The sequence below is a fragment of the Microchirus variegatus genome (assembly GCF_963457635.1).
Source record: "Microchirus variegatus genome assembly, chromosome: 12".
NCBI classification, from domain to species: Eukaryota; Metazoa; Chordata; class Actinopteri; order Pleuronectiformes; family Soleidae; genus Microchirus; species Microchirus variegatus.
In genome coordinates this window covers 19,059,405-19,176,607 of record NC_139813.1, presented here as the reverse complement: position 1 = coordinate 19,176,607, position 117,203 = coordinate 19,059,405, and the positions used below count along the sequence as shown (strand labels likewise).

Sequence of the window (117,203 nt, the reverse complement as noted above, 5' to 3'; positions counted from 1 at the left end):
TTGTTGTGCATGAAAAACCCTGTAGAACAGGAGTTTCTGATGCTCGGTTTGAACATTTAGCAGATTATCTCCACAACTCTAAAACCATTGAGTTGCCATGTGATTGTCTGATAGATATTTGCATTTCTAACTGTTTGTGTGTCACTAGATACTTTCCCCCCTATTTTGTTCCCATTTATTCCACGTTCCACTTGATATTTCCATTCCATACTGGAAAATAATCATTACAAGTGATGTATTACAAAAGGGGGAAATCATTTCTCTGATTTCAACCCATCCTAACTCAACCTTCCTAGAATTAGGAGTAGTGGGTCACCACTGAGCAGCACCCTGGGAGCCATGATGGGGGTTGGGTACTTGCTCAGAGTTACCCCCAGACCTTTATTTTATTGACCTGATGGGGACTCGAATGGGCAACCATCCGGGTTACAAGCCAAGTTCCTTTTCCACTTTACCACGGGCTGACTCACGAGCAGTTTTTCCTCTGAAATTGATTCTTTTAGTTTTGATACCACACCATCTACTGCTTCTGGACTAATAGCATCCCAAATGCAGTGCTTTTAAGTATTCTAGTAAGAAATATTTTGATACAAAATTTTGTGCATGTAAACTGTGAGTGCTTTATCCCAGTCCGTTAGTTTTACAGGCGTCTAAACCAGTCTCAGTCCTGTGAACCAGTGTGACAGTCCAGATCTGCTCATCAGCGGCCCTGTCACACAAGAGAGGGTCTCACGTATTCGCCGTTGTCTCCCTCAATCACAACTCTCCGCCGCACTGTGAGAAGTTAATCTCTGTTGATGGTGTGTTGTGCGCTCTTCCGTGAGGGATGGATCTCTCATGGAAAGACTGTCTGTGCCTCATATACAGGGGTAGGTGTGGGTGGAGGGGGGTTGGATGATAATTACCAAACACGCAGCCGACGGCAGCGACACAAAAGCCGCATTGACTTCCTCACTGCTGACGGTCCTGCTCCCCGACGATCAACCCTGCTCGCCCAGACACCACTTCTCATCACTCCTGAGAGGCAGAGACGTCTTGTTCCCTAACAAGACACCAAACTGACTTCTTTTAGCTCCAGTGAACTGGACATAAACCCAGTCTGACAACCCCCAGTGCCCAAACAGAACAGAGGGAGGACGGGTGGGCCGGTACAGAGGACAAGCAAGAGAGGGGTGGGGGCATGAGCTCTCTAAATAAAGTTGTTATTCACTTTAATCTCACATCTTTACAGGATAAATAACCAGTGGCACTTTGCTTGCACAGTTCCACAAGTCCACAGGTGGCAGGCACTCTATTTTTGCACCTTTTGAATCAAATCAACAAATTGTTTTCAACTTTTTTTTTTTAATCTTTCTAATGAGTAAATTTAGACTTTCTCTGCAAAGTTTCCTCCACCTTCTCCCCCGCCCTCCCTCCCTCATAGAGCTCACTGAGTTACAGCAATGGAAGCACGACGTCCTGTAATGTAATGGGCCGGGACTGATTGTTTCTGACAAGCAACAAAACATGTCGTCCCTCCCCTCAAATTAGTCCCCCGCCCGTCCTTCTCCACTGGGCGGGGAAGTTGAGGAGGGAGGGGGTTCATGCACCAGTAGATGCTTGGTCAGAGCGGGATGACGGCACATGGCATGAAGATGCATGTGACTTTCAGCCGCTCGGCTAAATTATATTATGCTTTTATTTGTTTGTTTTTATGTTATATAGTGCATAAAAATCGCTGTAATAAAAGTCTAGTGGATTTAGTCTTTTAACTTCAGATGACTACTTAATCTAATTAATATGAATTGGTTTGTTTAATTTAATCCAGGATCTTCTCAGTAAGCAGCATTTCCCCTCATATAACTCTCTATAAGTGTAAATAAGTGTCTTCTGCTTAAACTTAAAGGGCTGTTTCACACTTTTTTCCCCCACTTGGTCAAATGAAGAAGACATTTAAAATCATGATCATGCTGCTGGGTTTGTTATCTTCACTTTCTACTACAGAGTTAGATTAAATTTGACCTGTTTTTATATATTTATTTATTTAATTTTTTTCAGATCTTTTAGTAAAAATGTGTTATAAGTGACAGAAACACACTGAAGAGCAGAGCATGGCTTTTATTTTCTTTGAGGGAAGTGACATTGATGTCAACTTTTGGTCAATTTTATTAATTTTTTTTTTCAATCCCAACTTCCTCTGTTGTTGTGGAAATGAGACGAGTATCTCAGATCCAATGTCTGGTGATCAAATAACGCATTTATCTCTGGGGAAAAAAAGTATTTTTTTTGGGTGAAGTGGCCCTTTCAGACAGAGGATAGCCACTTAAAAATTTTAATTACATCTTAATTATTGTCACTTGCATTTAATGTGTAATCGCACAATGCACCTTCAGGTTTTATTAACCTATTAAAGGGGCCGAGGCAAAAAAAAGTTTACCAGGGTAATGAGAAGGAGACTAAGTCAAGAACATGTACAAAGTCAGTAATGGCAGGTAAAACCAGGAGAAAGTTCTGGAAAGTGAAACAGCATTCTGGCAAAGAGATGAATGTGGCAGAGGCTTAAATAGTAGCTTGATTGAGCATGAGGTGAGTGTAATATACTACTGATGAGGTGGGAGTGGCTGACAGGGAACAGGTGAGGAGTGATAGCAGGAGAGCAGATGCAGACTGTGACACTCTGACAACTGTTTTTATTGATTGTATATATTCATTAGTAGTAGTAGTAGTAGCTGTTGTTGTTATTGTCTCTCTAATGGCATGGGGGCCTAATTTTGAGATAAATATATTAAAATAATAATATTTATGATGATATTTCATAGAATTTCAAAACAAAAGTCTGATTTGATGTGGAACAAAAACAATTTCACAATATATACAAATTCGTTATACAAAATTACTCATTCTAACTTGATATTAAGTGACAGGACCCATGAAACTGTTCGGTGGGACGAGCCACAAGTTTGAGACTCTGTATTAGACTATAATGTGTGAAATTAATAAAGGTTTACTCAAATTGCATTTCCATTTGAAACTCATCAAGAATCTTTCCTAATTTAGAATTAAATTCTGAATTATCTCAGAATTTAAATGTTAACACCGTATATTATGGTATTAGTGTGTAAAATGTTAAAATCATCTTATTTCAATGGTAATCACTAAGTAATAGCTTGTTAATAACAATGGGAAAAGTTTGTGGGACATAAGGGATCATCTTAACATCTTAACTCTGATTCACAAATACTTTGATTTGACGTTATTACACTTATGATAATTTACAGCAATTCTCATTAATATGCTATTACCTGGATATTACTTTTTTTATATTGTATTTAATTATATGGTGCTACTGTTAACGGACCTTAAAACATTATTAGCATAATGTTATTTTGCTACTGTAATGTAAAATGTTACCAAGTTAAAGAAAAGTTTGTAAAAGCAGATCAGCAACAGCTTTCCAGTTTTATACATATATATATATATATATATATATATTCATCGTGGGCCAGGGATGAATAGGCAGTTAGCTAGTCAGTTAGCGAGGGGTTAGCCTTAAAAGCGGTGTGTAATTTGTGAACGAGGGAGTAGGAGGAGTGGTGGAGGTCTTGGCGTTCAGGAAAAGCCTCTCCTGAGCCAGAAGAAAAGGCTTTGGCCCAGTTGCAGGCAGCGATGTTAACTTTGAGTGGCCCCTGTGGCTCAAGCTCAGCGTCCCCGTCCCCCCACCACCACCACCACCACCACCACCACCACCACCACCCCCACTCCCTTTTACTTCCCAAGCCCCCAGGTTGCCTTTGCATGACATCATCCCCAAACTATGCCCCCCATACCCATGTGAATCTGAGCTGTCACAATCGGCACAGCCACCCCCCCACACACCCACCACCACCAGCACCACCACCCCCCATTAAACTGTACTGCGGTGCAAACCCCATACGTTTCTTTTTCTTCACCCCCACTCTCTTCTCCCTCCGACTACCACCAATCTCCTCCCTTCTTCTTCTTTTTTAACCCCCAGAAAGGCATTGTTTGAGTCAGGGCTTGATCAAAAAACTGTTGCCCGCCAACCACAGGGCTTTCTGTAAATTCAATAAGGCCACCTTAAAGATTTTCCTAATTAATGGATGACATCTTTGGCTGGAGGAGAGGCGAGGCATTCTGCTCCAGCTCGCTCTTTGTTCGCCTCCTAATTAACTTTCCTAGGTCACTCAGGTCCCCGCAACCTGAGAGTGAAGAGCCCCCATTGAGGAGGGAGTTGTAAACTTACTTTTTTTACCTCGGCACTTAAAAGGGGAAAGCAACTATAGGGAACAGAAAATATCCTATTTAAGTCCATTGTGAGTGAACTGCTTGCACATGTTCCAATAAAGGAAGTCTTCTAAATAAGCTGCCATGTTGCTCTCCGCTCCCCCCCCCCCCCTTTTCTCCCTTATCCCACCTCTTTCACTCGCAGATCCACAGAAAGGTTATGAATGATAGCTCTGGGTTGAGGAGGGGGGGGTAAAGGGGCTAAAGGACAGCATCTGGGCTTTGTGGGATTGTGAGCATCTGAAACTTTGAGGGAATCCTGAGGATGGGAACGCACTGAGCTGCTGGGTGGTGAGGTGGACGATTAGGGGAGAAAAACGTGGTGAATATGAGGGGGGAAAAATAAGTGCCTCTTTGGCCTCGTCATTGTGCGGGTGTTTCTAAAAAAGACCCCATGTCTCCCAGCTGCTTTCATCACTCCTCATCTTTATCTTTTAAAGCCACAAGAAAAAAAAAAAAAGTCCCACAGAGACATTTTTCACACAACAACACAATCTGTTCCTGACACATGTGACACAGATAGGGTCAGTCATTATCATCATCATCATCACGGCCAGGTAAAGTGGGACTTAAATGCACTCATTATGTATTCATGAGCTGTGTATATGCTACATGCAGCTATGAGCAGAGTTCAAATCATTTTCAAATACAAGCACAAATATGAGAAATAGAAGAAAATCAAATCATGCAACTACTTAATTGACGTCCAGCTGATATGAGCAAAAATGCATTTTGCCTTCCCATAATGGGATTATCATAATTCTAGTTATCCATAAAGGAACACTTCAGTAGTCAAATACTGTGATATGTGGTGTTTACTTGTAATATTACTTGAAATAAATCAATATTTCTGAAGGACATGTTTACTTTTCCACTATCATGGAGTGGCAGGTGTCTTGTAGCTACTATAAAGGCTTTTGGAGTTTATTTTTAAACATTATTAAAAAGTGTAATTGGTGTAATACACTATTTTAGAGCATGCGGACAGAATTAAAGGCATTAAAGGGCAGTTTCACCAATTTTTTTTGTACTTTTTTTGTTTAATTCACATTCTATTTCAGAGTCAGATTAAATGTTATTAGATTTTTTTCCCCAGATCTTTCACTCATAAAACTTGACCGAATTAGATGTAGGGCAGTGTAGGTGTATTTTCTCTGAAGGAAGTGACTTTGACGTTGATTTTTGTCAATTTTATTAAAAAAAAATTCAATCCCAATATTGTCTGTGATGCATGTATCTCAGATCCACTGTCTGATGATGGAATAACACATTTATCTTTGGAAATTGGTAAAAAAAATAATTGTTATTGTTGGAGGCGAAGTGGCCCTTTAAGTTCCCAAACACATCGGAGCAGACCGAACTCACCATGTCTTGAAGGTTATAGCTATTATACTTGTTTTTGTTTCACTAAAGAAGAAAAATGGTCACGCATTTGCAGTTATGAAACTCTGGAGAGCTAATCTTTGACTCTAGAGACAAGATCATCTTTAGATGCAACAGTGTTAGTGTGAATGTTGTACAGAAATATTAAACTGGAGGTGATGTCAGTCAGTCATGCTTTATTATATACAGACCCACAAATGACACATGCTCATCAATATTCTCATCATGTCACCTGACACACACTTATACACTGACCTAGATCTGCTCTTCAGAGCCTCCTCCTGCACATACCCTGATTGAATCGCCAGTGTGTGTGTGTGTGTGTGTGTGTGTGTGTGTGTGTGTGTGTGTGTGTGTGTGTGTGTGTGTGTGTGTGTGTGTGTGTGTGTGTGTGTGTGTGTGTACACATGTATTAAGAGCTAGTGAGGTGAGTGTGAGGGTCCTGATGACAGCTCCTGTGCACCGGGGTCTCTGTGGGTTAACGACAACGGGGAAACCGTGACCCCCAGACTGTGACCGATGAACCTGACCTGCAGAGGCAGCAGAGGACGAGACGAGGAGGAGCCGAGTGGAAGAGAGACAGACTGACTGACTGACTGACTGACTGACAGACAGACTGACTGACTGCTGAACTGATCCAGAGAAGCAGCAGAAAGACTGTCACACTGACCGATTCTGTGGCTAATCTGACCAAGACTACTGTTCATACCACTGCTGCTGCTGCATACAGAAACACTTTTACCTAGTTGGTTAACCAGTTATATGGTTTAACAATGGTAAAAGTCTCTTTTCTTTTCTTTTTTGGTTATATAGTTTGCATGTGGGTTGTTGTTTTTTGCATCACCTTTTCCAGCATTTAATAGACTTAATAAATAATTTTGAAAGGAATAAATGCGTCATTTTTTCATTAACAAACATTAGATATTATTGATTTGATTGATTTTCAGTGAAGCACTGACTTATCACTTTAAGAACAGACTTTTAATGACTACAGATTTTAAGCAAAGTCTTATTGCTTATTGACAATCACCTCCATCATAAAGACAGAAAGCTGTTAATGTTGAGGTGTTGTATTGGATAGATTACTCTATAGTACAGGTGTACAACTATATGGAGGAGTCATGAAAAGTAACATATGCAGTATTAAATCATTAGTCTTAAGTTTATTTCTCATCACAGTCCCTACAATCAGCCATCAGTTAGTTGCCCTTGAAATAGAAGATAGAATTAAAGATAGATGGTCTCAAAACCTACATTAGCAGTTTTCTAAACAGAGGAAGTTTGCATAATTATTGTTGTTTAAGGGTCAAAGTACTAAAGACAGATATTATACTATAATCCAAGCCAACAGCTCACATCTAAAATGTAACCTCTAGAATTCAGGTAGCGTGTATTAAAATACCCCTGCAACTATAGAAAAGTATTCAAATTAACATAATAAAGGTAAACATTCACTGTATGGAATGGAGCTTGATTTTTAAGTCATAATTATGCTGTTTTCAGTTATTACCGCAGTGATTTGTAAGTGTCAGAATGACAACAGTATAGTGTCATCTGAACTAGTAAATGAAGTTCACCCTGACTTTTGAAAGTAAACCATGTTTTTGTGAACGTTATATTTAACGATTAACGCTCAGAGAAGGAGCTTCTGTCAATATGACGTATATTCCATGCACAGATGTAGACGACACGCTCACATCTGCATGACTGAGACCTGTTTGTTTTTAATCCTGGCACTTTCACACACCACAGGCGGAATTCTAAATGAACTGTAGATACATTGATCACATGGCGGGCTCCTTGGCTCCCACATGTTTGTCTTTGCAGTGTGAACAGCCTAAGCCCCTCTACTCAGCTGTCATAATTTGTTAACGAGTCTTTTCAGGGAGGGTAAAAAAGAAAAAGAGAAGACAGGCTAAAAAAAAAAGAAAAGAAGGCTCTTCACGAGTGACTGAAAGCAGAGATCCATCCAGAGAGGGAACCCAGGGGCGACATCAGACCGATTTCAGACCGGCCCGTGATGGCATCTCTGTATATTTTAATATTAATGACCCTGGCCCGCAAAGCCCCTGCAGCCTCTATAAGCCTCCAACAGGTGCCCCAGCCCCACTCCAGTCTGAAACCCCCGGGATCATTCAAATCATTCCACCACAACCACCAGGCAATAAAGACTGCAAAGGCAGAGGATGAAGGCCGAGATGAGGAGAGAGAGAGAGAAAAAAAAAAAAAAAAAAAAGACATAAAGAGTGGAAGGGGAGTTAGAGAGTCAGCCATCTCTCGCAAATACGTTTTTGAGTCACTTTCCCCAGCTGAAACACGGGTCGATATTCTCCCCCCCCTTGAGAAAGAGATTGACTTTTGTTTGGAGTTTGTGAGAAGTGGGAATCAGAAGCAGGACAATGGGACTCCCCACGGTGAGAGGCTGAGAGGAGCCATCTCAAATCAGTCAGCCAGGGGACTGACTAATCCGTCCATTGTCCCTCCCCAGCCACCGGCCGCACATCAACACATTCGCCCCCCATTGTCCCCCACCCTCATGCAGCGGGATTTGCTCTCCCCAACAGCCAGTTTTGTCCAGGGCAGTTCGAGCGGAAGTTTCTCACTGACAATTTGCCCCAAATAGATTTGTCAGAGCGTCCAACTGCACCTACTTGTGGGTTTCTGGGTTTTGGACTGGGCGTTTTTTTTAGATATATATATACACATATATATATGTGTGTGTGTGTGTGTGTTTGGAGGTGTGTAGATGTAGGGTTAGGGTTAGTGAAGACCAGAAGAAGAGTCAATTAGTCCTCAGGGATTTGGTTCTTTCACTGGGTTTACTGTAACCGACCAAGACAATCATTACATCTGCGTTTCTTGATAAATCAACTTTGGTGAAGCTCCACACAACACCCACCTGTTGACTCCCATAAGTGAATTATGAGCTAATCTGACAGACGTGGTGTGTATTCTGTGTATTCCACATTAACACCCCAACTTTTGTAGAAACACTTTTATTATTTGCCCGTTAACCACATATGACGACAAATGTTCACGAATAATAATTACTGTCACTGTAACTCGTGCTATTTCCCGGGATTATTTATTCATGTCATGTGACAGTGGCACAATCATAGATTATCTGTATAACTTAATGAGGATTAATTGCTATTTACATGATGTTTGATGGATCAGTTATACACAAATAATGATAATAATTGATTCTAGAGTTCTCTTTATAAACATTTGAAGATCATGATTGGATTTTAACAACCTCATAATAAACCAGAAGTGACTCCTACTTTGCAACTTGTCAATAAAGCATCATTTTGTGATTTATTAACCACAAATGATGTCATTTAAAGACCATGAATGAACAGAAATTGGTGCCATTGTTTCCCCCCCCCCAATAAAGTTAAAGTCTTATTAGGCCTCACGAGAGAACGGTCCTAATCCCAGGGTCCTGATTGTCTTAATTCCCGTGTCCTTGTGTTTGTCAGGATCAGAGCAATTAGTGGATTAGGGGAGTCAGTCACAGTTTGAACGTGCTGACTGGAAAAGAGATGAAGTCAGGCAAGTGAAACACAGCCAGAGAATCAAGAATCACACTCAAACGTTTGGTTTTCGTTGACAGGTACGACCTGCATCTGTTTACTGACTTCTGTGGGAGAACTGTCCTTGGTGCTGAAGTCCTGCTGCAAATGTTTACTCTTATCTAAAAAGCTTATAGTATTAACATTAACAACAGTATTGGACACTCTCCCTGGCTTTATATCCCTCATCATTACTTTACGGCTCCTGATCCTGATCAGGTTATAAGACGACTCACATTGGGGGGGTGGTTTTTCTGCTCATTTTAAAGGATGCTCGGCTGCATGCATGGGCCTTTAGATTGCTTTGATTATTTGCTGCCCATTATTTGCTCTCTGGAGCTTTGTGACTTCTCCCTAAAGCCAGTTGGTTTACGCCTGGTCGCTTTTGGAGAAGAGCGTAAAAAGACGGTTAAACTATGGCATGCAGTCGATAACAGCAGCAGCAGCAGCAGCAAACTGGAGAGTAAAAGCTTAGATTGTATGGATAGTATTCACTAATATTTTTAAACATTCATTTAACTTAGGAAAGGAACAGTAACTTCAATATAACAATACATATATGTATTTATTTATTAAAGTGTGTTGATTCAGTGTGATGTTAAGATAACTGATACACTTTTATTTAATCATAGAGGGAAACGACTATGTAGAATATAGTTAAGGACAATTGTTAAACAATTGTTTAATCTGGAGCTGAATGTTTGATAAGACAAGTTTAGACATCAAATTATCATATTATTTACCATTTGTGTCCTCAACTTTACTTTTACTTTACTTGCATTTTCAAAAAATGTGTGTATCTAATACATATTTCCGAATCATAACCAGTGGATGTGCTTTCATATTAGCGCAAACTTCTTAGATTGTGAATGTGAATGACTTTATTTCTATTTCCTTTGGTTCACTTATGATGCTGACACAATGAAATGGGTTGTTTATATATATATATATATATATATATATATAAGAATTATTTGTGTGTAGTTATCAAATTTATGACAACACAACAAATGATTTTAACCATACTTTTCCATTCAATAGCGGTGTCTTGTAAGATGTTGGATTATCTTTACACAAGACAATAACAACAACAATAATAATAATAATAATAATAATAATGATAATAATAATGATAATCCATGCATCTTAATGCATTATTGCACTGTAAATAAACCCAGATAACCCTTTAATGGCATTAAGTTTATAATTTCATATAGTTATAGTCAGAGATTATATCCTCATATGTTTATACAGTTGTAATGTTGCATATATATTGTGTTCTAATCTATCTATCTATCTATCTATCTATCTATCTGACAGGTGGATTCTAAATCAAGATACAACACATATTTATTGTTTTTCTGGATTATTTTGCAGGTGCTGGACTCTCACTCCTTCCTCGTTGTAAAAGTCTACACACACACACACACACACACACATCTATATATATATATAGATATAGTCTCTGCTGTGTCAAGTATGCGCATACCGATGCAGGAAGGAGAAGAAGAAGAAAAAAAAAACAGATACACAATCCACTGCCTCCTTTGTCGTGGTCACTTTCATTGACTGCAGCAGAAGAACAGAGTCACTAATACAAGAAAAGTGAAAGAGGCAACCCCGGCAACCATGATGTTGGTTATATTTGTGTAAAGGCTATCAGTGAATGACGAGGATTAGGACGAGTTAAGGAGATTATGTCACACATTCACCACTCACCGAACCCCAGCAGCCACCCACTCACACACACACACACGCACACACTCACTCACGCACACACTCAATCTTAACTCCAAAATGTTATTGATCTGCGAGAATGGAAACGTGCATGCTTTCGTTCATTCTGCCTGGTTTGAGTTGATGGCGTCATCGGTCACATACAAACAGGTGGTGGTTACCTGCAGAGAAGTATTTAAAAATAATAATAAAAGGGACAATTCGGAGGAAACAGTCCATGTAATAAAGGTGTATTGTAGCCTTTATTTATGATATAGAATAAAATAAAAAAAGCAGGAGCAAAGACTCTGCGGGGAAATCTAAGGAATATCACAGTGATGTCTCTGCAGGCTTGTTAGTATGCAGCCGTGTAGCTGTTCGACTAAAGGCCAGGTTGAAAGACACAACAATGGCTAATTGCAATTAACTACGCCTCTCCACCTCGCCCCTGTCCGCTTAAATCGACACTTTGTGCGTCCATATGGCCTTCAGTGTACCGTGGGAATCAAGACAATTAAAAAAAAAAAAAACACGGAATATGGATTTCTGGAGTTACCCGGTGAAAGCGCAGCAGGCTGCCAAGGTCACAGTGTCAGTGAGCCCGACCCCACCACGGCCCCGTGGACAGCCGAGCACCGCGTGGACAACCCGGTGCGTAACGCGCGAGGTGGCTCCAAACGAAACCTTCTGTTTACGCACGCGTTGAGAAACTTATTATTATTATGAAAAATAATATTATATTATTATTATTATTATTATTATTATTATTATTATTATTATTATTATTATTAATGAAATAATATATAATAATAATAAACGAATATTCATATTTTAAGAGTAACATCACAAATTAATATACTTTCATTTGGCGCAGATATTATGTATATGAACTTAACATCAAAATGCACTATAAAAGCTCTATATATATATATAATCAAATTGGTTACTATTTATATCACAATTGTTGTGTTTAGATGTTTTTTTTTATTTAACTTTATTTTTTTTTTTTTACATAATAATGTGGCTAATAATCGGATTAACTGTTAAAATTAAAGGGTAAAAGTCAACACCAGCAACAGGTTGGACCACTCAAACGGCTCTAAAATAATAAAGAGAAGAAAATCCTTTAAAAAATTATATTTAAATACTTAAATACTATGTTCAGCAACAACAAAAAAAGGTGTATAAAGGTTTTTACGCACGAGCTGTTTAACACTCATTCATTCTGCGGTGAAACTGTTTAAAACATCTGCATTTGTGCTGTTTACTGAAAGAGCAGAGTCTATTATATACACGGAATGATCCTTAAAAATGCATAAATATAAGATAAACAATGAACACTACTGGGATTCAACTAAATAAACAAGAAGAAAAGAAATAAGCAGCTAAAGCAAAGTTAAAATGTTACTGAACACTTTTTTTTGTTAGATTGAAGAGCACAAACATCACTCACACACACACACATTCACACCACCAGTCTCTCTCTCTCTCTCTCTCTCCCACACACACACACACACACACACTCAGGCGCACACACACACGCCAGTGACGTCAGCCTGGAGTTTGGAGTAGAAAGCCAAGTGGATGAAGGAAGTGGAGATCTCCACCCTCCAGCCTCCAGCCTCCCCCGTGACACTTCTCATAAATATTACCGAGGCTTATTTGGGGGGAACTCGCAGCACAAAGTCACATCGTGTCCTGGTTTTAAAAGCTCTCATCTGTCACAATATCCGAAAACTGCTTTTTTTTTTGCTTTCTTTCTGTCTTTCTGTCTTTTTTCTGGTTTCTCCTTCCTGCTGATTGTGCACAGGTTTGGCACTGAAAGTCAGAGCCGAGCGCCGGGCAAAACCTTCTCCAACTCTGAACTTTACGCACCGAGCGAGCCGGAGCCCCGCTGCTGCTGCTGCTGCTGCTGCAGCCGCTGATCCGTCTCCTGTCCTGGCGTCACTCCGCGAACACTGTGCGCGACAATGAGCCATCGAGTGTCTTGACGCGGAGTCATCGAGCGGACATTTACTCTGTCAAGTTGAGCACCTCGGGGGATTTTGATTTTTGGTAAAGAGAGAGACATAGAAAGAGGATTGTTTCTTTCTTTCTTTCTTTCTTTTTTTGAACTGTATCATAAAGTCGAGCATCCACGATGAGCAAACCAGCCGGTTCAACAAGTGGCTGTTTGGATATTCTGAATGTCAAATCAAGTAAGTGTCGAATTTCCTCTTCTTCTTCTTCTCCTTCTCGCTCCTGAGTGACTCTGTGTGGGTTTTTGGAGTCCGTTGTTTTCTGACGCGTCAGACAAAAATAAAGTTAAAGCTGATGTTTCTAACGTCACTATAGAATAATAACAAGTCATTTCACTACACGTGCGCGTGGGGAGAAAAAAAAAAGAAGTGTGATAAGTGGTCCGTGGGGAATAACTGTGGCTTGTTTCTTTTTCCCATGCGCGTGCACACACACACACACACACACACACACACACACACACACACATACACTTTGGTGCGTAAACTCGTGTCCAAAGCGAAATTATGGCACTTAAAGAATATAATGTCAGATTACGCAGATTAAATTTTAGATGATAAATATTAACGTGGAGTTGTGCGTCCATGCACGCGCTGCTCTCTTTGCCTCCCACTCTATGCCACTTGTTGCCTGTAATTAATTTTATTTATTTATATATTTTTTTAATGTCTCTAATAATAATTATTATTATTATAATAATAATTATAATACAGCAATGTGAGGGAATATTTACTTTTACTTGTTGGTGTCAGATTATCTTAAGTGGATTAATGTATTGTGGTCATTTTCATTTACACAATTAAAACAAGTCGCTCTTATAAATGACACACTTTCATTTACACTTTTAATTTTATATTAATCCCGAATGTGATCAGTGATTCGATTTGAATTTTATTTTCGAACATTTCCTAGACTTATTGTGTGTTATGTTAGTTTTAGTTAGGCAATTATTCCTCTTACAAGGCCTCCTCATAAATATAAATTACATCACACATAATCCAGGCCTAAATCGGGCTTTTTTTTTATTGTTTTGGAATTAAAATATGGGATATAGGATTTTATTTGACGATTTAATTTATCTTCTAATATCTTATATTGTTGGATTAAATTAAAACAACTCACACAGCTACAGTGGTGGTGTGTGTATGGGTGGTCAGTGCTGTAAAAACGTGTCCTCCTCTTCTCTCTCACAGTGTAACTTCGCGTCCACTTCTTTCAGCAGGTTCTCGCCTTGATGCTGATTACGTTAATAGAATATGCCATAAATCTTCGACCAATTACCGCGCACAATGGAGACGAATTGGACCCCCACCGCGGGAAGTTAAATACATTTCCCTCTTACACAACATCACAGTGCGTCATTTTTTTTATTCCTTAGATTTGTGAGAGTGTTTTCCTACCATTTGGTTTAATTACGCACGGGAGTTTTTGTTTTGTTTCATATAATCTGATCAACTCAACTCATCAATTAATTTACTATTTCACTTATATAAACTGCAGCAGGTTGCTTTCTTTATTTCCTGTCACTTCTAAACTCCTCCAAACGCTTCAAACAAAGTTGTCCACCTTCATCGTAAAGTAATGACACGGCTGTGGCCTGCACTTAAATAGCTGCACACAGCTCTCTGGTTCTCCATAATCTGGCAATTGAGGCACGATAACTCTCTCCCGGAGTCATTGTTTTTGCTGCTCAGTAGTTATTCCCATGCTACCCTTTTTGACGGGTCACTGGCGAATCAATGAGCAGGTGGCAAAACGTCAGTGTAATTACATAGACGGCTTTTCCCTCCAGAATAATAATAAAAAAGGGGGGGGGGTGACTCCTCATATGCATACAAATATAGCTCTTTTTCATAGATTTGAATACAAAATCTTCACACACAAGTAAAAAAAAAAATCACATTTTTTTTTTTCATCTACACCGGAGTCGATTTACATACACTTCATTTGAGTTGGTGAAACGAGTTGGTGCGCATTATTCTCATGGTGCAGTGTCACTCCCTAATCCTGGGGCCTATAGACCTGCGGGATAAAGCAGCTGTCGAGTCCTATTATGAAGGGGAGTTGGCAGCTTGTCGAGATCCAGGCAGTCAGACGAGGTTCAATGGGGGAAAATCATTAAGTTAACACTTTCCCCTAATGTCTCCATTGTGCGCCCTCGGGCCATTGTCTTAGAGAGCTCAGATATGACGCTTCCCACCGGACTTTATTCTTGAAATGTGCGCAGTGAATTCCCATGGTCGGACGAGGCGCGGGTCACAGTCCAGTGTGTGTGTGTGTGTGTGTTTGACAAAAACAAATACTCTCTGGGAAGTCAAACCAAGTTCAGTCCTGGCTTTTACTGTATATTCACAAATTGGACAGCAGCGAAATCGACTTCAACTAAAGACATTAAAACTTTTCTAAAACTTTTTATGTCTTGAAATATAAATGTTATTCTCACAGAATCACAATTTACTACACTATTTTGTATTCATTTATAATCGAGGTGAATTGAACGTTGTTTTTTTTAACTGGAATAACGCGCCTTTCCCAGGTCGGATTCTGGACATCCCATGCAAAGTGTGCGGTGACCGCAGCTCAGGGAAGCACTACGGCGTTTACGCCTGTGACGGCTGCTCGGGATTCTTCAAGAGGAGCATCCGCAGGAACAGAACTTACGTCTGTAAATCTGGCTCTCAGGTGAGAGGCCTCACAACTCATTTTCTTTCCTTTTTTATGTTGTATTAAATTGATTTTTGACATAGAGTCTGGTTTTGAAAGATTATGTCATTATTCTCTTAATGGATCAGGATGGAGGAAGCAGGACATTTTTAAAAAATCAAACCAAGAGAGCATTCAGTACCCAGTCATTCTGATTTCTACACTGACTCAATGATATCCAAGCAACCTGCACTGCATTTATCTCCAGGGAGACGTGTTTGCTCAGACTCAGCCAAAAGATTCACGACAGACTATTAAAGCTTTACGCACGGATGTGGCGTGTTTTTTTTACGCGCAGATGTCTGTCTGTTTGCTTTGCTCGTTGGCGGCGCTGCGTTAAGTCTCTCCTGATGAGCGTTAATTGTGTCATGCCTGCGCCATTAAGTAGTGAGCTAAACACCTCGCTGCTGTAATATATCAGGTGTAATCCAATCTAATGTGATGACTCGAAGGCGAGGATTTAGGCAGCAGAGGGCGGGATGGAGTACTTATCCTCGCAGGATCAGGGCGCACTGGAGCCGCAGGGGAGTAGCGCATAACTGCACGATAATAGCACGATCTTTCACCTGGAGATTGGCCTCCCAGGCAGATAATAGTACCAAGCTTTCTGTCGTGCAAGCTCAGAGAATTTCAACTGGAAGCTCTAACCCCCCCTCCTTTCTTTTTTTCCCCCTCCCATACTCTTTCTCTCTCTCTTTCCCTGCACAGGGCGGTTGTCCCGTGGACAAAACTCACAGAAACCAGTGCCGAGCGTGCCGTTTGAAGAAGTGTCTAGAAGTGAATATGAATAAAGACGGTAAAGGGAACATTATTTCATTATCACCATATATATATATATATGAGGAGTGTTGTGCAAAGGGAGCAGAGGCTGAATATAGAAAAGGGCACCTCATTATAATGATTAATTATTCAAAACATTGTTCTATACATCTCAATAAATGTGCTCCTATGATGTTTAACACTTTTCTGCAAAATGACTGCATATGAGTCACTGCTGTGCGGCATAATTCGCATCTCAAGTGCAAATTATGGGGCTTATTTACATTATTTTAATTTGGAATTAATGCTGTGAGATACATTAAAAATATATATATATTTTTTTTTTTTTAAATGACAATGTATCATTGTTTTAAAGGTATTTCCCAATTTTTAACACAACTTTTTCAAACATCCTCGTTTTATTTTGTAAACTTCCATCATTTGACTTTGACAAATAAATGAAATTACTCCACAATAAAAAAAAAAAATTAAAAAAACTATTAGCCCCAATAAGAACTGACCTGAGCCATCACACAATGCTCATTGAAATGCTCAAAAATAAATCATTTAAAACGAAATAAACTTACTTCTCAACAGCCAACATTGTTTTTTTTTATATATATATTTGTGTTCCGCAGCCGTTCAGCACGAGAGGGGCCCCCGGACCTCCACCATCCGCAAACAGGTGGCGCTGTATTTCCGGGGCCACAAAGAGGTGAACGGGTCGACGCATTTCTCTGGAGGCTCCATGCCCGGGCCTCCCTTCTTCACCACGGTCACGCAGCTGGAGCCTCACAACCTGGAGATGAGCGCGGTGGCCACCACACCTGAGAGACAGGCCATCGTGGGTCTGGCACAACCCACCCCGAAGGTAGATTTCATCACTGTTATTTTTCCATCTCTTATTATCCTTCAATTTCGTATAGGATTTCTTATAATAATTATTCATTTTTCAGATATTTTGTGATATATAATCTTCCCAAAAGTTATTATAGGATTAGTTTTCTTCGCAAAGTGAGAAGTTGAAATTCTTGTCCCGATTTAGCAGAGCCATAAATCCGCCAATTAGGCCAGATTTATCTGCGTAAATCCGCCACAGGCAACAATTATGACAACAATCATTATGAAACCAGGTGCTGCTGCTGCTGCTGCTTGGGATTTGATCATTGTTATTGCGCAATTACCTGCACAGAGAGTCACAGTTAACTGATGATGATGATGATGATGATGATGATGATGATGTTTTATTCCTTCCTTCCAGTATCCCCACGAGGTCAGTGGCACTCCAATGTTCATCTACGAGATGGCGACAGAGTCGGTGTGCGAGTCGGCGGCGCGCCTCCTGTTCATGAGCATCAAGTGGGCAAAAAGTGTCCCTGCGTTCTCCACGCTACCTTTATCTGATCAGGTAAAGTGAGCACTGATGGACAGAGGGGAGAAGGTGTAGAAAAACAATAAGAATATGTTTCAAACTGAAAATTATATAGCTTTTTCAGGATTTAAAGTCAAATGATTCATGTATTCATTCCAATAACCAACCACATGCACAATAAGTTTGCCAGACAACAAAAAGACTGACACAAATTACAGCTCAAATGCAAATTACTGCGATTATTACACAGTTTTTGGGCAACATTTTTGGGTAAATCTGCTAAAACTAGTAGTAGCAACAAGTAGTTGCTGTGCATCAATATGGAATTGAAACATGTTTTACGCACGGATTGCTGTTATTAGTGCTTGTATGTGTTAAAGAATATGAATACGAATAGAATATGTTTCAAACTGAAATGTAAATAGTTTTTCAGGATTTAAAGTCAAATTATATATTTAAGACTTTCACAGACCTAACACCATGTTTTGTGCACAGACATTTCAGGGGGGAGGGGGTTAAATAATTGTACTTAATCCAATAACCAACGTTTGTAGGTGTTTAAAAGGCCTATATTCAACATGTTTGTTCAAAAAAAGATTGATATCTGGCAGAAATTACAGCTTAAATGCGATTTACTGACATTATTACACATTTTTTGGGTATATCTGCAAAAAGCTGTCATGGAATTGAAAACCCAACTTGTTTTACGCACGGATTACTGTTATTTGTGTTTAATGGCACTTTTAAAACATGCTTAAAACATACAAAAATGTTTAAGTTAAAAAAAACAATCTTATCTTTCACAGCTGATTCTCCTTGAGGACGCCTGGAGGGAGTTATTTGTCCTGGGCATCGCGCAGTGGGCCATTCCGGTGGACTCCACCACTCTTCTGGCTGTTTCTGGTGTGTGCCGCTTATCAAGAGCACAGGCTGCAACAAGGCCTCATATACAGGTTAACACGTGTTATTCTGTATATAATGACACCCTCTCTCTCTCTTTCTGTGTCTGTACAATAGGAATGAACACTGACAACACAGAGAGTCAGCGGATGAATAAAATCATCTCGGAGATCCAGGCTCTTCAGGAGGTGGTGACCAGGTTCAGACAGATGCGACTGGACGCCACAGAGTTCGCCTGTTTAAAATGTATCGTGACATTCAAAGCTGGTGAGTGCTGTTATACTTATATTTACAGAATATGTCGGCGTGGGTACATTTCCCAGATTATACTGCTAAAAACCACACACAAGGAATACCTGAATAACACATGTATTCAAATAACCCTCCACATATGGAGATGTTTTAAAGGCCTATATGCAACAAGTTTGCGCACAAAAAAGGTTGATGTCTGGCAGAAATGACGCATTTTATGGGGCATTATTGCACAATTTTAAATGAGAATCAATGCAATGGGCCACATATGTGCAGGTGCATGAGCACCAGGATCTTTCTGTGCACCTGCACGTGCTAAAACCAAACAAGTGCAAACAATATTGCAACATATAACAGACATTTGGATGGGTTCAAATCAGTTAGGGCAGGGGTGTCCAAACTTTTTTTTTAAGGGGGCCAGAGTGCATGAGTGTATGAAATTTTAAATAATGCCCTTGTTTTACATCTGGACTCAGATATCATAACAGGAAGTGGATGCATGCATCCGTTTGTCACCTCTTGCAAAAAAAAACCAGGCCCATTACTCACACGGTTTCCTTCATGCCTCTGCAGTTCCCACGCACGGTAGCACTGAGCTGCGGAATTTCCGCAACGCCAGCGCCATCGCTGCTCTCCAGGACGAGGCGCAGCTCACTCTCAACAGTTACATCCACACCAGGTGAGACTCCGCACACACACACACACACACACACACACAAGGCGCATTACAGTCTATATAATGCGTTCATTACAGAGTTAATGAGGCAATAAGCCACAGACACACACGTCTCCTGTAATTTTGCGCAGGTGCAATCAATTGGCAGCAATTTGTCACCAGGTGTGCGTTAATTGGAGAGGCATGCGTCAGACGGAAGTAAAGACAGATTTAATTATTATTTTTTTTTTTTCAAATGTATTTATTTTGGTGATGTGGTGTGTTCCAGATACCCGACTCAGCCGTGTCGCTTCGGCAAGCTGCTCCTGCTCCTGCCGGCCCTGCGCTCCGTCAACCCGTCCACCATAGAGGAGGTGTTCTTCAAGAAGACCATCGGGAACGTGCCCATCACCAGACTCCTCTCTGACATGTACAAGTCCAGCGATATATGAGTTTTTTTTTCCCGCCAGGGTGACGTTAAAGAGACTCGCACTAAAAAAAAAAAAAACAACAGAAAAGAGATCACATGGGAGGGGAGCCAAGATCCGAGAAGATGTGACCATGGGGCTGGAACACCAGACTGCGTCACAGCCTCAATTCACCGTGTAGCCTGTTGCTCTAGTTGAGGACAATAGAAGAGGCATTTTCATTGTAGAGTTTGAGGACAAACAGCCTGCAAGTGTTTGACTCCACCTGCTGAGCACGTCCAACAAAGACATGTTAAATATATATATATATATTATATATATATTAATACATTTTTTTCGAGTGTCTGTGAGACCAATGAGCTTGATGACCAATTCAATCTTTTTATTGCTGTGTTCAATCCCAATGGAGGAGGAAGAAGAAGAAAAAAAGATGTCATGATGCGAGTCGCTGTCCCTCGATCTGGTGCTGAAACCAAACACACACACTGGGGCAACAACGTGGAAAATGTTGAGACTTTAAAAAAAGAAAAAAGAAATATATGCTTGCAAATCCTGTGAAACTCCACGAATCTGAAAGCTGGTGTTTTTGTATTTAAGTGGTTACTGTTCTGTTTGTGTGTCCTGGGTCGACTTTGTTAAAGTTAGACACTAACACTGGATATATACAAAAAAAAGAAAAGAAAAGAAAAGAAAGAAAAAAGAATCAGCACTTGGGAATGTTTTTTTTTTGTGATCTGTGATGTTTTTATTCTGTTGTAAATACGTTAGAGTTATAACTGTGTAGGGTTGTAACAGAGAGAATAAATAAAAAATACGCTGAATTGAATTGTTTTCATCTCGGCCTGAAGCTACTCCACATAACAGTGTTGTACGCTTCAGTTTGTTTTCATTGTAAAAAAAAATATCAAGGTATTTCTGGGTCACATTTGAATGTGGTGAATAAATCCTGATGTGATGAATAATGTTTAATAACTTTGATTATTTCTTAAGTGTCAGGCATTAAATGAAGTCAGTTTACACTGTAAAAAAAAAAAAAAGTTGAGAAAACTCAACATTTCAAGGCAACTTGATGCAATCAATTTTTGAGTTTACAGCCCAACAAAAGATCTTGAGTTTAAAAAAAAAGTTCCTTCAACTAATAATATTTTGTTAGACAAACTTGTAAGTTAGAGTTGTGCCAACTCAAAACTCTCTTTTGAAATAGTTTGGCTAACTAATCTTGTTCAGATAATGTAAAAACATTTATTACAAATAACATTTTGAATTTAGAGTTGGCACAACTCTATCTTACAAGTTTGTCTAACAAAATAATATTAGTTGATGGAATTTTTTTAAACTTCTGCAATCTTTTGTTGGGCTGTAAACTCAAAAACTGATTGCAGCAAGTTGCCTTGAAATTTTGAGTTTTCTTTTTTACAGTGTATGTGGTGAGCAAAGTTTCAGATTAATGTGTTTAATCTGACACTGTGGCACCCGAGCAGCACTTCTTCTTTTTTAGAGAAAATATAAAAATATTGATGTTGAAGGTGCCAGAACTCAAATCTAAAATCTGTGGAACATATAAAAATATACATGGCACATTTTGGTTATAAGAATAGAGCGACCTATTAAATAAAAATGACTTTATATGTGCTAAATGATTACAATAATCTCTGTATCTCTGTAAATTGTCACAAAGCCTAAAATGTCTCTGTGATGGAAATAGTAAATTATGTATTTACTGAGCAACATATTCAATTGGGCACACTTTATATTACTGTACACAAGCAATATGGTAATAACTTTGTAATAGAGGCACATTATTATGATCATACATCTTAATTGTATAGTAATCAGCAATAACAACCTTAAAATAATGGAAAATTGGAGAATTATTCTTAATATTAATGTATATTACTTTGGAAATGACATATTATTGTAATATTCTCCTTGTTATCATACTGTTATTGTTATTAATGGGGTGAAAATTGCATAGGAACACGATGGTATTAGCATAATATTACTTCCTTCATCCAAAATTCTAACCATTAACATTTACTAGTGAACTGAAACGTTAAGTTTTACTAACTGTGAATTGGCTTCTTGACAGACGACTGTGTGAGCGCTCGGTCAAAACTCCAAATGAACCAACGTGCTTCCATTTCACCTATTTTATTGGAAAAAAAAATCTTCAAAATGAACAAAAATGGCACAGCAGTATACAAATCTCAAAATGCATTATGGCCTGTAGAAATACTGCAGTTCCCTCTTTGTAAATAATGTCTTTCCTGCTATAAAATTACCGTGATAAGTGGACGGGTGCTGGTTGATACGCTCACACACACACACACACACACACGCGCACACTCTTACACACACACACGCGCGCACTCTTACACACACATACACACACACACTCACTAGAATCAAGGCCCATCAAATACATGTGTGTTTAGTTGCTATATTTACGGTGAGCCATGCCATTATCGGATATATATATATATTATATAAATGATGGGGGGTCTTTTCAAGAGCTTTGCGTACATAGAAGACTTCACTACATAAATGAACATATTTAAGACATGACGAGCTAAATGATAAATACATAACATATCCATGTTAGTGGCGTTTCCAGACAAAGAAAGATATAACTTTAAATTACTTTGAAGCGCAGTGATGTTTTAAACATTCTCGACTCCAATTAGAAAAGGGGGGGGGGGGACACAAACACCGATCAGGGACCACTAACTGAACTAAAAAAAAAGAGGCAGTGGATGATAATATTGAGACAAGGTGAGAGTGTGGGTAGGGGGGGGCGGGTGGTCGTCTTTGAAATGTATATTGTCTGTGAGAAACCTGGAGCAGCGACGAGAGCTTTGGGTTTTTTTAATCGGACCGCGTTGTGGCTGAGCAGGAGGGAGCCCGTCGTTTCCTCATCAGGCTTGTCTGATTTTGGACGGGGTGTAGTTCTTGTCCACGGACTCGTCCTGTAGAAACATGTGCAGGCATCGTTCGTTCTGGGCTAGAGGGTGACCGGCCACTCTGAAACACACAGCAGTGTAAAGCACAGTGTTAACACATAAGTGTTTTTAAAAAAAAAAAGACGCCTCAGGGACATTTTCAAAAAGGTGCAGAGTACAATTAATTACCTGGATGCAGCTTTTTGGCAGAAGCGCACAAGTGGATTAAGGAGGTAACATTTAATATTATTAGTATTCTGGTGATAGGGACATTCTAGAAGTTTAAAGGTAAAATGCTTCCCTTAAAGCAGGGGTCTGCAACCTTTAGGGTGAAAACAGCCATTTTTGTCGCCTCACCACCAAAATAAAATTCATTTGGAGCCGCAAAAAACCCACAAAATAACAAGATAACACATATAAAGGCTTTTAGACAGATATACTACATACAATAGGACTAGTTTTTTTTCCATTTATGAAATTTAAGAATGACAAAATCCACTATGAAATAAATTAAGCAAATGTTTGGATTGTATGTCTATCATGCTTGAGAAAAAGGTATGTGGATCCAAATACGGACAGGACATCCAAATGCGTACTTAATATGGCATTTTACGTCAACATTGGATGTGATACACAAAGTATTTAAACACTTTTGTCCGTCTTAAAGTTTGCATTTCACAGATACAGACCCGCTCTTCCAACCGTCTTCTTTTACATGTGCCAAGAGTAAATTCTAATTTAAGAAAAGATGCGTTCTCTTTTGACTCGAGGATCAATACATAGATATTTTACACTCTAGTCGTTCAACTTTGCCAAAATGCTATGATTCAAATGCCTTTATTTGTCCATGCTTTAAGTCATCTTTTGTCAATGTCATTATCACTATAAATGTGGGTCGCCCCTAAATAAAGGTTATTTTATCTTATCATATTTAAATCCCACAGAAAACAATGCATTTTAAGACATTTATTGGGGACATAATTGCCTTTATTTAGCAGTGAGTCAACATATACTCATATATAGTTTTCATTAACGTGGTTAATCTACGTAACATTAGTGTTCAGTCACATACAGGGATGTTTTTTCTTGTTATTGTTATTCACTAGCTCCAGCACAAACATGTGCTGATGTGCTTGAATCATGTGTGAATGACACAGCTTGGTGTATGAAGTATTGACTGTGATGCTAATGATTTAGCAACGAGTTGAGAGTTGGCACATCGTTTTCTTCAGGGTGTCTTTGCAAGCTACACTGGGTATCAGCATATTAGCTTTATATGAGCAAAATAAATATGTAATAATAATTATAACACCACCAAACTTGGGCAAATGGGAGACAGCCACAGACTAAACGTGCTTCTGCCACTTAATGTCTTTTATGTTTAAGTAATTGTCCACTAATCAATAATCAATGAATACATCCTGTGACAGTAATAATGTGAAAAGTGTTCGCAAACGAAGAGTTCCCAATGGAATCCGTGTACAAGGGCAGTTGGGAGGAACTCTGTTAAATCTACTTACCTGAAAAAAATGAATTTGATCATATCACATCCATTACAGCTGTGTTATGACCACAGCTAGAGAATGCAGCATTTCTGACTGTTTACCTCCGTTAAAGCCGCTCTGACATGAGGCTTTCCTTTTAATGCCCCCTTCAGATGACGAGCAGGAGCTTAATGGGCACGAAGCCTGTGCAGCTGAGGCTGGATTTCTCAAAAACAGATCGATATTTCGGGTAAATGAAGCCGCTCATGAGGCACTGCCATGACAAATATTAGGGCAATCGGTAGGAAAATCAACACTGCAAAACTCTATTTAGTAGGTTTTTTGGAAAGGCTGCCATTGAGGATGACATGCAGGAGGAGATTCTCAAGGCCTTGCTTGCTTTTTTTTTATTTTTTTTATTTTTTGAAGTAGAGATGTGTTGCCCTTCTCTTATACCTGAAGTTTTGAATTACTCCGTTTGAGGCTAATCAAAAACTGACGCTTATCTCGTCTCCTCCTGCTCAGTTGTTTCAAAGCAACAATGGTCCCAAACGATTTTGTCTTCACAATGCTCTCAATCACAGATTAAAACAATGCCGCCAGCCACGTCGTCCAGTATCAAGTCTGAACAATGATATGATCAACAGCAGCGTTTCATTCACTGGAGGCAAATGGGGGGGGGGGACCTTAATTGCCAGCACATTCTTATTTATGGATTTTAATTTTCTCAACTGTCTTTGCGCACTTAATATTCCAACAGGAAACATTGACGCATTTGCACATGAAACAAAGATAATGGCCAAGTCTGCAATCAAAGCAAATAATTACAATCACACAGTAACTTTTATTGTTCTGCAGCTGAAAACGAGGACATGCTGGATCAAAAATAAGCAGAGGTGCACACAGCATCCCGTGGAACCACGCGCTGTAATTTGAGCTGCAATTATCATAAATTACACATCAACAATAAAACAAATCTGGGGAAAATGATGTTGTGAGGTGCACACTTGAGTCCTCTTTAAGTTATTTCTGTCCTTTCCAGGGTAATTATAAAAGAGAATTAAGGAGGAAAAGAAAAAAAAAGAGCTGCCCGTCTAAGTTGTTTCAGTTTGTTAACAATAAGAGAAGTGAAAAAGTTGAATATAGTTGATGCACAAAGTGTTTCATTGTTCTACAGCGTTAGAACGCCTCGCTGAGACAGAGGCCGCAAATGACTGTGGATATCGAGAAATTGTAAAGAATAAAATAGTTTGTTTTTACCTCGAAAAACAAGGTAGGAGAGGAACAAAGTCAAAGTTTGTGAAACAGCCTACTTGTTGAGAAACTGCTCCAGACCCTGTCTTCGCTCCTCGATGAAACCATCTTCAAATATCCCGTCGTCGCCCCGGAACGGAAGCTGTCTGATAAACGCTTTTCCTGGAAGAGGAGGGACGACCACCTGGAATGAAAGGAGATCGCAGACCGACGAGGTTAATAAGTGCTTATAATTAAGACATTTATGCAATCTGTAAAGCCAGACTTATTAAAAACGTCATTCTCTTCATGGGAACAGACATGACTGAGTGTGGATTTAAATACAAACTTTGGGAGGTCAGATCATGGTCTGATATGGTCGGTGCTACCCGAGCACAAGTTACACAAGGCTCAAAACCAAAAGTAAAATGTTCCTCAAGAATTTAAAAAGTTTAGAAGCTCTAAAAATGGTCACATGACATGGGGAAGTAGTGGCTAGCACTGTTGTCTCACAGCAAGAAGGTCACCGATTCAAATCCTGGTTCCTTTCTCTGACTTACTCCGACAATCCAAAAACCAATGTTTACCCCCTACTGGGATCCCAACTTGGATTGGATTAGTCCCTCCTTCATGCAACCTTCATGTGTCAATTAAGCAGTACACTCTTAGAAATAAGGATTCCAAAAGTTTTCTTCTACAAGGGCTGAGGTTCTACCTGGAACCGATTTCTGGAACTGAAAAATCCTTTCCCCCCGAAGAAAGGGTTTTAAAAGGGTTAAAAATGTTCTTTTATTTCTAAGAGTGTACAAAATGAGTGAGTGAGTGAAGACGTGAAAACAACAAAGGCAGATGCGGTCGATGTAATGGAACAAGTATTTCAGAGGCTTTGTGCCGAGTTGCTGTCAACGTCTCACCTTGCTCTCCCTCTCCAGCTCCGCTCTGAGCCACTCAAAGTCACTGTATCGCCTCCGAACAGAAGACTCCTTCAGCTTGAAGATGGGTAGGTTGGTCTGTGGACAAACACAAGTGGCAGCAAACTGTTACAGCAACTGTTAGGACAGTGATTGGTTTGACGGAGGTTTCTTAAATCGTTGCGGTTCATAAATGAACAAAAAGAATCGTTGAGATTTTCATAAAGCTGCAAAAAGTACAGAACGTGCAGTTAAACAGACAAGATTTAAAGCTGTTTACGTAGCCGGACCGGGTTTTTTCAGAGATCTCGCTGAGCCCGAGATTACAACACAACACAGCGTTCTCAGCAGTGACTGAACCGTTTGTTTTGAACCTTCAGGGCTTCTTAAACGAGGTAATGGCGCAGATACGCACCAAAAAAACAGCATTAATTGGTACCGTTCCATGGGAGCTTTAAGATTTATAACAGCTACAAACAAAATCACAGGTCACACTTCCTGCTCCAATAGTAGAACTATCAGAAAGCGGTTATTAACGTGCTATAAGTACGAATCCTTTAGAAACGTGTTCTAACTTCAAGGTAAATGTACTTTCTTACATTTGTTTCTCGTGTAGCCTTGCGTTATCTACTCTGACTTTATTCAAACGAAAAGAGGCCCAAAAGAAAACAACTAAAGGACACAAAATGAACCAATCCAGAAACAAAAAAAAAAATTAAACTGGCCTCCAGACAAAGTTCACTTATGTTTTGCTCAACAAGGTCTATTGCACTGAGAATGTTTTGCCTATTTTTTTTTCCACCGGTGTGTTCGTGTATACCAGTGCACAGATGTGCGCGTAATTCTAAGCTGCTATTGACAAGCACTTGAGAGTGAATTTTATATTAAAAAGGGGAGATGTTTTGACATTGACGGAGAACACTGAAGCAAACAGCACATTACAGCACAATGCCAAAGCTCTTCACTAGTCCTGGCAGCACATGGCCATCCCATGACAATGTGCAAACACAGAGCGAGTGAATGAGCATTTCATTGGCAGGCAACATTCGGAGAAGGTCAGAATTCATGGGAGGAGGAGGAGGAATCACAAGAGCAAGGCAACTGAGCAAGTAGGCGCAGCATGAATACAGTGCGAGCAGGAGACTGATCGATGAGCAGATGGCTGTGTGCAGGCAGAGGGATGGAGAGTTAACTAGAAGGCTGAGTAAATGGCTGAGCAAAAGAGGGGGAAAAAAAGAAAGGAAAAGGAGGGGGTGTAAAGGAAGAAAAGAAAAACTGGAGAGGTTGGGAGCTTCATCTGGTCTGTGCAGGACTAATTGAGGAGGGAGGAGAGCAGGAGTGGTCTTTTCGCTCTCATCGTCTCTTCCTTTCATTTTTCTCCTCTTTATTTCCCCTCACTCTGTGATAATAAGTCAGATTTTCTGCCCTTGAGACTCCTCTTGGTGGTGTTTCAATAGGGGGGAGGAAAACACAGGCATTCATTTTCTTCCCTCTCCGCCGTGTCCTCTCCTCAGTCCTCAAAACTCTGGATCCCACCCACATTTGGTGGGAAGGAGCAAGAGATCTCGCTATGATGATAAGCAGCACAGCGGCAAACATAATTGTGAGGTCACGTTTGCCCAGAGAACGAATGCTGGTCATTTTAAATGCACCTCTGAGGTTGTCAAATAAAGCTATTTTGCTGTGATAATAAAGTGCTCCAATCTTCACTTACTATCAGTCACTTACGTACTGTAGGTATACACCTGCAACATCCAGTGTTACAAGCTAAAAATAAATAAATAGGGCCTATTTAAAGATAATAGTTCTCCATTATAATGAAAAATGTGAAATTATTTGATGTAATGTTCACGTTTACCAAATAAATTGGAATTGGCGAAGGAGCAAAAGAAACTAATTGACCTCAGCCAGGAGGTATATGTTTTTGCCGGAGTTTGTTTGTCTGTCTGCCTGTTAGCAACATAACTCGAAAAGTCACAAACGGATTTGGATGAAATTTTCTGGAAATGTTTGCAATGGGCCCAGGGACAAGTGATTAAGTTTTGGGCATGATCTGTACATGCTGCGCGCCGTTTGGGTGTATTTTGTAGGCACTGAGCTGCCTTGGTGGAGGTCTGCGCTCACCGAGTGCTTTTCTAGCGTCTACGTTAGCGAGAGCTAAATGCGTGAATTTTGCTGTGAATGCATCAGTCAGGTTCGTAATTTGGTTCGGTAACTTCAGACCGTGCTGGAGCCGTGCCAGTGTGAAACAGTGGTGTGCCGTTTCACTGCGCTGCACTGATTCCCAGGGACTACACTGAAGTCTGAAGCAAATGGTGTCAACGCCATTATGTTAGCCTGCTGTGTACCACAAACACATGAGCGAGTCATCTTTTTTCACACTTTGCCGACTGATAGGACCTCCAGAGTCCCAAATATAAGGATTTAAATGATTAAAAAGTTGATTTTGCATAATATAGGACCTTGAAGATACCAACTAATTGTGGTTTTGTAATTTTTTTATGGACAACAAACATCGAAATACATAATAGCAATTAGCATAAGCATTATATTGCTATTTACTGAAGTTTTTCTATATTGACATTGAAGAAAATTACACCATGTTATTTAATGATTGCGCAGCCCTACCTCAAAATCAACAAAATATGCTGTTTGGTCAGACTTTTACATACTGTATGTTTAAATTTGGCTACTGTTTGTTGTGGCAATAGAGAGAGGACAGCACATTTGTGTTTGTCAGTGAGAAAACAAAGCATCACATTTCAAAATCTGCCTCTAACGCTTATGTAAACTCAGTTGCAATACCAGGAACAACATCCTTACTCTGTCACCAAATTGGTACCTGTACACTCAGTCTCTGCCACTCCCTCTTTCCCACAGAGTTTTGTTCATCATGCAACTCGCCAGCTCCAAAACATTCCCTCTCAACCCATAATTTCGAGTTCTCTCCAGGTGAAGTTGTCAATTAGCCCCTCACTCCTCCTCCTTTCTCAGGTCACAGGAGAAGTGGATTATCTTAGCTTTATCGCCCCAGTGCTCTAGCATTAACTTCACTCTCCTCTCACCATGGACTGGCCCTGCTGTGTCATGTTACCTCACAGCATGGAGCGCCACAAAGTTAATCCCCCACCACAACAGATCACAGTTACAGGTAATCTGCCACTGCCGTGACTCTAATCCCATCATGTGCACACACACACACACAGAAATCACTTAAGCGCTCACAAGCACACACTGACGTACACGAGGTATACACGAACAGGTGTCAAGTGCTATAGATCTGACCAGTCGTACAGTTAGTTTCGTAAAAAAAAATATAAAAAAAGAATAGGCCAAAGCGCTCAAGCTTGTTTGCACACTCAGGCGAACGATCTCCAGACAATGAAGTTAGCAGTGAAGGTGTAAGGAAAGAAAGTCACCTGGCCTTTCAATCCTCTCCCCCCTCTCTAACCCTGTGATTAAGAGATTGCCCTTGCAGGACAAGGGGAGGAACGTGAACGACAGAACTGAAAAATGAGAGGTCTCACTCTCTGTTTCACTCTCTCACTCTCATACACACACACACACAGGAGGAGGCGGTGCGTGAGAGCTCTACGAGTCAAAGATCAGGTTTCCCCTGGCCTCTGTTCTCTTCATGGCTGGTTAGAGGCCAGGGCTTGGGTGTCTCAACTTACTGGCCCCTGCAGTGTTTGGGACATGGGACCAGTCCGGACTTAGTCACTTCTTAGCATTTCATTAATTGTTTAAATAGGCACACTTTGATTCTCACACTTTCTAAAAGGGAAAAATCATTAAAAAAAAAAAAGGATTGTGAAAGACAAACATTAGCAGAGGAAGAAAAAAGCCAGATAAACACAAATGAGGCATTAGTGGTTATCCTAAAAGCAGCCCTAAAAGAGAGAAAAAAAACCCTGTATTATTTTTTTTTTTAAAGAGGAGCATAAAGCTAGATGTAGATCTTTCAAAGTGGACCTTCTAGCTTTATTTTCCATTTTGAGTGTACAAGGTGCAATCTATGCTTCATGGGAAGAGTGTCTGACTCATAATGAGAGGGACACAATACCTTAGGCTCATTGAAAATGGGTTGAAAAGAGGCAAAAAACCCTTAAAAACAGAGAGAACAGTGAAAGACCGAGAGAGGGGACAAAGATCACTCATCTCCTGAGAGAATAGTTCAAGGCCGCCATGCATTAGCTTTTAGCAGGATGGATTAAGTCAAGTTTGAGAGAGCGCATCCTAAACCTCCCCCCATAGCCCTCTTCTCACCCCTCCCATATACTCCCTTTTCAGAATAAAAGCATTAAAAATGGCAACATAATACCATCTCATTGCATCATATTCCAAAACGGGGGGAAAAAAGACGGGGAACAAAAGAGTTAAGGCTATAGGTCTTTCGCTCTTGCCTCTCCATGTTCTCTCTCTCTCTCTCACTCGTTCCCTTGCTTGCAGGCCCCTGTGGCCTGACAGCCTAGACTCGGCGAGCTGGCAAAAAGCTGCTTTGTTGCCATAGTTTCAACTCCCACTTTTGATACTGTCATTTCAAGTAGGATATGGTAGCCTTGATACAATATGTTCCCCATTTCCATTAAAATAGTTGTCGGAGAGGATGCTGTAGACTTTGGATTACACTTGACTGTGCCTGACAAGCACCCCCCCACACGCACGCACACACACACACACACTCCCCATCTCTCTCCATTTTATTAATGACCAAAGCCTCCCGCCCCAATGTCCAAATGGAAAAGAGAAAGAAAGAAGAAAGAGAGAGGGAGAAGCTATGGGAGTAGAGAAGAGGAGGGGTAGAAGACTGAGTGAGAGTGAGAGACAGAGCTGTAAGAGGCCTTTTATGTCCTCCTATCCATAAACAAAGTGAGATCCCAAAGTTCACTCCATTGAGTGTGCTCTCTGGATGAGATGGGAACCAAGGAAAGACAAGAAATTTTGATAATACTCAACATCCCCCCTCACTCACACACTCACACACACACTCTGTGTTTGATGAAGGTATAAAAACTACGTTGCTTGAGCTCTAACCAGTAACACACCCCCCAAAAAAACATTAGGTGACATGATAATACTACCATACAACCTCATGCACCATTAGCAACATGACAAACATGGACATGAGATATCTTTTCAGTATGTGCTGAGCTTCTTCACATTGATTGTTAACCCTAAAAACAGGACTGGCTGTCAACAAGTGACAATGTACTCACACAACAAACCAAACCTTATACAACTTCCCGGCAGCACTAATTGCATTGAACAATCAACAAGTACCGATGAGTCACACGCCAAAGGCATAATCTGACACATTTAAACAGAGACACAGCAAACATATGCACAAATATGGCCTTACAGTACAGTAAACCACATCCAGTTATCACAAGGACTGTACTAACTCACACACAGGGGGACACTTTAAACCAGGTAAAGTGACTGCACACAGTGAAGAGTGAAAATGGGATAAGTGGGCAAAGGGATGAAGGCTGGTGAGGCGGGGGGGGGGGGTGGCTTTCTGCCCTCCCATGGTAGGGGGTGTGGAGTAAGGCTGGGGAATAAACACTCCAACTCCCCCCCCCCGCCCCGCCCCGCCACACCGTGGCCCGTTTCATTCTTCCCTTCTATCAATGAAGGGATTAGGCCGACTGTCTCAGCGCGGCCACAAGGGCTCTCTCTCAGTTTCAGACGGATAGCGGAACATCAGTGAGAACGGGGGGACAAGGGAATACGTTAAAGAAAAGAAACGGTGTAACAAAATTAGATAACATTCAAATTTCAGCGTAGTCCTAATTATTGTACGCACAATGACACCAAAAAAGAAATGATATGGAATGCACTCCAGAGAGCAGAACTGTGGCCACTGTGTTAAAAATGCTGCTGAGTGAAAATGCGTCTTAAGAAACCTGAAGAAAGAACGGGAGAAGCAAAGCAAAGTTGACACCGTGCTTGTTGAGAATTGTGGGATGCGCCACGTCTTCTGTGGTCTTATGCAAAGCAGGGTCACGCAAGGGTACGAGGTGCACAATAATGCTGATTACACGCATATGCTAATTATTACAGCGCTAATCAAGTACAGTAGCCTTATATTTCGATGCCGACGCCTGGAGATGGGTTCTCTTCCCTCGACCCATTTCTTTAAGGTAAAGGGAAAACTATAAATACTTGACAATTCTAACCAATCTAAACACTAACTACAGGGGTGTCAGTTAGACACTTTACAGATAAGAGATGAGGCAATCAGTTGAGCATCATGACTGTGTGACAGGTCCATACTCCTAATGCTGCCTGCACATTAAACTCATATGTAAAGGAATAGGGGGGAAAAAAAAACTTTAAATAACAGAATTCAAACTTCAAACACGTCCTGATCAACGAAACCTAATCACTTCATGTGTCTATAAATAAAGGCTTTTGTTCACGATCACAGAGTAACTTACACTTGGAAAATGACAAATTAAATTCGTAGCATTCGTCAATTTCTCTGGAGTTTTATGCAACATTCAAGGTCACCAGCAACATGACATTTTCTGAAATGCCACTTTAGTGCCGATGTTCAACTTTTCTTAATATAAAGTAATTATAAACTACATCATAAGGTTGAAGGCTTCACGACAAATCCAAATAGGCCTCCACTAAAGATATTTTTTTGTAAATAATTTAGACATAAGCATCAAGATAGGTTGGTATTTTAAAAAACAAAACAACAAAAAAAAAGATAGTTTAGTGCCGGAAAAAGCAAGCCAAATCAACAGGTGGCAACAATACTATCACTGAAAAGCCTCGTTGGCCAATAAGAAGACAGAGGTCATGTGACACAAGCGCGACGAATCAACAAAGGCATGACAATATGTCAGGTCCACATCAATCGATAACTGTGTCATCACTTGCCAAAGGTCTCAGTTTTTGCCTGCACATGCAAAAAACGCAGGACTGGATTTTTAAAGAAAAACAAAGTAGTGTCGCTGATAAATCACCAAAATGCAGTACTGCTGCTTGGTAAAAGTTGTCCAAAAACTTGACAAAAGAGTCGCACATGGTACAGGATCTATGTTTTGCAACAACTGATAGTTTCACAATAATGCCACATTTGCAGGCAGTAAAGATCAATGATCCAACATGTGACATGTTACAACCTTTAACCTTTTATGAAAGAGTGGCAGAAACTTCTCTGCAAAGATTTCTAACTCCCCTGCAAATTCTTCAGTCGAGTCAAGTAGGAGGAAGGAAATGTGTTGAGTGAGGCTGGGGGGGAAGAGCAGGGAGCATCCTGTATCCTGTCTACAGTTACAAAGAAGCTGACTTTGCCGAGTTGTGTTCCCCTTTAGCGGGATAGTGGCGCACATTACCCTACGTGACTTTTGATGAATAAATATTACCTCAGCCAAGAACAACATGATTCTGACAGTGTTTGTCTGACAGTGTAGCATAATTCAAAAGGAAAGGAGGATTATTATCACTTTGACTTGATTTTCTGAGTATGTAGGATGTGGCTTAAGGAAGAAATTATTTGATTTGAAGATTTGTTTATTGTGGAAACATGATGGCGCAAGATGGCGGTCTCCTAAAGTCCACAAAAAGGCTTAGACTTAGGCTATACAAACAAAACCCTAACCCGTACAAACATATACATGTGTATTATATTCAATACATTCTTCAGAATGTTAGACAATGGGTCTTTGAAGCAGTATTCGCGTGATGCGTTCGCGAATGAGGGAGCAGAGCAGTTGGTGACACTGTGACGCTTTCATGTAAAGTTGGTCATCAAGTGTGGACGATGAGGTTATCTATTCTTTGCAGACAGAAAATGGGGTGTGGCTGCAGGAGTACAACTCTGGACTGTTAAAGAAATCTTCTGTGTTTCAAACAAGAATTATTGTTATCACAGTTTTGGCCCAGGTTGCAACAGAGATTATAGAATTCCAACAAAATGTTTGACACGGTGGCAACGTGAACTGACAAAACTGCTGCACTGACGCGACACAGTGTCGGGGGGAAACACTTTCAGGCTAATGTAAACAACTTTCCTGCTCCAGAAGAGCAATGGACAACTCACCGTTACAGCAGATAGACGGTTCACACTGTGTATGTAAATATTGACATTAGTCGTGACAAATTAAGTTATTATGAAACGTACAAACTAATAAATTCCTAATATCAAGGACTGGCATTACTTCGATGACAGGAAGCTAATCACCATCAACTTAGACGAGTGACACTAGCCTGATAACTAGCATGGGCTAATTTATTTCGCCAACAAACCTGTGTTTTTCGTGCACTTTTGCTCACAAAGAAGAAGAGCGACTTCGGCATAATGTGCACGTCTATTTACAGTGCGACAGTCCAAATGTCATGAAGTTGAACCATCTTTGAATACACACACAGGTCGCTAGCTCAGGTAGCTAGCTTACAAGCTAACATTAGCACTCGCTACAGTAGGCTCACCTTCAGTCTGATTTCGTAGGTGGTGTATTTAGCCCTGCCGACTCCGACGGTCTGAGGGTCGCTCACATCAATCTCTAGAAAATTACTCGGTGGGCCATACGCGTCATTAAAATTCTGAGGCTTAGAGCAGAGCCTTCTAGTGTCGGCTATGGTATCAGCCATGTCTTCCCCCTGTCCTTCTAGCAGCTCGTGTTAAGTTAGCCGGAACACAAGTATGTGTATTCCGCTACTGTCCTTCAAAATAAAAGCCCACACTGTTTCCATTTAACGGATAAAGGGTACCACACACAAAACAAAATATACTGTTCTGTTCATACCGAATACTGCAGATAATCTAACACTGATCTACATACATTTTAATACAGTAGGGCTGTTTATTTGTACTCAATATTTAATTTGTATCATTCCATATTAAAATAATATTTATAGTTATTAACACTACCTTATGGGATATTTGTTCCATTCCAAAAGGATTAAGAAATTATCTTTTAAAAAAATGTTGGCTTCCAAATGTTCCAATTCAATAAAACCATTGTCCTTTCAGTCTCCACTTTTTTAATCATTCTATAGTATAAGCAATTAAATGATTGAAATGCAATGAGACATTTCAGCCAACTTTAATGTGCACCAGAGTCAAAACTTTTTTGCATTGCCCAATTAATTGTATTATTTCCAAGCCACATCTACCTCAACTGGTTTAACAAACAACAAATTAGTTAGACGTGTTAAATTATGCACACATTTGACCTTGTCTCGAAAAATGTAAGCCCACGTATCATATGTTTGAAAACTTAGTGTCTAACTGTATTTTTCGTGTGGTTTAGTCTTTTCATGTACAGAAAAATCTGTTAATTGTAAGTTTTACGTTGGAGGTAAATCACCTGACTTCCGCTATTGTCTCCGTCTGACTTCCGATCAGCTGAGACTCGCATGACGCTGCTCTGATATGTGCCGCTGGGTTTGTTGACAACCCGCCGGAGGACACGCTCGTTTATCCGACCATAGTCAAATATTGATTGTTAATGTGTACACTCTGCTGCACCAGGCACTGTTGACACAGTACACTCTGTGTGAAAATACACAGAATTTGACGCTGCAAACCATTTTTAAACGTTGTTTAACAACCATAATAATATAACCAATTACGTCGCACAATTAACAATAATTTAAAAAAAAATGTAAATAAATAAAAAGCATCTAAACCTTATGGATTAATAGGACGCATACAATTACACTTGCAGGCACGTTCATCTAATATCAAATTCCATTTCATTTCAAAACTCATGCATTCCTGTACCCAGCGTGTACTGTACGTGTCAATAAAGCTTCAGCATTTTGAATCAACATGGCGGCTTGCGCTGCAACTACATCCTTCAGATGCTCATTGAATATATTTGTTAGAAACACAGTTTTTGCTTCAGCGAACATTTGCCGTGTGTCCTCTAGCTACAGGCGGAAAGGTGAGAGACATGTTGTGGACAATGGTGGTCTTCTTGTGTTAAATTTGGGCTGTTACAACGTGTTGTAGGTAATACAGGTTTCGTAACTATGCTGCCTACACCAATAACCTCTGTATTATTAAAGTCGCCTTTTCAGCTAATAATAATAAAGGTACATTGTATTTTGGTGTATGATGTGGTGTATTTAACTTATGTGGATTAACACGTGTCTGTTGTTGACATGCTTCAAGGTTACACCAGCAGGAGGACGTGCAGTTCATCCACGTCCTCCTGCTCCTCTGAGTCCTCAGCTGCAGATGTGATTGAACACCACGATCGCCTCGTCCGCTGCGGCTCCCTGAGGGAAGATGCTCAGCAGCGATACGTCCTCCAGCAGCTGACTCAGCTGCAACATATCCTGAAGAAGTACAGTAACAGCAAGTACCTGAGCCCACCGCCTCCACAAGATGACAACAACAACAGTAAACCTCAGAGAGATGAAGAGGCCCACGATACCACTGCTGGAAACGGAGGTGGTGAACTGGTTGCTAAGGTAACAGAGGTATGTGTTATAGATGTATCATGATAATATGACCCACCTGTCCCACACTGGTCACATGAAGAAGGGTCACAGACTTAATTAAAAACAATTTTAATATGTTTGTTACATGAATAAGGTAAATGTTCACACTACAATATTTTTTGCCTGATTTTACCCACTTGGGCAGAGTCTGCACCAGTCAGTACTAGTTGGGGACAGTTGGCATGGCTAGTTGTCACAGAAATCTGGACTCTGGAGTGTGTACTGATTACCGACCCAACTGCAAACACATGTTGCCAACAGCCAATGAAAAAAAGGAGGTCGTTCACAGGAAAAAGACAGATATGACAGGAAGTAGTGGGAATATCAAAATGATGGTCGCTCTTGTGAGTCTTTGATGCGTTCAGTCAGTTTGGCAAATCATGTAGTCTGTGATCCCTCATCAGACCGAGAGGTGACATACTTCCTGTCCAGGATTCACCGATCTTTGGCCATAGACTGTTGTTATAAGGTATTCATGTGCTGTTCACTCCTTAGTGCAAGAGATACGAGCCTGTGGGGGTGGTCACAATTCATATTTTTAATTAGGTCACATGTTTAAAAAGTGGGTCCCTAAAACATAGTCAAAGTAAATGTTGAAATAATTTTGCGAAACGACTAGATAATATAAGTAGTTATAAGTCAAGTGCTAAAACATTCCTTTATAAACACGACCACTGTCTTGGTCTTCAAACATTCAAATGACCACTTACTAGTTATTTCCCAGAGCTTTAATCATCAGATGGAGTTTGTTATGTTGTTTTGAAGATGTTTGCTGACTAAACACTGTTGTAAAAGAAGACCAGGTCCAGGTTGTACCACACCTTTCACCCTATGTCAGCTGGGATTGACACTAGCGCCCCTCATGTGGAGGATAAAGCGGTAGAAGATGAGTGAGTGAGTGTTAGAAAAGAAAAAAAAATCCTGTGGGAAATAAAAAAAATAGCTGCTAATATACCCAACTACGGACCAAAATCCATCAATTTAAGAAGGGTGTGTGATACTATTAAAAGCTCTAGTCCATTTTCCTTTGGTCTTGCTTTGCATAATGTGTATTTTTAACAAAAAGTCCCAGTTACTAAATTAAAAAACACATTTTAAAAATGGAGCATGTGCTATTAAAGAGGGAGTGGCTCTGGATACAGATTAGGATTAACACGACAGCAGAGTTTTTGTAAAGAGTGGCATCTGGACTCTCAATCTGTTGGAAAAGCCCCATTGACGTCTCACATATGGAGGGACCTTACAGTGTCCGCTGCACTGTACCTCAGTTGTGTCACTGATGGTGGGCAATGGGGCTCAGGTCAAAGGGAGGGTATAGGGGTCTGGGAAGTGTATTGTGGATGTGAGTTTTGGAACGGCGTACTGTAGGGGGCTGTTGTTGTTTTTAGGTCAGGGGCACTGACTGTCTACTATTTGGTGGTGGGAGTGTTTTTTTTTTTTGTTTGTTGGTGAGCTGGCACAAACACATGGGTTCGGCAGAGATTTTGGAAGGCAGCAGGGCAGACCTCCCGCTGCGTTCGTCCCGGCACCCCTCTCATTCTCTCACCATCCCCATGCAGTAATGAGAGGATCCCCATTGTCTGATCCATTCTTGTCCTTTTTGCTTTTGATTTGGGACTCTGTCAAATACTTTGGTGTTAGACTATCAACAACCCCTCGCTGCTTTTGCACCTTATTTCTTGCGCTGGCTCTCGCAAAAACACACACACACACACACACACTGACTGGAGCGCTTCTGCAATTATTCTGGTTTGAATCAGGTCATACCACTGTCCTTTTGGTGTCTGTTCGCTCTGTGAAAGTGCCGCCATTGTGCTCACTAACTGACCAAGTCTGTGAGGAGTGTACACTTGACTTAATATTGACCCAATGTAGCATGGTTTTGCGGATGGCTGGTTAACAATGGGCCATTGTTTAGTGGGAGCCGCACTCTTCAAGTCAGACCTGCATCATGAGTCGCCTGTACAGGGTAGGTCACCAGCAGGACAGGACAGTTTTATCAATAACTTCAGTAAATCACAATTTTAACCATCGTTGTTAGAGATCTTCATCTTTGGCTGTAGGTAAACAAGTTCACACACAAGTTTCCCTAAAGTCATTTTGAAGCCAAAGTCCTGCATGTGAACTTTCCACTGTACCAGGCCATATCCTCCACCAGGAGGTCAAAGAAGGCCACGGAGCTCAGCGAGACGGTGTGGCTGAGGGACATCCTTGTCTTTCTCCGTTCTGCCGAAGCAAAATGGCTGTGGGCCATCACATCACAATTACCCCATCATGCCTGAGGGGCAGCTTGGGAAGTCAGAGAGAGAAGTCACACACTGTTATGCGTAGAGCAGACAGGAGAGAGGTTTGTTGCTCGTCCAATATTCCACTCCAGCATAGCACAAGCAGTGGATGCAGGGACTGAGGAGGGGGGGCGGTGGATGGGGTGGAGGGGAGGAGCAGAGGCAGAGGATGGATAACAAGTTTGTTTTTTTCCATTTAGTTTTCAATCAGCCATTGTCTACATTTTCCAGAGTCAAGTAGCCCTTGTGTGGTAGACACCGAGTGCACTGGACAATGAGTGTCGTTCCCCATAAAATATATACACTAAATTAATTTTCAAGAGGACAATCCACTCTATATAGTTCATTCCAGAGTTATTTGATGTCGCTCAGATACAGAGATGGAGAATCGGCGAGCGCTCTTGTCGTTCAACCTTATGCGACAGATCTGTAATTTGTTTCTAATCAGCACATGTCATAATTGTGCTGATAAAGCGTGTGTTTACCGGGCTTGGACCCTCTTAAGAGATATTTGGCTTTATTCAGAATTCTCAGCTTGGTCGCACAGAATATGTTTTTTTTTTTTTTTTTGAAGCGAGGGTCTTTTGATAATGGGAGGCAGGCAGCACAATGACTTCCAGCGAAACCTCAATGCAACAGTACCGTATCACAATTAGCAGCGCTAAACAGACTGCACAGACAAGTCCACTCCATCTTGTATGGAGCCTCATCCAGTCCTCTCCGTTTTGTCTGACAAATCCCCCCATTGTTCCTCTGATGATGCTTTTCTTTCGTGGGAACCCTGGCTTGTCTTGTTGATTAGATCCCCTTTGTCTTCCTCCCCTGCAGTGGGTTAGTCTGGAGAATGTGAAACCTCACACTGTAGTGGTGGCTTAATGCCTCAGCATACTTTGTTTATTAAACGATAATTCAGTCATATATGGTAATGAATATCAACGCAGTTTATTTAGGTCACCGCGCTATATTGTGTCGTGGTTTCAAGAAGGACTTAATCTAGTGATTTGCGAGCAACTATTGTGCATTTTTGTCTTATTAAAGGATGTGAAATAAGCATATCACATATCATTATATTTTCCTTTTTGTTCCCTAGAAGGACGAGTCTAATCCAAGACCACCCAAAGGCTTCTATATATATGGCGATGTTGGTAAGATTGCATATAGAAAATGTATTTTTATTTCAAAATAGCATTTTCCTATGATTCTAAACCTTAAAAAACAACTTTTTATCGAATTTCTCTCCGCCTCAGGCACAGGGAAGACCATGCTGATGGATTTGTTTTACTCCTACGTGGAAAACACCCGGAAAAAGAGAGTCCACTTCAACGGCTTCATGTTGGACATCCACAAAAGTAAGTACTTCTGTTTTCATGACTTCGTGGAAGTTTTCTGACTCTACATCCACTGGGAGCTCCTATATTTATCCCTGTGTTTGTCCTGAAGCACTCCCGCTAATTGTCTACAATTACGCACACAGGTGAAATTAACGCCTCGTTCAGGCATTGTCAGCGTGTTTGGGTTTTGCTGCAGATGCAGGTGTGCTTTAAGACGTGCCTGACATCTGTATATCTGCGTACTTCTTAAAGGGATCCATCGGAGGAAACAAAGCCTGCCGAAGCGAACGCTAGGGAAGATGTTCACCTATGACCCTATATCGCCGGTCGCCATGGAGATCAGCAACGAAACCTGCTTGTTGTGTTTTGACGAGTTTCAGGTGAGCAAGTTTGTTACGGGCACTCTGTGTGTGGGTGTGTACTTGTGTATATGTCACCTCTTCAGGACTTTTTCCTTTTTCATCATGGGGACCAAACCCTCTAATTTCTGAGGATCTGGTTAAGTTGCTAAGATTCCAATTGTGGTTACGTTAAGGTTAGGGTTAGGGTTAGGTATTAACTGGTTATGGTTAAGGTTAGGGATAATGGTTTGTTTAGGCTGTCCAAATGAATGAATGGATGTCAATGCCGTGCCCTAAGAAGATTAGTTGTGCAAATCTCCGCGTGAGACAAGACAATGTGAGTGCTAACGTATGTGTTTTCACTACATTTCAAATGCATATAGTTTATTCAAAGAGATAAGACCTTTGGGGAATATTGATTTCACTATGAATAATAAATATGTTTACAATATATCTTTTTTTAAAGGTGTGAAACAAGCCAAAAGCACTTTTTAAAAAATGTATATATTCTATGATGATGCCGCACAGCTGATGGTCCTTTGTCAGAGGAAAGCAAGTAAAGGGTTGTTGCACTTTCTTTTATTTCTAATGTTTTAATTCTAGTAATTATTTACCCCCTTCTCTTTTAAATAAGGCAAAAACTGTTTTTTTGTTTTTTGTCTCATCCCAGCATAGTATTAGGTGCATAAACAAAATTTCCTGATCAGTGTTCTCTTTCATGTCTGGACAGCTCCATGCTTCTATGCGTGTTATTCCCACAAAGCAAGACTGGGGACATCTAGTGGCCTTTTTGAATATAGTAAACTTACATAGTGACTTGTCAGTCACAACAAATCATTCTTTCAGTGTAGTTTTATAGAGGGAGAAGAGGGTCAATGATTTAATGTTTTTAGTTTTCATCCAAACCCTTACACCCAAGTCAGTCATAGTTTTTGTACAGTGAGTATTTACATCTAAAAGACACCTTCAGGCTTTAGTCACAACTTTTTTACCCCTTGGTGTCACAGAGAGAGTCATCCCTGAAGCCCACTCCTCATTCTTTGTTTTGGAGAAAGCCTCTGCTTCTGTCTTTCTTATCAGTGACTAAAACTCATCTGTGAGCAGAGCCCAAACCTGGTTCCTCTCAGCGATATCATTAGAGATAATGCCAGCAGGTCAGAGGGCACAGAAGGTGCGGTTGCTCTCTCTAATCACCGCCTCTCCGCATCTGCGAGGATCAAGAGCTGGCCCACCTTTTCATCCGACCCGGCTTTCACATTTTAAACTGCGGCGCTGTTTGTGCATTCTCATTGATTTGTTTTGTTTGCCGTCGCCTGCTCTGCTGTTTTCACTCGTCAACTGTTGCTTGCTGGTGAATGGAGGGGGAAACAAGAAGACATGTGCACGTTGTTTGTGATGCATAAACAAGAGGTTGCGAGGTTGGGAGAGTTGGGGTGGGGGGGGGGGGTGACGGCGGGGTGGGGTGGGGTGTCTATACCAATCAGCATCCTCCTCCACTCAGCCATGCAAATGAAGCTCTGGGTATCAGTCGCTCTTCTGCTTCCTTAAGTGAGTGGAGCTAGAAAGCGACTGGCGGCGGCGGGTCAGATGGATCTTATCCTCTTAAATGCTAATGACATTTCTCCATTCTCTTCATTAGCGCCATGCCATTATCAGTAATTTGTAGCCCCCCCCCTCCTCCCTCCCTCCTTTTACGGCCCCCACCCGGCTTTCCTAATGAATACTCGCCATTGAGAGGTCGGAGATGGAAAGATGGGAAGAGAGCGAGAAGGGAGCAAGAAGAGTGAGAAGAAAGCGCTTGAGCATCATTGTCTCAGGGCCTCAGTCACCGCGCAGCCTCTGTGAAATTGCTCATAGGTTGTGTACATAAAGAGGTGTAACATCAAAAGAGGTTTAATTTGGCACCCGTGTGCCTTGCGGTAAACTGACAGCCGCTTGAGTAATTGGATGCTCATTTAAATATCAGCATTGCCTGACAGAGATTGCACCATTATTTTTTGTGCTCCACAAGTGCTACATCAGGCCCCCCCCCCCCCTCCACCTTTCTCATTCTGTGGGTACCCATTCTACTTACCTCTCCCCTCACTCATTCAGCAATCAATATTGCCCCTAATACTATGCCCATGTTGAGGGCACATGAATAAACAAATCCAGGTTGTATAAAAGGTCATTTTTAAATGATTCTTTTGAAATGAAAATAAAATCCTGCGGTCGGAGGAAATGGGGGCCCCTTCAGAGAGACACGCAGCTTTGGCTTTCTGTTGCTTCTCATTACACACACACAGTCGCGCTCGCACTCACACACTAATTTGATGCCCCCAGCCACCTCTCCTTAGTGAAATCAAGGCTTTAACACAAATGTTAATCAAGTATTGGCGAGGGCAGTGAGGCTAATAAGCAAAAGCAGAAGACTCTCCAGAGTATGAAAGGAGGCATATGCTGTGGGTATGGCCGTCAGAAGTGCCTGTTATATACAGGAAAATAGGTAAGAGGGAGTAAGAGGAGAGGGCGGGACAGATACGCGATGGAGAAGTCGTCCTCTTTGTCTCGCCACGTCCTCACTCTTAGAAGGTTTCCTGTAAAAAAAAATGATGGCATCTGTGAAATCGTCAGCAACCAGATCAGATACAGTCTTTACAGAGACTTTAGAAGAACAACTTTTTAGAATAAGAAAGCCTGAAATAACGAATCGCCTTCTGCAGTTCTTCTGATGGCCTTTGTGCCTTATGTGTAAAGTGTACATCGGTGTACATCACGTGGCAACGTGATTTCTCCCTTCATACGCGTTCAAAAGAACAGCAGAGGTGAAAGAGAGCGAATTGAGAGCGTAAGAACAAAAGAGAGAGCGGTGGATTACGAACAGAAAGGTCAGACCTCTTCATTTAACAGCCAGCGACTCATAAACGTCCTTGCTTCATTGTTGTCGTTGACCGTTGTTAATTGTGGACTCGTGGAAATTATGAAAAAAATTGGACGTTTGAATGCATTGTAACTGAATAAAGCCTTGTGTCTGCGTGCAACACGCACCTTTTTGCCTTTATATGGTCATCTTGGATTAAAGCTTTGTTCGGCCATGGCTGCCCCAGTCTGGATCCACACTGCTCTGTTTTTCATTATTCTTTTCTCCCCCTGGTTTTTATTTGATTTCGGTCTCTGCGTTGTCTGCTGCGTTGATTAGCCCGGGTCCGGCGCTTTGCCTCCGCTACTTGTGTCGAGCAGAAAGGTGCTTTGTGACCATTTGCAGTCAGTTCAAGTGGTTTAGGTGTGCGCGGATGTGTGTGCGCGAGTGTGAATGGCCGTGACCAGATACAAAGGCTTGAATGAGCACACCTGAATGACGCTAATCAACATGGAGTGTTAATAGCATGGTTTGACCTCAGACGCACATGCACGCACACACACGTACAGTGGAGAAAAAAAGTGAAGTAAATTATACAGTACATGAACCTGCTTTTTCTTCTTTTCTGTTCGTCTTCTCTCAGGTGACCGACGTCGCCGACGCCATGATCCTGAAGCAGCTGTTTGAGACGCTGTTTAAGAGCGGAGTGGTGGTGGTGGCCACCTCCAACAGACCTCCTGATGGTAGGATGACCAATGTCTGCAGAGGACATAATGTATGGTTTAAATCTGCTTTCATGTTATTTTCAAACCAATAGTGTAGTTTTAAAAGTGTCCCTGTGAGTGAAACATTGCCTCAAATAATTATTCACAAAAGTGTAAAATCTTTAAACTTTTACCATTTAAACCAGGGGTCTCAAACTCAAATGACCTGGGGGCCACTGAGTGTCTAATTTGGTCAGTAAGGGGCCGGTGAAGTAAAATGACATGGAAATAATAATATTTATGATGATTTTTCACATCATTTCACATTAAAAGGGATTGTTTTGATATGGAATGATATGAAAAAGTTGACAATATAAACGTATTTATGACATAGTAAACATAACATACAGCATACAGAAATAACTAATTTAGAGCTGCAACTAATGATTATTTTCGTAATCGATTAATCTGTCAATTATTTTCTCGATTACTCGATGAATCGTTTGGTCCATAAAATGTTAAAAAACATTTGTCAAAGCTGGAAATGAAGATGTTCTCGAATGTCCACAAACCCAAATGATTCAGTTTTAATGATTTATTTGTTATATGTAGCAAAGAAACGAAGAAAATATTCACATTTAAGAAGCTAAAACAATCATAAATTTTGTTTTAATAATGAAAAAAGCTTCAAACTGATTATCGATTATCAAAATAGTTGACAATTTCAGCTCTAAACACATTATAAGTTGATATTATTTGGTGGGCCCCCCAATTCATTCAGCATTTATTCAGCATTCCATTTATTTATTCCATGCTATAAATGCTGCTGTATACCCACCAATGCTCCCTCAGTCAGCTCTAGTTTTGCTTTTACTGAGCCTGTTTTCAGATGAACGACACAGCACGGGCCAGATCCCATCACTAAAAACAGAACCTATAGCAGGTGCAGAGTCAGGTAGGTTCTCTGCACTCTTAGAAATAAGGGTTCCAAAAGGGTTCTTCTACAAGGGCTGAGGTTCTAACTGGAACAATTTGCTTCTGAAATAAAGGGTTTTTCAAGGATTCTTGGTCACACTAATGATTCCAGTAAGAGCCATTTTGATCCAGAGAACCCTTTAAAACCCCTTTCCTGAATAAAGGGTTTTAAGAGGGTTCTTGGTGGAACCCTCCAAAAGGGTTCCAGGTAGAACCTTTATCCTATGAGGACAAGTCGAAGAACCTTATATGGTTCTACTTAGCACTTTTATTTCTAAGAGTGTGGCAATTAATTGACATTATGCTATAATGTAAAAAAAAAAAAAAACACTTACTGCCTCTTTGACCATGAAATTGTTCCAATTAATAATCTGATTTGAACAATATTTTTGGGAAATAAAGCTTTCTTGCGGAGGCATTGTCACCATATTTAATGTTGCTCTCACTGTTGTTGCTGTCAGCGTAACCGCTACCTTGCGACTTACTGCAAGGACAACTGGGAATTCGAGGTTTTACACAAAGCTCGCCCCCTCAGAAGGACGGAGGAAAAAGTAAAAAAGACTAACAGTAAAATATTGTCAGAAAATCCATCCTTTGGCCCTGAAGCTGCCCTTAACTATTCAACAAACAGATTGTACGTACTCCTGCTGCTGCAGTGATAAGTAGTATTCCTGGAGCTCCAGTGTTAGCCTCTCCTCCACCTGTAACACATGCAACATCACACACGTGACACGTGCGTCTACGTCATTCATTAATTACATTCGTCTAAAAGAAAGCGTTGCATAAATTTAGCCTTGGATCCCCGTTACTACCTATTAACAGCAATTAAAAGGCTCGGAATTTAAGATGCAGCAGACAACGCAGCCTTTTTACGCCAGGCTTTCATGTCGCATTTACTGCCGCTGGAGTGAGGTTGCAAAAGAATGAGCAAAGATGGTGATCAAGGTGGAGCTAAATGCATGATGTGCTATCTGATGTCTTTTCTTTATCGGGTAAGATGTTGATGTCCCAGGAACCTTGAGTGGGAACGAAGTGGATGGCAGCAAGATGGCTCTCGTAGACAAAGACGCGCATCTCTGATATTTACTAGCTATTAACAACAAAGCAGCCAACCCATGAAAACTTGATAGAGGGCCTACTTGGTATTAATTACATGGTTAATGGAACACTGAAAGCCATACGAGACAAATACACATGAAAGGCATACATTTGCCACCTTTTATTGATGTGGAGATGCTGGTATCAAAAAGCACTAGATGTGTTTAGAGCGAGAATTTAATTTTCTTGCCGGTTTTATGTACCGATTGAGTTTATTGTGATTGAGGAGGATTAGTGGGAGGGGGGAAAACGCTGTGAAACACAAATTTTTTTTAATGATCAGAGCTTATTTTAATTACCCTGAAATGAACAATCATTTTTATTGACATTTTCAGAGCAAATTAGATGCAGTGTTGCAGGGGAAAGTCTTTTAAAATTAAACCATAATCCATGTAGCATTTTGTTAAAGGTGCCATATGTAAGAATGTGGCCAAAATCAGTTACTACATTGAAATTCAAAATACAGAGGTCTTTTAGGTTTCGTTTTTTATGACGTAACTGGCAACCCGTGGTTGCTCGGCAGCTGAGACTCTACTGACTGCAATGATTGGTAGACGGCGGTAGGTGGCGCCACATGCCAAAACATGATTTGCAGTCTGCAAAATATTTTTTTTAATGCAAATATTTTGGCTGTAATGTTGTTGTTGGTGAGTTCAGTATGTTAAAGCTCACATAGAGTGGTCCTGTTGCACATATATGTTAGTTATGGAGGTCTACTTACATACATTAACTTGTTTTTATGGTCAAAAACCTGCTAGTTGCTGTAAACGAGCCGATAGAAATCCTATTTTCTGACGCTGTTCCCCAGCCGCGATATTTCAGACTCAACTCTCACACCCAGAAGACAGACTGTGTTGTGATTGGCCAGTACCCGGAAGTGACATATTCAGCACACCCGCTCTCAGAAGCACAGCTCCCTTCTCTGGAACGGTGGATGCACTGCTGCTCATTATCAAAACATCGTTTTAACAATGTTAAAACGATGAAAATAGCATTGTCACGACTCCCCGCCGCAGTCCCTTTTATGTAAGGACCGCTTACAACCGGTGTTTACGTAAACGGACCGGGTTTTTTCAGAGATCTCACTGAGCCCGAGATTGCAATACAACACAGCGTTCTCAGCAGTGGCTGAACTGTTTGTTTTGAACCTTCAGGGCTTCGTAAACAGGGTAATGACGCAGATACACACTAAAAAACAGCGTTAATTGGAACTTCCTGTCTAGGGCCGCTTTAATTGAACATTATTCCTGAGTCTCTGTGACATATTAGGAGGATTTTATGGCCAGTTGCTTTAGATTTATTACATAATGCACCTTTAAATATTGTATAATCTCATCTTAGAATAAAGACAAAAAGCATCTGCCCAAATCTAACAAAATCCCTGTACTCGCTCCTCTAAATGAGTCGGGTGCTCCATATTGTCATTCTTGCACTTGTACGCTGCCTGTTTTCCGTCTTTCTGCCTAGTCAGGAGTTATCAGGTGTTAGTTTACTGCACAGAGAACAGAGTCCAATTGATCCGCTCATCCAAAATAAATCTTTCCTCTGTCCAACACTGACCATAGTCTTATCTCCCACACATCAGAGTCCATTACAGTGTAGGAGTGTTGTTTGTGTGTCAGGTCCTACTGTATAAGCTTATAAGCCCAAACATCAACAACAACCACCGACCACTTGTTTGCATTCGCAGCTGGAGCGACATTAACTATCAGTGTGTGTGTGTGTGTGTGCCTTTTGTGTTTGTGTGTGAATCCCTATCTGTTTTATCTGTCTATCAGGGATGCTACTTCAGATGTAATTTGTTCCAGCCGAGCTAATTGAAACCTCCATTCAGCGAGCCGCTGTGGACATTGTCCGCGCTGAAAAGGCGACAGTCCTTTCTCTCGCCACCATTGTTTGGGAATGTAATGAATTTTATGTTGCCGCCGCTGCTGGTAGAGAAATCCATTTTTCTCCCCTGGTCTCGGTCCCTTTTGTCATGTCTCCCCCACCCATCCTTCAGTTCATCAATAGACACTTTATTTGCCAATCTGTGGCGGGGGAATGACATTATTAGGAGGCTAAACAGCAGCTCTAATACAGGCCCTCCCCTCCTCTTTCAGATCTGTACAAAAACGGACTTCAGAGAGATACCTTCCTACCTTTCATCGACGTGCTGAAGGTAGAGACAAAGTCATCCCTCTCTCTTGTCTTGATAATTTATTCATTTGTTTATCACACATATACACACTCGCATGTGTGTGCCTCTGTCCATCTCTATCTTTGCAAGTTGCTCCTTAGTGGTTTTTGATGTTTTCTGCTTCCTGGATGCCTCACACTGTCACAAAGCTGTCTTTGATCACTGAAAGCAAGATAAAGGTAGGGAGGGAGGGAGGGAGGGAGGGAGGGAGAGAGAGATGCAACTGTGCACAGGTAATGTGAATGGGACGTGGCGGACAGGCTGAGTGACTGACCCAGGCTGCTTGCATTTCAAAAGTAAAGGGGGGGCAGAGTGTGGACGGGAAGAGGAGGGAGAAGCGAGGTGCCAGTTAGCATTTCCAGCAACAACAAAAAAAAAAATCTACTTTGCAATTTAAACAGGTAGCACCATTATCCCGCCTGCATCTCAGATGATCGTTGATGTGTTTGGAGTGATCATAATCATAAATAGTTGTATGATAATCTGTTGTCATGCATTTTGCAACAGGAGGAGGGCAGCATTCTTGCACCTTTTATTGGTATTTAGTTGGACTAAGCAAAGACCACTGCAGTATTTTTTTTACTATAAAAGCAAAATGTTGTTGTTTTTTTTCCACCCTTGAGGATGAAAACATTAAAGGTCTCATATTGTATCCTATTTCTCCAAGTTAAACTAGTTCCCTGGTGTCCTAACGAACATGTGTGTGACATGCTTTGGTCAAAATACCATAAGGATGAAGCACCACAGCAGTTCAATCACCCTCGGTTTAGTCATATCTCTTTCAAAAAAAAGAAAAGAAAAGTAAATCGAAACTTAAGGGACAGGAAATGACATCAGCCACAGAGGCTACTGGGAGCTAACAGCAGCCCTGACTGTAAATCGTAGAATCCAAATGAAATCAAACGCTAGTATTTCTAAATATATATCTATATTGATATGTCATAATGAAGAATTTTTAGTCAAATATTTGATTTTTAATATGTGCGATATCTACCCCTTACTTATGTCAGTCAGTTGAGTCTGAGGCAAAAACCTTATACAGTCTTACTACATACTTCATTCTGGTTTTTGAACAAATCAGATTATTTCCCCAAGTCACATTTTGCTGGTATGTACAACATATGAAAAGTTACACTACTCTACAAAAGTTTGGGGTCACCTATACAATTTGTTTGTGTGTTTTCCATTAAAAGTCACACTTTTACTCACCAAAAGAGTTGCAACATGAATAGAAAATAAAGTCAAGACATTTGACAAGATTAGAAATAATGATTTATATTCAAAATTATAATTTTGCCCTTTGCACAAGGGTTTTCTAATCATCCAATGGCCTTCTAACGCGATTAGCAAAGACAATGTACCATTAGAACACTGGAGAGATGGTTGCTGGAAATGGGCCTCTATACACCTATGTATAGAATAGTTGTTTACCACATTAACAATGTATAGAGTGGATTTATGATCCATTTAATGTTATATTCATTGAAAAAAAGTGCTTTTCCTTCAAAAATAAGGACATTTCTGTGTGACCCCAAACTTTTGACCGGTACTGTATATTCATACTGTTATACCAGGAGCAGTACAGTTGAGCTGTGGTGTCCAGGCCAAAGACAGTTTCAGGCCATCAGAGCTTCAAACACACTATTTCTTTTTTTAAATGCTTCACAACTGGGGAGGCCTTGGAGTCATCCTGTGACCCACCCACTCTCCCAGCAGCACCCTTGCCCTCTCTAATCCACCCTCACCGAGGGTCCTGAATGCCTGTTGTCTCTCTCTGCCCTGCACTACCTCCTCTCTTTCAGGGTCCCATGTTCCCCTTTGTGAGGCCATCTGGTTTTTGGGGTCGTGGGTATTTTTTTTTTTTTTTAGGGGGGGTGCAGTTGCTGTCTCTATAGCGGCCTGTTCTGTAAAGTTGAAGCGTGTTCTGGCGAGGTCACACCGCTAACTAGCTGACCCTTAATATATTGAATTAATGCTGGCGGGGTCCGGTGGGTGTGTTGTCCCGCCTGACACGGCTCACTCCCATGTGCACAAGCCTGAGTGTGTTTCTATAGCGAGTGAATGAGGGTGTTAAAAAGAAAAAGTAAAAGTAGCCTCTGACCTCTCCTCCCTATCACCTGAGCCAGAGCATTAGAGGTTAATCCATTCCCTCTGGCTGCCTGAGTTGAGGTCTTTATTTAACCATTGACTTCTGATTAGTCAGGACCTAAGGAAATAAGCCTGTTTCCTAATCTTAAAAAATAAGGAATCAGAACAGTGCATTTTAAGCAGTTCACTTGCCTGACATGGACATCATACTGTACTTCACCGAATCTAAAAAAGCTTTTAGCTATGTTTACTAGTTTTTTCATTCATTTCCAGTGAGTCATATGTAATTTCTTGTCCTTTTTAGCATCTCTCCAGACTCCATCAGGGACTCTATTCAGTTGTTTAGGCTTTTTTTTTTTTTTTTTTGTAGCCATGGCAAAGCTCAGCAGTCTGTAAAATACAGGGTTTAAGGGCTTTTTTAATGGACACTGCCAGTATTGTAACTAAGACACTCTTTCTTTCTCAGAAACTGTCCTCTCTCTCCACTTCACTTTTCATCAGGCATCCTCTCTCTACCCCTCTCTCCCCGCTCTTTATTCCATCACTATCCTTTTCTGCTCACTGGCTTTACTCACCCAAGGTCAGGTCTATGTATTTTGGTAACAGAATAGTGACTTTATTTTTTCCTCGCTGCTAGTTCGATTGCAGTTGCGCACATTGCTGTAGGAGGGTCTGGGGTGCGGCGACGGTGGTGGTGGTGGGGGACATGACAACCCTGAGTATCTCTTCAAATCCCGCCGTTTTTTAACCCGTCTTTAAATCCACTCGTCTTTGTTTGCATCAGCGTATATGCTGTAATTGTTGTGTGCATTGCACTTAATGATGAGGGGGACACAAAATAAATAAAAATAGGATGATCAAGAAAGGGAAAAACTGAGGAATGAGCGGTATGTGGTCCTCTGGTGAAGACCTTGGTAAAGAGAGAGGAGGGAAAAAAAAAAAAAGGACCGCTTGTGAAGAGCTGGCTGTCTGCCATTTAAAACCCAGATTGAATCAAATGGATGTTGATATTTGATGACTGTCCTTGTCCTCCAGAGCATGTAATGGCAGAGCAGTGCCACTTACTGTGGCCTCGGGGGCATACCTCACTTCTTTTGTATCACTATCTCCTCTTTCGAAAAACACTGAACGATTAATAAACGACAAATCAGGTTTTTTTTTTTTTTTTTACTCTCCTTTCTCAACTCATTCAGTCTGGCTCTGTATTTATTGTCCAAGTTTTTATTGATTCTGTTACCTTGGCTTGTTATTTCATGCAGCCTATCCATCTTTTTCCTCTTGTATTATGTGCGTGTGTGTGTGTGTGCACATGGCAGATGTGGGTAATCGCTTTTTTTTTTCTGTTTCCTAAAGTTATCGTTAATATAAAGAAGCCGCAGTCATGAACTTCACTGTAGTTGAGAACATCTTTTCTATCCTTTGTGCGCTCTCTGCCTCGACTGTAGCCTCATGAAGCTGAAGAGGAGCAGAGTTTACGATGGTATTATTAAAAGAGATTAGTGTTTACAATGATGTGGAGGTTAACTTGTATACCTGAGCATAACACTGGGCATTAACCTTAATTTATATGACATTTTCACTATTAATTAAAGACTCATGTCATACATGCTAAAGCGCAATTACACTACACTCTTAGAAATAAATAATATACAAGTAGAACCATTTAAGGTTCTTCGGCTTGTCCTCATAGGAGAACCCTTCCCTTCCCTTTCCTAACCCTTTTGGGGGGTTCCACCAAGGACCCTTTTAAAACCCTTTATTCAGGAATGGGAATTTAAAGGGTTCTCTGGATCAAAATGGTTCTTACTGGAACCATTAGTGTTACCAAGAACCCTTGAAAAACCCTTTCTTTGGGAAAGGGTTTTTCAGATGCAAAAATGGTTCCAGGTAGAACCTCTGCCCCTGTAGAAGGACCCTTTTGGAACCCTTATTTCTAAGAGTGTAAGCAAAGAGCACAGTTTTCACAGAATCTAACGATCCAAATGTCCTATTTTGTGTTTTTTCTTTTCTTACTGATCCGATTTGACAGTATTTATAATCCAAACAATGAGTAGAGTCTTGTAGTGTTGTTCCACGGTGATCTGTTTGTGGGTACACTCTTGGAAATAAAAGTGCTAAGTAGAACCATTTAAGGTTCTTTGGCTTGTCCTCATAGGAGAACCCTTTCTGGCTCCAGGTAGAACCTTTTAAAAACCCTTTATTCAGGAAAAGGGTTTTAAAGGGTTCTCTGGATCAAAATGGTTCTTACTGGAACCATTAGTGTTACCAAGAACCCTTGAAAAACCCTTTCCTGAATGAAGGGTTTTTCAGAAGCAAATGGTTCCAGATAGAACCTCAGCCCTTATAGAAGGACCCTTTTGGAACCCTTATTTCCAAAAGTGTATTTGCAGTATACGTATACTTCATATGTGGGGGAACATAGTCTTTTGTCTGTAGTCTTTTGTGGCACCAGAGGAGACGATGCACAATCAGACAAATCGCTCCAGGATTCTTGTTTGTGCTACGTTTGAATTTGATAGTGTCATCGTACAGCAGGGTAGTGGTGCTGAAGTGTGAGAACACTGGGTTACAAAAAAAAATGATCGTAAGTTGTCTATGGTTTTTCTACTGAATCAGGACCATTTTGCACTGCTGAATCCAAAAATGACATCCACTTTTCTCAATCAGGTCAGGTTCCTATGCTAATATGATTTTGAAAAATTCGATCTTCTGACTGAATTGATTACATTTAGCCAAAGCTTTATCCTTTATATCAAAATAAGCATGGTAAGCACGCTTTATGAAACTTGTGACTAGATTCCTGTTAGGAACAATGGTGTATTCACCGCAGATGTAGCAGAATACGTCAGGCTTATTTTTGCAAGATCTTCTAGTCGAAGCCATGTCATTCACTTATAATTTATTTTTTAAAAAACTATTAGTCATAAGTTGCCACTTGCAAAATCTTCAGAATTTGTTTAGGGCAAGAAATATAAAAGAATTTTGCATCATATGATGTGAAAATACCCTTACATGTAAACAAAATGTAGCTTTGTTCAAAAAGTTGACCTGAAAACCAGCAAAACCAATGTGATCTTTGGATTCAGCAAATCAAAATGATCCTTAATCAGCTAAACAACATAAACAATAAATTTGGTGTTGACCAGTGTAATAAATGTGGAAGCTGCTTAGCTGCATGGCTCCGACCTGCGGTGCCTCTGTTGGCCAGGTGCAGGAAGCACGGACCTCCGTCAAGCTTCGGCGCGGTTTCGGTTGTGGGCCAATCGACACCATTCAAGGGCTGGGTGGAGAGTGGAGGATAGGGGGAGGGGGAGGGGGGGAGGGGGTCCAACAGGGGGTCCTGGATCACGGAAAAGGTGGGGCCTCCAGCTCAAAAGATGTTTCCCCAAGAGGAGCAGCCGTGGCAGGGGGAGGTTGTGAGAACGACCCTGCAGAACAAACCGCGGCTGGCCCAAGGCGGTCACACTTTAAGGGAATAGATCATTAGGTGTAATTAGGGTGTTCACATTGTCACGTGAACCCCTGACTGCCCAAGAATGAATAAGATCACCAGATACACCCCCCCCCACCCCCAACACACACACACACACATGTGCACATACACACACTCCCCAGTTAGTGAAAGCACTTTGATGTCAGAAGAGTCGTCCAGAACTTGCCAGCATAAAGGCAGTGTGTTTTAAGCTTTCTCTCTTTTCTCCCCCCCCCCGACTCTCTCTCACTCTCTCGACCCCTCTATCCCTCTTTTCTTCGGTCCCTCCACACAAGGCTGTAAGACACACATGCTTGAATGAGCGACAACCTCTCCCCTCTCCCTCTTTCTCTCTCTTTCGCTCTCCCCCCTTCATCTCTTTTTCAGCCTTCCCACCCTGCATTTCTTTGAGGCCTGGTCAATTCTCTGGGCCAAACAAAAAAAAAGCATCAAATGTTTTCTGCTGCCGGGTAATGAGGGAGTGGACCTCATCAGGGCCCAATAGTCAGCTATCCTTGGCTTTTGTTGCCGCTCAATGGCACCGCGCTCTTTGAAAAAAACTCAAAAGCAACTTTTTGAGGAGTAAAGGACAGAGAGAGATATGTCATAGAGGGAGCGGGCGCAGAGGGGAGCAGAGGCAGCGACTCTGTTTTTATGCTAAACGTCTGTCCAGAGAGAGCAGTGGACAGCTGGGACAATGGCACGATTGGAGCTACATGTGTTTGGATGACTTTCTTTTATGGAGACTCTGATTCTCATGTCTGTCATCTTGCTCTCCCTCTCTCTCTCTCGCTGTAGTGTCTGCTACACTTTTGGACTAATTGTCACACGGCCGGGCACAGAATAAGCGATAATAAGGCGTGCCTAATGATGAACTTTTGTCGTGTTTGTAACGCACAGAATGTGTGTAAAATATAATATATAAGGAAATGCCATCATTGATTTCCTATTAATTAACTTGTCACATACAGTAAACTGTTAGAAATTGGTTCTATAAGTAGAACCATATAAGGTTCTTCGGCTCGTCTTCATAGGAGAACCCTTTTTTGGCTCGTAAAACCCTTTTGGAGGGTTCCACCAAGAACCCTTTTAAAACCCTTTATTCAGGAAAGGGGTTTTAAAGGGTTCTCTGGATCAAAATGGTTCTTACTGGAACCATTAGTGTTACCAAGAACCCTTGAAAAACCCTTTCTTTGGGAAAGGGATTTTCAGAAGCAAATGGTTCCAGGTAGAACCTCAGCCCCTGTTGAAGGACCATTTTGGAACCCTTATTTCTAAGAGTGTAGATGTCTGTGAAGTTGCTCTGTGTAGGTAAAATGTTTGGTTATCAAGGAAAGAAAGAAAGGGAAAACATAAATGTATGAACTTTATCAAAGGTGCAGAAACCATGTGCTTCTTAAAAATGTCCTGAAGTTGTCCTGACTATTTCTAACAAATAGATTTAGCAAAAAGTGCATTTAAAAATAAAAATAAAATAACTAGTAACACAGTTATTTTGGTCATACCAGACTCGGGTGCAACTTAAAGTGCATAAAATCAAAAAGGCGCGCAATATTTGTTTCTTTTTAAAATAATGTGAACATATTATGTTTTATACGACCCACACACATCTCTAAGATCCTTTAACAGCATCCAAAACACTGTTATCAAACCTATCAGTATTCTAACTATACTACTATACCTACTCTAGAAATTGGTGCAGGAATTTTGAGGACGTTTCTCTCGTTATTTCTTCAGTTATTTCTGGTGGAATCACAGGCTGGGCCACTATGACGTTGGTTATGGGCCGCATGTGGCCCACGGGCCGCCATTTGAAAATCATTGCTCTTTATGCAACAAAAGTCTTGGACATACAGAGGTGATGAGAGTCAAATTGATATGGAGACTGTTCAACTTTACTGTAATCTCTTCCAAAGCAATTGGGGAGAAGATATAGAGCTATATAATTCATTTAATCAAAAGAGCAGTTTTTAAAATCAGTGAACTGACCGATAAAGTGCGTAATCTTTGCAGCTCCACAACGAGACAAAAACGCTGGAACTTTGGTGAAGTTTATCAGTCCTTTAGACACAATAAGCTAAAGGTAGAGTGACAGGAAGATAAGACTATTAGTTGCAAAATACACAGTCTGGGATTGGAGTCTGTGGGAGGAGGGTGGGGGGGGGGGGTGAGGAGAGGGGCTGGGGGTGGAGGACCACAATGTGTGGGCGGATGAAATCTTGGAGGAGTGAGAACTTGACAATCCCCTCAAGATGGATAATCAAGTAATGACCTGCGAGGCCTCCGTTTCATCTGATTATAAATAACCAATGGAATCATCATCGCTGATTGTGTTTCCATTCCACTTTCTTGTCCCCCTTCTCTCTTATTTTGTGCCTCGCTTCCTCCGTCAAGAAACGCATCAGCAGTCTTTTGCCGTAGGAAGGGAGACGGCGCACAAAAGGGAGGGAGTAGAAGATGGCAGGGGGAAAAAGACAAACTGAGACTCTAATGATGTGGCGGCGATCGTGACAAGTGTGTTTTTTTTTTTCCTTTTTTGGAGGGACTATTTACCCGTTGCTGGGGTCACAGTAGGTTGATGAAATGACACCTCCCTTTTGTGCGTGGGGAAGGGCGAGTTTGTCAGGTTGTTATTAAGCCTGATTCAGCCAATTGGCTCAGAGTGGGAACCCCGTTTGTGTGAGCGGACACGGAGATAAAAAGTTGACAGCGGAGAAGAATAGAGTATTTCCGTCCCCTTGCTTTGTGATGATTACTAATTATCCTGCAGCTTAAGAGGGCCAGTGGCAGAAATTCACTGATTTCATAATTTACCCGGAGCTGTCGTTCAAATACTCAGTCAGCTAGGCGATGGCTTGGATGGGATGATATGCAATTCTTTTCTTTTCTTTGATGGAAGCGGCAGAGATGATTATAGTTTTGCGCTGTACTCCCTGACATGAATCCTGTTGACGTTTTACACTATCGAGAAAAGTCTGAACTTTGAACAGCCACAGGAACAATAGATCATCTCAATAAAGCGTGGAAAAAAAGGGCGAATGAGAGCAGACGTTTGACTGCCAGCATCATCTCTTCTGCCCTGATCAGTTTTGAACATTTAAAAGTATACTATTTGAAATTAAAAACTAAGAATATGTTTTACATATGGGTTTTAAAGGTGCATTATGTAATAAATCTAAAGCAACTGGCCATAAAATCCTCCTAATATGTCACAGAGACTCATGAGATAATATTCATATAACAAACTGAACTCACCAACAACAACAGTACAGCCAGAATATTCACATTAAAAAAAATATTTTGCAGACTGGAAATCATGTTTTGGCATGTGGCGCCACCTACCTACCTGCAGTTAGTAGAGTCTCAGCTGCCGAGCAACCACGGGTTGCCAGTTACGCCAGAAAACGAAACCTAACAGACCTCGGTATTTTGAATTTGAATGTAGTAACCGGTTTTGGCCACATTCTTACATATGGCACCTTTAAATACTCTCTTATTACTGCTCACATTCGGCTAAATGAAAAACACACAACACAAACATACCCTGAATTAGGGCTGAACAATTAATCGAAATTATATCGAAATCGCAAGAACATGTTTGTTTCTTACTTATTCCCTCGGATATCGCAATCCCTGTCGAAATAATCGCAATGAGATATTTATTCAAAATGACCCTGAATAGAATATTTGCCTTATTTGACATAATTCTTTGTGTGTTCGTGTGTTTGTGTGTTTATGTGCGTGTGCACATACAGGAGTATTGCCACACCGTCAGCCTAAATGGTGGGATTGACTACAGGAGGCTGGACAAGGCTACATCGGGGAAACTATACTACCTGTGAGTACCATGTATATATATATATATATATATATATATATACAGTATATATACACATATGTGTATGTATATGTATGTATATGTATATATACATACGTATATATATAAATATACATACATACACACATATATATATATACATACATACATGCACATATATATAGTTGTTTATATCTATTAAACCACTACATTGTTAGAAATACACTTATGCTGATGCATTTAGCAGCCATTTCAAAAACACAACATTCTGCTCTTATAAAGAAGAAACAAACTGCCCTCACAAGATGATTTTCTGCAAACAGACCCAGTTATTTTGACAAGTATCCGATACGAATACCGATACAAAATATTATATTGACCCATCCCTAAGACCGGTATACACACAAACACATGCACACAAAATCGGGCCCATTTCTTCCCGTTTGCTAACCATTTCAGCTGTGAATGAGGTTGTGTATCTGACAAAGAGTCAGTTTTAATATGCATCCACAGCATACACACACACACACACACAGACAGAGGAAATGTTTGTGTACATCCTCCAGTTAGATTTTTCTAAGGGCAGAAAAGAGAAGGTAACGACGTGGATAAATGTGGAGAATTACGCGGCAAGACTGATAAAGAGCCTACTTCATATTAAGAAAAGGAGGAGAGGTGAATTAAAAGAACATGTGAAAATGGAGGAGCTTTAAAAGCTAGTTTTCTATTTCCTTCATTGCGTTCCTTCTATTTGCGACACACACGCACGCACAGACACACACAGGCAGCAGTAGCAGCCTGATTGACCCTGCTGCTGCCGCTCATTGGCGCGTTGGAGCTTTTGAGTGCTTTCGTCTTTTCACTGTATGTAAATAGAGCGCATCGCACCCTTTTACCTGGAGTTAAAACACAAGCACACAAACACACTCTTTAAAATCTGATGTTGATGTGCATTCACAGGCTAATGCTCGCGTTGTAGAGGCTAACATTCTAGGGTTGTTTTTTTTTTTTTTCACTGATGGAGTGAAAAGCTAAGTACAACCCCCCTCCTCCCCCTCCTCCTGCTGAGCTCACCATTTGATGTGACCACTTCACTATTATTAATTTCATATCCTATTCTCTCTCTCTTCCCCTCTCCTGCCTGTGCATGCATGCATGTGTGTGTGAATATGTGTGTGTGTGTGTGTGTGTGTTGTGCAGTGCAGAGGAGCCTGGTGCAGAGGTTTTCCTGGATGAACTGTTTAAGGAGCTGGCTTCGACACAAAAATGCGGTAAGGGAAGTAAAAGGAAAAATAACCTTTATCTATAAGGGGAAACATGTCCATTTTACACGAAGAGACATCACTCGCGTGTCCCCATAGCAACGCCCAATTAAAGGACTCATATCATACCCTATTTCTCCAAGTTAAACGAGTTCCCTGGTGTCCTAAATTTGGTCAAAATACCATAAGGATGAAGCACCACAGCAGTTCAATCACCCTGCCAAAACAGCCCTGTTCACAACGCTCTGTTTAGTAGTATCTCTTTCCAAAAAAAAAAAAAAGTAAAATGAAACTTGAGGGACAGGAAATGACATCAGCCACAGAGGTTACTGGGAGCTAACAGCAGTTAGCATTTGGAAAAGTGATCATTTGCAGGCTCTAGCAGACACATTGCCGTCATATATAACATGTATCCACTGGACAGATAAATCCTCTGAGGCTGGAAGTTTGTGTAGAACTCTGTGCTGCACTGTGGAGACAAGAATAGAACTTTTCGCGGACTTCCGGTTTTCGAATGCCGTTGCCCTCGCCAGCACTCTCGCGTGTTTTACGGACAAAGCGGAGCTCCGCGAGACAACAATTTCAGGAATTTAGCGCCTTGTGACGTATTTGGCACAAATGAATAAGCTTTAGCAGAGTTAAATATGAATATTATTACTATATTCAGACTCTTGGCAGCATGGTTTTGTCTTTTCTCTCAATGATATGTCATCAAAAACCACCAAACACCCACATTCTGAAGGCGTTTCATTAGATTTTCATCCGTTGACTAAGGAGACTGCTGAAGTAACTCTTGCTGACTGATGTGGTGCATTATCCACACTGTAAGCCACCATTAGCAGATGGTAAAGTGTGTCCATGAAGTGTTGTTATACTTGATCTGCAACAACACGGTCGCTTGCTAATAAAGGGCCCAAATTGTGCCAAGAAAACATTTCCAACAAAATGACACCACCTGTACCGGAGCCTGGAGTGGTGTTTGTGATGTAATGGTTGACTGGCCATGCTTCTGCTGTCGTTGACCGTCTGCCAAAAGCTGCTTCTCTGCCGTCTTTTTATATTCTCTGTATCTTAAATTAATAACTGAGAGTTAAAATGATGATTTAACGTAGGTTGATCTGCTTTCCCTTCCTTTATAGATGAATTTTTTGATGTAACAATGATTAAATTGTAAATGTGACACTACAGTGCCACGGTCTGACTGTTCCTGGATGTTTGTGTTTCCATAGTTACAGGTCCCCGGATGCTCTCAGTGCTGGGCAGAGATGTGACTCTGGACAGGACCTGCGGCTCCATCGCAGACTGTACTTTTGACGAACTGTGCGGCCGAGTGAGTCATAATTTTCTGAGATAGATTTCATTGTCACCGCTCTGTGATTAAAACACAGAGAACATAGCGGCACATATTCGTAATGATAATACTAGATAATTACAATCGTGAAGTAAGAATTTTGGATTACCTGAAAACAGCAGGGCCCACTCTATTCAATTCTATTTTGTTTCGCTCACACACACACACACACACACAATCCACTCAGCGCTAATCAAAACTGCTCAAAATCAAAGCACCTCTTTTTTATTACCCTTACGTTCCGATTCTTCCCTCCTCTGCATACTCATTGTCCAAGCCTTTGCTCTCAAACTGAATCACCTTCCCCTCCATCTCGGTCCCATTTACTGCTCAATGTCAAAAAGCAAGTCTATTGAGAATTTTGTGAATAGTTGAGCCCACTGTGCCTTCAAAGAAAAAAAAGAAGAAAAAAAGAAACGACATGATGGTACAGTAATCTACGGTGAGGGTAAAGTCTCAGGATTGATGAAGAGCCGTGAGCTTTTGCAGGCATCAGAGCCTCAAGGCTTCTCTTGACATTAGTTGGCACATCCACATCACTTTTGAGTGCAATCATGCTGAATGGCAAAGAACCAAGGACAGGGACTAAAATGACATCAGCCTGAATCTTTTGCACAAGGTGCCCTCGTTGTACTGTTGGCATTTTATCAGGAATAATTGCAGAGACCACAGCATTTACAGTGTGTTGAAGTAGCCCTGTGTTACGCTGCAACCATTGTGTGATTGTGCTGCTGCTGTAAATTGAAAGCTCATATCTGACTTTACTTTGCTCACTTTGTTGTATTTAAGCCCCTCGGTGCCAGTGACTACCTTGAAATAGCTCGGCTCTTCGACACGGTCTTCATTCGCCATGTCCCGGTGCTGACGCTGACACTGAAGGACCAGGCCAGACGCTTCACCACCCTCATCGACAACTTATACGACAAAAAGGTATCCAGCTGACAAAACAAGGGCAAGAAAAACACACATACTGCCTGTTTATTTTCCTAATTTTGAAATACTAGTGCAGAGCCCGTAGGAAGTATGTATTCCTATAGTGGGAGCTGAAGAAGATTTTTCAGTTATGGTAATGCATGATAAGGAACGTAAAGGCTAAAATAATACATACACTGTGCAGCCTCATTAGGCACAACGCAAATGTGCCTAATGTTTTTGATGCTTAATTAACTAAGAGTCAGTTAAAAAGTCATCACATGCCTGCTTTCATAGTGGCTACACATGGTGTGATGTATATTAATAAATACTACACTGTATTTATTAAGATATATGCTATTATAGCCTCTCCCCGTGTTTGTGTGTGTGTGTGTGTTTTCTTGCGGTTCTCCGGTTTCCTTCCACAGTCCAAAAACAGGCAGATTTGAGGATTAAGGAAATTGGACACTCTTAATTGACCAAAGTTGTGAGTTTGAGAGTGAAAACGGCCAATATCAGCTGGGATTGGCACCAGCGACCCTCATGTGGAGGATAAAGCAGTAGAAGATGGATGGATGGCTATAACAGCCTTCCCTCTTTTATTTTGTCTTTCCATAATATTTTGGAACCATAATAGAACATTTTATCTTATTTTTTTGAAGAAATCTGGAAACCTTGAATAGGGAAACCAGAAGTATATGATAATATACATTTGTCACATACTGTATCTTCTGATTTTATACAGTCGATTCTTTATCGACTTGAAGACAGAGAGGACATTTGGTTACATTAAATAAAGTAAATATCCTCCTAAATCATGTCAGGAACGCCATAGATTTCCTCAAATGGACAAGCGATATAAGCAACGGTTCAGTGACGCACTAAATAAATAAATAAATGGTCAACTGCTCTCATTTAATATATATATCGATCACCGGAGACTCTCTTAAACATGAATAATAAAGTGAGTTACCTTATCATAAACAAACTGATCTGATCTGATCTGTCCCAGGTGAGAGTGGTGCTGCTGGCTGCAGCTCCTTTACACCGGCTGTTTGTTCATTCTGGAGGGGAAGACGAGAAGGACCGACAGCTGCTGGATGACCTGGGCCTCAGTGGGGTAAAAAAAAAAATATATATATATATCTACTATAGTGTAACATCTGGGAAAACCAGTATCTCCAATTTAAAGGACAAAAATGATGGAAAATCACACGTATAAGTCTTTTTTTTGTCATTCAAGTTGTTCTATCAGCAGTTATTTGCATTTTCAGCTTGATTACAAACCTCAATTCAAATGTCATCACATTTTTCTCAACTCCTATCAGTTTTTTAATATAAATGTAAGAAATTGACTACGCTAATTGTGGTTCCGGGCGTCTTTATTACAGGAGGCAGCCCAGCGTCTGACTCTGTTCACGGCCGAGGAGGAGATCTTTGCCTTCCAGAGGACGGTGTCCAGGCTGACGGAGATGCAAACAGAGTCGTACTGGGCGGCGGGAGACCGCCGTCATGTCGAGGCTTCCGAGCACACTTAACGTCTAATCCCGCCTGCCAGGATAATTATATACCTCCAAACAATGTGGTATACCTCGCTAACTACTGACGCTGCACAAGCAAAAAAGCTCCTGTTTAGCAGAAAACAGAAAAGATCAAGTCTATTTTTGGGCAACCAAAGCTGAGGAATAATCAGAATTTACTCTTAATACATCCAGAGGAAAGGCCTGATATCATTGTAAATATATGTGAATGTTTACTTTACTGGGAAGTGACTTTATCTTTTTTGCATCTAGAGCCTACACTGTGAAGGGTTCACTGTCTCCTTATGATTTATTTATTTATTATTAATACCACAGCAAGGAAAGCTCTCTAACATCTTTAAAGTTATTTTTTTTTTCAGGGAGAGAGAGGCAGCCAATTGTTCTGCTCTGCAGTTGTCTACCGCCATCTGGTGGCCCATGTGAAAATCTGTGCTCTGTGCAGCTCAGAATTAAACCTGAAAATGTGCATGAATTGAACAAAGCTGTACATGATGTTGTTGCACATATTAAGAAGTAAGAGTTTAATTTATGCACATGTATCTTATGCAGAGCTGGTCCCGCTTTACACCAGGACTTTGCCAGGATTGTTTGACAACAGACGCTATTTATATCACTGTATTTTGTTTGTATTGGAGAGGAATTGGTGTATTAAAGTTTTCAAGATGAATCACACGTAATGTCATGTGACCGTGTGTATCAGTGATTTCATTCATGTGCAAATGAGCACAAAATGTGAGGGAATTAAACCAAAAAGAGGCAACAGAATCTGTTTAAATGAAGGGATTTGCTTTGGTGGAGATTAAAGATTAAAAAAAAAACATTAGGTCAAATTAACTGAGTGAATATATCAAACAAATTTATCCTAAATTGACCACAATTTCCAAATATTCCTTTAAAAAAATAGTCTTGAATCGTCTGATTAGTTTGATTTCAGTGATTTTCTTTTCTGTCACTTCCTCCTGTGTGCCTGTAGGTGGCAGCAGAGGGCAACCAATGGCTCCATACGCACCAACGCTTTCATGTAAGGATGAGGTCATCCTAGTGCACCAATCCAGCCTGGAGCAGCCCGCCCTGACATGTAAACTCAGCAACGTTATCATAACCAATATTATTATTATGTTAGTATTGTATCCTAGCAACCATTTTTAATGAAGCAGGTACACACAAAAAAAAAGTGTGTACCTAGAATAAATCTATAATCTGTAAATGGCCTCATGGCTGACCTGGTACAGGCACATGATGTGTATCCTGTATGAAAAGTACTAAGTCTATCCAACCATAACTCTGAATTAAAGAGAAATCAATCTCACACTATGGCAAGGTCCCTAATCTAATCAGGATTATGCTGTTTGGGGGCGAGAAAGCAGATGGTGCATGTACTCGTTGTGACTGTGGGTGAATAACCCTGGTTTAGACGAGTGGCCATAGAGTACATGTGGTGTCAGGGGGTGTGAATTTGCGACCTGTAAACACGGACACGCACGAGAATCGACGTATGACAATATCGTACTTAAATGCACTCGTTGTGATCGTACGTCTTTATTTAGGTCAGTGGATTGTGCTGCACCCGCTCCATGTTACGTGAATATAATCTGTATGAGGCTGCTGTGCACCGTGCACGGCCTTCAGAGGAGGCGTTTGAGGTAAAGCTGATTTATCTTGGTGCTCGATAAATTGGCCAACTGCCCGAGAGGTGTTGCACCCTGGGTCTTAGGATATATATACATGTGTAAATACAGTACGTGACAATTCCCTGTGTCCTAGATCACCACTATCTAATCAAATAGGCAAATATATATACTGTGTACTGTATATCAGCAGTTTTATGTGTGTGTGCAGATGTTGTGGTCGAGCAGGAATCATACAAATGATTGCGTACATCGTAAATAAAGACACATATACTCACTATAGGAGCACACGCAAAGTGGAATGTATTCTAAAAAAGCCTTTTGTGAGTTCCATGGCTTTGTCTTCAGACATTTGAGCAGGCCGTCGTCGGAGTATTGGGTTCATTGTGAGACAAAAAGACAAAGAGGAAAAAAGCCCTTGTTTTATTTTTTAAGTATAAATACAAAGTGGAGAGTTTTTTTTCCTTCACGCACAGCAAAGATCTCCTCCCCCCCCCCGTGTGTGAGCAGTAAACTCCCCCTGTGCAGGAACCAAACTGCTGCGTCAGGTATTCTCTTTGATGTGAGGAAACAAAAACCATCGCACGGTTGACGCGTCTAGACGGTAATCCTGTACGGTTTCAGGCTGGAGCTGCAAACCAGCGTTAGCGCCGAAGCTACGTGTCTAGATTGAATGTGAATGCACCGTCGTTTTCACCCGTTTTATACTCACTTTATTAGGGACACCAACATATCTAATCAAGCAATCACATAGCAGCAAGGATTTAGGCCTGTAGACGTGGTAAAGGCAACGTGGGTGAGAAATGTGATTTAAGTGACTTTGAATGTGACGTTAAGTGACTTTGAATGTGACTTAAGTGACTTTGAATGTGATTTTAAGTGACTTTGAATGTGATTTTAAGTGACTTTGAATGTGATTTTAAGTGACTTTGAATGTGACTTAAGTGACTTTGAATGTGACTTAAGTGACTTTGAATGTGATTTTGTGACTTTGAATGTGACTTAAGTGACTTTGAATGTGATTTTAAGTGACTTTGAATGTGACTTAAGTGACTTTGAATGTGACTCAAGTGACTTTGAATGTGATTTAAGTGACTTTGAATGTGACGTTAAGTGACTTTGAATGTGACTTAAGTGACTTTGAATGTGACTCAAGTGACTTTGAATGTGATTTAAGTGACTTTGAATGTGACGTTAAGTGACTTTGAATGTGACTTAAGTGACTTTGAATGTGATTTTAAGTGACTTTGAATGTGATTTTAAGTGACTTTGAATGTGACTTAAGTGACTTTGAATGTGATTTTAAGTGACTTTGAATGTGACTTAAGTGACTTTGAATGTGACTCAAGTGACTTTGAATGTGATTTAAGTGACTTTGAATGTAATTAGTGACTTTGAATGTGATTGGTGACTTTTTAACGACATTCAAAGTCGTTAAGTGACTTTGAATGTAATTAGTGACTTTGAATGTGATTTAAGTGACTTTGAATGTGTTTTAAGTGACTTTGAATGTGATTTTAGTGATTTTGAATGTGACGTTAAGTGACTTTGAATGAGATTTAAGTGACTTTGAATGTGATTTTAAGTGACTTTGAATGTGATTTAAGTGACTTTGAATGTGATTTTAGTGACTTTGAATGTGACGTTAAGTGACTTTGAATGCTGCATGGTTGTTTGTTCCAAAACGGGACAGTCTGAGTGTTTCAGAAACTGCTGATCTGTTGGGATTTTTATGCCAAAACATCTATGGAGTTTACAAAGAATTGTCCAAAGAAGTCATATCCAATGAGTAGCAGCTCTTAAGGCAAAAAGAGCCTAAAAATAAATAAAATTTTCGATGCAAGAGGTCCAAAGAGAATGGCTACACTACAGTCACTCAAAATTAAATAATTTCAGCCTATGAGCAACATATCAAACACTAAAGGAGAGTGGCATCTGCCATTTTACCGGTGTACCTAATAAAGTGGACAGCAAAACAAACAAAAATGCAAGATACACTATTTATTCAATTTTATGTTTTAAATAATAGGGGAAAAAACTGGAGTGGAACCAATGCCCTTATCAAATTGTATTAGCAGATAAATAAATGACAGTAATAATAATAATAGACATATATTGTTGTCATTTGTCCACACACACACGCAAACACAATGCAGTAAAATTAAAGGTAAATGCTGTTGTGTTCAGTTGTGAACATGCATTCCTGCACACACACGACGAACACGCGCACCTTGCACTGGATTCAGTTCTCGATGCAAACAAAGAAGACGAGGCTGTTTTCATCCAGAGGAGGAGGAGGAGGAGGAGGAGGAGGAGGAGGAGGAGGAGGTCCAGAGCATCACTTACAGGATGGAGAACCATCTAGGATTTCTCTGCCCTCATCTTCTCTGGCTAATAAACGGGATGACATCACCTTTTCGGCTCCATCAGAGAGGGGGGGGGGGGGGCGTGGCCTGGACACCCGTGACAACGATGATTGACAGGCTGGCTCAGTGATTAAAGGCACAGCAGAGCTGAAATCACTCAGATCAGATGATGGTGGAACTGGAGAAGCTGAAATCAGTGCTTTCTTTGTGAGTTATTATGTTTCCAAAACCACCATTGAGTCAAGAATATGACATGACGTCAGGTTTCTTTTTGTGAACAGAGTAATATTAGTATGTGTTCTCCCTCATGAGGTATAAATACTGCTCTGGATCTTTATTAATGTAACCTTTGACTGGACAGGAATGATGTTTACATTTGCAGGATAAATCCTATGTATTTATCATTGTAATTAACAACTAATATCTGGGGTTTTTTCTGATTAATTATATGCATCTTATAGAATGTTAATGACTATTTTATTATATATTGTTGATTTACTGATTCTGTGCATAATGCCTATCAATATTATTATTTTTTTTAACATTACACGGACCAAATAGTAATAAAACAATGAATTATGGGTTTATTTGTATGTTTTTATTATATCAAAGTAGAAACTTGTTACAGACCTAATAATGCTATTTTATTACACAACTGCTATAGAAATAAAAATAATATATATATATCATTTAGATCGGAGGTCTCAAACTCGTGGCTCGTGGGCCAAATGTGGGGCCCCCCCAATCGATTTTATGTGGCCCGCCACCAGTTTTTCGCTCTTTATAGATTAATTTTTCAGCATAAATATTTGTTTTATTGTGAATTACATATCATGACATGTATATTTTCAACTAAACTGTTAACTGTTAGTAAGTAAGTTTTTCCTCACGTGAGCGGCCCCCTCCTAACCCCACTAGATGCTCATTGGCCCCCCAGGTCATTTGAGGTTGAAACCCCTTTGTTTGTGTGTTTTTAATCTTTATATTCTAATAGAAGACGACTGCAGTACCTGTTTTTTTCCTCTCTCCATTATTATGACTTTTTATTTATTTATTTAAAACTATTCCCTCTCACTAAAAGTTTAGAATGTAGGTCATCAATCTTTCCCTTCACATGTCACAGTGAACATGTCAGGACGTGTCCTGTCCTCACCTCCTCCTGCGCCTCCACAGTCCTGCACGACTGTTGCACTGTAATGTCTCTTTAAAAGGCGATTCCATGCATATGATCCAGGGGGCCGGACTAGCGCGTGTGTGTGTGTGAGAGAGTGTGTGTCCCTGTGCGTGTGTGTGTCTCTCTCTATGTGTGTGTGTGTGTGTCATACAGTAGTAACCCATGCAGAGTGAGGTGGCAGTCTTATTCCACATTGACACTGACTTACTTACGCGCCTCTGTCTCTCTCTCTATCTCTGCGTCTATCGTTGAACGCACTTGAGGAGTAGAAAAAAAAAAAAAAAAAAGAAATAAAAGAGAAAAACGCGTCCACCATCATGGCATCGGGAAGTATCTGTGAACGATCCGGGATCTAATTCTCTCCTTGCGCGTGTTTTCATACTCGCTGCTGCGCGGACGGACCGTGAAGGTAATTAAGGTTGTGGAGTTCTTTCTCCTTGATTGATCTCCAGGAGGTGGATCACTCACATCCGCGTATGTTCTCTCCTTTTTATTGAATGACTTCATAATGACATTGTTCAGCTGTTTTTTTATGTGACATAATCCGTGTGTGTATGTGTGTGTGTGTGTGTGTGTTTCACAGGCTCACGATCACTAAGTTGCTCTTGACCCTGTTTGGACTTCGCTGCTGTGGAATAAGCAACAAAGGACGGGAGCGCGCATTCATGGGACGCGACTTTGACAGCTCTCCGTTTCTCGTCTTTTAACTTTATTCGCCTGACAGCAGCAGGGGCCAGGAGGAGAGGAGAGGGAGGGAGGGGGTGGGTTGCTTTACTCGCGCGGCTGCATCATGGCCGAGCCACTCATGGACTCGGACGTGGCCATCGACCCGGACTTCGAGCCCCAGAAGCGGCCCAGGTCTTGCACCTGGCCGCTGCCGCGACCAGACTCGAGCGGGGCGAAACCGGAGAGCAACGATATTATCCCCGAGGAAGAGGACGATGAAGACGACTGTGCCACCCCGACGGCCGTTAGTATCAACGGTTCCGGCGTGGCGACGGAAGACCAGAGCAGCGACAGCCCCGGCGCTGCCGACGGATCCCTCTCCTCCCCCGGACAGGAGAGCGGAGGCTCCCCGCGCTCCGCGCACTCCCCGTCGGCCACCTCGGGCGCGCTGACTCCGAGCAGCCTGGCTGCACAGCAGACCCCGAGGAAAACGTCGTCGCGGCGCAACGCGTGGGGGAATCTCTCCTACGCGGACCTGATCACCAAAGCCATCGACAGCGCACCCGACAAGAGGCTGACACTGTCCCAAATATACGACTGGATGGTGAGATCCATCCCTTACTTTAAAGACAAAGGCGACAGCAACAGCTCTGCAGGCTGGAAGGTAAGAGAGAGTCGTCCTCCACTCAGTCACGCTGTAAACCCACCCAGCCCCCCTCCCTCCTCCATCAAAACAAAAACAAATAGCATGTGGCTTGTATACCCACACACACACACACACACACACACACACACACACACACACACACACACACAGTCTCTGATTTTTATGAGCGCCTATTTAGAAAATCTCATTACCCAGCCTTCATTCTAATGGTAATAACAACAAATAAATCAGAAAACAAAATCACAACAGTGGGCCTTTAACCCTTTAAGGTACGCACCAAGAAGAAAAAGTAAAGGAAAAATGATTTCTTTGCATTTTTTTATTATTTTATTTATGATGACAATAACGACAATCAATATATATTAGACGCTACAGTATTTCAGATACAGGCCTCTACCGAACGGTCGAGATGTCCGTTCATAATAAACCTGGTTTGCATAATTCATAAAGTACAACATTCAGAACAAGTGACATTAATTTAGTGTTAGTGAGTTCAGCTTGATGCATTTTTCATTGAGATATAGTGACTTAGAGTGTGGTCGACCAAATGGTTGAGTAGTACCTTTAAGGGTTAAGGGACTTAACCCATGCTAAGATGCATAAGGTTTAGTGACCTACACTTTGTTTAAATTCAACAAAGCAAACACGATGTTGCAGAAAATTCAAAAACACAGTCAAATCATAGAAAATGACAACCCCCCCCCCCCCTCCATTTTGCAACTCAAACATCCAACCACCAGATGCATGTTCTTTGTCCTCCCCTCTACCCTCGACCCTCTGTTGTGCTTCCTTGACTCTTTTCTGATGAGTTGTGTGCGTAATTTTCCTCTCGAGGCTTCACAGTCGGTCACATGTTTGGAATTAGAGCAAACAGAAACGTTGCAACCGGTTTGTCTGGAAACACAGTAGCCCGTTTTCTTCTTTTTTTTCTGTTTTGGAGTGACACAACCTTGTTTAAGGCGCTCAGAGTGACACAATTACATAAGGAGGTGAACTGATGATCGGCAGCAGCAGCTAAATCCATTAACAGGAGCCGAGGCTGGACGTAAACAAAAATGTCACAATAGCAAATCCTGTACTTTGAAGATCCTTGTAGGGCTTCTTTTTTTTTTTTCTTCTGTGGTGTTGGAACATAACCTTGACCTGGTTGACTTTTTTTTGTTTTTACATAATATCATACATACAGTATCACTTCCGTCCCGCTACTGTCGCCACACAGAGGTATTACCCTGTTTGCCGTTTGTTATGTAAACCTTGGCAGGGATGTGTCAGTCTCCTGGGTTAGGTAGGCAACTGCCAAGGCTGCTGATACGGCCATGGGGGAATTACATAACCACTGGGTTACTGTGTGAGTTTGGGAGAGAGAGAGAGCTATTAAGGGTAAAGCTTCTTTTCAGGCTTCATGTGGTAACCCAGAAAGACGTACGGAACCCGGCGTAAAGAGGGGAGAGGGAGCGAAGAAAGGTCAGAGAGCAGAGATTAACACCCATCACAAACTGAGGCACTATAGTCCCATGGGGTGTGGAACATAAAGGCCATATTTTTGTGGTGTGTGTGGGGGGGGGGGGGGGGGCTTCTCAGGTTTTTGCTATGGTCCAATGAAATGCAAAAGAAGGAGGTTGTGTGTGTGAAGCCCCACCAAGCCAAGGCCAAGTTCACCATTACCATGCAGGGGCCGTTAGTTCAGGAATTCCGGGCATGAGGGCCAGGCTGCAGGTGGTTTAGTGTTACACACCACGGTCCACGGTCAGCTCACACAGCCTGTTTTTAAACTTGACTAGTGGGACTCCTTTCATAACACGCTCCAGTTATAGACACAGAGCTGCAGAGACAGTACACTACAAAGTTTAGATGTTCATGGACAGAAACAGAGCCTCTGCATTTAAAGATGGAATATGTAGCTTTCTGCATTAAAATATCAAAACAAAAACAGAACGAAATCCCATTTGTAATCATTTTAATGACCAGATTGCAGTTCTACAGTTTACACCTATTGGTCTATATGTAGTAATAATAAAAAATAATAATAATGTCCATTAAACATTTAACAAGCTTAGTAGCCCCTGGATTAAAACTATCAACTGTAATTCATTGCGGGCCGCCAGAAATGTTTCTGCGGGCCGCCATTGGCCCGCGGGCCGCACTTTGAGAACCAATGCTTTAAATCAATATAAATCTGCTTTACTGTGGAGGGTTTACATAATGACGTCTGGTTACCTCCATGTCTACCGTAAAGCACATAGCAAACGCGCAACCGTATTTCTACACTACCGTATATGACGTTTTTTTAATGTGTTTTTGTCTAGAATCTGCTGCCAAAAGCTATATAAAAACAATTCCCATGAGTCCACACTCCTCAAACGAGGTCTCCTCTTATAGTTTTGACTGAGAGAATTTAAAAAAAAATGACATATTACGTGCTACACTCCAAGCCTATGAAACCTAAGACGGTCTGCAGAGCCAGGTGTTTCAGAAGTCTACCTCACAGAGCCGGGTTTGAACACCTACAGTTTCGCGCTGCCACGCGGGGCACCTTTGTCGAGGAGATTTGCTCAGCAAATCTCAGTAAATCCCACTGGGTTTCTCTCCCAGGTTCCCACTGACGTCATGCTGCTTAATATCTCTGTCAGTTAACCATTAGCCGAGGCAGAAGAAGTGGGCCGAGACAGCCGAGTACATTTTGAGGAAACCTTTTATTGCCTTAGATTAGCTTTAATAGGAGGCCACAGCGTGGACTTTTATTGGAAACATAATGTTCAGACGTTTTTCCTGGGTCTTACACAACATTTGATGGCTAATCTCAGTCGGATATGGAGTTGATCTGTTCTGTGAACCAAATTAAAAATTTAAGCAATGTTCAGCTGGGTTCCATTGTCGAATGGGGAAAAGGGGGTTAACGGAAGAACACGTCTGTACTTTTCAAAGCAGGGTGTTGATTAAAAAACGTTTTTATAGCCTCATTGAGAATCAGACATTGTGATAGCACTCCACAGTCTGACACTGTGAGGACGCTGCACGACTGAAATCTTACAATATTTTTACTGTGTTTCACGCAGCAAATGGAAAATCATTGTTGGCCGTGGTTGTTGTTGGTTTCAGCCACTATATATATATTATATATATTATATACATATACATATCGTTAGCCTAATAGCATAATTGGCATAAAGTCTTTTTTTTGATAATTGTGATATCTGCCTAACTTTACTAATGTGCTTGCTAAAAAAATGTGTTTTCCGAAAACAGCAACTATGCTATTAGGCTAATTATATATATATACATATGTTTATATATATATATATATATACATATATACATATATAAACATACACATATACATACATATACATACATACACATATACATATATACATACATATACATACATACACATATACATATATCTATACATATACATATATATACACATACATATATATACAGATATATGCAGATACATACATATATACAGATACATATGCATTTATATACATATACATATATATGTACATATATATACAGTATGTTTATGTATATAAGCAAACAACACTTAATGAATTGAGCAAAACAAAAATGAGCCACAAAATCTGTGTGTTTTTGTTTGCGATTCTGACCATGGGCGGGCCTTAGGAAGCTGCCCGCTGATTGGCTACTGAGTTTTGAAGCGACAGCTACATGGACCGGAGTCGCTGTCATTTGTCCGACTGTGAACGTTAGTTACGTACAATTATTTTGTCGGATGTCGACGGGGGAAAAGCTTGGGGTCCGAGTTCCGGGCGGACAGCGACGCGAAGCCTCCAACTCAGTAGCCAATCAGCAGGCAGCAATCTAAGGCCCCTTCCCATGGTCAGAATCCGAATCACAAAAGAGTCGTAGCAAACGAAATTCCGATCATTGTGCAATTTTGATTATTATGACACAAATCTAATTCCATAAAGTTCTGGACCTGGAGCGTCAGGTCTGGTTCAGAGTTGCTGAAATGTGTGCTAAGAGGAGCTTTGGTATGGTGTGTGGGGGGGGGGTTCATGGGCAGGATCTTAAAATAGTCCTGCAAACATGCATGTAACTCTCTGAGCGAGAGTGTGTGTGTGTGTGTGTGTGTGTGTGTGTGTGTCTTTCATCTGAGTGTCTTTGCATAATGAAGAGATTAGGTGCACCTGTGTGTATTTATGTGTTAGTACACTTGAGGCGTGTGTGTGTGTGCGTGCGTGTGTGTGTGTGTGTGTGTGTGTTTTCTTGCAAGTATTCCTGGCTGGACTGAACCTTGTCCTCTAGTGTTACTTAACCCTGCTGCAACAGGCTCCCTGTTCCCAGCAGCTGCCGATCATAGGCCAAGACCTAGTTATGTGTCGGTGACACTTCCACATAAATGCACATACACACATATGTAATGAGGACATACACACACACACACACACGGTACATACAGTTCTCTTTAGCTCACATAAACATGGCCGTGTTTGTTTTTGAACCTGCCATACATTCCCGCACAGGCGGACTTGCACAGACATTTGCCTGGTCATGTTCGGGCTTATCACCCGAGGTTATGGCTGAGCGCGTCTGCTGCTGGTCTTCATTTATACACGGGACTGAAATAAGAGTCCGGTCCTCGGATTATTTTTAAGACCTCTTGGGTCGGAGAGGAGCGAGCAGCATTTGTCGTCAACAGTCTGTTTATGGAGTGTTGTCGACAAACAGCTTTTTTTTTCTGGTGCCGTCTTATCGTACGTGTACTCGCAGGTGTATTATGTTCAGGTGAAACCGCAAAATTGATGAGTCACAGTCACGAGAGTTGAACACACCTTCTTACTCAACAGTGTCCAAAAGAAACAAAGATTTACACACACACACAAGAACACACTGACACACACACTACTGGCCTTGGAAACAGTGTACGTCACTTTACTTTTGTGTACTCTCGCTACAGATACTGCTACTGTGTTCTAAATAATCAAGGCCTGCATGTATGATATACATAATATATACATATAATCTACAGATGTCAGTCCACAGAGTCATAAATGACCTTGGAGAGAAAGAAAGAAAGCTTTTATGCTAAAAATTTGTCTGCAGGTCTTAACATATCCGTCCCTCATGAGCCCAGCGGACATGTTGATTACTAATTTAATGGCCCCTGTAAGATTAAAGTGTCACTTCTGTGCTACTGTAATTATTTACTATTCTTATCAGACGCGGTTAACAAAAGAGAAGGTTGTTTTGGAAGGTGGTTTTATTGGGTCAGTAGGAACGTTGTGTAAGCCATGAATATTATTAGAGGACATGGCTACGGTGCCCGGAAGTGGAATTGTTGGGTGGTATTTATTTATTTTATTTTATTTTATTTAATTTAATGAATTTGACGTATACCACAAGACGCACGATATGGAAAATGGAACACATTGCAGCAATGGAACAATTGACTAAGAACGTATGCCTGTCACTCAAGCTCATGTAGAAAAAAACTACAACTAAAGTAAGAAAAATATATGTTTAAAGCACATTTAAATACAAATGCAAACATAATGTAAACAATTAAGAACAACTGGAACGTAAAAATGTTTTGGTCATATCTCCCCCCCCCCCGGCACGACTGGAATTTAAACTTCTCAGCACCTTCGAAAGTAAAGAAATTCTCTGATAATATATAACACTGATGAAAATACCAGACAAGATTAGCTTAGAAACGGGCGCTTGTCTGTAGGAATTTGTTTGTACACTCAGGTACTCAATCAGGGAGGGAGGCTCACATGGAGCTGGCACTGAGCCAAGCAAGTGAAGCAAAAAAAAAAAAGGCAATATAAAGGGGGAGTGGAGGGGGTCCGGGGGGGGGGGGGGGAGACAGTAGGAGGAGGAGGAGGAGGGAGTCTGAGGGAGTAAATTAACCAGCTTTGCTCTAAATTGGTGTATTACAACTGCCCTCTGGCTGTGATTCCCAGTGGAAGGGTTTGAGGGTGTGCAAGGGTAAAGGGGCGATGGGTTATGGGAACCCACCAACTCCAGGCTCCCCCCCCGCCCCCTCCTCCAAGAGCGGAGCAGTCAACCTCCATAAAGGAAGCAAACCCCTCTGGCTCTGTTCTACTTCCATTCTCAATCAGTGGACCACAATTTTGTCAGCGGGTACCAGAGGAGTCCTCACTGTATTTAGATTTTCAGGACATGAATTATGTAGATGTTACAGCCATATTTTGAATTTTAAACATCTCACTCTCAGTTTGGGTCATATTTGGCCTTTCAGTTCATCCAGGTGTCAGGGTACATTCTTAGAAATAAGGGTTCCAAAAGTGTTCTTCTACAAGGGCCGAGGTTCTACCTGGAACTATTTGTTTTTCAAGGGTTCTTGGTAACACTAATGGTTCCAGTAAGAACTATTTTGATCCAGAGAACCCTTTAAAACCCCTTTCCTGAATAAAGGGTTTTAAAAGGGTCCTTGGTAACACTAAGGGCTCCAGGTGGAACCTTTGTAAAAAGGTTCTACCTGGAGCCAAAAAGGGTTCTCCTATGAGGACAAGCCAAAGACCCTTATATGGTTCTACTTAGCACTTTTATCTCTAAGAGTGTAGGGCTGAGGTCAGGGAACTATCCGTATCCAAGTATGTTTACATGATGGTAGAAAAAAAATTGATTTTTCTTTAAGTCAGAAGGAGACAAAGAAAAACATGGTAATTGTCCTCATAAGAGAACCCTTTTTGGCTTCAGGTAGAACCGGAACCCATTTGGAGGGTTCCACCAAGGACCCTTTTAAAACCCTTTATTCAGGAAAAGGGTTTTAAAGGGTTCTCTGGATCAAAATGGTTCTTACTGGAACCATTAGTGTTACCAAGAACCCTTGTAGAATGACCCTTTTGGAACCCTTATTTCTAAGAGTGTTGGAAGACTCTGATTGGTTGTTGACGTGCTAACAACTCGCAAACTGCCCCATACTAACAAGCTGATTGCCACCTAGCGTAGTAGAGGTGGACACAGTTCATTCAATAAATCCATTTCCAGCTGGGACATGTCCATACTTGGACAAGGACAGTCGTCTAATTAAACGGTGTAGTTGCGCCACGAGCGGCTCAACTTCACCGTCTGTGAAAGTGTCCACATCTTCAAAAGATGTCGTCATTTGTCCAGTTTTTGGAACATGCAGACACACGGTAATCGAGTTTACTGTCCTCCTTTACGCAAATGGCGTGATAGGAACACAGAAAACGACTTCTCGTTGGTTTTCCCCGTCATTTCCTACATCCTCGCCACCAACCCCCCCCCCCCCGACCATGTCACACTCCGCACGATCTGTTCTCCTCAAAGACTCTTCTCAATTATTCAATGCGCTCGGGATGAATTCAGATCACTGTATTAATTTTTAAGAGCCTGTTCTCGGCGAAAGGCTAAGCCCCCTTTCACAGTTTCTGTCTCTCTTTCATCACTCCAACTCTTTTCACTGCACTCTATTTTCTCCGTCTCTCACACACACACACACACACACACACACACACACACACACACACACACACACACACACACACACACCATCCCTCATTATTTTCCAGGCCCGCTCTCTCACTTGTCTGGATGTTCGACACGAGGAAAAACAAGGCATCTCCCTGTAGTTCGCTGCTGTTTCCCTCTAAAGCACAACTATTGAAATCCCCTTGTTCGCTCTAATGAATGGAGATTAATCTTGGGCTTCTCTTCTTGTTAGACTCCGCACTGCCTCGTCTCCAGCAGTGGCACCGCTACGTCATTTATTTGAGACGCTTGCTTTATTCGGAAAAAGAAAGTGTACACATCCTAACATTTGTGGTTACAAAAGTGAAAAGTGCAAGAAGCTGCGTGTGGCCCTAAAAAGATGCATCTGATTTGTTCATTTTTGAAAAGAATACTCCTTAAACCTAAGTGGTGTATCCCATTTAAATGGCTTAATTTGGTCAAAGTGGAACTATTTAAAAGGACTCTACCCTTTATAGAACCCCGTTTGAAAAATAATGCAATAGTAGTGTGCATGTAAACATTCAGATTGTTATTGTTGTGTGCACCGCATATAAATCTCAGAGTTCTGGGAAGATTTTCAGACATGACTTTGAATTTCTCCACTTGATGATCAAAGCTGAGGGCAGACGGGTCACATGACTCGTTTTTTTTTTAGGTCTACCATTATTTTTTTGAGCAGACACCCAGCTGCCAGTACATGCCCAGGCCTTGATAACATCTAAGATATATAAACACTTGTGTCTCACATGCTGAATCCATGCCAGAGATGTGGGGCTACATTTAGACTGGCATGTGCTGCAACCGTCAACCTTTTCAGCTCCAATACACGGTGTCCTTACGGGACATCGTTTATGCAAATATGTCCACAGTCGTGTCCTGGAAGCCGTTAGATGAGAGGATTGATACCGCTCTGGTGTCTGTGTGGTAAACACAACGCTACGACCGACAGAATGATCGTTTGTGTTTGCACACAGATCATTTTACACTTGAGTTTACATTTTTACATCTCTTAGAAATAAGGGTTCCAAAAGGGTTCTTCTACAAGGGCTCCAGGTTCTACCTGGAACCATTAGCCTCTGAAAACCACTTTCCTGAAGAAAAGGGTTTTTCAAGGGTTCTTGGTAACACTGATGGTTCCTGTAAGGACCATTTTGATCCAGAGAACCCTTTAAAACCCCTTTACTGAATAAAGGGTTTTTAAAAGGGTTCCAAGTGGAACCTTCATAAAAAGGTTCTACCTTGAGCCAAAAAAAGGGTTCTCCTATGAGGACAATTACCGTGTTTTTCTTTGCCCATATTTAAAAATTTTAAACATCTCACTCTCAGTTTGGGTCATTTTTGGCCTTTCGGTTCATCCAGGTGTCAGGGTACGTTCTTAGAAATAAGGGTTCCAAAAGTGTTCTTGTACAAGGGCTGAGGTTCTACCTGGAACCATTTGTTTTTCAAGGTCTCTTGGTAACACCAATGGTTCCAGTAAGAACCATTTTGATCCAGAGATCCCTTTAAAAGCCCTTTCCTGAATAAAGGGTTTAAAAGGGTTCTTGGTAACACTAAGGCTTCCAGGTGGAGCCAAAAAGGGTTCTCCTATGATGACAAGCCGAAGAACCTTATATGGTTCTACTTAGCACTTTTATTTCCAAGAGTGCAGCAGACGTTGTAGTGTGTAGGAGTTTTTTGGGGAAAGCTGTGGGAAGGATGTTGGGTTGGCCTCAAGGAAGTTCTGACAAACCCCTCTACAATCCAGAAAAGGAAAAGTGTTTGGTTGTTTAACAAACTCCCCTGGTCTCTCCACTCCCCCCGGAGGGTAGACTCACCCATGTCCCTCAGACAAATAGCTGAGGAAGTCAAGAAACTTCTTGGATGACTTTTACCCTGACATTCTGCCGCTCATTGCCGCCATCGCTCTTTGTTTGGGCACAGAACTGCAATATCAGGGTTTGCTCCGAATCATCCGTTTTCCTACTGCTTAGCCACCACAGGACAAATATTTGAGTTGTAATGGGTAGATGTTCCAGCTCCAGCTGACTGGATCTCATTAGATCTCCTGAGCACCTTCTGCTGGAGGTTTTTCAGCTTTGTCCAAATTTGGAGAACACACAGACTTTTCTGGAGGGATTACACAGCCCATCTGGCTTAGGAACACTTAAGGATTCCTTAGGAGAGGCTGGGGCAGAGGGACATCTGGAATACCCAGCTTATACTGTAATCTAACCTCAGATAAGTGGGCGTACATGGGTAAATGAATGGAATGCTGGATGTTTTCTTTTGATTTTACGTCTTTATGCTAATCTAAGATAACCCTGCAACGCTGCTGGTATTCCTTCTACTAAGGCGAGGCATAGAAGCTACTATATCACTATGTAATAGTCAGCCAAAAAAAATGTTGCCCTGGCACAAAATCAAACTCTGCAATTTTCATTTTATCAGCAGTCGAGAGTCTCTTCTGCTTATGCTGATGCGGTAATTTTCCACAGCCTGCGTTTTAACAAATCTTAAGTGGAATTTTTCCCTGAGGATTATGTTAAAGTTGCTTACGGAATTTGAAGAAAGCAAGGTCTAAACCATCTTTCAGAACCTGTTGCGTCACATCAACGTTAACGCTATCAAAACGCCTGCACACGGCGCCGAAAAAAAACAGTTGCTCAGCAGTTTATACAACATCAGATTACACCGATCTTCGCCAGCCATTTGATACGAGTTGAAACTAATGTTTGAGCCAGATAAACTGTAGTAAACTGAAGCTGCACGGATGTAGAGAGAAACTCACACAACAAAAGTGAGATTATACAGAAAAGCGTCGTCTCTCCAGGACAAGCACACGACGCACACTTACAATACCTGTTCTGCTGCCTCACCTTTGATCTCCTGAGAGAAAGATATTTGTGTGGATCTATGTGAGGGAACACAGAGACACCAGTCTGACTGGAAAATAGCTGCCGTCCGTCTGTCACGATGAAAATAAATAAAGCATCCAGAAAACCAGAAATTACACCATTACTCCTTTCGCCCGGGTTTGCTCTGTGTAAATAAGACACTTCTGCAAATACACAAATATAAAACAAACATGCTTTGGGGTTAAAAAGAAAGAATAGAAACTGTTGTACACACACACACACACGCATTGACTCAGTGTTTGCAGAAGTACGTTTTGGTCTAAAACATATGATTTATTAAGCAAGCATCTGCTGATGATTTGGCTCAGTGACTGGAGCTGAGCAAGAGTCGCGTCTTTAGTGAAATGTATAAGAATACTGTATTTTTATTCAGATTCCGAATCGATTCATAAACTTCAGAAATCGTTTTTTTGGAGAAAAAAAAAAATTATTATAATAATTTTTTATTTTTTTAAGTTTCTATTTTGAAAAAACACACAAAACACCAGTTTGTCTTATTTGTGTACAGTTTATTCTTGTAACTTCTGGGAGGAAAAAGGCAGCTAGTCTAAGCTTTTATTTATTTTTTTGTCTTAAGTTTGCCTTAGTGTGTGATCACATTATCACATTATCTTATACAAACTGTATTGTTTTGATGCCATAATTTGCTTTAACACACTATGCATTGCATCAACTTTTGAAATGAGAATCGTTTGAATCGAGAATTGAATCGTGAGCCACCCAAAGATTCACATCCCTAATATATATCAACAGGGCAAAAAGGGGGCAGAGTTGGTGACTTGACGTCTCCATAGCAACTGATAACTTTTCAAGCAGGTAGTGGCAGCGGTGGGTCTCACAATTTGGGCGACAGCTGATAACAGAACGAGCCCTGACCACATCTCCCCTCTCCCTGTCCTTAATCTCTCTCTCACACACACTCACACACACACACAGATACAGTCAGACTGCACATACCTCCATTCTGGCCTTGCCTCTCAGTTTCTCAGATAACCACATTGCTGGAATGGGGGCCTCTTTGCCTCTCTCTCCCCCCCCCCCCCCACTGCCTCCTCTTACCACCTCACACACACACATACCAACATATCATTTACACACCCTCCGTGTGTCTTTTGACAAGCATTGTTGTCACATGTGTTTGAATGTGTGTACTGTATATTATGCACCGTTTCAGGTGGTCATTAAAATAATGTTAGGTATGAGCTTTGAGCAGCTTTCTAGCGCCTGTCTTTGTCAATTACGCCACTCCACGTACAGTGTTGGGGTAGTTACTCAAAAAAAGTAATTAGTTACTAGTTACTTCTGTAAATTGCAACAAGATTACTTTAATAGTTACTGTATTTGAAAAGTAACTACATTTCTTATTACTTTACTTTCCTGTTTCTTAATGTACCGTGTAGATGTATGGACAAACATCACTTAGTGTTTCTTGTATAATGTATACAAAATGGCATGTAAAACCATATGATCCAAGGCAGACTGGATCATTTCTCTATGCGCAGTTATATCCCCACATACATATATGACACATTCATGGTGATCTTTATGACTTTGTCTATGTAAGAAGTTAATCAAATATATAAGACCATATGTTTGTAATATAATGTAATATTTAGTGTGAGTGAGGTAACGTTTTAGCACATTATAAAAACTGTAGGTCAATAGGTCAACATGCATGTTTACTTGACAGAAAGTAGACGGATAAGAAACATGAAGGCAGCTCCTTCGTCTCAGCCCAAAAGAACACACAGTCATCACGTGGGCCTTGTTAATCCTTGGGGTTAGGTCAACACATAATGTTGAGACACATTTACGTCCATAACCAAAGGCTATATAAAAGTAAATGCTACTCATTTACCGAGGAGTTAATCACTAAATGTACAAAATTTGAGAAAAGCCTCACATCCTCACACTGGGGATATTTGATATCAACAAGTACTTGGCATTCCGCTTGATGAAACATGATGGTTCACAAAATGAGCAGCTACTGGTTCATTTTCTTTGGAACGTCGTTTCAGCACCGGCTCGGTCTAAAAATAGTGGCACTTCTGAGAAATCAACCGAAGTGTTCATGGGGATTTAACTCGGCTCACAGGGGCATAGTGTATTGTGCAGAAACATCAAAGACTTCCAACACTTCTTGTCGCCAGCGTATAGACTCGGCGTTACAGACGGGAAAAAAAACGCCACTCCCAGATCTCATAAGCAAAGGCCTGAGCGTGTCACCGAGCAGCACAGCCTCCACACCACCTGTTCAACTCGTAAAGGCTTTCTATGCAGATTCGTTTGACTCCGTGAAATACTATAGGCAAACGCGTACACATGCAGAGTGTCTAAGTTTCTGGTGTGAATTACACAGCCCGAGACGTGTCGCCGGACAAGCTGGGCTCCTCTATGCATCATCGCAACAAGGGAATGGTGTTTTCACTTCTTTCCGGGCATCGGACAATAGTTTCCAAGTTTCCCATAATGTCCCCGCAGCCATTTCTGGCAATAAATACACTTGTGTGTGTGTGTCGAACCTTTAAAGAGCTCCTCAGATGCGTGCGTGTAGTCTATTGTTACATGGCCTCGAGGTCCCACACATACCATCCTTGTAGCACTAATTCCACTCTTAATGAAGTCACAGCTATGCCAGTGGTCTTAAGGGACTGTGTGCAGAGTTTGCGTGTGTGTGTGTGTGTGTAGGTGGGTTACTGTGGAATGAAGGCAAACCATTGTCGAGCTCCGCTTCAGCCACTGAACTCTGAAACAGACAGACGAGGCCAACGGCAGCAGCTGAATTCACACCGTGTGCGAATGTGTTTTTTTCGCGTGCAAGATTATGTTCATGTGTGCATGTGAACCGCTTTTTACGCAAATCCGAATCGTTTTAAGAAAAAAAAAAAAATAAATCCCTTTGTGAACGTGTGAAAATCTTTTTTGTGCGTGCGTGTTTGTCGTCTTACATGATCGTCAAACTGCAAACAGAAACTCGCTAACACACACACACAAGGGATTGAATTTCAATTAGGGCCATTTTTTTTCTTTGTCAAGCCACTCTTTAAAAGCTGGAATCCATCTGCTCTGAGGTTCCTTTGGAGCTGAAAAGTGGATCCACGATCAACTGTAATCACTCACCATCTTTTGGTGTGGTTCTTCACTTACGTGACTATATATGTCCTGTCATAATACACCAAATATAGAACATTTTTAAATCCTTCATATCCTTTTAAGTGCTTCATATCACTCGTTTACATGCAAAGATTAATCGCGCGAAGGCCTTAGTCTGACTAAGACAGGCAATCGGACAACTTGCAGAGTCAGAGAATGCATGCTCTACTGGCTGTGTACGCTGTATCTCTGTATAAGCTAGTGCGTATCGAATCAGTTTCCTGTTGACCTTTACTTTTACGTCACAGAAAAACAAGTGGCGAACGGCGAGATTGGACGCCGAAATGGATCGTGCGGGTTGACCAAAGAAAGACGACGCCACAGTTTATACGACTAGTTTATGCGACTCTAGTCCGACTGAGCCTGTACATGCCGGACTAATCAGACTATGAATCACAGTCTGACTAAGACTAGCTTGATTTTAGTCTACTACTAACTGGTTGACATGACACTAAGAAAACCAAATTATTGTCTTAGTCCGACTAAAATCAGACTTTTAACATACATATACAGTATATATATATATATACTATAAAGGATCTTGTATTCGTGCAAGAACGTCCAGGTGTTCTTGGTCTCTAAAGTAGGCCAAGTCACAGCCCAGATTATGAGGTCTCCTTTTCATTCCAGCCCTCGCTTTATCTTACCTGTGATGGTTTATGAGACCAAGGTAAACCTTTGTGTTTGCACCCCTGGGTTTTATGGGAGTGAGAGTGAAGGAAAGGGGGAGGAGGGTCAGCAGATGTGTGTGTGTGTGGAGAATGGCAGCAAATACCAGTCCATCCATTAGGCATTTCCCTGTGTATTTGCTGACAGTGCACTCATTGTGTCAACCTACAACACTACAGTCCCCCCCCCCCCCTCATCCTACAGCTGGTGCAAGGCGATGCAAAGGGACAACACCAATTTCTGACCAATGCAGTTGTCACCATCACATCCCATATTTCCCATAATTGTATGGAAAGCATTTCCATCCATTTGAGCAACCCAGAAGCAAGGTTGTCTGATTATGACGTATGGTGAGGTGCATTCTTTGGTGCATTCCTACCATTGCTTTTAACCAATAAACAAAATGAGTCTCTGTTACACGAAGCATAAGTTCAATCAGACATGTTTTTCACTCTGCACACATCTGATTACAGAGACGATTCTGTTACTACCTTTTCAGATTCACCTTTAACATGAATGGTATCAAGTTCTGTGGCCTTTTCTGTCTGCCATTTAATCAACAAAATTTGATTTGGACATTCCCTTAATGTAATGTAAATGTCAGTTTTGTCAAATACATTGATAAAAGTGTTATGTAGAACAAACTTTGGGTCGACTCGTGTTGTTTTTATATGCGACTCTGGCCTCTAACTGACTCACTTTTGTTGAGTTGAGAAAAGACTTGAGGGCTTAAGAGCTGACAGAGGCATCCTCCAAATGAATTCAGCTCTTTTGAGACTTAGTTTGAGAGACTGTGGAGTTAGTGAAATCTGACTCCGGGATTGTGATGCTAGGACCGTTCTGTCTTAAGCTGACAAAGGGAAAAAGTTCAGAATTTGACTAGTGGCCCAGTAACCCGAAAGAGAGTTTCGTGTGACCTTTCACCCGCAAACCTATAGCTTATAGTCCGACTACGAGCAGCTGTTCTTGCGACGAACCTTTTCCACCTTTTGCCGCATATGTCCTCGCTCTGCTGAAATTCAACATAAGAGCGTTTTTACATTTGAGGGTCAGGTTTAAAACTCTGATGATACACTGGGGAGATGAGACCAAGGTTGCCAGGTCATATCCTTGGACCAGCTGTGTGCTTATAAAAGGGACATTTGAAAAAAACTCAACAACCACTTTAGAACTATCCTTTAAGAGCTTACTTTTTAACTGCTCTATTCCAGAATCCTTATAATGTAGTTCAGTGCTCTCGCACCTGTGCTGCAACCCTGAACTTATCTAGACATAACACATGCTCTATGTGAGAAAGGAGAAATGTCAAAATAAGTTGGATCAGGCGTTAAAAACAGACTTTAACCAACTGTAATGCAAAGTCTGTGTAATATCCCTTTAAGCCTATGTGTGAATACAGCAGGTCATTGTCTGGGGAATTCACAGCGAGCGAAAAGGGGGGGGGGTGTTGGTAACGTTCCATCATGTGACTGGTGTGAGTCTTGAAGAATATGAACAATCCAGGATGGAAAATGAAAAAGAAAAATTCAATATTGTAAACAACAAAAAAAAAGAGATAAGATTAAGGAACTTCCGCTGGTGAGATCAAAATCTGCAAATTCAGAGAAAAAAACATTGTGCTTGTCTGGACTTGATTATCTGAGAGAACTTTTTTTCCATGTCCAGACTGACCTAAGAAAGCTGCATATGTAGTCACGAGGATTGTGAGAGTGAGAATGCTCCAAAGATTAGAGCATACATGTCCTAACAGATTTGCGCTTATCTTTGCTTTTCTGTCCCGTGTCGTCTCTCGACATGTGCCGTGACTTTTTTTTCTCTCGGGTGACACTAGATGTGCAGCGAGAGTGTGTTTGTGGGTCTGGTTTCTGTGTGTTTCATTGCTTATGGGGGCATGAAATCGTTCCAGAGCCCCGAGGCACATGTGTGCACTGCTCTAACCCAGACTCAGAGCCCTCCTCCTCCTCTTTGTGTGTCTTAGAAAATCACAACTTCATCTTCCATACACTCGGTGTATTCCTCTCTACATTTAAGTAACTCATCCTCCTTTTCCCACGTCCTAACCAGCGAGCCATCTGTCCATCAATCGTTTCATCCCTGAGCGCTGATGAGGAGAGAAACTGAAACCCAGAGACTCTGACCTCTGCACCTAGAGGGTCTCAAAATGGCTCTGTGTTAAGGACAGAATGGCAAATACACACTTAATCGCACATGTACACAACGGGAGGGAAAGAAGTACGCACTGATGTAAATAAACAATGTGTATATACAGTATACACTACCAGTTTGGGGTCACTTAAAAATGCCCTTATTTTTTGAAGGAAACACACTTTTTTTCCAATGAATCCAACATTAAATGAATCAGTAATACACTCTAAACCACATGTGTCAAACTCAAGGCCCCGGGGGCCAGATGTGGTCCGCCACGCCATTTTATGTGGCCCGCGAGTGATTAATTGGTCTTAAAAATCTGTGTTAAAATAGGTCTATGCTGCTTTAAGGCGTGCGTTGACCATAAACTACATTTCCCACAATGCATGGCTATTGCGTTGACGTCACCGCCACTATATCACAGTGTATCATTGTATATGCATCATGCGACGAGTGAAATTGAATAACTAGTAAATACAGAAAGTTATTTAACAATATGTTACGGAGTAGTTACCTTTATTTTACATTATATTTGGTTACATTTAGTTACATTTATTCTATACGACAGTTACATCTGGCCCTTTGAGGGTAACCGAAGTTATTATTTTTGACTAAAAATCATTATTTCTAATCTTGTCAATGTCTTGACGATATTTTCTATTCATTTTGCAACTCTTTTGATGAATAAAAGTGTGACTTTTTAATGGAAAAACGCACAAAAACAACACAATTGCGTAGGTGACGCCAAACTTTTGAACGGTAGTGTATATATTTCTACATTTGTAGACGTGCACACTGCAAGCTGCACACAGTCAGGGTGACAACGTGTAGTGTGCTTTTTTTTTTTTTTTTTCTATGCTCTGCCCTAGGCGTGAATGTGAAGGGGGCCCTGATATAGTAAAGCTTTTGTGCTCACTGTGACTGCATGGCCACACGTGTGTGTGTGTGTGTGTGTGTGTGTGTGTGTGTGTGTGTGTGTGTGTGTGTGTGTGTGTGTGTGTGTGTGTGTGTGTGTGTATAATACTGTATGCAGGGGGGGCAGGGCAACTAATGCAAAGGGAAAGCCCTGGCCACTCCCCCCCAGAGGCCTTCAGGTCAGCCGGACTTAAAGCTTGTGAGAGAGAGCAAAAGTTGATAGAAAGAAAGTAGGCCCCTCACCTCCTGCTTCACTCCTCCTCCTCCTAATACTATTACTACTCCTCCTCAGTTTCCCTCCTTTTTCTCCTGTCATTCCCTCAGCATATTATGGTGCGTGGTTGTGGGGGAGGGGTACGTACAGTGTGGAGCTCGTGATCTGGCCGGAGAGTGGAGCGAGTATGTGCTGCTGCTGCTGCTGCTGCTGCTGCTGCTGCTGCTGCTGCTGCTGCTGCTGCTGCTGCTGCTGCTGCTGCTGCTGCTGCTGCTGCTGCTGCTGCTGCTGCTGCTGCTGCTGCTGCTGCTGCTGCTGCTGCTGTCCCACCCTGTTGCACAGCATTTAAAAGACTCTACACGCTACACAGAGGTAGTTAGAGTGGTAATTAAAGGGAGGGAAAAAAGAAAAGAAATCCACCCTAAAGCACTGCAATATGGTCGGACAAAAACAACTGTTGATATATCATGGTAACTCACATCCTTTTGGAGCCTTTTAGTCTTTTAGATCTGAAGTTTTTGCATATTTTAAATTAACTTAACCGCCAACTAAACTGTGCAACTACGCACGTATGTAGGAAAACACGGACTCAATCGCAGAATTTAGCAGCAAAAAATGTAACGCGGCGTCTTACACGGCATCTAAACAGTTGTGAAATTCCAAACTAACGACCAACTTCAGAGCAGAATCCCTGAAGAGTCAGGGATTAGTCGTTCTGTAAATTCCTCCACTGCCCTGCGTGTTTTAGACGTTTTCCTTGCACGCGATTCAAATAAACGGCTCTTGCATATGCACATTACATAACTCGCACTGAACGGCTACCAGTTTGAGAAAGTTGCAGAAAATCACGGCTGGAAGAAGAAGTGTTGAAGAAAGGGACGACTTGAAGGAGTGCTCAAACATTCACCCTTTTCACACTCTACCTACAGTACAACATTCCGGAATGTGGTCCTGCCACTTGTCTCGCCGTGAAAACGCTCTGCGACGACGCTGCACTCAGACAGGAGGGTCACAACGACAGCACATACACCGACTTTCACAATAATTATCCCAGATCCCTCACTCTAGAGAGAGCTTAGGGGATTGAGTGCTGATCGTATTTTTTTTTTTTTTTTTGTTTCAAGTAGACAGGTCAATATTGGTCAGGAATACATTTTCATATGAGCACTCGAGTACTCGAGTCAACCTGTGCATTATTCATGAACACCCATCACCCCCCCCCCGAAAGGCTCCAGCTCACATCTGAAACAGAGGTTATCTTTGGGAGGCGTGCACGGACCTCCAGTGTGAGACAGACCCGCGCTGACCGCTGCGTCCTCTGGGGAATAGGTAGTTGATTATCAGCTGCACGGTGACATCACCGTCCGTGTGGTTGAAAAGCTTTTAGTCTGATTAATGTACAGCGAGGGTTTTTTTGCATGCGCATGTGCTCCAGGATGTGTGAAGCAGATGCAAATCTGCTATGGGAGAGGGTTTTTTTTTTTTTTTGTATGTTTGCACATTATGTGGTGTAACATGAGTGTGAGTGTTTAAAATGTGTTTGTCTGTGCACACCCAATGATTCAAATCCCATTTTGTCCTCCCGGGGCACTATATCATAGTCTTTTTGTATTCTCTCCTTACCATAATCCATCATTTCCAAAGTGTTAGCTCGCTTGTGGGAGCTATATAAGCCTCCATCTCTTTAAATATAGGTTAGTGTGCCTCTCGCTGCCTCCCTGCACCTCCCCACCACCCCTCTTTTTTTCCTTCTGCTTGTTTTTCTAAGCTTTTTTTTTTTATTGTCTTGCTTTTTGAGAGACGTTTTCCTTCCCTTCTCTCTTTTGCCCCTCGTAGCACAGTGACGGCACAGAGCCATGTGGAACGACTTGGGAATGAAACACAAATATAAATGTTGCATGTAAATATGGACGCTTATGTAAGGGTTTTTTTTTTTTGTCCTCCTGTAGCCTCCTGTGTTAGTTGGCAGCAGATTGAACTTTCCGTTTCTCTTGTTGCCAAGGATGCCCTCATCCACCATGTGGTGGCATCATGCGATCAAAGGTGTGTGTGTGTGTGTGTGTGTGTGTGTTCGTGTTCGGGTGAAAATGGTGTGTTTAAACAGGGTTCAGGGTTTTCTCGCCCCGTCAGTGTCGGTCACAGACCTCGGCAGTAAATCGTGCAACGACAATGGAGAGAAAAACTCAAACGCAGCCTCCTTCTTTATTACAGGATGATGAGGTTCAGCAGCTACCGTTCTTCGTGTCACGAGGTGCACGATAATTGCCGGGGGTTTGAACAGCTTCCATGCGAGCCATAAAACCCGAGTTCAAGATCAAGTAAAAAAAAAAATGTGGAAACCATCAAATCGCGAGTGAGGAAACAGCAGCTTTAAAACAGTGTCACTACTGACATTGCTGTGTGGCTGGAGATTTGGATGGAGAAAGGAGCAAGGACAAATATAGGGGCGGTAATCCACTCTCTAGGCTTCATTTGTGTGCAGGTGTGAGAACAAACAAGGAAGCAAGTGCTGTGTATTTACAACCATCACCTTCATATCCATTAGTCTCTCCACCTCACCCTCTGTCTTTTCTGTGACTCTCATCCGTCAAAAAACCTCACCCTTCCTCTCTCCGTCTCTCTCTCTCTCCCTGACTTCGTGTGATTACTGAAAACTGTACGGAGACAGTGCAAGAGCTCCACGGCAAGCGGCCGACGCCATTGGCTGGCTGGCTCTCCACCCCCTCGCTCGCGATTGGCCACAGGGCCCCCCCGACGTAGGATTCAATCAGCTGGGTGGAAGTGTATGTAGGTCAGTGTGTAGCGATGTAGCTCCGCTCCCCTCCTCTTCCTCCTCCTCCTCCTCCTCCTCCTCCACCACCTCGGGTTTGGGTGAACCGGCTGTTGTGTTAATTGGCCTCGTTCCAAAATTTCAAACCCCAGATACACTCGAGGCAGGAGAGGAAAGAGGGAATAAAGCAGGGAGGTTGAAAGAGGAAGGGAAGTTGAGGAGGCGAGGGGGAGGAGAAGGAAGCGGGCTCCAAAGTGTTGGTGGGGGGAAGGTAAGGATTTCACTTGTAGTGCCCTGTTGCGCTCTAGTACAGTGTCTCAGACACAGACAACTGCGTAAACATGGGAAAAGACGGAGAGAGTGAAACGTGGAGTATCATGAAAAGAGATTGGAATGGAGAGAGAGATATAATAAGGGAGACAGATTGGGAGGCTGGCTTAAGCTCTTCTATTTCAAACCTTGTGCATGCGTTTGGCTTTCCAAGCGAAGAGCCACATGGACGCCGATCACAGAGGACCGAGCCACAAATGACAAATGAGAGGATGGTTTTGGTTATCTAATCCTACCCCGGGGGGGGGGGGGGGTTATGACTTTGTGGGCAACAGTGAACCCAAATCACGCCGTTAGATATCCTAGCTTTTAAAGCGTTAAATACGCTCGTCCCCGCCTGCTCAGCGTGGCAGTACAAGGCTGCACCATTGAATAATTCACATTAACCTAAATTCTTCCACAGTGCTGACTCTACACTAAGTGCACACAAACCCCCCCCCCCCCCCATAAGTGGCGCTCCTTAGGCGTTGCCCATAGAAGTATAACCCAGACATGCAGACTGGGAAATGCAGACAAAATAAAGTCTTGTACACTTCACTTTACTACTCCCTCTGCACCCTTGTCTGTCTGCATGCCTCACATTAACCCCCCCCCCCCCCCACCGCAGTTTGTGTGTTTTCTGCAGCCCTTCTTCTGCTTTTATGATGAACCCATCGTTTTTTTTCTACAGCAGCACGTGATGTATCGTAGATTTCCACATTAGGTGAAATACATTTCTGACACCTCAACTCAATGCCATTTCCTTTTTTCTTCTTTTTTTTTCATCTCCGTCCTCTTCTGACTCTGCCCCAGCTTTGAACTCACGGCGGATGCAAGTGACTTCTATCCACCCACCCACAATCATGCAAACACACACACACACACACACATTCACACAGTGGGTGAATTTATCCTGACTTTACTCTCTTACTCAGCCAGCCGCTGACCCACTTTTTGTGGAATAGCACAGCAGACATACGGCAGGCTTTTTTTTTTTTTTACTCCAGGGCACTCTGGGTAAACTGAATGAAAAACAACAATAGGTGCACACACACACACATTGTGGACCGGCTTACTCTGAGTCTCGTGATGCAGATGCTGGAAAGACTTTAGTGTAAAGTAGTACTACATTAGCATACTCAGACATGTTGGTGTATGCCATGTACTTTCTAGTTTTATTATTTTTGAAGTAGCATTAGAGATCGAGATTAATTCAAAAACCTAATTTAAATGTGCCATATGTAAGAATGTGGCCATGGTTACTACATTCAAATTCAAAATACAGAGGTCTTTTAGGTTTCGTTTTCTGACGTAACTGGCAACCCGTGGTTGCTCGGCAGCTGAGACTCTACTGACTGCAATGATTGGTAGACGGCGGTAGGTGGCGCCACATGCCAAAACATGATTTCAAAACATAAACATGATTTGCAGTCTGTAAAAGATTTTTTTTAATGCAAATATTTTGTCTGTGCTGTTGTTGTTGGTGAGTTCAGTTTGTTATATGAATATTATTCCTGAGTCTCTGTGACATATTAGGAGGATTTTATGGCCAGTTGCTTTAGATTTATTACATAATACACCATATTATGCTATTCCTTCGAAGATATTCAAGGTGTGTTCAAAGTGCCCTCAGCTGGTCCATGTGCTAATTACTTCAGATGTTCTGATGCTCTTCTAGGCTGTATATTTTTTAACTTAAAGGGGACATATTATGCAAAATCTGTGTTCTATTCTTGTCTGCATAGTGCAGCACAGAGTTCTACACAAACTTCCAGCCTCAGAGGATTTACGTGTCCAGTGGATACATTTTATATATGACGGCAATGGGCCGGCGAGAGTCGGCAAATGATGGCTTTTCCAAATGCTAACTGCTGTTAGCTGCCGGAGCCTCAGCGACGCTGACGTAGTTTCCTGTGTCTCATTTGCATTTAAAGAGACAGGCACTCAAAAGCGAGCGTTCGGAACAGGGCTGTTTTGGCAGGGTGATTGAACTGCTGTGCTGCTTCATCCTTATGGTATTTTGACCAAAGCATGTCACAGACATGTTCATTAGGACACCAGGGAACTAGGTTAACTTGGAGAAATAGGGTATAAATAGGGAGTCCCAAGTCTAAAATCCACCCACAAGTATCTCTAAAGTTCAAATACGCCGATCTGATCATTTTGCACCACAATGGCAGATTACAAGGCTGAATTCCACTGGAAATGACACATCAGACACAACCCGAAACTTCACATGCTTCACTTCATTCCATGGCGTCACACAAGACAGCAAGTCGCACGGATATGATACACATCACAGAGACAGCAGTTATCTAAGACGTCTACAGTTACAGTTACAACAACATGAAGACGGACAGCTATTGCCAGCTCAGCTCTTTCTTCCTCCTCGATCTCGTGATCGCGGCAAACCGACCGAGCGACTGATTAGTTACGCCACCGCCGTGACTGGGGCACGGTCAGCAACTTAGTTCAAGTGTGGCAAAAGTCACAAGTTTGTGTTTTGCTTTGACGTCGCACTTTTTCTTGCACGGGCTGCAGGTTCTTTGATGATGAAGTTTTTGACTTATCATCAGTCATCTCTCTCTCGTCATCATTCCTCTTTGTAGATTGAGCGTCTGAATCTATGTGATGTTGTTACGGTACTTGCATTTGTGTGTGTGTGTGTGTTTGCTCGTGTCAAAGTGCTGTCACTCAGCCCTGAGCTGATGTTTTCAGTCAGAGTCACTGTGATGTGTTTGTATTCGCATGTGGAAGCCTACTATTAAAAATAGGCCAACTTGTTTTGAAAAGGCTGCCTCCACTCTCCTTCTGTCTTCCTCTTTCTGCCTCCACTCGTCCTTTCTTCTTCTCCTCCGATCACACACAAGCTCCAAAGAATTACAGACACACCTCTTTCAAAAAAAAACGAGCGCTGAGCCTCAGAGCTCTATACTCCTCGCCTCACAATGTACACACATGTGTGTGAAAGCGACCATGTGAGCATTCGAGATCTCACACATCGAGCCTTCGCGGAGAAAACAAAGTAGAGGAGTGGGGGGGGACAAAAAGAGATGGTGGTAAGATGAGAGTTTGGGGGGGGAGGGCAGCAGCTCGAGCGATTGCAAATGCTGCTCACCGACACAGCGAGGGAGAAAGAGGCAGAGAGCAGAGCTCTGGCCTGCAGCCAACTGTGCCACCATACAGCTCTCTTGTGCAGTCAGTTGACTTAGAAAGGACCTTTCAGAGCGGCAGAGAAAGGAGTGGGAGATGACAGCGAAAATACAGAAACGGTTGAATGCGAGAGTGTCGGAGCGAGAGGGGGAACCGGACAAAACAGGAGAAAAGAAGGAAAATAATCGGCACAAAAGGAGGGGAGCTGCGAGGGACTGACAAGTAATGAGAGAGGAGAAAAGAAATGAGGAATGGGAGGAGGGACTTTAAATCAGAGGATAGAGACTCATTCATGAGCCTGTACTGTAGATTAAAGAGATAAGGCAACAACTACGCCCTTCTTTCCTTCTAACTCCGCCGTACATCTCCATCCATCACGCTGAAGCCTCCGTCAAAAAGGTCAAAAAGTGTGCATGTTCTTTACGTTGTCAAGAAAAGTTCCCACAATGCCGATGAGCGCCACATAACTCGGTATACAAATCATTTCCTGTGTTCGCAGTGTAAACAGGAAATAATTAGATGGACGCAGCAGCAACAATGAGCGAGTAAAGGGAGACAGTGGCAAACAAGTATGACTGAAAAACAAGCGCTCTGTGCTGCTGGTGTATCCAAACAAACGCTCCCTCAGCCGTGTCTGATAGTATTGCGTGACAGAGCCTGCTCTCAGATGAAGGAAACACCATCCAAATAAACGTAACAAGATGGCGCGATAGCGTCATCGGCAACAAAGTTGCACACTGCAGCTTTAAATGTCCATGCAGACGTGCTCGCCTGGGGTTTTCCTCTCCAGGTGAGGGTCAGGGGGAGTGCGCTGATGTCACAAGCTGGATAATGCTGCTCAGATGAGCCGATTACCTGCACCGCTGTTTCCTGTCATGCAAACGCGCACACACGCATGCATTTCAAAATAAGGAACCCTTTTAAAATAGAAATGTAAAAATGACAGCGGCTGAATAAGGAAAAAACATCCCCAAATTCACACTGTATACACACATTGAATACAGAAGGGGTAGCTGTGTGGTTGCCAGTGGTCTATTAATAGCAGGGTAACATAAATACAGAGTGCTGCATGTGGGAAAAAAGAGTTTGACTGCAGGGAGGGTGAGGTGACGTTGTGGGGAGGGGACACTGTGATTCATTAGGGGGCCAGTGTTCACTTGACAGTGTGTGTGTATGTGTGTTAATGTATGTGTGTGTGTGTGTGTACAACATGCTAGTGGGTGTAAGGAAATACCAGCCTGACCTGAACATTAGTAAGTGCGTTTGTGTGTCTGCGCGTATTGTCGCGCAAGCACTAAGCCGCGAGCGCCTGAGAGAAGCAGGACAAAGACAAAAGTGTGGGGGGGGAAGAGGAGGACGGGCCTCTCGTGTCCCCACTGAACCCACTCTGCTCGGGGGTTAACCGGGGCCTGGTGCCCATATTCGTACCCCCAAATAACCCCCGTATAGCATGGGGGGGGGGGCATTTAAGCTCACGCTGCACTTGCACCAATGTAAATACCAGGACTTGCTAACTATGTACAGTCGGCCTGAACTCCTGCTAATGAAATTCCAGAGGAGTCACCATGGAAGTTTGCTTCAAGCAGCGCAGACAGACACGAGGTGTGTGTGTGTGTGTGTGTGTGTGTGTGTGTGTGTGTGTGTGTGTGTGTGTGTGTGTGTGTGTGTGTGTGTGTGTGTGTGTGTGTGTGTGTGTGTGTGGAATTAAGCCAGGATGAAAAATAATGACGACTTTCTTGTGCATAATGATAAATAATCGACATATCCTGCGTAGGAAATTAAATGGACAAATATGAAGAAGAGGATCACTTTGGCCTACGGTGTATATTTGCAAATCAAATGCACATTAATTCTAAATAACAAAAAGTTCCATTAACGAGTAGTATGATTGAATTAAGCCTTTAAGGTACTACTCAACCATTTGGTCGACCACACTTTAAGTCACTATATGTCATTGAAAAATGCATCAAGCTGAACTCACTAACACTTAATGTGACTTGTTCTGAATGTTGTACTTTATGAATTATGCAAACCAGGTTTATTATGAACAGACGTCTCAACCGTTTGGTAGAGGCCTGTATCTGAAATACTGTAGGGTTTAATAAAAAAAAAAAAAAGAAATAGAATGAATAAATATTGATTGTCGTTATTGTTATCATAAGTAAAAAAAAAAATGCAAGGAAATAATTTTTCCTTTGCTTTTTTCTTGGTGCGTACTTTAAAGGGTTAAGTGGGTCGTCCTCTTATTTTGATCTAAAACAGCAGAATTGTCACACAAACTGCAAAAACTGCACCTTTCTGTGCTTTCACAGAGGGACGTAACAGAGGAAGTGAAGTTAGAAGAGCTCCAAAAACCAAACAATCTGGGCAATTGTTAGACGCTGCTCAGCGAGGCCCTCCCACATCTGTGCTTTTTAAAGTCTCTGTTCAGGGTTCATGCACCGTCTCAAACAACCACGCACACATACACAGAGGGGGGTGGGGGGAGAAAAAACAAATAATCTGCTGCTCAATTTATGATAAAACAACGGTAAAGAAAAGCAACAAAACGCGACGGCGTTTATCGTACGCGGGGCTGAAACAAAGCAGAAGGTGGACGTGCCGGTTTGAGTTGAAGCAGCAGAACCAAATTTGGCACGGTGACGATGTCATTGTCATCATCATCCCCTTTGTCATCGATTAATAAGCTTAGCACACACACACACGAAGGCTTGTATAAACAAAAGCTAAGCGCCTGCTCATGCATGTACACACACACGCATACAAAAGCTCCCATGCAGTCGTGTAATCAGAGTAAAATCACATGATGTAACACGGAGAGAGTAGAGAGAGGTGTTTAGGGAGGAAAGTGAGGGTGACAAGGGAGGAGATCAAGTGAGGGCAGAGTGGAGGAGTTCCAGCTGTTGGATTTCATGATTTATGTCCCACTGCTGTTAGAAAGACTTTGGCGTCTGGGAGCTCTATCTCCAGGAAACATGCTTTGTGGCCATGCTGTGTCGCAGTCACCGCTGACTGTAAACTTTTTTTTGTAAAGTCGCAACTGCAACTGCAACTGCAACTGCCCTCCGACTGAATTTGAAATGCACGAATGCGAAGAAAGCGGTCAGGAGCGAGAAGATTAAAGAGGGAAGGCAAACTGCTGCTCTCTTTCCTTTCGTCTCACAGCAGGAAGTCACGTGACTCCTCGGAGAGGGGCAGGGTCGAGAGGAAAGAGGCTCGCTGTTGCTGGGAGAAAAATCTCCCAAGGTGTGTGTGTGTGTGTGTGTGTGTTTGTGCAGTTAGTGTGTGTTTTAACAGTATGTATGTATGTGTGTGTGTGTGCGTGCTTCGGTCTCAGCCGTGAGGTGTTTGCCTTGTAAAGGTTAAGATCTCGCCCCGTGTGCTAAAACACACACACACACACACTCAGGTCACAGACACACTGTGTCAGTGTGGGTGAGCTCAAAAACCTCCACCACCACCATTTCTCTGTCCTGCTGCTCAGCTGGTGTGTAGGAGGAAGAGAACCCAGAGGCCTGGGAGTGCTGACATCAGCAAAGAGTGAGGCACACACACACACACACACAGGTTTGTGCAGCTTTCCTTTTAAGGACTATACACAGAGTTTGATTCATTTGTTCAGTCTAAACAAAGCATTAACCTAACCATAACCAGTTAATGCCGCAAATCAAAGATTAGCCCTAAACTTCCAAACCAATTCCTCAAAAAATGAAGTTCTGCCTCATTAGGACCACTTTTTGGTCTCCAAATGGTCCGACAATGGTCAGTGTTTCTGCCAGGAAATGTCCTAAAGAGGCAGCAAACACAAGTAAACACACACTCGCACTCAATCAAACAAACAAACAGACAGACAGAAAAGCCTCTCGGTGCACGTACAAGTTAAGCTGACAAACCTGAGAGAAACAGAGATAGACGGAGGTCAGGTCGATCCTGAAAATAAAATGTCAAAAACAGCTGCAGTTTTGTCGTTACATAACCCAGCACCTTAGATTTTTAGGGTATGTAGAGTATGGTTTTATCTGAAATGAAATCCAAGATACACAAACTGTGACGGAACAGGCTGTAAACAAAGGTTATTATTTTAAACTAATTTATTTGTAGTTTGTACTATTTGGAGTTTTTTTTTTTTTAAAGGTCCACTCTGTAAGAAATAGTGACATCTAATGGTGAGACTGCACCTTGCAGAGTCATCTGGTGCATGCAAAAGAAAGAGCATAAGGGAACTATGTCCGTCACATACTGCACTAAAAGCCAAAACGTGTGTGTGTCACGGTACGACATATGTTAAAAATCAATGGCCTCTGGGCTGCGTGTGTGTGTGCATGTGTGTACTGTATCTGTTTTTAGCACCATTAGAGTGAAGAGCCCCATGAACACCAGTGAGGCCCCCCGACACTAATCCACACCAGATGTGAACACCACTGCTTCACCAAAACTCACGCACACACACACACACACACACGTACACACACAAACAAACAAGAAGCAACATGTCGTTGGTTCCAAACAATCAAGCTCAACTAGATTTGTCGTCTATTCCGTGTGTTCATGGTCGGGCCGTTGTGATTGCGCGCGACGCTATTATCGTAGCGTAATCCTCCTCGATGAGATCATAGCTCACCTTCAGCGGAGGCGATTGAAGGGTTTTGAGAGGTTATTAAACCGCATACGTCAACGGATAGAAAACGAGTCGACCCTTCTCTAACCTAATCCATGTCCTGTAGGTGTGACCTGAATATATCCCAGAGGCATTATGGGAGGAGGCTGTGGTGTGATGTGGTGTGTTGTGTGTGCAGCTTTGTTCTTACAGCAAACACCTGGGGGGGGGGTTATGAGAAGACCATGTTTAAGTTGTGCATGTGCTGCAGAACATGCTTATACAACTCAGTGGTGTTATATTTGAGCCAAACTTGATGCAAATTCTTCCTAAGGAAAGCTGCAAATTTGTAGTATTTGAAATGAACAAAAAGGTGTTAATTTGTGTTACTAGGAAAGAACAAAGTATATCTTTCTATCGTAGCTCACACTATGTCGTTTAGTCCAATTCTGCAGAAAAGAAGGCGAGAGCACAGATTTCCCATAAATCTATTCCATATTGCATAACTTTCATAACTTACTCATTGTCCTCACTTCACCCTATAGCTGCAGACTTGTTCTCCGTGCAGAGCACAATCTGCTCCTCAGTGGAAACACAAGACCGTGCATTGTGATATCAGAGGTGATAAACCTCAGTCAGCCTCTGACCTGAGATGACGCTCATAAGAACAACACGTTCTTCTCTCGCACTTTTTCGCAACCCAGACTAACTTTTTGGACTGGTTGTCCTAGTACTAGTAGTGTCTAATGTGGCCTACTGTACTGCAGTGAGTATATTGTGTTCTTAGTGGTACAGTCGAGCATGATGAGCCCAGACCACTTTTTATCACCTCCTCTCCTCTGCCCCCTTATTTTTTCCTTTCACCCCAACCGGGCGAGGCAGACGGCTGCACATCTTTGAGTCTGGTCAGAGATTTCTTCCAGTTAAAGGGGAGTTGTTATCTCCACTGATGCCTAGAGTTTGCTCATTGTGTGAAATGCAAAGCCCAGTGTATACTCCTGCGTAAAGTGCTCGCACAGAAAATATTTATTTCAGGTGAGAAACGGCCACTGTTTCAATGTTATTCAGCTACAACAACAACAACAACAGTCTTTCTCTCTAGGACGCCATTGCTCACTGTAGCCAAAAGCACAACAACCTTGCATAGCGACCCCTGCTGATCGGGTGGAAAATTGCAGTGCGTATCCGGCACCACGGCGGGGAACTATGAAGGCTCGAGGGGTCTCCGTGGTTACGCAGTTGGATAACGCAGTACGCAGTTGTAGAAGTATACTGTGGCCTTTAATATATGTTGTGATTTTGCACCATCCATCCATCCATCCATCTTCTACCGCTTTATCCTCCACATGATGAGGCCAATCCAAACCGACATAGGGTGAAAAGGCCAGGGTACACACCTGGACAGGTCACCAGTCCATCACAGGGACAAATAGAGACAAATTACCATCCAGTCTTATACCTACAGTCAATTTAGAGTGTCCACTTTGCTGAATCCCCAAATCTGCATGTTTTTGGACTGTGGGAGGAAACTAGAGAACCTGGAGAAACACTTGAGAGTAATAATACATATACAAATACAAGATTTTCTTTATCTTACTTTGTACTTCATACTTTAACAAACGACTTCTACAACTGCAACGGCGCTTTATCACCAAATATACTGAACAGCGTGAAGTTATTCCCTCTGGTTGTGTTCGTACTGTGACGGATAGTTTATTCCATATTTCATAAATGTTTTTATTGGTTACAGCACATAGAGGAAAAACATCAGCGTCGTGTTAGAGATTAAAGTATTTATATTATGACAGAAAAGTTGACCCGTGCTGTATAATCTTTATCAGCATGTGTCTGAATCAGTAATCTTTGTCTTGGCCGAGGTGTAACAGTTGTCAGTGTGTGCGTGTGTGTGTGTGTGTGTGTGTGTGTGTGTGTGTGTGGGGGTGTGTGTGTGTGTGTGTGTGTTCTTGGCAGGAGTCGCTCCTCTGCAGCTTCAGGACTCTATGTCCTGGAACTCGGGTTGATAAAACCCAGCAGGGATGTCCTGTGTCGTCCCCAAAGCAAAAGCATAAACGTCCCACACTGCGGAGCTGGAAACGAACAGCACGTTTCGTAAAATGTACACGGAATGTTTTATGGACCGAAAAAACTCATAACAAACATCATGCGTGAACGGGGGGGAGGGAGAAATTATTTATGTAGTTGTTTTTTCTGGATCCAAATCAAAGAAAACCCGCCAGCTGTTTCTTGCTTCTCAATCCCCTGACCCTCCTTCCAAGTGTGAGTGTGTGTTTACTTCATGACCGTGAGCCTCATGCCTCTATAGGAACTGAGGTGACAGTCGAGTGCTCGTCAAAAACACACACGCTGACCCACTGAAAGTCTTGCTTTTTTTGCACCCGATGAGCCCTGATTGGCTCTCGGAGGTGGGATGGGTCGGCCAACTCCCCCACCTCAGGCTGAGCGATTGGAGGAGATGAATGAGTAAATAAGGAGTTGTTTCAGCATGTGGTCTTACACAACAGTGGATATGCTGGATCCACGGCAAAGAAAAAAAAAGGGGAGGGGAAGACGGATGGAAACAGAGGTCTCTCTGCGATGACAAGAGCAGGCTTTGTCGTGATCCGGCGAGGTCACGGGTTTTTTTGGAGAGAGCGCAGCATGTCTGTCTGTTAACAATAACACCAATCTGTCGAGAACGCATCGGTCTCAATAAGGTATCGTAAGTAGTCATCGATTCGACTGCGTTCCCGTTCGTGGAAAAAACCGATCTATTCACAAAACGAGAAGCAGAGGGGGAGCAAAAGCTGAAATATAATCAGAATGAGGTGCAACAGCATTCTTTTTTTGCCAAGCTCCAGATCCCTGTCCAGCACACACACTCACACACACATAAATACAAGTTAAACACACAATCTGGGAGAGACACCCTGCCACTGGCCAGGAAACGCACATATGATTGGGGAGAATGGAATGTTCTATCTGCAGTCCAGAGCTCAGGGCTGCTGGAACCAAGACCAAGTTTGCGTGTGTGTCTGTGTGTGTGTGTGTGTCTGTGTGTGTGTGTGTGTGTGTGTGTGTGTGTGTGTGTGTGTAGGGTCACAGTATAAATAACCATCCTCTCTCTGCAGTGTTAGCATAGAACCAGCCAGGCTGGTTGTTTATTTATAAACTGTCGCGTACGTGTCTAGGACCTGCTTGTTTGTCTGAGGCCTCTACCTCACACCTCGCAACTCTTAAAATGGCTCAACCTTTCTCCAAATGCACCAATCCAGCTCAGTGTGTGTGTGTGTGTGTTACATAGTTACACACACACACACCCGTTGACACAATTTTGTTTTTATCACATTCCTCGAGGGTGAAATTGAAACTAAACCCAAATATTTAATGTGTACAATCATAGAAAGTCCAAAAGTGGGAGGATGTGCTGTTAATAGAATAGTTACAAATAATATATATTCTGTGGACACAGTGTACCAGTAAATATTAACAGTTATGTGTTTATAAAGTAGCTAAAGTGACGCTTTATTGTTTACTGGGTCAGTTTAGAATTGTTATACACATCTTAAATGATCTATATTATTCATGGCTTTGTATGTTTTTTTTTAATTGAAACAGACAGAATCAGTCATATTTACAATAATAAGTTCATTTGTGTGAAATATTACACATAGATATGTCAAATTAGTGCTGGGCACTAGGTTAGCGCACGCTAACGCACGGCGTGTTTCCAGGACGACTCACCGGAAAAAGACGCCTGTGACGTCACGTGTACGTGTCACCAGTTAGCTCAGTTAGCTGTATTAGCTCCTTTAGCGCCGTTAGCATGCCTACAGTGAAACTGGAGCGGTAACCAGCGCACCTGTGTACTGCGTATGTGTGCGTCAGTTTTTAAAGTTTAGCGTTACTTTAGAGACTCATTTTAATAATCGGGAGGCACGTAAACGTGACGTCACGCACGTCTTTTTCCGGCGTGTCGTCGTGGAAACGCGTTGTGCGTTAACGTTAGCGCATAGCGCCCGGCACTATGTCAAATATTACACTTTTGTGGGCAAAAGAGATCAGCGTGTTCTCTGTCAGGCGGTGATGTTTGCCTTCATTACATTTTACGGTTGTCATTCATTTTGCTGGGACGCGGCGCTGTTACCTGTTAATTCTGTTTGCATTCGCTAATAAAAGAACACTCCACTGACACACTGCATTATTCTAACCACAGCTCAACATCGCCTTCAATGCTAACTCACGTTGTGCAAGTCGTCTGCTTGACCCAGCGGCGGTCACTGTTGACATAAAACTCATATTAGTGCTGGTTTACATAATGGCTGATAACGTGTGGTTGTGTTTGGACACACACACACACGCACACACACACACGCACACAAACCAGTGGGTGTTTAAGCACACCAGAGGTGCGAGGCTCAGGTCACAGAGTTTGTCCAATCACAGCAGTGAAGCCGGGTTAAAGGGGAGGGACTAGGGCGCGTGAGGTGAGCGCGTCAACCCCTCAGAGCAGTATGACCTTTGACCCCGCCGCTATCTCCTGAGCCCATGACACTGTAACCCTCTGACCTAGCACTTTTCTGCAGCACAGCACACGAGGAGCTGTTTGCTGAGTTTTGTGTAGATAGTTACCCCCCCTCCTGTGGCAGGTTAGTGGGGAGTTGTGTGTGGATAGTTGTGGACTGACTGGTAAAATGTTTGTTTTACACAAACTCAAAGACCCTGATGAAGTGCAACTGGGCCTGGTGAGTTCAGATATGCGCTGTAGCTGGGTGATGAAACACACTTGCAATACAGTGCAGCGAGTCGGCCCTCCCTCCTCTGCACTGCCTAGCTACGCAGATCAGCTCCCATCCAACCAATCACCGCCGCTGAAACCAGCACAGCGACATCCAATTAGAGCGCCTCCTTCCAGTCAAAGGCACCAATCCGAGGAAGTTGCTTCGAAGCGACCCCGTCGGTGTTAATCCCTTCTCGTTTACAACGTGCGTGCTGTTGAAATAAATCGATTCCGTTTTCCCCCACACAGCAGACGTTCAGAGAAACGTTCCTAAAAAAAGAGCCCGTCTTTAAACGTCGTACCCACGCCCACCACGTTTAGGTTAACATGAAGGCAAACATACGAGTTCCCACCTACGCACCTTCAACAATCAGAATAATGAGACAAAGGAGAGTGAGGGATTCCTAGCGTGGTTGCTGACAGTGATTAATTGTTCCCACATGTTGCTGATGGACAAAAAGGCCTCTGTGTTCCTGAGCTCTGGCTGCAGCTGGTGCACACACACACACACACACACACACACACACACACACACACACACACACACACACACACACACACACACACACACACACACACACACACACACACACACACACACACACACACACACACACACACACAAATACACTCACACACACACACACACACACACAGCTGGGGCCAGTCTCACAAAGCAAGTTCAGCTCTGTCAGGCTACTTTGAGCGAGTTGGCTTCAGCGATGTAACCCCTGGTGAACCTGGATAACTGGTCTCACGAACAATTGATGATTGTCTGGTTTTGTAGACCAGCAGCAGCAGCAGTGGAGTTTGTAATGGCGTCCAAAAACTGTCATAGAAATCAAATGTATCCATTTATTTTATATTACATAAGCTAATTTAAGCTCACTGGTGAGATTTCTCACGTTGTTGAACAGAAACACTGGAATGTTATTTGTATGCCGGATACTTGGGCTCCGTCAAGCAATACTATCAGACCCGACCGAGGGAGCATTGTGTGTATACAGTACAAGAAGCACTTATTCCATCAAACTACTGAAAGACAGCAGAAGTTGGCTCTTCTTTGTGTTTTCAGCCATACTCCATCATTGCATGATAATGTACCTTTGCTTATGCTTTTAGCAGCACACTATAGTGCAACTAAATGTGTTTTTTATTTTTCTATCATGATGAATATATAATAATATATAATAATGTAATGTTAGCTCACTAACTGTGTGTTAATTTATGGCATTGGGGAATATAAGGTCAAGGGCGACCGTGTGAACTGCATGATTATCTTTCGGAAAAAGCTCTCGATCTCAACCGCGAGCGCTGCATATATGTGTTTTATTTAGCTCGTGTGGTTGCATCGTAGGAGTTATGAATCAGAACGGCCGTCTCTGTGAGCTGTTTTTATTAATGGGCTCTGGGAATACCCCAGAGGAGCTACAGTGAGCATACAGTTTCCCACTCACACGGAGGAAAACGCCATGAGAGACGCATGCGAGGCAAACACCTAATATGAAGTCGATTATGTTTGCCGTGCTTGGATGTTTCTGAATCAGCCGGATATTCAGCACAGGGTTTGTGAGCAAGAAAGATGGAGGATCGACACACATTTTATTGCCGTTTGATCACGTTAGAGCGATCGTGCCTGATGTTTGAAGGGTACAAGCAGCAGCAGCACAAAAAAGAGACAAATCAAACAGGTGGCTGTGTTGACGCAGGGAACAGAGGGATGCTTGGATAAAGAGAGTGTAGAACGAAGTGACGGAGAAGGACTGATGAAGGCCCCGTCCCATTTCTCCCGCTTAAAATTTCCACTTGGTTTTGAGTGCCCTCAACTGGCTTCCCTATGGAATTGGGACACCACTATATCCAAATTAGCGTAGTGAACGCAACGAGGTGTCGTGTTGCCTGTTGCGTTGGCTGTGTTTTGTTTTTCTCCGTCCTCATAAACGCTATATCACGAATGTGATTGAACTCTGAAAAGTCCAGGGTATTCGGGTTAGGGTTAACCCTAACCCGGTACACACAAATCCAAAACACTGACAAAACTACCCAGATGTAGCAGAGCTAGCTAGCTAGCGGCTACCTGCCGAGTTCCCCGAGAGCGTATGCCCGCCATGCAGCTCTACATGACGGGCATTATTCTCCCGAAGCACCGGCAAACAGCCGCCAGCCAGCTAGTTAGCTCGTTAGCTAGCTGTTTTCATAAATCGTCAGTTGTTTTCTGACATTAGTGTTCAAAGCTCAACGGTCCTCTGGATGTATATCAAACCAACGTATTCCAACACATTTCGACATTCTAACGTGTTTATTTGCAAAACGACATTGTTCCTCGGCAGATGTGGCGCCATCTTTGCTGAAAAAAATCCGTCGGGTGGCTGAATTAGCATAGCATCATGGGTAATTTCATCTTCCACTTAGTTTTAAGCCCGCATCACATTTTGAGGGTTGATAATATGGGCAAAAGGGCCTCTTGCTCCCCCCTACACATGAACATGCAAAATGTAGGGTTAGGGCAAAAATGTAGGGTTAGGGGAGGTATTGGGACGTGGCCAAATTGTCACGTTCTGGCAGAGGAATGTTTACAGGAAATGCACATTCCATTCATTTTGCCCTCATTCATCCCACCTGAAGTTCTGAAGTTTTTTTTCCCCTTCACAAAGTCTGTCCTCTGCCGTTATTTACATCCTGGCAGCTGGAAACATTTAGCAAGAGTGTGTGTGTGTGTGTGTGTGTGTGTGTGTGTGTGTGAGAGAGAGAGAGAGAGAGCGAGCGAGCTGGCCTGTAATAAAGCAGCATTACATCATGCCTCAAGAGATGCTGGCAGAGGATAAACACTGGTCTCCTTGGTATCTCTTCTAATCTTACCTCATTTCATAGAATACACACCCACGCACTTGGACGCAGACGTGCGTGCATGCACACATACATACACACATACAACCACTTTTTCATGATTACGTGCAACTTTTTGTTATTGATTTATTAATGCACAGCACAAAAAAAACACCTTACAGCTGCAAAAGCATTACCATATAACTACAAAAAAAACACACAGGCACTTACATAAGGTCAGAGGTTCAGTTTGACCCCAGGAATTATACTTGTTTTCGTCTATAGCAGCGCAGTACTCAGAAATGCAATTCAAACCCACTCTTTTTTCCTCCTCTGACCAGAATAACAGCAGTCCAGACCAAAATGTCTCTAAACTGTTGTCCAGGAAAGGACGGCACTCGCTTCATGGAAAACAATACAGCGATTCCCACAAAAATGAGAAAACGTTGGCCCTCTCTTCGGTTCGAACCCTTCTTCTTTTAGGAAGTAAAAATATACATAGCAGTAAAACAGAGAAGGGAAAGTGCTTGGCATGTTGTGGATGGTGGTTGGGGTTGTTTATATGAGAGGATATAGCATATCCCCACAGTCCCTCTGGACTCATAATAGAAGATGTGTGCGAAAAGAATCTAGGCAGTATGGAAAAAGAAGGAGTTTTGGGTAAAAATAATGATTTCAACAAGGTCTTCAGATGGAAGAAACAAGAAGAAAAAACCCCAAAAGAATTCAGTCAAACAGACATCCAGTGATTTCTCTCAGTGTCATTAGTTTGCCTCCATTATCCTGTCATATAAGAACCGTGAAATGATCGTCATCTTAAGTCACCAGATGGCTGCAAGTGTGTGTGTGTGTGTGTGTGTTTCTGGGAGTGACCAGATGGACGTCGTGTGCATGGGTGTAATTTATACAAATCATCACGTGAAGTTGGAACGTGGAGACTTAAATTAACTGCAAAGCCAGGGCTCACATCGTCGTTTTAACGTAGCTCTAATCAGTTATGTGATTCACATGCATCACTTAAGTGCAAACATGTGCGAACGCTTTACGTCGTGTATAATATAATATAGAGCGAGAAGCACAGCCTGAGAGGCTTGTGTGTGTGTGTGTGTGTGTGTGTGTGTTGTGTTTTTTTCTTGTGGTTGACAGTACTGTTGTTTTGCTGTGATGCTATAATGACCATACGGTGTAATTATTCTTCAATCACTGTAGTGGAACACATCCAGAAAGTAAATAAACTAAAGGAAAAAAAAACTGCTTCTTACAGGTTACAGCAGGGCTAGTCAACTAAAATTTCCGTAGGGCCAGCTTTTCGGAAGGCTGTCCAGCCAGTGGGCCGTACAGTCAACAGATACAAATAGATACAAAATGTTAAGGTCAAAGGTCATTAACAAAACCACCAACATTCAGGTACAATACAATTTGCGTATGGTGCAAAAAGGTTACAGTTACAGTACCACCAACATTTGGGTATAAACAGTCACAATTGGCTCTTACAAAATTAGAGGTAACACTATAAACAACATTAAGGTGCAATGGCCACAAAAGGCTATTTTTGCAGAAATATAAGTAACAGTACCAATAATATTCAGGTACAACTGCTACAGTTGGCTCATAGTGCAAAATATTCAGGTACATACATAGGCTGCGTACAAATTTGCCAAAAAGGGACGCAAAGTGTCACAAACTGACGCAAAGCGCCAGAATTAGGCAAAGCTACGGTTTTATTGGCTTTTTAATAATACATTCATTATTTATGGGTTAATGGGCCGCGGGCCGGTCCAAATTGCTTGAAGGGCCGGTTCTGACCCCCCGGGCCTTAAGTTGAATAGCCTTGCATTAGAGTGTCAAGTATTGTGTGACCTACTCTTACACTTGAACAATAGGACTGGAGTGGAACCCTAAGTTAAAGTTACTGGTAACAAAAACTGTTCATGTTAACAAAGATCTGCTATTAAAGGTCCATTATACCAGATTTAAAGGTGCCATATGTAAGAATGTGGCCAAAAACAGTTACTACATTCAAATTCAAAATACAGAGGTCTGTCAGGTTTCGTTTTCTGACGTAACTGGCAACCCGTGGTTGCTCGGAGACTCTACTGACTGCAATGATTGGTAGGCGGCGGTAGGTGGCGCCCAATGCCAAAACATGATTTCAAAACATAAACATGATTTGCAGTCTGCAATATTTTTTTTAATGCAAATATTTTGTCTGTACTGTTGTTGTTGGTGAGTTCAGTTTGTTATATGAACATTATTTCTGAGTCTCTGTGACATATTAGGAGGATTTTATGGCCAGTTGCTTTAGATTTATTACATAATTTAATAATTATTGTATGACTTAAACTCATTGACTCCAACTTATTGTTCTATAATGATTCTGTCTCTCCCCCAAGACAAACCAATACCAATTTCTAGTCCGTCATGTTCACCAGTTCCCCCACATTAAGACTCTTGGGACTCTTGATCTGCAAGGACACGGCAAAGATGCCACACACACACACACACACACACACACACACACACGTGATTCAAAAACAAATCGTGCTACTCACGCAAAACACGGGCCTCATTCAAGATCAAGGAGAGGCCTGATTATAGACCACTACTGCTCCTTTCTCTTTTATTCTCACAAGACAAAAGCTGCGGCGGGAACAATGCAGACGTCAGCATTCAGTGCTGCTGCACATTACCGTGTTCCTGTCTATATTAAGTGGAGGAACAACTGAAACAATAGGCTTTTTTTGTTTTGCTTTGTTTGTCTGTCTACACACCAGTTGCAAAAGACGCCGCAGAGTAATTGGTAGTGGGTGGTTTATGGATCAGTGTAGTAGGATTCATTGAACGTTTCATTGGCAACAGGGAAGACGGAAAACAACAGATCGATATCAATGACAGGGATTGTTTGAGTGACTACCTCGAGAGCATTTTGAACACATTTTGCTCACCACCTCTCTTCCTCTCTCTTGTGTTACAGAACTCCATCCGACACAACCTCTCCCTCCACAGCCGTTTCATTCGAGTCCAGAATGAAGGGACAGGGAAGAGTTCCTGGTGGATGATCAACCCCGAGGGAGGAAAGGGCGGGAAGGCTCCTCGCCGCCGCGCGGTGTCCATGGACAACAGCAACAAGTACACAAAGTCCGCCCGTGGCCGCGCCGCTAAGAAGAAGGCAGCCCTGCAAGCTGCAGCTGCTGCAGCTGGTGAGGGCAGTGGGGACAGTCCTTCAGGTCTCTCTAAGTGGCCAGGAAGCCCAACGTCACGCAGCAGTGAGGAGCTTGATGCCTGGACAGACTTCCGCTCCCGCACTAACTCCAACGCCAGCACTCTAAGCGGGCGCCTCTCTCCAATTCTGGCCAACCCCGAGTTAGACGAGGTGCCCGATGATGAGCCTCCCCTCTCGCCTATGTTCTACTCCAGCCCTGGCAAAACGCTGTCTCCTGGCAACGCCACAACCAACGGGAAAGCCGTTCCTGCTGAACTGCCCCGCCTGGCAGATCTGGCAGGCACAATGAACCTGAATGACGGACTCACAGATGAGCTAATGGACGAGCTGCTCGACAACATCAACCTGGTGCCAACCACTTCCAGCCAGTCCTCTCAAAACGACTCCTCAGGGTTCAGTTTTGGCTCCAAACCCAACGGGCTTGGCTCGCCGTCCTTAGCCTCCTCTCCACCCACCAACCCTCCTTCTAATGGTGGAGTTAATGGCTTCACTAACTCCATATTTGGACCCCACACGACGGGTTCCCTGCGTCCGTCCCCCATGCAGACCATCCAGGAGAACAAGCAGACCTCCTTCTCCAGCATCAGCATGTCTCGCTTCGGCGGCCAGACACTACAGGATCTGCTCAACTCCGACAGCCACAGCCACAGCGACGTCATGATGACTCAATCAGACCCACTAATGTCACAGGCCAGCGCCGCAGCTGTCATTTCCCAGAATTCCCGTCGTAGTCTCATACTCCGCAACGACCCTGTGATGACTTTTGGGACCACGGGGGGACTTCAGGGCAGCCAGGGTGAGCTGCTGCAGGGTAACAACCACAACCAAAGCACCCTGAGATCTTTAAACGGAGGTCTGAACCTAGCTAACGAAGCTAACACTCTGGCTAATGTTAAGCAGCAGCTCTTGCTCTCACCCCTGGGAGGAAATGGGTCATCCTCTATGCAGATCGACACGTCCCTCTTCCTGAATGGAACAGTTAGCAGCAGCGGAGGGATCTGTCAGGACCGATTCCCCACAGATCTGGATTTGGACATGTTCAACAGCAGCCTGGAGTGCGACATGGACTCCATCATCAGGAACGAGCTGATGGACGCAGACGGCCTGGACTTTAACTTTGACTCTTTGGCCAACATGAACGGTGTTGGAAACTTTGCTAGCACCAAGCAGAGCTGGGTACCTGGCTGAGAGGGTCGGGCCAGGATGGAGCAGAGCAGGTATGAGTGCTTGAGTGAAGGGCATGTTAAGGTGTACTGTTGGAATCATGGATGCTCCGAGCCAAGTTTCTCCACCAATTACCTTGATTTCCAAACAAATGTTTAAGAGTTTTGCGTCTTAATCTCCTGCTTTAAAATATGCAGTTGTCCATTTGAGCATCAGTTAAAGATGGCAGCCTCGTCAAAGCAAAACCCTTAACTTAAGTACAAACAGATTTTCAGGCGATATTGAAAGTGATTATACACTTAAAAAAATATATATTTTTAGACATCTTTTTAGACCTTTAAAGGTGCCGTATGTAAGAATGTGGCCAAAAACGGTTACTACATTCAAATTCAAAATACAGAGGTATTTTAGGTTGCTGACGTAACTGGCAACCCGTGGTTGCTCGGCGGCTGCGACTCTACTGACTGCAATGATTGGTAGACAGCAGTAGGTGGCGCCACATACCAAAACATGATTTCAAAACATAAACATGATTTGCAGTCTGCAAAATATTTTTTCTTAATGCGAATATTTTGTCTGTACTGTTGTTGTTGGTGAGTTCAGTTTGATATATGAACATTATTCCTGAGTCTCTGTGACATATTAGGAGGATTTTTACGGCCAGTTGCTTTAGATTTATTACATAATGCACCTTTAAATATGCTGCTCTGTGTGAAGAACCTATTACATTATGTGTACTCTAATGTGGGAGACTTTATACTGTTCACACTTTTAAAACAGACATAAATACAACCTCTGTTCTGTCTGAATCTAATGTTATCCTTTTTATCTATAGCTAACAACATAGAGCGTATCCAATAGCTTTACACCAGTCGTCCAACCATAAAAGCATATTGTCAATATGGTGTGATATCCAGCTTTAAAGTACTGTCACAAAACTTTAAGCAGATTAAATTACCTCTCTTAGCTGTCAGTACAGTGATGTGGTCAGATGAGTCAGATAATCCAGAGAAACTCTATTTAGCTCAACAGCAGTACGGTAGAAAGACTACGACATAATTGACCAATCTCCTTCTCTCCCCAGGTCTGAACTGTGTGGTGCAAGAGAAGATCAGCCAGACAACATCCTTTTTTTGCCAAACCTGCCATCAGCACAATATGAAATACAAAACCCTATGTTTACAGAGAGCTTTACCTTTGCTCCCCACACTGGTGAACTATGAACAATCTGACAGACTTGTAGAGATGCTGCACATAATCCCTCAAAAAGCCGCCTGTGAAACGACAACAGTAAAATAAAAAATAAGAAGAAGAAGAAGAAGAAGAAAAAGGAAAGCTACGTCAAACAATCACAACAAACTCACAAATCTCCCGAGTTATGCAATGTTCCTTTGACTCTGCTTATCAAAAAGGACGTTTCAGGTGAAATACAAGGACTAAAGCGAGGACGGGAGGAGTGCACGGTGCAGATGTTCCCTTTGAAGATTTTAAAAAAAATAATAAAAAAAAACTGTGTAAAGTGAAAAAAAAAATCAAGAAGTGATGTGGTGTAATCCAGTGGTTTTCCTGGGAAGTCAAAAAAAAGAAAGTCCCTCTGTTCTCCCTTAGAGATTTTAAATGTTCAGTGTTTGATTTTTTTGGGGGGATTTTTTTTCTGTTTAATCATTAATTGCCTCACAATATGACGCAGACACACACACATTACGGACAAACGTACACTTCCCACCCCCTACTGTTAGAAGTGAAAATATCTCAATATACCATCGTGCACAACCAGTTTAATTCTTATGAATTGCTTGAATTTTAACTGCAGCATAACGAAGGGGGGGATTATATTACAGCAGTTAGTCTGATATTCTTTTTCTGTGTATATCTAACTGTAAAAATAACGGAGAAAAAAAAGATGAAATAAGAATATAGGAGGAAAATCTCTGTCGTGGATATTTGTACAGTGCAGTGGAGAGTTCAAGAAGGGCGGAGGGCGGGTGGGGTTACTGTAGGTCTTTTTCTGTTTTCTTAGCCTCCGTTTGAGGTCACTTATCACAGCATATGATGTAGCCAAAATGAATACCTGTGTCCTAGGTTTGTGAACATTTCCACACCATAACAGGTGCTATGTGTTAAACAGTGTTGAATCCTGTCCTCAGAGCAAGCCGTGACTTTTTAGATCGTTGTTTTCTTTTTTGTTGTTGTTGTTGGTTTTTTTTTCTGTATCCCATGACCCCCGCAGAAGCAAAAAGCTGCGGCCACTTGTAGCACGGCGAGGTCGAACACGTTAGACGGCGGCGTTGGGGGGGGGGGGAGCAGGAGGGTTTTTAAAGGCTCGTTCCTCTAGAAGCCATCTGTTTTCTCTCGAGTAAAACAATAAGCTATCTCTGTATATTGCCAAATTACTTGAAACAAACAGTAGGATATGCTGGCAGCCAAATCACAGCATGCACATTCACACACCTTACACATATATTTTACACACACACACACACACACACACCTAGATAGAATAAAAATAATAATAATACCAGGGATCTGTGTTAAGCTCTGCTGTTTTCTTGAAATGAGCTTGTGGGGCTTGATATGCATATATACAGTATAGAATCACTCAGGGGGGGGGGGAGGGGGGGAGGCTTCCCATTTAAGTAACATCAAGTCACATTCTAATGGTGTTTTAACATTTCTTGGTTAAAGAAGAGAAAAAAGAAAATACAATAAAACAGTAATGCTTTGTGTTTGTGAACTTGTAACCTGTGAACTTTTGATCGTTCTGACGAAGAGGAGGAAGCAAGATAAATGTTGGATGGACTTCACGCGGTCTCTTATTTTTTATTTTTGTCACCTTTTTTTCCACTTTGTCAGACTTGTGACGCACACACACACACACACACACATCCCCTCATGGACACGCCTGGTGCTCCTGCAGGTGACTTCCTGTATCTCCTGAGTAAGTGTGTGTGTGCGTGTTTTTTTTTCTGTTTAAATAATCTCACAATGACATGTAACCCTCCTCTTTGCTATCCCCTCATGGTGCATACAAACACAGCAGACTGTATGCATGTATGTGTATTTATGCATTATGAATTGTGTGAAATGCATATATATAATACTCGCTGTATGTCTCTGTATAGGTAGTACTTGACCCTTGTTTTTTTTTTTTTTGTGATACCTCTGAAAAAAAAAAAAAAAAAAGGTAAAGCTGAAGAAATAATAACGAACAACACGACTATAGGGAACGCTGTCAACGGTGACGTAAATTGACTTTGAAAACGGTGGATCGTAGCATCCGCAGACCCCGGTAACCCCCCACGTCTTCATCTGGGGGGGGGGGTTATAGTGACATGAAGTGTAATGTCCTTCTGTGTATAATAGTGTACAGATGTGTGTGTATCACTTTGAGGCCAAGGAAAGAGGAGCGTGTGTGTGTGTGTGTGTGTGTGTGTGTGTGTGTGTGTGTGTGTGTGTGTGTGTGTGTGTGTGTGTGTGTGTGTGTGTGTGTGTGTGTGTGTGTGTGTGTGTGTGTGTGTGTGTGTGTGTGTGTGTGCATGGTTGGGCTCGAATGATCTACTGTGCTATCTGAGGTTTAGTGCATGACGTAGCTGACCCCTCCCCCCCCCCTTGACCCTGCCAATGGTGCCGTCCCTTGACAGAACTTGTAATACAGAGACGATCCCTGTATCTTAAGCACTCAAATGCACACTCGGTGTATTTTTTTATTTTTTTAAATCAGGGCTCACAGAGCAGCACTTGAACCATCCATCTGCATTAAGGGGTTTATTATTAGAAGTGTGCATCAACATCGGGCGCAGGGAAGAGCGTCTTTATTGGACGCTCCCTCAGCTTCGCGCTTGATTTATTCCACGTGAAGAACAGTACGCTCACGTTCCTGGTGCTCTCAGTGAGTCATTTTGACCTTGACGCGGTCGACGGTGAGCTGGAACCTGTTACATCTATGTAAAAAAATGTCCATCTTTCGTTCGTCAGGTGGAATCCTGAGCCGTTTCCTCCCCCCCCCCCCTTCTCATTTGAATTTGTCACCGACTGTACTAAACACGGCTTTAATCCTCCTGTGAAGGTGAACCCAGGGAATCCCTTCTATTTAAAGGTTAGAGGTTACTGATCCCTGATGAACTGCAAAAAAAGGGGGATTTCAATCACAGCAAAGGCGTTTGTTTTTTTGTACGTTCAGATTTAAATGTCCGTGCTTGTCGGGGGGAGTTCTGGCTTTTAGGGTTTTAGGTTTACACTCAGTGATAGTGGAGCAGGCCTTCCACACACACACAGTCAGTTAGTGCTACGACTTCCTTCAAGCACAGAGATTCTCTTCTTGTGCTCAACACACACACACCTGCAGCACAACACGTGCAACTATAATACTAAGAAAAGCAAAAATAAAAAATACAAATAGAAGAGACATACCACTAGATACCTTAATCACCTCTTGGACATTTTCCTTTCTCTTGAATCCTTTCAATCCTTGTTAAAGAGGCCCAGTCCAGCTCCCATCCATACACCCTCTGAACTTTGCCCTTTATTAATCTTGCTTCTTCTTGACTTGATGTTAGTGGGTATTTTTCCTGTGTATTCCATTTTGAATTGTAATCTAGTTTGTATAAGAAATGGTGCGCATGTAAATAAAGCTTGGTGAGGCTCCACACTTTCTCCTGTGTCCTTTGTCTTTATCCGCAACAAATAAAAATCATATACACTGCCGTTCAAAAGTTTGGGGTCACTTAGAAATGTCATGTTCAATGATTATGACATTAAATGAATCTGAAATACACTCTATACATTGTTTAAGTGGTAAACGACTATTCTAGCTGCAAAGGTCTGGTTTTTAATGGAATATATACATAGGTGTATAGAGGCCCATTTCCAGCAACCATCTCTCCAGTGTTCTAATGGTACATTGTGTTTGCTAGGCTATTAGAAGGCTATTGGATGATTAGAAAACCCCTGAAAACTAGAGTTGCGCACTGTAACGCGCTAACGTGCGCTAACGGCGTCAACGTCAACGGCGTGACTCCCGATTGTTAAAATTAGTCTCTAAAGTAACGCTAAACTTTAAAAACAGAGGCACACATACGCGGTTCCCAGGTACGCTGGTTATTTGTAGCCTGCTCGTTCGACTGTAGGCCCGCTAATGGCGCTAAAGGAGCTAATGCAGCTAACGGAGCTCACTGGTAAACGGTGCCTGGACTCCGGTGTCGCAGCGCGTTAACATGACGTCACGCGCGTCTTTTTCCAGTCAGTCGTCCAGTTTAACTGTAGGCCCGCTAAAGGAGCTAATGCAGCTAACAGAGCTAACTGGTAAACGGTGCCTGGACTCCCGTGTTGTGGCACGTAAACATGACGTCACACGTGTCTTTTTCCAGTCAGTCATGCAGTTCGACTGTAGGCCCGCTAACGGCGCTATAGGAGCTAATGCAGCTAACGGAGCTAACTGGTAAACGGTGCCTGGACTCCGGTGTCGCAGCGCGTAAACATGACGTCACACGCGTCTTTTTCCAGTCAGTCGCCATTGGAAACGCGTCACGCATTAACGTGCGTTAAGCTAGTGCCCAGCACTATTGAAAACCCTTGTGAAATGATGTTAGCACAGCTGAAAACAGTTTTGCTGGTTCTGTGACAAAAGGGCAAAATTATTATTTGGAATAAAAATCATTATTTCTAATCTTGTCAATGTCTGGACTATATTTTCTATTCATTTTGCAACTCTTTTGATGAATAAAAGGTGTGACTTTTAATGGAAAACAACAAAATTGTATAGGTGACCCCAAACGTTTGAACGGTAGGAGTTTCCAGCACGGCGAGGAAAACCTCACAGCTCTCATCTGCCGCACATGTGCTGCTCGTTCGGCATCGCTCCGTTTCCAAAACGGTGCGAGTTTCTGAGCACTAGAGCATGAGCAACTTTAACCTCACACTCCCTCCAGCAAATAAATCTCATTCTGGTGTCAGTCTTGAGGAATCCAAACAGCTAAACAAGTCCATGTTCTTCCCAAGTTCCTGGAAGTCCTCTTGCACAACGTTTGTTTTGTGTAAGGCAGCGCTAAACGAGAGCAGACGTACAGCAACCCCCTGATACCTGACACTGGGCTGGGTAGTTTTTTCTTGGATGTTGCGAAACATAAAGCGAATAAGAGAGAGGGGGCTATCAGAGCTGGGGTGTTGTCAGACTTCTACAAAGTCTTCCCTTGCATGTCTCAAACCCCCCCCCCCAGGCACACACACACCAAATATTAACAGAGAGCTGAGCTGGACAGCTGTGCCGACAGTCGACCCCCTTCTTGTTTTCCAGAAAAGACTCAAATCTAACAGAACTGATAAAAGCTTATTGTCCGCATAAGAACATGTTTTCATCAGTAAAGCAGATTTATGTGTTACATTTCAACATGCACAGTTAAATTATCAGGTCTTAACAGCGGTGACGTCAGTGACTTTCGATGAAAACAACACGTTATGTAATCCATAACACACGTCTTTATTTTTCATGATGTTGTGTTTCCTGGCCGAGCTTTTATTGTCTTAACCCAAGCACATGATGTCACTGTATCGCGTCTAATCCTCGTCACTTGCTTATGTGTGCGAAGACATTCAAGCTGCAAAAAGTAAACTAGATAGATTTTGTAGCATTGGTGCAAATTCGCCAAAAAACGCCTCCGTTTTCGCTTTCAATCCAAAATGGCCGCCTTCCTGTAGGATTCACAGGACGCTTGTCATGGACTTTTATTTAGGGCCCAACCTAATGAACATGTGTGCCAAGTTTCGCTCATATACGTTAAACCCAACAGGAGATGACCTACTAGCACTTTTTTGCTAGTAGGTAGACCTACTCCCACTTCCAATTTTCCATCCAGACCTTATAAATAGGTACATTTTCACCAGGCCTGACGCGGTCGCTAAAAACTTTGAGTTTAAGTGCATGGGAAAGGCCTCAAAAACACGATTCATTTGCCGCAATAATAAGAATAATAAGGTTTGCATTTCTTCGAACCCTAATTAGCTTTTAAGCATAACAAATATGACACATATTTAGTTCGAGGAACCTCCGTAGACGTACAATTACGCAGAGGCTTCAAGTCTTCGTCGTATATATCCACAGAACAATGATTTGTGAAACCCGAGCTTTGCTGTCATATACAGTATGG

At 42.1% G+C, this 117,203-nt stretch overlaps 4 protein-coding genes across 5 annotated transcripts; 3 read left to right on the top strand and 1 right to left on the bottom strand.

Annotated features, from left to right (window-relative positions):
* Nucleotides 1-13,098: 13,098 nt before the first annotated feature.
* On the top strand, nucleotides 13,099-20,070 carry nr2e1 (nuclear receptor subfamily 2, group E, member 1; the record flags this gene model as incomplete). Of its 2 annotated transcripts, none has more annotated exons than XM_083898457.1 (9): nucleotides 13,099-13,123; nucleotides 15,514-15,659; nucleotides 16,389-16,476; nucleotides 17,078-17,310; nucleotides 17,701-17,847; nucleotides 18,618-18,714; nucleotides 18,829-18,978; nucleotides 19,537-19,642; nucleotides 19,908-20,070. In XM_083898457.1, 9 exons carry the CDS (start codon nucleotides 13,099-13,101, stop codon nucleotides 20,068-20,070), a joined length of 1,155 nt encoding a protein of 384 aa, XP_083754583.1. The 2 variants fall into 2 exon arrangements, with proteins under 2 accessions (XP_083754583.1, XP_083754582.1); XM_083898456.1 differs by having other exon boundaries at nucleotides 13,099-13,156.
* Nucleotides 20,071-22,188: 2,118 nt separating this feature from the next.
* On the bottom strand, nucleotides 22,189-35,240 carry snx3 (sorting nexin 3). The gene is made up of 4 exons (XM_083899154.1): nucleotides 35,059-35,240; nucleotides 26,617-26,712; nucleotides 25,783-25,907; nucleotides 22,189-23,067 (listed from the first exon to the last, which is right to left on the bottom strand). Exons 1-4 carry the CDS (start codon nucleotides 35,218-35,220, stop codon nucleotides 22,962-22,964), a joined length of 489 nt encoding a protein of 162 aa, XP_083755280.1. The 5' UTR covers nucleotides 35,221-35,240; the 3' UTR covers nucleotides 22,189-22,961.
* A 1,163-nt stretch (nucleotides 35,241-36,403) lies between these two features.
* afg1lb (AFG1 like ATPase b) lies at nucleotides 36,404-63,272 on the top strand (the record flags this gene model as incomplete). Its single annotated transcript, XM_083898571.1, has 13 exons — nucleotides 36,404-36,518; nucleotides 36,749-37,059; nucleotides 40,456-40,510; nucleotides 40,613-40,714; nucleotides 40,949-41,076; nucleotides 44,520-44,619; nucleotides 48,756-48,814; nucleotides 58,148-58,230; nucleotides 59,410-59,480; nucleotides 60,701-60,801; nucleotides 61,612-61,752; nucleotides 62,747-62,854; nucleotides 63,126-63,272. The coding sequence occupies 13 exons, from the start codon at nucleotides 36,404-36,406 to the stop codon at nucleotides 63,270-63,272; spliced, it is 1,521 nt and encodes a 506-aa protein (XP_083754697.1).
* Nucleotides 63,273-69,231: 5,959 nt separating this feature from the next.
* On the top strand, nucleotides 69,232-112,017 carry foxo3b (forkhead box O3b). Its single transcript, XM_083898778.1, has 3 exons — nucleotides 69,232-69,773; nucleotides 108,649-110,114; nucleotides 111,146-112,017. Exons 1-2 carry the CDS (start codon nucleotides 69,234-69,236, stop codon nucleotides 110,083-110,085), a joined length of 1,977 nt encoding a protein of 658 aa, XP_083754904.1. The 5' UTR covers nucleotides 69,232-69,233; the 3' UTR covers nucleotides 110,086-110,114; nucleotides 111,146-112,017.
* The last annotated feature ends 5,186 nt before the right edge of the window (nucleotides 112,018-117,203 follow it).

Bases quoted from the DNA above. Each gene is read 5' to 3' on its own strand.
- foxo3b (XM_083898778.1), top strand. From the start codon at position 69,234: ATGGCCGAGCCACTCATGGACTCGGACGTGGCCATCGACCCGGACTTC. The intron at 69,774-108,648 runs GTAAGAGAGAGT...CTTGTGTTACAG, and splicing joins ACAGCTCTGCAGGCTGGAAG to AACTCCATCCGACACAACCT.
- snx3 (XM_083899154.1), bottom strand. From the start codon at position 35,220: ATGGCTGATACCATAGCCGACACTAGAAGGCTCTGCTCTAAGCCTCAG. The intron at 26,713-35,058 runs GTGAGCCTACTG...GTTTGTCCACAG, and splicing joins CCTACGAAATCAGACTGAAG to ACCAACCTACCCATCTTCAA. The intron at 25,908-26,616 runs GTGAGACGTTGA...CTTTCATTCCAG, and splicing joins AGCTGGAGAGGGAGAGCAAG to GTGGTCGTCCCTCCTCTTCC.